The sequence below is a fragment of the Ceratotherium simum genome, chromosome 25 (genome assembly GCF_057802395.1).
Source record: "Ceratotherium simum simum isolate JZ-2026a chromosome 25, ASM5780239v1, whole genome shotgun sequence".
NCBI lineage: Eukaryota > Metazoa > Chordata > Mammalia > Perissodactyla > Rhinocerotidae > Ceratotherium > Ceratotherium simum.
The window spans coordinates 32,723,306-32,867,484 of record NC_141924.1 but is presented as its reverse complement, the minus strand read 5'-3'; the positions used below and the strand labels follow the sequence as shown (position 1 = coordinate 32,867,484).

At 38.5% G+C, this 144,179-nt stretch overlaps 1 protein-coding gene and 1 pseudogene across 2 annotated transcripts; one reads left to right on the top strand and one right to left on the bottom strand.

Annotated features, from left to right (window-relative positions):
- Positions 1-33,302: 33,302 nt before the first annotated feature.
- KITLG (KIT ligand) lies at positions 33,303-116,994 on the bottom strand. Of its 2 annotated transcripts, XM_004417929.3 has the most exons (10): positions 116,780-116,993; positions 83,154-83,267; positions 72,502-72,564; positions 57,894-58,064; positions 55,296-55,455; positions 54,484-54,567; positions 46,596-46,705; positions 45,504-45,571; positions 44,340-44,416; positions 33,303-37,682 (listed from the first exon to the last, which is right to left on the bottom strand). In XM_004417929.3, exons 1-9 carry the CDS (start codon positions 116,792-116,794, stop codon positions 44,377-44,379), a joined length of 825 nt encoding a protein of 274 aa, XP_004417986.1. In that variant the 5' UTR covers positions 116,795-116,993; the 3' UTR covers positions 33,303-37,682; positions 44,340-44,376. The 2 variants fall into 2 exon arrangements, with proteins under 2 accessions (XP_004417986.1, XP_004417988.1); XM_004417931.3 differs by lacking the exon at positions 54,484-54,567 and having other exon boundaries at positions 116,780-116,994.
- A 19,590-nt stretch (positions 116,995-136,584) lies between these two features.
- Positions 136,585-137,444, top strand: LOC101402386 (small ribosomal subunit protein uS2 pseudogene; annotated as a pseudogene).
- The last annotated feature ends 6,735 nt before the right edge of the window (positions 137,445-144,179 follow it).

Below are 144,179 nucleotides of genomic sequence, written 5' to 3'. Positions count from 1 at the left end.
TACATGATACTGCCTCATTTAATAATAATAATAATAACAATAATAGTGAGTACAGATAGTGCTCAGGAAGTGCCAGGTACCATTCAGATGACTTTAATATTATTCATTTATTTATCCTCACAAGAACTCTATGAGGTAGGCACCTTATTACCCTAACAGAGATGTAGAGAGAAATAGCTTCTGCATTCACAAAGAGAGTAAGGAACAGAGTGAGGACTTGAACTTAGATATTCTGACTCCACAGTCTGTACTCTTAGCCCCTCATCCCATACTGTTGATCATCAAATGTTTCACAGGTAGAGTTGATGCCCCGTAAAAAATACACTCTATATTCTACATAAAGCACTGTTCCCGAAACATCTTCTTTATTGGCTTGTTTGATAAGCGACAGAAATTTTTATTATTTAGTCATAATCTTTACAGAAGGTACTTGAAGAACCGAAAAGAAAAAACCAACAAACATGTCATCTGCGGTAAATGATGGAAAGCTCTAACCAGCCATTAACATTTTAGCATGAAATAGTTTATCAGATAAACATAATTGATCCTTGACAGGTTCTTGAGGAAATAGAACAAGAGACAGCAAGTTGAGTTTTAAGATGTTGGAGAGAATAGAAAGTCTTTAAATGTTGAAAGAGCAGGAAAGAAAGACCAAATACGACGGTTACACTACAAGAAATTTAAAAACAAGGGGGGAAGAGCACATAATTTGAAATTTGGACAAAATAAAAGTGATTTGAATTTGCTACCACCAAGGTATTCTGGGGCTTGGCCACTTCCGTCTTACCTGATAGTGCCTAATTTTGAGTATTTTTATTTTATTTTGGGTTCTATATCTCACTTTGAGTCATATCATTGGGGCCAGGAATTTCTTTCTCTAGCTCTGGCTGCACATTTTAAAAGGTATTATCAATAAGCATAATTTACACAGATTGCTCTTACCTGGAAGAATAATCTCCAGTTTTATAGTGTGAGTCTAATGGGAAAGCTGAGTTCAACATAAAGAATTTTGCTTCATGGGCCCGCCCCGTGGCTTAGCGGTTAAGTGCGCGCACTCCACTACTGGCGGTCCGGGTTCGGATCCCGGGCGCGCAACGACGCACCGCTTCTCCGGCCATGCTGAGGCCACGTCCCACATACAGCAACTAGAAGGATGTGCAACTATGACATACAACTATCTACTGGGGCTTTGGGGAGAAAAAAGGAGGAAGATTGGCGATAGATGGTAGCTCAGAGCCGGTCTTCCTTAGCAAAAAGAGGAGGATTAGCATGGATGTTTGCTCAGGGCTGATCTTCCTCACAAAAAAAAAAATAAGAAGAATTTTGCTTCAGCGATTTTTTTTATTAACATCAAATTTTCTCGACGTACTGAGGTGCTCCTGTAAAGATCAAAATTTTGTTTCAAGATACAGCCTTTCAGCTAGGTATTCCTGGTGATAGCTGATCTCTCATTTCATGCCTGCCAATTCTACACCTTTTAAGCTTTTAATAAAGAATAATTGGTTTAAGCAATTTTTTTTTTAGTAATACCCCAGGGAGGGAACCTCATGTTACACGTTTTGTAAATAAATGTAGCATCATTTGTTATCAGTTTTGATCTTAAGAGCCTTTCAATCAACAAATCCCTTGTGTTTTCTCAATCTAATGAGGTTCTATGTGTGTATTAGGCATGAATTACTTGTTTTTGTTAGCAACTCACCGGTTCAATAAATCATGAATCTGGTTGAAGAACTACTGAAAATTTAAGCCTCCTTAATCTGGATGACATATCTACTGGAAAAGGAAAATTCTTAAGTAAACAGTAGCAAATTTCATGTATTTGGAAGAGTGATTATATCAAGCATTTCTGTAATCCACTGGATTTTAAAACAATTCAGAGTTATACAAGAATTTACTTAGTCAACTTTGGGCAGCAGAACTTTCTCTGGAAGGCTCACTTAAAAAACAGTCTTGTATTTCCTTTCCCCTTAACCAAACTAAATTCAAGATTAGGCACTGGGTGGATACTTTCTAAATGTGCACTCGTAGGGTGCTAGCAGTTGCATCGATCTCAGATGAACTTTAACTTTCATTTTTCAAGGCATTAACATAAAAACAGAGCATTTGGAGAAGTGTAACAGGATATCAAAATATGGCTCTTCCTGTCTGGGAGTTCAGGCCAAGGCCTCAAAGCTGAGGATAACAAGTGCAAAGTACTCCCAAGGTTAAAGCAAGACGGACTATTTATAAAGGAAGTGGCAAAAACTGGTTCTGCCAATATGTATCAAAGAAGAGTTCAGTAGGCTGTAAGCGATGGGAGAGTGAGGGTTATTTAAAGAGAGAGTTATCCATTCCTGGGCATGAAGAAGTCTCCTTAAGAGAGACAGACCTTTAAGAGAGCCACAAAAAGTGCTTGGGCCTGTGAGCTCTGAAATTCAGGAAAACATAGAGACTGGAACCTGGCTCAGACCTGGAAAAGTCAAGTGACTAGCAAGTTTTGCCAAAAGCCAAGAGCATAGAAAGAGTTTCAGCAGAAGCAAGGTGAACCTCCGCGTGCAATGAAACAAAGGCATGTCTTTCCCATGGACCAGAAGTGGCCCAGGGTATGCAGGCTGCCTTGAGCCCTTTTGACAGGTTTTCCCCCAAAAAGACCACCTGGAGGGCTAATCACCAGCACGAGAGGATGGATTGCCAGAGGCCGGGGGCTTGAGAGCAATCGTATCTGGCTGGCTCGAGGAAATACCATTAGTGCCAGGGAGCACTGGCCCTTTTTCTTCATCTTCGAAGTCAGAAATAGCAGGGCAAGTCCTTCTCATGCTTCAAATCTCTCCTGCATCTTCTCTTGTCACTTCTTTCTGACTGCAATCAGGAAAGATTCTCTGCTTTTAAGGCCTCAAGTGATTAGATTGGGCCCATGCAGATAATCCAGGATAATCTCTCCATCTCAAGCTCCATACTCTTAATTGCATCTGCAACGTCACTTTTCCTGCATAAGGTAATATACTCACAGTTTGCAGGGATAAGGATGTGGACGTCTTTGGAGAGCCGTTATTCTGCTCACCACAGTGTTAATGCCTGACAGCCTCTGTTTTCATGATGAAGTAGGAGACTGGGTCATTAGATGAGAGCAAAGTAGGCAGTGGTATAATCGAAGGAATAAGATTCAGAATAGCTATAGTGAGGAGAGAGAATAGGAGTAAATTAGGAATTATTTTTTTTAAAAAACCCTGTGATGGGGATAAGGGATTAAGGGAGAGCTAGGTACCATTTGGCAGCAAGCCAGCAAGTCATGTAATTATCACACTTGCTGATCTGAGAAAGCATCATTAATTTAAAATTATATATGCTTGCTCTTCATTGGGAATTCTCTTGTGTTTGAATAATTTGCATCACAAATTCTTAACCTTCTTTCTTAAATGGTCATACTCATTAATTTTCATTTAATACATAGCTATGGCTGCTGAAGAATGGAAATAATACTCTTTTCCATTTGATAATCAGAACACTGATTTTCAGTAGATGGAGAAACAGTGCTAGGGGTTGGGGAGAGCATAAGATGGGATAGAAGTCTCTGAATCTCCAGGAGGCTTATGAGATTAGAAAAATCATATTCAGTATATAGTTTAACTTTATATTTTGGAAAAGAACAAATACTTATAAATTTTGAGATTTGAAATATAAACTGGGGAGCAATTGAGAGCGTTAAATTAAAAAAAAAAAAGACTAAAACATTGATTAAGAGAAGATCCTCTAGCCTTCTTGAAATTTTGTTTATTTGGTTGGGAATATACAGGTCTCTGTGTTGAGTCTGGATCATGAGCCCAGGATCCCTCTTTCCCGAAGAGTAGTGTGTGCATGTGTGTTTATTTTTACTTATTGGCAGTTGCTTTTATTTTTTTAATTTTCTGGAGCCATAGTCTTTGCTCTGCCATACGTCATAGTTGGGCCCAACTTACAGTTGCCTTTGTCCACCCCAACAGATATCCCTAAATTCAAACTGGCACAGTATACAGCTAATACTGGAAATTTCTTTGATCTCAGCCACTCTGGACCAGTGGTTATGGTTTGGTCAACAATGGCTGACTATGGAAAAGTGAACTAACAAGGGCTATCAAGTCAAAGCTCAATATGGTACCCCATTGAGAACTGGGCAGGGACCCTGACCACCAGGTGTGCATCTATGGCAACAGAAAAGTGAAGACGGCAGAGCTGTCTAAAACAGCAACCCCATGTGGTAGCCAGAGGTAATAGCTTCATCAGACAGTTCTGTTTTATTATTCTGTCTTGAAATAGAAACCAAAGGTGCTGTAAACGTATTGAGAACTCAAAGAAAAATAAAAGACATTGCAGTCATGGTAAGGAAGATGGAGTATAGACTCTCAAGTGGTCCCCCAAATGCCACTCATTTCCCAGATCAGTTGTGGAACAGAGGATTAAAATGACCACCTCTCAGTTTAATAGGCTTGTCTCAATGGTATAAATTGAATTTCTAGTAAGGTTTTATCTTTAATGGAGAAATAAACTCTCCTTCCTCTTCATCTTCTCCTTCCCTTTCCTTCTCTTCCTGAAAGGTTCAGTCCTAAAGCCAGTAAGTGGAGTTGATTAAGGTAGATGACTGCGCCAGAGTGAGGGGAGCTGCGATGGCCCAGGATTGCAGAGTGCAAGCAGGTGAGGAGGATTTCCCCTTGGAGGGGCAGCCTGAGGCAAGGTGCCAGAGCTCAAACAGGATGAGGAGGCATCGCACAGGAGGGAAGTCCAGAATAGGGTATCAGAGCCTGAACAATTTGAGGAGGTGTCCACACGGGGAGTGCTCAAGCATGGAATGCCAGAGCCTAAACGGGAGTGTCAGACATGGCACAAGTGGTCAGAGCCCAGCTGGGATAAGGAAGGCATCCTAGTGATGGGACAATTCAATATAGGTGTCTCAGAGCTTGGGTGGGGTAAAAAGGGTGTTCACATAAGGAGGCAACCTGGCATGGGGCATTGGAGCCAGTTGAGAGTATGGAGGGTGGCTATGCAGGGTGTCAGGTGCAGATTGACTTGGGGTTTCATGACCCAAGTGGGGTGAGGGGGTGTCCTTGCAGGAGAGCGTTCCAGCTCAAGCAAGGTGAGGAGGGCAGGGTGGGGAAGCTCACCTCATGTGGAGTGTCAGGACCCAGGCAGGTGAGCAGGGGATCCATACAGGGAGGGGATCTGGTACAGTGAATCAGAGCCCAAAAGGAGTGAAGAGTGTAACCATGTGAGGAAGAGGGGGGGGGGCAGAAGCAACGGGAGATTAGTTATTTACTAAGAGATTGAGCAAATGAGTAAATGTATGAAGATAATCGGAGCCACAATTCTCACCTTTGGAGAAGGGAATTCCAAGTACAGAAAAGAAAAAAACTAGAAGCAGCTCTGTCTTGTTGGATTGGAATTAGAGCTATCAGTGTGAACTCATGGTTTTCGATCTGTGTGGATAAAGAAATGTATAGATATTAATGTGAGCGTGTGTGCACGTCTGAGTGTTGGGAGGGCGGAGTAGCAGCCGTACTTCTGTAGGCTCAAAGACATCTAGCAGCCAGATCTTCTTTTCCAAATACCATCTTCCAGTATTTGATTGATTCCAAGGCTGAGGCAGGGAGAAGAGCAAAATGATTCTGGGACATCTTTTTGTGTGAGAAGAAAGTGCTGACAGAATGATGTGGATGCATTAAAAGGAGAGAAAAGTCGATTTTAAGGGTCTCACATTGCCAAATGGGGGGACAATTTGAACATAAAATAACAGTAACAGATTATGAATCTTGAATAAAATGAGAAACCATGAGTTTGTACATTTTTTTTTTTTTTTGCTGAGGAAGATTCACTCTGAACTAACATCCGTTGCCAATCTTCCTCTTTTTTTTCTTTTATGTGAGCTGCCACCGCAGCATGGCGGTTAACAGAAGAGTGGTGTAGGTCCACACCTGAAAAACGAACCTGGGCCACTGAAACGGAACAGGCTGAACTTAGCCAAGAGGCCACTGGGGCTGGCCCAAGTCCATACTTTTTGATGAAGGATATCAACAGTCTCAAAGTAACTCTCCATAGAAAACTTATTAGTGACAAAGGAAAAATTAGTAATTCTACAGTGGAGAATTCTGGCAGGCACCACCTTAACCAGGTGATCAGAGAACATGATCAGTAATGGGGCAAATTGAACTGCGTATCACCCAATAGGATGATACAACGAGAAGAGCACAGTGTCTCTTCTTTAATGTTCTTGCCAAAGATGCATAACCTGAATCTAATCAAGGAAACATTGGAAAAACTCAAATATAGAGTCATCCTACAAAACACCTGGCCTATAAATTTCAAAAGTGTCAAGATTATGAAAGTCAAGGAAAGGCTGAGGAACTGTCCAGATTTAGGAGTCTAAGGAGACATGACACTTAAATGCAAAGTGTGATTCTGAACTGGATCCTCTGCTCTTAAGGATAGTGTTGGGACAGCTGATGAAATTAAATAGATTACATAGTAATGGTGCATCAATATTAATTCCCTGATTTTAATGGTTACATTGTGGTTTTTTGTAGGAGAATGTCCTTGTTTGTAGGAATTATACACTGTATTAGTTTCCTAGGGTTGCTGAATTAAATTACCACAAACTGGGTGGTTTAAAACCCAGTGTTAAGAAATAATAAATTTATTCTTTCACAATTTTGGAGGCCACAAGTCCAAAACCAAGGCGTTAGTAGGGTTGGTTCCTTCTGCAGCTTCTGAGGGAGAATCCGCTCCATGCACCTCCGGTAGCTTCTGGTGGCTCCCACAATCCTTGGCGTTTCTTGACTTCTAGATGCATCACTCCAATCTCTACCTCCATCTTCACTTGGCTTTCCCCTATGTCTCTCCTTTGTATCTGTGTATCTCAAATCTCCCTCTCCTTTCTCTTATAATGACACTAGTAATTGGATTTGGCTACACCCTAAATCCAGAATGATCTCATCTCAAGATCCTTCATTTAATTACATCTGCAAAGACCCTATTTCCAAATAAGGTCACATTCACAGGTACCAGGGGTTAGGACTTGGACAAATCTTTTGGGGGGGGAGTCACTGTTCAAATCACTACACACACTAAAGTATTCAGGGGTGATCAAGGCATCATGTTGGCAACTTACTCTCAAATGGTTTAGGTAAAAAAGTTCTTTGTTATTGTACATGCAATTTTTTAATAAGTTGAGGCTGTTTCAAAATTAGAAAAATTAGAAACAAAGTAGAGGAATAAGTTCTGTAAATTAGTTTAGTGGTAAATAGGACAGACTAGAGTGAGATTGTCCAGGTTTGAGCTCTACCGCTTATCTCACTGTATGAATTTGGGCTGGTCGCTGAGCTCATTTCAACCTCAGTTTCTTTATATACAAAATGGGGATAGTGGTACTTACTTCATAGACTCTTGAGGATTAAGACAGCAGTCATAAAGAGCTTAGCAAAGTGTTTACCACCTAGTAAACGTTAATAAAAGTTAGTTAATATTATTATCATTACTAATGTTATCAACATCATTAAAATGATCTAATGTTTACTTTTAACAATAACTGAAGATCAAAGATGTGCTTTCAGTCTGATTAAAAATTCCTGAACTTAGCAGGCCAATAAGACTTGTCCTTCCTACACTGGTTTACCAAAACCATACATTCTTGCTTTCTTCTTGTAGTTGCAATTATGTCATGCTTTCAAGCATTGAATTTGTGGGGTTTTGACCTTGAAATGTCTTAATCTAGGCATTCAAAGATCTGGAGATTTTCAGAAGTCCAGCTTTATTATCCTGGTTAGGTAAGTATCTCTGTCTATGTGGGTTGTTGCATCGTTCAGGAGTGCATTCAGCTACAAGTAACATAAAGCAAAGCTAGAGTGGCTAAAACCAACAGAGATTCGTTTGTCTCACATAACAAGTGAAGAAATAATCAGCCCAAGGCTAGAGAGGGAGTTCACTGATGTCAGCAAGGACCATCCTGGGCATGTTAGCTTTTGTTCTTTGTTGCTTATAGTCACAGGATGGTTACAGTATATTGAGGTTTTATACCTACTCTACAGGAATGAAGAGAAGAGCACAAACAGATTAAAGAGCCACACCAATTGAGTCTGTCTTTTAATTTTTTTAATCAAGAGAACAAATTTTCCCAGAAGCTTCTATCCACCAGACCTTGCTTATATCACCTTGGTCAGAACTAGGTCACCTGATGCCCTAGAGATAAATCACTGTGGGGTGAGTGAGGGGGAAAAGGAATGGCATTACTGTAATTAATTCAGATCATTTAGGATTCATTATCCAGAACTGGGACAAGGATCAACTTTCCCAGTAGGACCATCTTTGGCTTGTTAGCTGAACATACCAGGGTTCTATTCACAGGGAAGAAGAGGAGGGGGAACGTAAGTGTGTAGGCAATGGATGGTTGCTGTCATAATTAGCCATGGCTCTTTGCCAGTTTTCAGAGATGAAATCGCACCCTTTCAAAATGTAATACATCAATATATCACAGGATCCTTCTAAAAAAATCAATCTAAGATACACTAGTAAAATATGGCTCTAATTTGTTTAACATTTAAGTGATTATGAGATATACAAAGAATGTTTTTGTATATTGTTAGCGTATCTTTTAGATATGAATATAAAATAGGAACACATAGAATCCTTTTTAAAAAACTATTAAATTAATCCCAGTTGGAGATTAAAAACTCTCAGTGTTGAAAAGAAGGGAAAGTGTCAGATGAAATTCAATCTAAAGTCCTTACGGAGTGGAGTAGATCATATTTCTGTCTTCGTGATCTGGGAAAGACCTAAAATAAGTAGAATACAAATCCAAAAACTATGCATCAACATGACCTTATAGAGATCATCTAGTCGTGCTCTCTCTTTGCAGATATGAAAGGACTATGGCCCAGAGAGAAAAGATTAGGCATGTTGCCAGATGTTGCACAGTTGTTAGGGGAGGTGAAACTAGATCTCAGACCTCGTGACTCCTATCTAGTGTTCTTTTATCTGTATCCCTCTGAGGCTAAGGAGGTTCAACAGTCTGGAAAAAGCAATGTGTAGTGAGTTGTCTTGATTCCTGTTGTAAAGAGAAGAGAAAGGATGCTAGAGAAATTCCCTGGAAAGTCTAACATCCTGGTTAGGAAGAGAGGACCAGAGCTGAAGGATTCTGATATCGTGAACAGAGAGAGAAATAATATAAATATGAATGTTTGGTTTTATGTAACCAGCAAGTTATTAAAACTCTAAACTTGTTCTCTCTCTGTCTCAACACGTATTTATTAAGCACCTCTTTTCTGTCTGGCATGATGGGATATAAAATGAAGTCCTACTTTCCGTATAAACTAGGTTTTAATATCTGCTTCTAGATTGCACATACAATCACAAAGAATCAAAATTATGGTTCATAGTCTACTAGGAATCAGCTCTCTCACCATAAGTCCAATGCGGCTAGTTTTTCCTCCAAAGTTAGAATAAATTTCTGATCTCTCAGATTAGCACTAGGTGAAAAGTTGGCTTTGGTTTAGGGGCCATGATTGTTGGCAAATGTCCATCTTTACACATTCCAATCGCACTCATTGTTATGAGACACTCACACGGTGAAACAGATAGAAATCAAGACAGATTTCGAGGATTAAACAGCATTGTCCAATCTTCTATCTCAAATTCAATCTGAGGCCTGGCTCACACTGTGAAAATCTGTATTTTTCAGCCTTTTTTTCTTTTAAATTATTTTTAATAAAATATACATAAGTTAAATGTGTATACATCCCACACTGCTAAATAAAAAGTAGTGTATATATGACTATATGAATATAGAGTTACAACTCAGTAGCTTACGAGTTGCTAAAAATGAACATGAATTTAGATCTGGAGCAGGAAGGAGCAATAAGCAATTTGCAAATGAAGGATTGCTTAGAGGTCTATGGTGAAAGGTAATCATTTATTAGGAGAAGAGAACTAACGAGGAGCATCTCTTCCCTGCCAGATGTCTTATATATCTTCTTTTAAGGCTCATAAGTATCTCATGAGGAAACTTTTATTACCCCCAGTTAACAAAAATGGAACCAATTCAAGAACTTCTCCAAGATCATGCCGTTGGTAGGTGGTGGAGCCAAGAATTGAACGCAGTTTTGTATTGTGACTCTGAAATCTGTGTTCTTGAGATGACGAAATCCTGTTCCCCAACAAGACAGCACAGCTTAAGATCCAATGCGTGACATTCCCTTCTTCATATAGAGGCACGAGAGAAACCTCCTTCCTGGTCTTCAGCCAGGAATAACTTACTAAGGATCTCCAGAGCAACTGGTGTGTTTTAACTTGAGGACACTCTGAGCACATCTTGTTATTCTAGCATTCCTGTTACAATACTTGGTGACAAATTTGTGGCCCATCTCTAACAAGGTCAAGAATTTATTCTATACATTTTTTGTTCAAATCTCACTCTTGCCTTCATGTTAACTGTTCTTTCATTCTGTGCCTTGTCTCATTTCCAAATGCAATTATTTTGTTAGTTTATTTTTTTGCATTGTTACAAAGTAATTGCTTTAAGTCCTGCCTATAACAAGGCATGATATAAAGAACAAAATAAAAATCCAAATATAAGACTATTCACAATCAGAGCGTGACTTTAAGAATGAGGGATTAACTTTAAATAATAAACTCATAAACTATAGAAATGTATGTAACAACATAATTATACTTATTATTTTCTTCTTTGTTGTTGATTTTAACCAAGCATTTATGTGTAAGGAATGGGAGAACTAGGAAGGAAAGAAAGATTCATCTGTTATAGGAATCGATATTCATTTATTTTTTTTACGAGCAGTTATATGTGCTGTATGTCAGGCATTATACTATGCCTGGGGGTAAAAAGATGAATAAGACATATTGTCTACCTGTAGCTACAGATAATTGCTATAAAGAGTGATTAGTGCTATAATAGGCACTTGTATAAGACCTTCTGAGATTAATGCAGTAAAATGACGGCAAGCTCAGCCTTTAAAGTCAGACAGACCCAGTCTTAAGATAGTTCTTCATTGTATTATTTTCCTGGGCTGCTGTAACAAATTACCACAAACTGGATGACTTAAGACCCAGAAATGTATTCTCTCAAAGTTCTGGAGGCCAGAAATCTGAAATCAAAGTGTCAGCAGAGTTGGTTCCTTCTGGAGGTTCTGAGGGAGAGTCTGTTCCATGCCTCTCTCCTAGTTTATGGTGGCTCTGGCAAGCCTTGATATTCCTTGACTCATAGATCCATCACTCCAATCTCTGCTTCCATTGTCATGTCATGTGGCTTTCTTCCCTGTGTGTCTCTGTGTCTTCACATGGCCTTCTTATAGGATACCAGTCAGTTTAGGGATTTATGGTTCCCCCTAAAATCACATCCGCAAAGACCTTATTTCCAAATAAGGTCATATTCTGAGAATCTGAGTTGAATTGAATTATGTGGAAACACTATTCAACGTAGTACGTTCACTTACTAGCTATGTGGGTTTAAACAAGAACTTAACTTCTCTATTCCTTATCTGTGAAATGGAGATGATGATCTAAGTTGTTAGGGTATTTAAATAAAACATATATAAAATAGTCAGCATATTGCTTGGCACAAGATAATTGCTGAATAAATGCTAGCTAGTAGAAGTTTTGAGAACTATTGAGTCTAGTTCTTCCTTTTAATGCTTTGTTAACTAGTATTTGAGAAGTGTACCAGTTTTACTTTCCAAAGACTATGATATTCATCCAGCTGAATAGTTTAGATTACTCCTAAAACTTTGCAATGGAAAACTGTTCTATGTTAGCAAGAACTCTCTGGGGAGTATTAGTGTGCCAAGTATTTTATAATCATTAAGATTGGAAGTGTGCAAGTCATGTATCAAAAATGTGTGCATTTGGAAATAGGTCACGTAAATTGATCTTTATAAAGTGTGCAACTGTTTTCAACATCTCCAGTGAGTTTTAATTTACTTAAGCAATGACTCTCTTAGTCAATGTGGTAAGGTTATGAATAAGAGAGTCATTCTGATTTCCAAGATACAATTTCTTATTAAATCAAGAAAATTATTTCCTGAATATTTTAGTCTGATTTTTTGGTTTGTTTGTTTTTAATAGACCTTATTTCTTAGAGCAGTTTTAGGTTCACAGGAATATTGAGAAGAAGATACAGAGATTTCCCATATACTCCCTGCCCCACACATGCCTTATTCCTGACTGTCAACATCCTCCACCAGAGTGGTACATTTATTACAATTGATGAACCTGTACTGACACATCACTATCATCCAAAGTCCATAGTTTACGTTAGGGTTCACTCTTGCTCTTGTGCATTCTATGGGTTTGGGCAAATTTGCAGTAATGTGTATCCACCATTATAATATAATACAGAGTATTTTCACTGCCCTAAAAACACTCTGTGCTCTGCCTATTCATCCCTCCTCCTCCAACCCCTGGAAGCCATTAATCTTTTTACTGTTTCCATGGTTTTGCCTTTTCCAGAATGTCATAGTAGTTAAAATCATAAAATATGTAGCCTTTTCAGATTCATTTCTTTCACTTAGTAATATGCATTTAAGGTTCCTCCATGTGTTTTCATGGCTTCATAGCTCATTTCTTTTTAGTGCTAAATAATATTCCATTGTCTGGATATACCACGGTTTATTTATCCATTCACCTACTGAAGGACATCATGGTTGCTTCCAAGATTTGGCAATTATGAATAAGCTGCTATAAAAATCAGTGTGCAGGTTTTTATTGTGGGTATAAGTTTTCAGCTCCTTTGGGTAGATGCCAAGGAAAGCAATTGCTTGATTGTATGATAAAAGTATGTTTAGTACTGTAGGAAACTGCCAAACTGTCTTCCAAAATGGCTGTATTATTTTGCATTCCCACTAGCAATGAATGAGAGTTCTCATTGCTCTATATCTTCACCAACACTTAGTATTGTCAGTGTTCTGGATTTTGGCCATTCTAATAGGTATCTAGTCATATCTCATTGTTGTCTTAATCTGCATTTCCCTAATGACATATGACTGGAGCATCTTTTCATATGCTGATTTGCCATCTGTATATCTTCTTCTTATTCACGTCTTGGGCCCATTTTTTAATCGAGTTGTTCATTTTCTTATTATTGAGTTTCAAGACTTCTTTGCATATCTTGGATAACAGTCCTTCATCAGATGTGTCTTTTGCAAATATTTTCTCCCAGTCTATGGCTTGTCTTCTCATTCTCTTGGCATTGTCTTTCACAGAGCAGAAGTTTTTAATTTTAATCAAGTCTAGCTTATCAATTATTTCTTTCACTGATTGTGCATTTGGTGTTGTATTTAAAAAATCATCTCCATACCCAAGATCATCTAGATTTTCTCCTATGTTATCTTCTAGGACTTTTATAATTTTACATTTTACATCTAGGTCTATGATCCATTTTGAGTTAATTTTGTGAAAGGTGTGAGATCTGTGTCTAGATTCATTATTTTGTGTGTGGATATCCAGTTGTTCCAGCACTATTTTTTGATGACAGTGTCTTTGATCCTCAGTGTTGACTTCACTCCTTTGTCAAAGCTCACTTGACTGTATCTTATGTAGGTCTATTTCTGGGCTGTCTGCTCTGTTCCATTGATCTATTTGTCTATTCTTTCACCAATATCACATTGTCTTTATTACTGTAGCTTTATAGCAAGTCTTCAAGTTGGATAGTGTCAGTCTTCCCACTCTGTTCTTCTCCTTCAATATTGAATTGGCTATTCTGTGTCTTTCGCCTCTCCATATAAACCTAAGAATTAATTTGTTGATATCCACAAAATAATTTGCTGAGATTTTGATTGGGATTGCATTGAATCTATAGATCAAGTTGGGAAGAACTGATATCTTGACAATGTTGAGTCTTCCTGTCTGTGAACATGGACTATCTCTCTATTTATTTAGTTCTTTTATTTCTTTCAACAGTTTGGTAGTTTTTCTCATATAGATTTTATACATATTGGTAGATGTATACCTAAGTATTTCATTTTTTTGGGTGCTAATGTAAATGTTATTCAGTTTTTATTGTCAAATTCCACTTGTTGATTGCTGATATACAGAAAAGTGATTGACTTTTGTGAAGGAATTAGGAGGTGGGGCCTTGGAGAGGTAATGAGGTCATGAGGGCAGAGCACCCATGAATGAGATTAGTGCCCTTGTAAAAGAGACCCTCACAAAGCTCCCCTGCCCCTTTTGAGGACACAAGGAGAAGATAGCCATGTATAAATCAGGAAGCAGTCCTCACCAGACACCAAATCTGCTGGTGCTTGATCTTGGCCTTCCCAGCCTCAAGAACTGTGAGAAATAAATTTCTGTTGTATATAAGCTACCCACTCTATGGTATTTTGTTATAGCAGCCCAAATGGACTAAGACACTTGTATCCTATAACTTTTCTATAATTGCTTATTAGTTACAGGAAGTGAGTTTGCTTTGGAAATTGATCTGATCCACCTAGGCCGATTAGGAAAAGAATAATAAATTAGCACTAATGTTTATTGAGTGTCTGCTATGTGCATGGTGTTGTTCTAGGCACTAGGGAATGGATTAATAAAAATAGACACATTCCCTACCCTCATGGTCCTTACTTTCTAGTGGAGAATATAAATGGGTAAATAAACTTGTAAGGTCTGGTAGCGATAAGAGTCATGAGAGGAAAAAGCAGAGAAGTGATTGAATGAGGAGGCAGATATGCCCCTTTAGATGGGCTGATTAGAGAGGGTTTTATGGGGAGAATATGACATTTCAGGAGAGTCACCAATGAAGTGAGGGAGCTGGCCATCCAAATATCTAGGAAAGAGCATTCCAGGAGAAAGGAAGAGCAAGATCAAAGAGTCTGAGAGGAAAATGTATTTGGAATGTTCTAGAAACAGCAAGTGGCTGAAACAGAGTGAGCCAGGGTAGGGATGGAGGTGAGGTGGGGTGGAATGGGCTAGAGGAAATTACAGTGGAGATAGTCAGGGTCAGATGAAGGGAGTCTTGCAGTACATGGTAGGTACTTCCATTGTCGTGCTTAGTTTGATGGGAAGTTGTTGGAGGGTTGAGAGTAAGGGAGTGATTTTATATGCTTTACTTTTTGAATTTTCGCTCAGTTTATAATATCCATTGAATTTACATTGTCAAGGAAAAAACTATAATATGGTATGCTGTTTATACTATGATACAGATACTACAATAAGACATAAAATGACTGAAAATATGGCCATAGGTTGAATGGGTCAGGTTAAAAATAAAAAAAGAAAGAAGACAAAGTAAATTAGAAGACATTTTGAAAAATATGAGGTTAAGATAGAAAAAAATAGAAATTGGAAACCCAAAGCTACTTAGATCTACTTGGTTAGATTTTTGTTTTAAGCTACCGTTTTATGAGCACTCACTATGCATGTGCTCAATGGCCTGCTCACATCCTGGACCTACCTAGTGAGGGAAGAATTATTGGTCTTATTTTATAAACAAAGATTCATTTATTTAATGGCAGGGTATTATTAGCCATTTTAAAGACGGTGAAACAGGCTCAGAGAGGTAAGGAATTTAATTGAGTTCACATAATTATTAAGTGGCAGAGCCAATATTTTAATCAAGATTTGTCTGTTTCCCAAGTCCGTGCTCTTTATTACTATGATTCATCTTAAAAATTTATTTTTACAAAGCATCTTTCCTCCGTGAAGCTTTGGAGTTATGCCCTCTAGGTGCTATTTATCATTATCCCAGGCATCACAGAAAAGGCTCCTGGCCCCCTCACACAGCTGCTGTGCCCAGCACCTTTGCTCTACCTATGATAGGGGCTTTACCACCTTCCTTATGGCCATCTCTCAGGCCAGGGGGTTCAATGTCCTCCCCACTGTCTCCTAAGCCCTTGGGGATAACTTTTGATGATGAAACTAACCCCACAGAAGGAACCTGTCTGCGTAAAGGAGACGTTTCTCACAATGATGATGTTGGTCTCATATGAAGAGAGACATCATTTCATTTCAAGGAGGCTGTCCTAAAGATCCAGTAAAAGAAAGGAAAGACAGAGTGAGAACAGACACAATTACTAAAAAACCAGGATTCTTCTTAGGGCAATCCTTTTGTACTAGTTTATGCTCTATCTGGTTTCAATCACTTCCCTTTTGGCTGTCATCTCCCAATCTGTCCCTTCCTCATTGACTGATCTGCCAGAAACTTTTTTCATCAAGATGTTAACATGTTTTTTTCACCCTTCCTTCTAATAATTTTTCAACAACCATAATTAATTTTTAAGTGTATGACTCATTTAATACTCTAGGTCCATTACCTTGATCTACTTAACATTAATAACCTTCACATCTAGCCATTCACATAGCTATCTATACTTCTAATTTCTTTCTTTCTTTCTTCCTTCCTTCCTTCCTTCCTTTCTTTCTTTCTTTTTTGCTGAGGAAGATTGGCCCTGAGCTCACATCTGTGCCAATATTCCTCTATTTTATGTGGGTCACCACCAGAGCATGGCTGCTGATGTGTGGTGTAGGTCCACACCCAGGAACTGAACCCAGGCTGCCAAAGCGGAGCATGCCGAACTTACCCACTAGGCCATGGAGCCAGCCCCTATACCTCTAATATCTTGAATCCTGAGATTTCTCTCTCTAAACGAGCCCTCCACTTCTTCTACTTCCTCAATTTTAGTACGTTTGTTCTGCTTTCATTGTTATCTTCCCTTTTCTCAACTTATTTATTATTAGCCTCCAGTTTATTGGAGTTTAAGCTTCATTTTCTTTTTTTTTTTTTTTTTTTTAAAGATTTTATTTATTCAGTTTTTTCCCCCCAAAGCCCCAGTAGATAGTTGTACGTCATAGGTTCACATCCTTCTAGTTGCTGTACGTGGGACTCGGCCTCGCGTTGGACGGAGAAGTGGTGCCTCGGGGCGCTCCCGGGATCCGAACCCGGGCCGCCAGCATCAGAGCGCGCGCACTTAACCGCTAAGCCACAGGGCCGGCCCTAAGCTTCATTTTCTGCTTATCAGACCCACTTTCAACAAGCAGGTGTACCCCTGTGCCTTGATGCTAACATCCTCCAAGTTTGTTGGATCACACCATACCTCAATCTGCTGCAGCTTGCCTAGATTTCTGAATTTATCACTAATTTTCACATTTATGGCATTTTATTACTCTCTGGGCTTGCAGCTCAGCACTGCCTTTAGGATCATAGCCTTATTTTTCCTCTTGGGTCATAGACTAGGTTTTCCCTTTGTCTGTTCTGCCTATAGGCATCTGGATAAATATTCTTCCTGACATTGTTCAATCCTGAACCCTATCTTTGTCATAGCCTTATAGATGAAGCTGTTACTAATTCCACCCGCCCCCATAAACATGATCTAGATAGCTTCCTCCTCAGGCAGAATCCCAGGGTTCATCATGTCAAGTATATACTCATCAATCCACTTCATTCTCTTACTCTCTTGACTGTTTAATGGAGTGTATACTCCATTAATCCCTAAATCTGGATCACCCTACTGATTTGCATTCTTTAATTCCATCCCAGGATTTCTAAATACTATTAAAGAAAATTACATAATTATGTTGGTTGGGATCCATTAAAATTTTACGTTTTTCAGCCTCAATGAAATAAGCAATTCTTTTATTCATTCTTAGTCAGTCAGTTACACATTCCTTTCAGTAACAGTTAAAAAAATAATGCAGACCAGAAAATAACCCTTTATGGTTCTTCTTAAGCCCCTGATATACAAAAAATGACAACCTAGTTTATATGTAACCTAGAATTTGTATATCTTACAAGAACATCCTCAATTTCGCTATTTACTCTTTCTAACGTATTATTCTTTCATCGTCTTTCTATCTCCTTTCTTTATCAGCTGAAGTTCTTTAGTTAGGGTGACGCAAATGGACTCTCCTGAAAAAAAAGTGGAATTTGTCAGAAAGATATTGTGAGATCGTAATATCAAAAAGAAGCCTGGAAACATGGACTTGGAAATTTGCAGGAACCAAGGAAGCCCCAGAGGGAATTATGAAAGTCTCTTTGACGGCAAAAACCGCTTGGTGTTCCAGCCCTGAGCTCTGAGATGAACACAGCTGTTTCTAGTCTCTTGTCACTCTGCCCGCTATTAGGCCTTCAGGAAGAGAGCATCCAAGTGACTTAGCTTGGGTTACAGAAGTTGCTTCTTGGCTGAGTGGAAGCAGGGCTTCCAATTACACGCTCATCAGACTGTAACCAATGAAGAAGCAATACTTCCCCAGAAGGGAATCAGGGTGCTTTGAAGAAGGGAAAATGGATGCTAAGCAATCAAAGCACAACAAAAATCCACTACACTTCCTATCTCTGACAAAGACTTGGTTCTACTCTTTCCCAAGTCTCCCACAGCGTTCTTCATTCAATCTCTTGTAGAATTTCTTCATAACCTTCCTCTCCAATATGCTCCTTCTAAGCCTGGGTCCTCTTTTTTTCTGTTGAAAACCCATTGTCTATTCCAGTCTTCCAAATTGTAGACCTTAGAGTCATCTTTGTCTCTTTCCTCTTATTTATCAACCATTACCTAGTTAATTGCTTTCAGAATTATTTTTCTAAAGTAGTCAAAATATCAAAGAAATAAACAGTAATATTATCAAGACATGTTCTTGCTTTAAAAACGTCAATGGCTTTTTAGCAGCCCCCTGATAAAGTCTAATCTTTTTATCCAGTTATGCAGGGCCCCAGCTCATCTGCCCTCAGCTTACCCTTTCCAGAATCAGCTCCTTCCATTCTTCTTTAAGTGTCTTTCTAAGAACACACAATGCCCATTCCAATATTTTATGTTTGCACCTACTATTTATTATGGATATTATGATGGTTTCCCTAACAACCCTCTCACCCATTGGACAGTAATCATGGACTTGGAGGGAATATGGCTGCACCCCCAGATCCAAAGGTGGCCTTGATTAATTTAATCTAAACACGGCAATCCATTCCCGCTTGCCATTGTGATTGATTCATATAAATCATGTGTAAACCAATTGGTCTATGGCATATCCATGGCCAAAGTGACTGATTTAAGAATATGCTTGGGGGGCTGGCCTGTGGTGCAGCAGTTAAGTGCGCCTGTTCTGCTTTGGCGGCCCAGGGTTTGCAGGTTCAGATCCTGGGTGCACACCGAAGCACTGCTTGTCAAGCCATGCTGTGGCGGCGACCCACATAAAGTAGAGGAAAATGGGCACAGATGTTAGCCCAAGGCCAATCTTCCTCAGCAAAAAAGAGGAGGATTGGCATCGGATGTTAGCTCAGGGCTGATGTTCCTCGCCAAAAAAAAAAAAAAGAAAAACAAATAGGCTTGGGATCTGAGAAGAAAGGGTACCTACTATTCTGAGAACTGTCTCCTTTCTCCTGGGTATTGTAATATGAGGGTTTGAATCTTGGAACCATTACTGCTGCTTTGCTCTGATAAGGGGAGCCAGCCTGAGGACAAAGCCACTCCTGAGATGAAGTATCTTAGAGAAAGAGAGCCAGAGCTACTGGATGAAGCCAATCATGAAGCCTGCCTGACTTCAGGACCTCCAGTTACATGAGTCAATGCATTTTGTCATTGACGAAACCATTCTGAGTCAGGTTTTCTATACTAGCTGTTCAAAGCATCCTGATACACTGTTCTCCATGATTAGGATGACTTTGTCCCTTCAATTCTATAATTGAAAAATGTCTACTCTTCTTTTTAGAGCCAAGCTAACTGGTCACAACCTCTATGAAGCCCATGAGCAACAATCATTGAGCTTTTATTCTCCCGTTGCACTTTGTTCTTACTTCTAGTCGTCATTCATTCATTCAACATATATGTTTATTGAGCATTTTGGATGTACCAGATTCTTTTATAGGCACTAGAAACACAGAAATAAGCCAGTTGACTAAAGTCTCAGTCCTCATAGAGCTTATATTCTATGGGGCAAGACAGAGATTAATGACCAACAAAATGGTAAAATGTAGAGGGATATAAAGTATTATAGAGACAAATTTTTGAAAGCTGCTGGGAGAGACTGCAATGTAAAATAAGGTGGTTAAGGAAGGTCTCACAAAAAGGTGGAATTTGAGCAGAGATTTAAAAGAGATAAGAAAGTAGGCGGCTATCTGGGGGAAACGAGTGTATGTATCATGTTCAGTGTCAGTGTGTCATTGAAGAGAAAGTTCATCAGTGTGGTAGAGGATGAGAGGAGGACAGAGGTAGGAAAGGGGGCCAAATTAAAAACCAAGGCCAGACCATACAGGAGCTTGTCAGCCATTGGCTCTAAATAGAGAGTTTGGGCAAAGAACTGATAGGATCTGACTTCTCTTTTAGGCTCATTCTGGTTGCTGGATTGAGAACAGACTTTGGGGAACATTTATCACACTGTATAATTGTTAGTTGTTTATTTATCTCTGGTATCTCTTCTCCCATTGAGTGCAAAAGTTGCATCTTGTTTTTCTTAATATGCTCGTGACTTTCAAGTGTTTGAGAGACTTAATGAGCAATCATATATTTGTTGAATTAGTTCCATTTCCTTCATCAGGCATAAAAGAAATGTATTAAATGCAATCTGAAAAAGGTACATTGAGGTTAATTTCATAGCAGAGCAACACTAAATTGATAAAGGCAGTAGAGTGTGGAAAGGGAAAAAGAGAAGAAAGTCAAGTAAACTTGCACAGAGATAAATAAATATAGAGTACAGTTTAAAAATAAAGAAGAGTTTGTCCCTAGATTTTTAAATGAATTAAGAGATAAAGGAATGCAAAATTCTGGCTTAATCAAGGGTATCAATTAAACATCTAAAATGACACCAGCTACTGTAATGCACTATGTCTCTGTTAAAATTAAAGTGTTGCTGAAACCTTGGAAAGTGAGTCATTTCCCAAATGGTTGTGTCTAATAATAGCAGAGACAAATCATCAGATAAGTATCCCATAGTTAAATAAACTTGTCCCTGAATCTAAATCAAATTATATGTTTGAGGCATGTGTGTTACTCCCTAATACAAATTTGCAACTTCATTGAATTTTCAGACAATTCATAGGTTTCACCTGACTCATTCTTTTGCACGATCATTTGTCCGCTGTTTGAAGAGCTGTATTCACAAGTTCAGCTAGAAAATATTTATAAACCCTATGGTGCCAGGCATTGGCAAATGTCCTCTCTGGACATGTGCTGAAGGGGACAAGCCACACAACTGCGTCCCTCCCACATAATCCCTCTGGCTCATTGAAACTGGATGACCTTCCTGGGAACTCTTTACTGTGGCCTCTGTGGGTGCCAAAAGCCCAAGAAAGCTTGCTGGGTTGTTCTCATTCAAATAGTGAGCTTGCTGGGTTCTCATTCAGGCATCTTTAGACACACTTCCTTCTTGCTCAGCGAAACTGCTAATTGGCACAGGAAACGTCCCAGCTTTGTCCATTTTCTATAGAAGATGGAAATCCTTCTACCTGACTGTGCTGACAGAATTATATTTTCAATGGTACGAATGCCCCAGACATTTCAATGATAACTTTGGGAATAAAATAATATGCATAATGCAGTTGGTTAGTCTTAAACAGCCTCATGGCACAGAATAAGTAGTTACAAGCAAGAATTCTCCAAAACTGGGGGCTAAAAAAATAGGGGCTTGGGATATAGTTATTTAAATTTGATAAAAGCTGTACATAGTGCCTCTCTTTTCCTATGCTCTTTACCTTAATTGATCCATTTGCACTATTATACGTTTAATTTTTTTGCTGCTAGTTATAAATAAGAGGGACTCTTGTGGTCGGTTTCCAAGGAATATTTTTCATCAACTCAAGAAATCATGTTACATTGCCAAAAGTGAAGAAAATTGTCCCGTATTTGTCATTGGCCAAGAGCCCATGTCTCTCGTATGGATGAAGGGAAAAAAAAAACCTCTCTAATTCATATTTTTAGGTCTTGTCTCCTTCTAATGGACTTGTGTAGAGCCACAGACAAAAAGGAGATATGATTACTCACGAGAGCACTAGGGCTTGGTGTTGAAATTACTGAAATCTTGTTAAGCCAGTCTTAACATTTTGAGTGTTTATTTATGTCAAATTGCCAAAAGCTACTGTAAATTCTTTGCATATGTATATGAATATGTGTCTTCCTTGAATTCAAGTAGATGTATAAAGGTTTTATTGAGTCTTTAGAGGGTAATGATGCTCTTTAGCTGTGATATTTCATGTCAAATAAATTAGTATGAGCAAAGTCCATTAAAAATGAGATTATTAATATTTTGCTTTGTGTTTCTAATTGCATATTGTGAGGTTTTGGAGTAGTCACTGAGAACAAGATAGAATTCATGACATCACTCTCCTTGTATTTAAAAGATCATGACAGGTTGACTGACAAAGTTGCTGGTTGTGTACAGAAAAATCCAGTCATTACTAGTCTTTGCTGTACTTCATGTAAAGAAGTTGATTCATGCTGCCCTGTTTCCAGTGTTAGAAGGTATTTGATTCATTGAAATTCTATGTGCCCACAATATGTCCGGAACTGTGATAAATAGTTAAATGGATAAAAAGGAAGTCTCCTGGAGAACTTTTGTTTAGGTCTTCTTTGAATTGTGATTTCTAATTCTTGCCAAGTTCTTTTGTTGGAATTAACTTTTAAAGGATAGTTTCAAAGGATAATATTTTATGCCTCCCCAAATTAAAGATCCATTAGTTTGTGAAACAAAACTAAGAAAAATTTTCAAGATCACAGTAAGTCAAAGAGGTTGGTGCTTGAGAAGAAAGAAAATGACAGATAAAACAGAATTGAAAGTTCTAGAAATAGAGCCAAAATACATGGGAATTTAGTGTGTGGCAAAGCTGTTATTTCAAAGCTGTGGGGATAGATCAATTATTTAATAGGCAGTGTTGAAATAGCCGGCTAGCCCTTTGGATGAAGATCAAGCTGGATCACTATCTTAGAGCCCTAATAAATTCTTGGTAAAATAATGATTTAAAATAAGAAGAAGAAGAAGAAAAAGAAGTACTCTAAAAAAAATTAGAAAAAAAATTTTGGATATTCTCTTCATTTAGGATCATTAAATGGGCAAAGTCTGTTTACACAGAAAATATTACTTATAGGCTATAAAAGAAAAGGAAATGGCAGAATTTACTATATAAAAATTGAAAGTATCTATATAGCAAAAAGTACTATAAAAAATGTCAAAAGAAAAAAGACAAACTGGCAAAAATATTTGCTGAATATATGATAAGCAAAAGGCTAATTTCCTAGATATGCAAAAAGTATTCACAAAACAATAAAAAGATAACACCTGAAAGAAAAATGGCAAAAATATAAACAGAAAGTTCACAGAAAAAGAAACATAAGGGACCGATCATTTATGGAATCATTTGTGGAATCATTTATTCCACAAATATGCGCTGAAAACCTACATTTGCCAGAATTATTCAAGGTGCTTGGGATATATCGATATATATATACGAACTGTATTTGAAATACAGCGTACAGTTGGGCTTCACTGAGAAGGTGACATTTGAGCAAAGTCTTCAGAAGATGAGGGACCAAGCCATGTAGATGGAGACCTGAAGGGAGAATGTTCCAATTAGAGGGCACAGCCAATGCAAAAGCCCCAAGATGGGAGTGAGCTTAGAACATGCAAAGAGCTCAGTGTAGCTAGAGTGGAGTGAGCCAAAAGGAAAGTGGTAGGAGGTAAGGTCAAGGAGGAGTCAAGGAGGTAAGTCACAGGGGCCATTAAAAAACTTTGGCTTTTGGGGGTCTGGCCTGGTGGCATAGCGGTTAAGTTCACACACTCAGCTTCTAGTGGCCCTGGGTTCAGTTTGCAGGTTCGGATCCTGGGTGTGGACCTACGTTAGCCCCGCTTATCAAGCCATGCTGTGGCAGGCATCCCACATAAAGTAGAGGAAAATGGGCATGGATGTTAGCCCAGGGCCAGTCTTCCTTGGCAAAAAAGAGGATTGGCAACAGGTGTTAGCTCAGGGCTAATCTTCCTCACACACACAAAAAAACTTTGGCTTTTGTTCTGAGAGAAATACAGAATCACTGCATTTTAAAATAAGCTTTTTAATATACTTACATTCCAAAATGAATGAATAAATAGTTTAGTTAAAAATAAACACTTGTATATGACTCTTCTGATATTTCTATAAACTCTACACCAGAGTTGAGCTATATGTAGTTTGACCTACTATTGTACATATTTCAAACTTCATGTGTTTTTAAATAAATAAATGTATCTATTTGTCTTAGAAAACTTAGCTTTCTACCTTTGAAGTAAATCATTTAGTGACATCATTGCTTAGAATGTAGCGTTGTCCTTCAGGACACAACAGGCTACAAACAAATGCATCATTCCCCACCATTTTTCTCTCATAAAAGAAACCTTTCCAGCAGTGGCCCAATCTTAAATTAAAAAATAATTGTGCATGAAGTGTAGAGGAAGATAATTTATTTTACAATTGTTTTCACCATCAAACATCTGAAGAGTTGCAAATAGTGAGTGAGTTATTTTTAAACAGTAGTCTGTAAGGTTACATTATTTTCTGAAAGCTTTTAGAAGGAATGTTATGCTCACACATTTTAAAATATTTTAATGAGAAATATTTTACATTAAAGGAATATTACCTGAATATGTTAGTTACATACATGATTTCCTTTTGCCTGAGATTAAAATCGAAGAGAGTCTTTTTGACCCAGCATAATTACCATACTTGAGTGAGTTCATCTCAGAATGAAAAATAGGGAATTTACAGACAAATAGGTACTAAAATCACTGCTTATATCTGAAAAAGAGCAATATACCTTCAGATGTATTTAAGTCACAGCCAAAATACAATTTGTGTAAGATTTCTCCTGTTGAATAAACAATTTTTAACTGTAGCAAACCATACCAGTATAGAACATTTTTCAATTAATAGAAGTATAAACATAGAGTATAATTTTTAATATTATCAAGATTTCATTTGGATAATAGCAACAAAGGACTTCTGAAAAATCAAGTGAAGCAAGGGTTTTATGTTTTTTTGGGTTTTTTGTAGTAGGATCAGAAGTTCAGTTTTGGATGTTAACTTGGAGGTTACACTCAGATATCCAAGAGGAGATGGATGTAGGCTGGATAAATTAGTTGGGTATATTTGCCATATCTGTGTTATTTAAAGAAAGTAGACCGAATGAGATCACCAAGAAGTGAACATACTCTAACAGAAGAGGGCACAGACTGAGCCACGGAGCACCCCAACATTGACAGGACAGGAAGAAGATGAGGAAGGAAGAGAATGAGAAGGAGCAACTAGTGAAGAAGACAAAACAAGACTGAAAAAGTGTCCCAGGGAACATACAGCAAATGAGGATTCTGAACTGACTACTGGAATTCATTATATAGAAATCACGATAAGAGCAGTTCCAGTGGAGGAATGGAAGTGTAAGTCTGATTGGGTTTAACAAAGAATGTGAGATGGAGAGGATTTCTGCTCAAGCAATCCCGTAGGTAAACTGGATCAACCCTCCAGATAAGGAAAACAAACTACACAAAATGGTAAAAAAAAAAAAAAAAAATCTTTTCCAAGGTACTGGAGAACTAACAAAGAAAACTCAGACAGATTTGCAAAGCACACAGGAATGCCTTTTTCTTAGGGATATCTACCGATAACGGAACTGCCAGCTAAAGGTTAAGTAAGAAGCTGAGTGAACTTTGAACAAACTCTCAGGGCTGGCAGGCAAACACGGGACTTGGGGCTTGCCCAGAAGTATGAGCCCTCATAAAACAAAACAAAACAAACACCCAAGCATTGAGTTGGGACCCTGAAGTTGTTACAGTCAATAGGAATAGATGGACCCACACAGGGACCCAAATTTAGTTTCAAAAGATCTCAATTCCTGGTTAGATTAAGACAATCAATGGGCAGGGGGCTGATTTTGTCCCTCAGAAGATATTAGGCCATATCTGAGATGTTTTTTATTGTTATACTATGGGATGCTACTGGCATCCACTGGGTAGAGACCAGGCATGCTGCTAAACATCCCAAAATGCACAAGACAGTTCCCACTACAAAATATTCAGTTAACAATGTCAATAGTGCAGAGGTCCAGAAACCCTGGATTAAGGTGATCTGGAATTGCTAGTGCCCCTAGCTGCCTTTGGAAACTAATAACATGTTAGGATGAAAATAATGCTATTCCGGGACTCAAGCTATATCTACAATTGCTTATATATACAATGTCTGATAAGAGGTCAAAAATAATCAAGTACATGAGAAGGTAAGACAATGAGATCAAAATTAAAAGAAACATATGCAGATACATAATGAAATTATCTCAAGAATTTTATATTTTTAACTTTTTCATTATGGAAAATTTCAAACATACAGAAAAATAGAAAAAATAGACGTGATAGAAAGAAAAATGAACACCCAACTATCTATCACCCAGGAATAATAATAAACATTAACTCATAAACACTCGTTTCATCCATCCTGCTCCACCACCACTGAATTATTCCAAGAAATTTTCATAACATTTCACTGTAAGTATTTCAGCGCCTATCTCTGAAAGATAAAGAATCTTTTTATTATTTTTTTTGTGAGGAAGATTAGCCCTGGGCTAACATCTCTCGCCAATTCTCTTTTTGCTGAAGAAGACTGGCCCTGGGCTAACATCCATGCCCATCTTCCTCTACTTTACATGGGACGCCACCACAGCATGGTTTGACAAGTGGTGCGTTGGTGCGCACCCAGGATCCAAACCCCGGGCCGCCGTAGCAGAGCACGTGCACTTAACTGCTACGCCACCAGGCAGGCCCCAAGAATCTTTTTTTAATAAATGTTATAAGCTGAATGTTTGTGTGGCCCCCCCCGCCCCCCCCAGTTCGTAAGTTGAAGCCCTAACCTCCAGTGTGATGGTATTTGGAGATGGGGCCTTGGGAAGTATTTAGGGTTAGACGAGGTCTTGAGGGTGGGGCCTTTATCATGGGATTAGTGCCCTTATGGGAAGAAACACCAGAGATCTTGTTCTCTCTCTCCCCCCATACACACACAAAAAAGAGGTTATGTGAGCAGAGAGCAAGATGGAGCTGTCTGCAAGCCAGGAACAGAGACTTTTCCAGAATCTGACCATGCTGGCAACCTGATCTCAGAATTCCAGCCTCTGGAAATGTATGTGAGAAAATAAATTTCTGTTGTTAAAGCCGTCCAGTCCATAATATTTTGTTATGGCAACCCAAGCTGAAGAATCTAATATATAACAATAATACTATTATCACTCCTTGAGAACAACAACAAATACTTTTAATAGAATTTATTATCCAGCCATAGTTTAATTTCCTGAATTGCTTCATAAACTTTTTCTAGTTGGATTGTGCGAGTTAGGGCCCAAACATTGTTCCCAATACAAATCTACAAAGCACACATATTCAGAGAAGTTTAGCTTCTTACTTTTTCCTTTCGTGGGAGGTAATTATCTCCTTCCCCAGTAGGTAATTATTTAATTTGTTTTATGGTTTAGCATTCCATATTTTAAAAAAAGCAAAGACACTCATAATTATATTCATAATAATTTCTAAGATTAATAATAGCATGTTTACATTTTCTTTTACTGCTTTTGATATGATACATTTTTTGTTACAGTTTGCTTCTTAATGTCAGAGTAATTTAAATTTATTTCCTCAGTCATCTTTATTAACTTTGTTTCATATCTATTTATTTTTATTTAAATAGTTTCTCAGTTCTTTAATAAATAAATACAAAGATGACAGAAAGTGATCCTTTATATTCATTTTATGTGTTTGAATCAGGAGTTTGTAACTTCTCAATTGTTTTTCATGAACCATTCCAAAACATCTTTCCAAATTGGACTTAAATAATGTGTCTGAATTTTATCAACTTTTTTTCTTATATGTTTTAACTTTTTGTTTTGAGTCTTTAAAAATATGTTAGAAGTCTTTAAAGTGTCATTATGTTCCAACAGCCTTCTGCTGGGGAGACCATCTTGTTACACAAAAACTCTTTTGAAAGTCCAAGTTTGCATGTGTTTAAAAGATCAACAAGAGGAACCTCAAAAGAAAAAACATAAAATTGTTATAAAATACCAAAGTAATCAACAATTTATAGAGATTGCTTTTACTCTGATGAGATTACAGGAATGAATTGAGCAAGATACTCCTCTGTTCTTACATGTGTTTTAAAAAAATACTTGCAGCTGCTCTTTGAAAAACACCATCAAGAGAATGAAAAGACAAGCCACAGGCTGGTAGAAAACATGTGTAAAACACATATCTGACAGAGGACTTGTATCTAACATATACAAAGAACTCTTAAAATTCAACAATAAGAAAACAACCCAATTTAAAACTGGACAAAAGATTTGAACAGACACCTCGCCAAAGAAGATACACAGATGGCAAATAAGCATATGAAAAAATGCCCAACATCATTTGTCATTAGGGAACTGCAAATTAAAACAATAATAATATATTATTACCTACCTATTAGAATGGCTAAAATCCAAAAAACTGCCAATAACAATTGCCGACAAGATGTGGAACAGCGGGACCTCTCACTCATAGCTGCTGGGAATGCAAATGGTATAGCCACTTTAGAAGACAGTTTTGCATTTTCCCACAAACCTAAACATAGTCTTACCATACAGTCTAGCAATCGCAATCCTAGGTATTTACTCAACTGATTTGAAAACTTATGTCCACAAAAAAACGAATTTTTATAGCAGCTTTATTCAGAATCACCAAAAACTGGAAACAGCTAAGATGTCCTTAAAAGGTGAATGGAGGGCCGGCCCCGTGGCTTAGCGGTTAAGTGCGCGCGCTCCACTGCTGGCGGCCCGGGTTGTGATCCCAGGCGCGCACCGACGCACCGCTTCTCCGGCCATGCTGAGGCCGCGTCCCACATACAGCAACTAGAAGGATGTGCAACTATGACATACAACTATCTACTGGGGCTTTGGGGAGAGAAAAAAAAGGAGGAGGATTGGCAATAGATGTTAGCTCAGAGCCAGTCTTCCTCAGCAAAAAGAGGCGGATTAGCACAGATGTTAGCTCAGGGCTGATCTTCCTCATGAAAAAAAAAAAAAAGAAGGTGAATGGAGGGAGGAGGGCGAAAGGGATAATTTGGCACATGTGTGTGGTGATGGGTTGTAACTAGTATTTGGGTGGAGAACACGATATAATCTATGCAGAAATAGAAGTACAAGGATGTACACCTGAAATTTACAGACTGTTGTAAACCAATGTTACTGCAATAAACAAACAAACAAAAAAGGTGAATGGATAAGCGAACTGTGATACATCCATACAATGGAATATTATTCAGTGACAAAAACAAAAGAGCTATCAAGCCATGAAAGACACAGATAAATCTTAAATGCATATTGCTAGATGAAGAAGTCAGTCTGAAAAGGCTGCATGTTGTAGGATTACAGTTATATGACATTCTGGAAACAGTCAAAACTAGAAAGACAGTAAAAAATCAGTGGTTCCCAGAGGTTCAGGGGGAGGGCAGGAATGTTGAATACACAAGGGATTTTTTAAGACTGAAACAATTCTGTATGATACTATAATGGTAGATATACAACACTATACATTTTTCAAGACCAGTACATTGGGAAGCCTAAAACATGTGTCCTCACATACAGATTTTTCTGGTTCTATAAACATAGCAATTTTGTTAAATTCTGTTTCCTCACCATTAAGAGAAAAAATGTATGGTTTGTTTATGATTGTAGACTCTGCATAAGTATTTTCTGGTTGGGGAAAGCTACTGTTTTGGCCGGGCATTAATGAAACTTGAGTCCTCTATTTACAATTTGCACATCAAGTGACTGTGATGACTGTGAGATTTTTCCACACACTGGCTTCTGGCTCCATTCATTTTAAATCTTGTTTCTCCTCCAGCACCCACATACTTCTGGTGCCAGGTTCGTAGGACACATTCACATCATGATACAGCCTCTGGCCACGCACTTTTGGGTCATGATGCCCTAGTGTGTTGGCACAGTGGTCAGTGGGATTGTTGCTGGAAGCCATTCCCAGAACAACTACTAACACCTTAAAGATAAGTGGAAGTAGCTGCAAATTTTACAAATATGTGACCATGTGAACACATTGCTAGGCCTCTTCCCAGGACTTACAAGGAACCTCTGTAAGTGAGGGGTCCGGAAGTTTGAGCTTCTTTAGCCTCACAGGAAATCAGCCTCAAGTGCTAGGAGTCTTTACAAATTCTCTTTTATATTTTCAGTTTTCAAGGTGAAATAGCAATCAAAATTATCAGCTAAGAGTGAGAATGGGGAATGAAGTGGGTGGTTTGAAAGAGAAAATGTATAAAATTGTCAGCTATGAGAACGGAAAAGCAGGACTAGGGAAATATAGTATAATTGCTGAGCAGCATTAAGTCCCACTTGATGTTCCTGGGAAGGAATTTATAGGGAGACTAGTAGGCATGACTGTGTATTTCCTCCAGCTATGTTTAGCCTGACAAGTGTAGACAAAGAATAAGTGGAGAATTGGATTTGAGCAGGGTGTCATTCACCAAGCCAATATTAGAAATTGAGAAGGATCAAGTGAGAAGAAGGTGTGTGCAAGAAGTGATTGTAATGCTGCACCATGAATTTTACCCTGCATAAGGAGAAAATAGAGGACATCAACGATTGACACGGGAAAATCGTAGAATCAGATTGGGTGGCGCAGGCGGTTAAGTGCGCGCGCTCAGCTGCGGTGGCCGGGAGTTCGCCGGTTCGGATCCTGGGCGCGCACCAACGCACCACTTGTCGAGCCATGCTGTGGTGGTGTCCCATATAAAGTGGAGGAAGATGGGCATGGATGTTAGCCCAGGGCCAGTCTTCCTCAGCAAAAAGAGGAGGATTGGCAGATGTGAGCTCAGGGCCGATCTTCCTCACAAAAAAAAAAAAAAGAAGAAGAATCAATAGATTGACAGGCCCAGTGGGTCAAAGGATTCTTGGGACTGAGGTCCATGAGAGAGTAAACTGGAAATACACAAAGTGGTACTCAGAGATAGAATGCATGGAATTGAGATATGGATGGGTTGTAGTTAACGGCAATGACAAAGTCTAAGGGATGACCATCAGACTGATGACTAGGATGGTGTTGATGACTGGTGCATTAGCAGAGAAGTTCAAGGACCTGAAAGGACAGGCTGTTGAAAGGATAATTTATGTGTATGTCAAAATCCCAAGAATTAAGACAGGAGTACAAATGAATTGAGTGACAGTAATGAGGGGGAAGAACCTGGGCGTTAGTACATGAAAGCAACAATGAGTGGCAGTGGGTATGTAATCTGATAACATGAGATTCAAATCTGGGAGGGTTTAGGGAGGAGAGAAGAATGGCCTAGACCCAGTGACAGCTGTGGCGGAAACACAGCCACCAACTGAGAGGGCTGAAGAAGCAGATATGTCCTCAGAAGAGAGCCGCATTTTAATTTTCAGTAACATGATGAAGAAAAAGTTCTGCAAATATGTTGGATCCTACTAAGTATAGCCTGGAATTCCAGAGGGCACACATTAGATTACAACCTCAATGTCCATCTATAATTTCCTGGTTATTATGGCATAGTGGATAAAGGTTTATCTGGGCTGATGCAAAGTGTTCCACATTCTCTAATAAATGAAATAGGTTAGGTAGAAGAATAGTATTGCATACACACACACACACACACACACACACACACACACACGTAGATATATAGCCTACACATGCAAAAAAAATTTCAGAAGTTGATAAGAAATAATTAGTAGTGTGGACCTCTAGAGGAACTAAGTTTAATGTTGAAGAGAGATTTTTTACCTTTATTTTATACCGTGCCGTAGTGCAGTATTGCGATGTACAATGACATGTGAGACAATTAAAATGTGAATACTTATTGGCTCTTTGATATTAAGGAATTGTTGATTTTTCTTAGGTCTGACAAGGGTATTGTGGTTATGTTTTAAAAGGTTATAATTTAGAGATACACATAAATATTTACAGATCAAATCTTTCTAGGCATTGACCTACAAATAATATGAAAGGGAGTGTAGTATAAACAGGGGACTTAGATAAAATAAGATCATTCAGGAGTTGAGTAAGGTTAAATCCCCATGGGGATTCATTAGCTACTCTTCTACTTTTAGATATATTTCAAATTGTCTATAATAAAGTTTTAGAAAATAACTTTTAACTTATAGGACATTATAATAGGTAATAGCTAGTCACATCAAATTTTGTGTCAATTCCATAAATTATTATTTGTATTAAATTTGAGGAAAAGTAGTGGTATAAGTGTTCATGGTCCCAGCCCTCATGCTTATGACTTAACGGGGAAAACAATTAGCAATCAAAAAAACAAACTATGAGATAGATGGAGGAGGACCTTGTAAGTCATGCTGAGGAGTTTAGGTTTCATCCTGAAAATAAGCAGCAGCCATTTAAGTGTTTTAGCCAGAGAAACATATCATCAGGTTTCTCCATATTATTCACTCTAACTTGATGATCTGATTAAAAAAGGGCCAAATAGTGGTGGAGGGTGGTCAGTTACAGTTGTCTAGGCTTACACTGGCGGAAGTTAGCAACATGAAGGGTGAGCAGAGGAGGGAGAATCAGCAAAGAAATTGAAAAGAAATGGTGGGTAAAGATGAGTGGTGTCATAAAGATGGGAGACATGGTCTCAAGGGTCAAACACCAACCAGGGGTTAAGCAGGGTGACAATTTATTACCTAAACCACATAAGCCATAAAGGTGTTTATCTGGCCATTCCTTTTCTCAGAAAGACACAATAGCTTTCCATGATCCCTAAGAATAATGTCTGCCCTCCTTGTTGTGGCATTCAAGGCTCCAGTCTTCTCTCTCTGGATATCTCTTTATGCATTATATGCTCAGGATACACTGGTTTGATTTGATGGAATAAGCTGAGAAATTTTATGACTTCTTACTTTGGAAAATGCTGTTCAGACTGAGCATAATTATTTTTCTCTATCAAAACTTGTCTCATCTTTGTCTAAATACCAACTTCGCGATGATCCTCCCTAGTCCGTATCCATTTCTCCTCCCTGCACGCCCTAAGCACATTAGCTGGACCTTGGTTTTGCACTTAGTCACTTCTGTGTGGCTTTATGCATATTATAGTGGTTTTCATATCTTCTCCCCGACTAAGTTAGAAACATTTTGAGAGCAAACAATGTGTTAATTCAACTTTATCTTCCTTGATTAGCTTCCCTCTTTTAGTGGCCAATAAATATTGAATGAAAATGATTTCTTATCCCCTTGTGTACAACAAAATCTAGATTAATGACAAAGTTTCCATAGGAAAATTTGATTTTAGCTTAATGCATGGTCAACCATGTTGTAAACATGTGTGAAAACCTTAAGATATCAAATGACAGGGCAAATTTAAGAGAGTGCATAAAATTCTTTATTTAGAACAATAAAGTATATGTATATATAATGTAATTTCAAATTCAAACCTGTATAAAAAAGGGTCAGGACATAAACCTATTTTAAAAAGTACACATACAGTATATACACATAACACATCACATTTTACAACTTTTATTTAATTAAACCTCAGCCATAATAAAACTATTTAGAATAGTGTTGACATCCATTTACATTACAATATGCAAACTCCAATCTATGACTGACGAGCAATATATCTGTGCATCCATCTAAATGTCTGAATACTTTTCAAGTCCACTGATTTAAAAAACAGTGGCAAGTGGGACACTATAATCACACATTAATCCTTAGAATACAGGAGAATAGGATATTTTGATTGGAAAATTTTATTTAGTGAGTCTTATAGCTCAGAAATCAAGCAACTGAAAATACTATGGTTTTTAAGCAATTATTATCTTATTTTTAAAAACATCATAAGGATGTAGTTGGAGATGGCAGTTACAAATTTACAGTGCTTAGCAAACATTTTAGGATCATAAATATCCATTTTAATATGGATTATTTCTAAAACAATATCGTTAGGAAATGAAAGTACCATTATTTTATCTTTACAAAGGCGTTTCCAGACTTAGTGAAAAGTTGCAACACCATAAATTGTGTGATCAAATACTACAAATGAACTAGTCAGAATTTCCATCTGAATGTTCATATTTTAATGCCAATTTCAAAATAATAGTTTCAAAGATAGGCTGGTTTACTTTAAAACTCTTATCCCACTTTTCAATTGTAAAATGTAATTTATGGATTACCCCTTTCCAAATGGATTCTAAATTATGTTTTGGCATTCAAAAACTTCATGACCATCTGACATTTTCTGCTCTTAGCTTTTAATAAAATAAGGGCATTTGAATGCTTAATGTGGTGTATTTCCAAATGTTACACACATCATATGGTATCTCTTCCTGACTAAAATGTACTAGTGGTTTTCACTCTTCAGAGGTGATCCAAAAATGTTTATTTAAGCAAAGGAGAAAGCCATCTCTTGTATAAATGGTTATCCAATTCACCTCACAGGAGACTGAATTTCACTTTTACTAATGGACCCTATTTACATTACAAACAAGAACAGCAATGACTTTTTATGTTCAAACTGCTTATTCACAACGATCAGAGTTGGACATTTTATATGGAACAATTTTAACTATCTTTGTCAGTCATATATCAATAGGTTTCACACCTAAGATGTGACCTCCGACTTCACCATATAGATAAATAAAAAATTGAGATCCAAGGAGGGGAGGTGATTTACCAACATCAGTTAACGGCAGTGGAGCCTCCTGACCATGTTTCCCAACATCCATCCCACTACGTCAAACTGCCTTTTTAAAAAATACATTTTTTTGTTCAAGAAGCATAAATATGGAATGGCTAAAAGCTCTACACTGGGATTACATTTTGAAACAAAATCTTGCTGCAGCAAAACATTAAGAAGAAATATCCATGAATTCTGAATAGACTTTTTTGTTAATTTAACTTCAATTGAATTAGAGTACCAAAAAATGCCACCACATTTCTCCAAAGTACTTTAATGGTCAATGAAATGTGTTTCTTACTAAAAGCAAACACTTCATTATGGACACATACTTTTTCATTTTTCACATAATCCTTTGTTAAGAGGATGGGTTACTTATTCTATTATTGTATTAAAAAAACAATTTTTCTCTGACTCATTAACAATTGGCAGTGTGATAAGCACATTAGATTATAATATGGAATCCAAGAACACTTCCATATCATTGGGCAGACACCGTTTATCACAGAGCCAGTTTCTTGATGGACTTGGGTTCTACCAAAGACGTACAAAGCTTTTGGTATAATTTAGAATCTGCAGACTTCTGAGGTCATTTTAAAAGGCAATTTTGAAACATTACAAAAGAGAACTATCAGATACATGACACCAATTTAAAAGGTGATTTCATGGTTTACAATGTCAGTTGTGCGTTTTCCATGATTTATGAAGAAAGATATTCAGAGCAAATATTGGATAAAATAAAGCCAAGATATATATGTGTATTTTTTTTATCTCAAAGCAGATACGACACAGTTAATGCCCAAGCAGCTAGCATCCAAAATAACGTTCAGCATTTTTCTACTGTTCATGCACTTTATAGAACTTTAGTGTTTTAAAAATTGGTAATCCATGTAACTCAAGGAACCAATACGTTTATTTATGCAGAATACATCTCCCCTCGCCTACTATGCCAAATTTCATAACTTGCTGAATTTGTCTATTTAATTCTATTGATTAGGACCATGACCTCAAGTGTTAAAACCCAGCTACTAGCTTTGAGAACAAAAGTACATTTACTGTACTCTCAAGCTCATTAAATAGCACTTTCATGTGCCTAAGAAAATCAAAACCATTGGCAAAATAGACCAAACTATTAGATTGAGAAGTATCAATCTTCTCAATCTACACATGACCTACACACACAATGCATATTAATCTATGTCAATTTTCCTCAAAACATCAATATCACACACCGAGACAGGTCCCTTCAGCAATTAAACTGATTTCTGATTTTATTATTAATCAATTGTACCATGGGATATCTGAGGGCCTGAATAAATTAATGCAGCTTCCCAAAACACCTAGGTTGGATGTAGCAAAATGACTAGTGTTTGAAGAACCACAGCACTTTAGAGAAGGAAGGGATCATAGAAATTATCTGGGCTCTTTGGTACAAAAAAGAGCCAAGGCCACTTAACTGGAGTTGTATTGGGATCAGCTTTGAACGTAAGCTAAAATCCAATGATATTAGAAATTCTTGGACTTTTGAAATCAAAGGAAAGTTAGCTTTTTATGCTCTTTCGTATCACTACATTGAAAATGGTCATCTGATGATGGTAGAACACGGCAATAATGTTATTACAAGGATTAAGTTAGAATGGAAAGCTTTGGAGTCCTTTATGTGTATGTTTGTAACATATTAAAAGAATCTTCATCAGAATAAACCATAAGAAATCATTCTTTGACTTTAGTCAGATGTTCCTTTCACTATTAAAAAAATTGGCAAGGGAATTCACATAATCTCTTGTAAATTCTAGTTTAAAAGCGCAATGTCCATCTTGGAAATTCTTGCCAAATTCACTCTTAATATGACAAACGCCATCACAAATTTTAAATAGCAAACTGACATGCATAACTACATAAAGCTCTCTTATTTTTAATTCCTAAACCTTAATGACTATAGAGCGCCTGATTTTAAATAAATGGATCCTTTAAACAGATAATGGTGATTATACTATAAATAACTAAAGTTTCCCGATTCCTTGCATTCTTGTAAAAGCCAAGTAACCTAGTTTTCAACACCCATATCAGCATGTGGGTGTGGTTTCCTAACCTTAGATACTAAATATCATAATTTATTTTTACTCTCCCATGGCAGAAATTGAAAATGGGACTTTTCATACATTCAGCAATTTCTCCTAAGTCCCTTTACATAACTCTGTAATAGTTTTAGAATATAAACACTTCATAATAGATTTTGCAAGCACGATTTATACACTCTATAGTGGTCAAGGTAAAAGGCCGTCTTCACCAGGGGTGCCAAATGTCCTCCACGGCGACTGCCCCACTGTTCAATGTTCATAGCTTCTTTGTGTGATGACTCTTTCGGAGTCTTCCCCTCTACAAAGGCATCACTGTTCTAATGCAGTACTGGCTCCCCTACACAGATAGATCCAGCCAGCCATGTCCATTTGTCTAGTGGGATGTAGGTGGGCGTGGCTCATGTCAGGAAGAGACCAAGATCAGACCCATATCATTAATCAGCAGATACAAGGCTGACACATTGCCTACTCCAATCAGTTTGTTCCCACTGCTTTCTATATGTACAGTGGTTGACACTATTAGGTTTTTGTTTTTAAAATTTTTTCTAGATCCCTTTGAGAAAGATTATTACCCCAACTATCCAGGCTGAAATCTACTTGCAGAGACCAAAATAACTAGGAACTGCAGGTTGTAACTGAAAGCAAAGCTGTGTGGCTTTTCAGCAATTAGACATCTCTGGAGGCATGCAAAATGATGCATGCAGTCTGGAACACGTGCTTTCTCCTCTGACATCAGCTATAAGTTCTAAATGAGACCACAAGTCCACCAGGTCCTTAAAATAGAGTCCTGCTCCATGCAAGTTCTTCTTTATATATGATTAATTCAGTGCCAGTTTCACAGTAAAACACTTTGTTCCAATTTCTGAATCATCCATACAGAGTTGTGGGTAGCAAGAACAGATAAAGATGCAGTCTGTCACTCCAGACAGAATATGAATTTGTTTAAAGCTGCTTCATTTATGAAGCAAACATGAACTGTTACCCGCCTAGAGAGGAAAGAAACAAGAGAGATTATGGCATATCTGCTTTCTGCCTTCTTTTCATTCTCAATGGCTGAATTCATATAACTACCGAATGAGTAACAGACTTAGAACGCATGCTTCACTTACACGGCCTACGAGAACTTAATAAACGTTTTCCTAGATACACTGATCAGTCACTCTCTATGATCTCCCTGGTAACAATTAACATTATCTGAAATGATCTCGCTTAGTGTTCATCGATTGTCTCCCCCATTAGAATGTAAGTTCCAAGAGGACACAGAGCTTTGCCTGTCAATACTGCTCTACTCCAACCCCTAGCACAGTGCCTGGTACAAAACTGATACTCAATAAATATTTCTTGAACATAAGAATGGATGAATGAATGCCCTGTGGCTTTCGTACCCCCAGGCATACCACAGATTATCTCCACTTGTGATAAGAGGGTTATCAATCTCCGTAGCCTTGGATTTCTCTAAGAAGGCTCTGAAAAGTTAGTAGATAGGTAGCGAGGGGAGAGGGTGTGAAGGACAACAGCAGTGTCTAGACAGAGAAGACATGGAGATAGATGGAGTTGCATGAAAGAGATATGGGACAGATGGAGAAGCCAGTCAGAGGCCACCAACAAACAGCAGCCTCTCGGCCAGTGAGCAGTGCCAGTATCCTGACTGCCTAGCCACGTGCTAGCAATCACTTCTCCCAACTGAGGAACAGCAGCAGCAAGATCTCATTCAATACTCGCCGCCAAAAAAAGAGAAATCCTGGCACCACATCCTGCCAAGGCCTCTGGGGAAGTTCACTTGGCCTCAGCACAGCTTCGGGACTTGTTGAAGCATGAAAGCCAGACTTTTCGTTCCTCAGTGCGGGTGTTAAACCACCGAGCTTTGGACTCAGCTTTCAGACTTTTCGACTTTTAAGTAAAGTATTTGTACTTCCTTAACTATTTTTTATTATAGACAGCATCTTCACGCTATCTGCAATCACAGCCGTTAAATCAATGTGTATTTGGCATTTCTTTTCTCTCCGATTCACTCCTCTCTCGCTATCTTTGCCCCTATTTATCAATCCCAGAGTCACAGATCACCGGTTTCAAAATATTGGAGATCACTACACAGGTTAGGTATAAAATAAGTAGGACAGTATTTTTTCCAGTCTTTCTAAATGTAATCGATTAAAAACTATATCACACAACAATTTACCAAACAGAATTCTAGAAAATAGACAACCTGTATTTAAGAAAGCAGAATTAAATCTTCAAGGAAAAATTACGAAACATGAAGAGAAAACTTCAGAAGTCCAAAATACATGACAGCTATTTTAAAAATAAAGCTTGGTTATTAAAGCAAAAGGGAATCACAAAAAAAGCAAAAGGATTTTTTTTTAAAAAAAGCTACAAATCATTTGAAATTCTAAACTTAATCAAACGTAGAGAAACAAGATTGGAAATCTATTTCTGACTTTGTCCCCGAGTCATTTAGCAAATAAAATAAACTTGAAAGCTGACAACTCTTTTCTCATAGAACAAAACTACAATTTTTGTAATGATACCTTGGATTCTTGCAGCAACCCCATGAAATAAGCAGGGTAGTATTATTATCCCTTCATTATACATGAAAAAGTAGAGGCTAAAAGACAACTACTCATCCAGGAACCTACAGCTGGTTAAGCTGCAGAGCCAAGGTTTGAACCCAAGTTTTGAAGCCAAGGTTTGAATCCCTTCTAATCCTCTGCATCACAATGTGTCTACAGAAAGAGAGCTCGAAAACAAAACCCACAAAGCTCCAGAAATTCTTAGAAAATAGTTGGTAAAGAGCCACAGATCTTGCCATTTGGTAACCAAGCATCCCCAAGTACTGGGCGCTGAACAACTCAACTTGACTCAAGCTCATCTGTATTCCAATTCTAGGATCTATTTTCTTCTGTCTTAGTTTAGATCTATCAGAAACTTCCAGGTTGTGTTTCTTTTATGAGTCGCTCCACCAGCCTAATTATATAAGAATTACTTTCTACACTTACCATGCTGGGGTAAGTCCATAAACACTGCTAACTGAGTGTTTACAAACTCATGCTGTTTATTGTCAACCAAACTGGGCCTTCTCTGTGACTATGCAGTCCTTCTCCCAAGGTCTCAATTAAAATTCTTTGTAGATGACTCCCAAATCCCAAACCTATTATGTCCAGCCCTGACTGTTCTCTCAAGTTCCCAGGCTAACATATTTCGCCACTCGTCAATATATACTAACAGCTCCTTCTCCCATTTTCTTTTAATGGCACCCCCATATCTGGTTAGTCCCATAGGCTCCAAATCATCCTTGAGTTCTGCCTGTGAGGTCAAGCCTCACATCCCATGGGTAACTAGGATTTGTTGATTCTCTTAATGCAGTGTCTCCAAAATGGTCCATGCTTTCCTGTTTCTATGGCCCTGACCCTAGTTCAGGTCATCATTCTCTCATATCTATTTAGAAGATTGGCCTCCTAAGTGGATTCCCTGACTCCAGCTCACCACTCCCATCCATCTGGCCACATCAATATCTGATTACTTTCCTAAACCTTCCAACAACCCCTTATATTACTCAATAGAGTGTAAGCCCTGTACTTGGAATTCAGATCCTTTTTCAAACTGATGCCCACCCTTTCTTCTCAGCATTTTAACCCTTTATGTGTGACCTCCACTGGAGTCCAGCTGTACAAACTCTCCTGAACACAGTCTGTACTGTGGCCTCCCTGACTTAGTTATGCCATTTACACTATCTGGATTATCCCTTCCCTGTTGCTAACAAAATTTCACCAATCATCCAAGATCTAGCTCTGTATACATGCCACCTCCATCATCTACACAATGAAGCTTTTCTCCTGTTGGTAGTGATTTCTCTCTCCCTTCAAATAAGGCAATTGTATATGTGTGTATGGTAAAATTCTAAGGGATGCCATCCATACCAACGTCTAGAGGTATGTTGAGGGCACGTCCTGCACAACCATATGTAGTGGCCTTGCCTTTAGTCTCTCATTGCATTTTCTTGGTAAGCCCCTTCTGTTGCTTTTTAACTTTGTAAACTTCTAGTTTCCTTTGTAAAATACATTATCATGCATACGTCTTATTTCTTTTTGCAGGCTATAAGCAATTTGAGGATGCAACTACGTTACATTAAGCTTTGTATCCAACAATGCACCTACTGGAGTTTGTTAGAATCACATTTGTGGGAAGAATGAAGCATAAAATTTTCCTATGATATACTCTATTTTCTTCGTTTTCTTAAACTGAGCTACCCAAAACCCAATAAATGAAAACTTCTTGTGGGATGCCACATGTGGATGCTTGGCATCAGCTAGTTGACTAAGTGGATTTTTAACTTTTCTTATATTTTCATGTTTGATGTCAAATAAACACAGTTTTAACATATTTTCTCTTAGAGGCAATGCCTTTTGTTTTTAGTTCATTTTTCCTTCCTTGTATTTAAAATATCAAACCCTTCTTCTCTTCATTTTCCAATTATAAGTTGGAGAACTAACTACTCCGTATGTTTCCTAGTCTAGTATTCCAATATTTGTCCTGATTTAATTTGTTTTAGTTGGTGAAACTTCCATTTCAGGGAGAAATCCTTGCCATAAACCTGAGTCATTCCCTGCATTTTTCCCTTTCTTGTTAACCAACGAAATGACTATAATCTAAATTATATCTAATTTTTAAAACGTAATTACAACTCCACATGTCATTTCTATCTTGGTACTTTTTACTACTGCTATTCTTGTTTCTTGGCAGATTTCCCCTCCTAACACATCATAGTCTGCTCTCCCAAACCTTTCCCTCCACCACATCCCTTTCCCTAAATTATACTCCGATTTCCTTGGCAGGTTTTAAACCTCTGTTGGTATAGGGCCAAGCATAAGGCTTTACTCTATACAATGGGTACTTAATAAATGATTACAAATGATACATATACATTTTGACTCTGGGGTTTGCAGATTCATGATAATGAGCTGGTTCTTTTTTCTTCCTTTTTCCTATCTCTCCCTCAGCATTTGAATTCTTATTTACTTCTACCTACCTAAGTCTATTTTTGCTTCCGTAAATTTTATTCTCACATTACTGCAATTCTGAGATAGTTTATTCATCTCTCCATTCATTTATTCAACAAATATTTCTTCATCACTTACATGTGCAAAGCATAAGCTCTATAGGGATTCCAAAATGAAATTTAGAAATCAATCCTGCCCTCTAAGAGCTTATGGTTTAGAAGAAGACACAAAATGTCTATGTAAGTAACTACGATGTCCTACTAATATACTAGTATTATATGAAATATAATTAGAGGGCCATAAGGAGAGATTACTTTCATTTGGGAAGCTAGCTTTTTGGAGGTGGTGGTATCTGAGCCAAGACTTTAGAGGGCTTTGCAGAGATGATGAGTAATGTACTCGATGAAGAAGAATGCCACTTCTTCATTCATTCTGTCATTCATTTCACACCAACTACTCAATGATATGTGATGAGTTTATTTCTAAACAATGTGGGGCTTCTTTAACTGACTATCTAATTTGATTCATTTACACATGAGTAATATTTCATATTTTAAGAAAAATAAGTCCTTTCGCAGATGACTGCATTTCCCCTCGCCGTCCTATTGACCCAAATCGGCAAATTAAACGCATTTAATTTTATTGCAGTAAGAATATTTAACATGAGATTCACCCTCTTAACACACTGTTAAATACACAACAGAGCACTGTTAACTATAGGGATAATGTTGTACAGCAGATCTCTAGAACGTATCATCTCGCAAAAAAAACAAAACAAAACAAAACCCTACTTCAGAATAACTATCTTCCTTACCACTTGGTTACACTTGCATTTAGGGTTTATTCATTCACTCAGTTGCTCATTCAACAAACTTCTACTGAGAGCCTACAACGCATAGACAACAAGTGAGGTGCTACAGCAAGAACCAGTCAGGCTCAGTTCCAGTCCTCCAATGTTCCCTGACTAGTAGAAATGTGTGTAAGTTGCTTGACTATGGTAGCTTTAAAATGCCATCTTTTTTTCTCCTAAACAAGTGCCCTGGGTTTTCCCATCATAATCCACTCTCCAAATGTCACAGGACAAATGCCACAATTAAAAACCACACGACTAAAGACCTATGTGCCAAAACAGGATCCCAGCGATGCAATTCGAAACCAAACAACAGAGGACTTGACTTGAGCCTTTAAGACTCAATTAACCATTTAATGTGTGCTTTGTGGATGTCTGGCTTAAGGGAACTGAAATGGCAGATAGAGAAGATACAGTGAAGCTTGTGTTGGGGTTCAAGGGTAGAGAAATTGGTTTCTAGGAAAAACAATGATTTCAGCTTGGGGAATACTGCTCCAGCAAAAACAAAGGGTCTATTTGCTTACATTATCTGACAGGAAACATGAGCCTAGAGAGAAGCTAGGATGCGGAGCAGAAAAAAGGGAGGGTGCTATTCATGCTTTGGAAATGGGGATCAAGGACATGATGAAAGGCAAAACTGAAGAAGTCTGTGTCACAGCAGGGTTAAAGTGTTAGAGAAATACGTGACATAATTATTATTATATCATGTTATTTTGGGTTGTTGAAAAATGATGTTCTATAACTATAAAAGTGAGCTCCTGCGGGAGGAAAGCAGCTCTCTATGACCCACTTTTCCTAGGAAGGTTCAATCTAGAGATAAATCTCTGAATCTGGGACAGAAGTGCAAGCTAGAAGGACAGTGACCTGTAAGGAAAAGGCAAAGCTCACCACAGACAGTCTTTGTAATAATCAAGGAGAGTAAATGATCCTCTGACAATGAGGGAGTGCAGGGGAGAAGTGAGGAACTAGGAAGGTGAGAGAACGCTCATATGCCACTGTAACAAATGCACTCGGGATTCCACGGGCATGACAAAATGAACAGCCAGGTAGCAGAACTGAAGGTGAGAAGAGCATGAATCGATATCGGATCAAGATAGTGCCACTTGGGATGCTTCCCAACAGTACCTGGATCTGAGAGAGTGGACAGGAGAGGAGAGGAGCATATCAGGGCCTCCTGGCCATGCTTTCTTTCTCTCACAAGCCCTGCACAAACCCACACACTCACAATAGGGCTCTGTCAGTGGTTAATATGCAGTGCATCCTGGGCTCTGGACTGTGACTAGGCACAATTATTACCAGTCACGTGGCTGGTGGCACTTAAATACCTTGACAATTTCCCTTTCCTGACTGTTAGATATTTTAACCTTTTCTCCTTTTCCTAAAAAGGCAGGGAAATATTTTGGTTTTCGCTCATTTCAGTATCTAACATATGAGATACTTTTTCTATCATGTTATAGTAGTCACACTTAATTGAAATTGGTTTTATTTATTCTTCCTCTATTAATGATAGTTTATTTTAGTCCTAATTTGCCCTATTCCCCTTGACTAATTTATTTTCTGGCCTCAAAAATAATAAATACTCAGCTGTTAATTTTTTGTATATCTCCCACTAATCAGGACTAACACTACTGGCCTTTCAAAACTTGAGAACACACCACGAATTAGATACGCACAATTCAATTATGTAACAGCTTCAGTGAATATACTGACATCAGCTTGATAGAAGACAATAAATTTTGGCATTGAAGATACTGTATAGCTCGGTAAATCTTTCAGTTTAAATTCTAAAAACTTACCAATGTACGAAAGTAACAGTGTTGATACAAGCCACAATTACACTTCTTGAAACTCTCTCTCTTTTTCTTGCAACATACTGAAAAACAACAAGAAAAATGCTTATTTGCTTTTGGACAGAGATTCTGAAGTACACCATGATCTGGGCAATGTAAAAGGCAGTTTTTTCTGTAAATACAGTAGCAAAAGGTTGCAAAATTGAGTGGGAAGCTTACCTTCATAAGTATTACTACAGGGAAGAGGGAAGACTTTATCTGCCTCAATATAGTCTTCCCAAGTAGTTTAAAAAATTCTCTATGCATATGCATACACACATACTAAAAAGCTTACATGCACTTAATATGTAAATATGTATACACAGGCATGATATGAGAAAGTAACATGCCAAATGAAAATTATAACTGAATGTAAAATCAAACTATTAGTAACTGGAGCAATTTGGAGTAAGGTGAAAAAGTGATCAGGGTCAGCTACAGTAAATGGAAAAGTATCTTAAAACAATTTTTGTATGTGGCTTTGGAGAAAATACTGAACAGGTCGAGAAACGTTAAGGGCTCTGAAGGCCAGCATGAAGTCAAATATCTTAAGTATGCAAGAGAAAATCACTGAAAGTATCTTGACTAGGAAGTGATATTATGAACCAGGATTTAAGGAAGAATGATACAAAAGTGGAGGTTAGAAGGGCCGAGGAAAAGAAAGATTCTGTGGCAGCAACTCAGCCAAGACATCATAATGATATGGATGAAGATAATGACTATTGCCAAAGAAAGAGCTAAGCTTGGCAAGAGACTCAGAGAGAAGAATCAGTATATCCTGTAATTGGGTGGAAAAGGAGGAGAATCAGCAAACGTGCCTCCAGAGCTCTATGACCAGGAATCTAAGCAAGATTCTACTGCTTATAGAAATAAAGAAAGGAGAGATGACCAGTTTTGATACCCTAAGAAGGGTTATGAAGGCAGTTATGTGAAGGTATTCCACAGGTAAATGGAGACGTAGGATTGAAGAGAGAGTGAGAGATCAGAAATGTGGATGAACACTTGGAAGACACTGGTTGGGAGCTGCCATTATGAGACTGAACAACTTCTTAAAGACATTACGAGCATGTGCTGGTACATGACAAGGCAACGTCAAGCTTACTTATGCACACATTTAGTAAAACAGAATACCTTATCTCATTATCCTCTTCGTTAATCTGTATATTTTCAACTGCCCTTGTAAGATTTGGTTGTTTCTTCTGGGAAAAGAACAATGACATGTATTGTAAAAATAGCAATGAATGGTATAATAGTTAAGAGGTAAATGTTCTCCACTTTTATGTCAATAACTCCACTAACAGTTTTCTTCCGCAAGCAGCATGTAAAATATTTTTGCAATAAGAAATTGTGAAAAATGCACAGTATTATCAACTCAACATTTTTAGGATGTTGGAGGTGAAAGAGTAATAAAGAAACTGAAAGGTTTAAATAGTAATCAAATTCAAAAGACGTTTCAAAAAGCTGAGTCACAATGATTCAGCACATTTTAAAATTTAGACAGGCTTCAATTAGAAGAGAACAAAAGACTGGAAATCCAAAATAGCAGATAACACAAATGGCATTTCTATTTGGCTTGAAGTCCATCATATGATTTTCAGCATATTTTCTTCCTTGTTATATTTAGTTCAGGCCATTAAAATCAGTTCCCATTTCTTAAGTGTGCATTCTTAGCTAGAGGGGTTGCCCCCAAAGGATAATGAGGAATGGGGGGAAATCCTTCTAAGATATACATTCTGTTGAGACTATAAGTTAAGGTAGGTAGGACTTATCTTATTGTTTTCTTTTGTCTTTTTTTTTTTTTTTTTGAGTAAGATCAGCCCTGAGCTAACACCCATGCTAATCCTCCTCTTTTTGCTGAGGAAGACCAGCTCTGAGCTAACATCTATTGCCAATCCTCCTCCTTTTTTTCCCCAAAGCCCCAGTAGATAGTTGTATGTCACAGTTGCACATCTTTCTAGTTGCTGTATGTGGGACATGGCCTCAGCATGGCCGGAGAAGCAGTGCGTCGGTGCACGCTCGGGATCCGAACCCGGGCCCCCAGTAGTGGAGCGTGCGCACTTAACCGCTAAGCCACGGGGCCGGGCCCTTATTGTTTTCTTGATAGGATCTTTTCTTGAAAAAGGTCAGTTTGTCAGTTATCAGTTATGTAAATATAGTAAGAATAAATAAATATGCAAAGCTCAGAAAGTTTCTGATCAGGAAAAATAAAACAGCAGCACTTACCTTCCAGTACAAGGCTCCAAAAGCAAACCCAATTACAAGAGAAAAGAATGCCGGCAGCGCCATGGCTGCCCATTGTAGACTGGAGTCTCCAGTGGAATTTGAGGCCTTCCCTGTAATTTAAAGAGGACGGTGGTGAACATAGCACATCCACGCTAGAGGTTTTGCTCTTATGCTGTGGTTGTTCCCAACTCTTTCCGTACTGTACTCTTGACCTATCTCTGTTTAAAATATTTGAAATGCTGATTTTTCTGCTGAGTATTGTTTTAGGGCGGCAATACACGTCCATGTAGTCTCCAAAAGATAAATATGTTGAAGAAGGAAAGGAGCTCCACAGACAGAAGGAGATCTGACTAGGTTAATGTTGACACATATGGAACACAGACTTCACATATTCCTGGCGGGAAAATGATGTATACTATCAAGCAAATCAAGCAGCAGCAAGTATTAGGAGTCGTGCCCTGGAGCTGCAAGCCAGTCTTCTCTGACGACATCATTTTTCTCTCCCCGCAAGAGTCATAAGATGGGATTTGGTATAACTGAAGTGGTACTATTATTACAATAACATAGCTACTTTGAGGGTTATATAAGATTATATGCGCTAGTCTGGGATTTAACCACTATTCGTAAAACTGTTTTCCATGAGAAAATGGATTCAGTTATAAGCAATTTCTACCTTTTTAGGAATTTTAATATCACTATTTGGAAATAATTTGGCTTTTTGTGTTTGTATACCAGTAACACGTTTGAATTCTCCTTGATGGCCAACCTGCTACGGCCCACACTGTCTATCGGGATTGCTGGCATATAATTTGGATAGATTTGACCAGGTAACCTCCTTGAGGGGCCCTAACCAATGTCTACAGAGAGAACAAAGGATGCTATTGGTCTTTAGTCCTCAGACCCCAATGGAAAACTAATGAGCTAAGATGGTGCTGTGGAGAACTCCATTACTACCTATGTTTGGGCAGCCAGATGCCCTGGAATCAAGGTAGCCTAACACTCTGTTCTTCCTGTTCTATCCAAAGGCCAAATCTTGAAATGCACCATTCAGACCAGAAGAAAGACTACACTCTTCTGCAAGGGTCAGGAGGAGCTTACTAGAGTGTGAGGTATTCTGAGATTCCCCATTTAAAATCCTTCCCAGGTAGGAGGACAGCTCCTAAGGGGGGTGTTGCAAAAAGAGCCATGCTGGCAGAAAGACCTAACTAAGGAAAGCTCACCTCACTCTTCACAGTACTGTGATTTTCTTTGTTTTTTTGAGGAAGACTGGCCCTGCACTAACATCTGTTGCCAATCTTTCTTTTTTTTCTTTTTTCTCCCCAAAGCCCCAGTACATAGTTATGTATCTATAGATGTAGAGCTGTAGCTCTTCTATATGGGACGCCACCTCAGCATGGCTTGATGAGCGGTGAGTAGGTCTGCACCCAGGATCCGAACCAGCGAACCCCCGGGCTGCCGAAGCGGAACGCATGAACTTACCCGCTACACCACCAGGCTGGCCCCAGTACTGTGACTTTTTAACCACTTTGAAAGTTCCACCCCCAGGACTATGGCCCCAAACAAAGTCCTAGAATCTGACTAGCACACAGCAGCAGTCCTCCTGCAGGAGAGAGGGAAGGAGAGGCAAGGTAAAGACTGAGAGGGGAAGGGGACCACAGGAAGTGAGCTTCACCTCCTAGAGAGGTCAATGTTACCTTGCTTTTGTTGTTATTTCTCTTGTTAATACAAACGGCTTAATAGCCAGGCCTTTGGTTCTCTCTAGTAATACTGCCATCCCTCTTGCAGGGAGAGAAAAATAATGTAACCAGAGAAGGCTGGCTTGCACCTCCAGGGCACGACTCCTAATACTTGCTAATACTCCTAATACTCCAAGGATCAATGAGATTTGAATTGTATGCCACTAAGCCCATACGAAGGGCATTTGGGACCAAAGTCCAAGTGGGTAACAAAGCTTTGCTTTTATGTAAAAATTGCCTGAAGAAACCTTGTGGGGCGGGGAAGCTCATCTAGACAGGATTTAAGTAATCCCAGATTCCTGGGTTGCTTATCATATTAATTGTATCTCATTATTATGAAAACTGTCCCCTGTCCAAAATTCCTGGGAACTGACTTGTTTGGTTTGACTAATAATACCTGACATCTGTACAAATATAGAACACAAAAAACTGTGCTACAATTTTGCTGAACTTCTTTTTAGAGTGAGTCTGCTTATGGGTTCCATGCCTGTGAACATGGATCTCTTGGTGCTTAGAGAACACGTTAACTTGGTACTCCTCCTTGATTCAGATTCAAAGCTCACCACAATTACTGACCCACAGCCTCAGTGCATCTAATTGTGCTAATAATTGGTGAGGAACACATACTAGACATCAAACATGGCTCCAAGTACACGTGTGCGAACTCATTTAAAACTCACAGAAACGCCGTGAAGCAGATATTATCATCCTCTATTCGACTGGAGAGTCCAGAGACCCAGAGTCCAGCCCACAGTCACACAGCTAGCCAAGCGCTAGAGCTGGGATATAAACCCAGACAGTCTGACTAAAGACTGTATTCCTAGGAGATGTGTAAGGTAACAATCAGAGTAAGGATTTCCTTCTATATCATTTAAATACTGCAAGGGTGTCAACCTTAAACATTTTTTAAACATCCCTTTAGCTTGGTACAAAGGATATTATTACAATTATTTTGAAAATACAACTCCCTTTGTATAACTTGTATGCTTTTATATTAGCCCATGATTCTTCCCTACAAGCTACAGAGAGGACACCCACATCTCCGGACTACTCCTTCATATGCCCTGGTCCTCTGGCTAGTATGGCCACTTTTTGGGTCTTATCCCTGAAAACTAATATGCTTTCTTCAAATTTCCCTGATCCTACTCCCAAAAAAGTCTTACCTCCTTTATGCTACAATTAAAATGATTTACATACTTCTATTATTATACACATTATAACATGTCTATGTTATAAAATACCACAAGCGCTTTATTTATGTCTGTTTCTCTCATGAGAATGCAAGCTCCATAAGAGTTAGTCTTGTACATGGGTACCTAAGTGCCATAGTCATGAGTGACATCACCTGGCCGAAAGCTGCTGATTACGCAAGACCCATATATTTTACAAAAAGGAAGAAAAAAGAAAGCAAAACATAAAAAGAAGGCTGGCCATTCATTTTGCAATTTAATAAGTACCTTCAGACTCAGAGGTACAGGACCAAACAGGACTTGTACATTGTTTGTCTTTTAAAGTAAGTAGAAAAAACTTTTGCTTCTGACTATGACGGGAGATTAGCCTTCCCAACCTCAATTATTATTATACTAGACAAATTATATGAGGCAACTATTTTCAGACATTAGCCAACAGGCAGCACAAGAGTGTAATCCCTGAGAAAGGCCCATGATTGTCCTGGTTTTCTAGCTGGGAGGCACCTTCAGACTGAGGTATGGAAGATAGAACCCAAGTACGGCTCAGTAGTCTCACTGAGAGAAGGAACCAGATACTGAAGTTCAGGGTTGCTGATGTGGCTCAAGTTTGTGGGGCAGGGTTATTTGCAGGAAAGGAGCTGTGCAGAGAAGAGTCACCAGAAATTTCCAGAGGAGCCTCCTTAAGTCATTGGTCGAACACTAAGCTGTACGTGCACAGGGAGAGACTTCACAAAACCTAGTGATCAATAACGCCTGGGAAGCTATGACTCTTAACAGAGACCTTAGCAGTCATACAGAGACAAAGGAGTTTTGACAAGGAAGATTAGAGAGATTTTGTAGGCACTCAAGAAATACCTCAGAAATTCCATGCTGTAGAAATAAGGCTACTCTCCTTCCTCCCTCTAAGAAAGCTTAAAAACAAGCCTGGGAAAGAAGATAAAGCCAATCTACCAGTAATTGAACTGCCTAGTGAAACAAAATTCAATAGTCTCTAAAGGAATCCTATGAAATCCAGATACTCAACAACACAGTATCCATAATATCCAGCATATATTCAAAAATTACTAGCCATCTAAAGGGAAATGTGACCCATAATCAGGGAGAAAAGAATCAATCAACAGAAACCAACCCTGAGATGAGCTACATGTTGAAACTAGGAGAAAAGAACTTTAGAGCAGCTATCATAACCATATCCAAAGGCCAAAGAAAATACTGTCATCATGAATATGCAGATGAAAAATCTCAGCAGAAAAATATAAAATATAAAAAGAATCAAACGGAAATTCTAGAACACAAAGTACAAACTTAGAAATGAAAAAATGCACTGGATCCAAACCCAAAGAATGTACAACACCAAAAGTAAACCCTATGTAAACTACAGACCTTGGGTGATTATGATGTGTCCATGTAGGTTCATCAGTTGTAACAACATACCATTCTGGTGGGGGATGTTGATAATGGGAGAGGCTATGCACATATTGGGGCAGGGGATATGTGGGAAATCTCTGTACCTTCCCCTCAATTTTGCTGTGAACCTTAAACTGCTCTAAAAAAATAAAGTCTTAAAAAAAATGTACTGGATGAAAAATTCAGCAGATTAGAGATGGCAGAAGAAAGAGTCAGGGAACTTGAAAACAAGTAAGTAGAAATTCTTCTTTTTGAAGAATAGAAAGAAGTTGGGGAAAAAAAACTGAACAAAACCTCCATGATCTGTGAGACCATATCAAACTGCCTAATATATGTGTGATTGGTATATGTGTGATTATCTATAATATATGTGTGACTCCTCTCAGAAGAAGAGAGAGAATGAAGAAAAAATATTTGCAAGTATTATGGCCAAATTTTCCCCAAATTTAGGGGAAAATAAATTTACATAACCAAGAAGCTTGACAAACAACAAGAAAGATAAATAAGAAGAAAACTACTCCCAGGCACATCTTAAACTGCTGAATAGAAGAAGATTTTAAAAGGCAGAGAGAAAAATGACCCAGTACATATGAGGAAAAACCTAATATAAATGCTGGCTGCCTTTTTGTCAGGAACAAGAGAAGCAGGAAGAAAATGGATATCTTTAAAGGACTAAAAGAAAAAAATTCTGTTAACCCAGAATTCTAGATCTAGTAAAAAGTACCTGTACTACTGAAGACAAAATACAGACATATTTCAATTAAAAGAAAAAAAAATTTGTTGCCAGCAGATCTGCACTACAAGAAATACTAAAAGATGTTCTGCAGCCTGAACTTGGATTTACAAGAGGGAATGAAGAGTACAATAAATAATAAATATGTGGGTAAATATAAAAGACAATATTTAAAAGACAGACAATAGTTTAAAACAATAATTTTAAGAGTGTATCGTGGGCTTTATAACCTATGTAGATTTACATGTAAACAAAGCACAAAAGATGGTTGTAGGTAAGTGGAACTATCCTGTTTCAAGGCTCTTATACTTTTTTCTGAAGTGCTACAATAGTAACCCTTACTAATGTTACAAGTTAAGATGTATATTGTAATTCCTAAAACAATCACAAAATAATGCCAAGAGGTACTGTTGAAAAGCCAACAGAGTAATTAAAATAGAACACTAAAAAAAAAAAATTAATTAATCCAAAAGAGAGCTGGAAAAAAGGAAGAGAGGATCAACAAAAAAAATGGGGGCGATGGGCCCGCCCCATGGCCTAGTGGTTAAGTTCGGCATGTTCTGCTTCGGCAGCCTGGGTACAGTTCCCGGGCGCAGACCTACACCACTTGTTGGAGGCCATGCTGTGGTGGTGACCCACATACAAAATAGGGGAAGATTGGCACAGATGTTAGCTCAGGGCAAATCTTCCTCAGGAAAAAAAAAAAAATGGGGCAAATAAATGGTAGACCCAAATCGAACCAAACCAATAATTGTATTAAATATAAATGGATAAAACACTGTAATTAAAAGTCAAAGACAGACTAGGTAAAATAGCAAGGCTCAATTATATCATGTCTACTGAAGATGTACTTTAAAAATAAAGATAATTGGTTGAGAATAAAAGGAGGAAAAAAGATATACCATGAAAACAGTAAGCCTAAAAAAGACTGACTCAATTAATGTCAGACAAAATACACTTCAAGACAAAGAGCATTACTAGAGGCAATGAGGGATATTTCAGTAAGATATAAAGGTCAATTAATCAGGGAAGACATAACAATAATAAATAGATAAGCACCTAATACAGATCTTCAAAATATATGAAGCAAAAAACTCAGAACCCAAAAAACAAATGGCCAAATCTACAATCAAAAGGAACAATTTTTAATGCCCTTCTCTAAGTAATTGATAAAAAAACTTAGACAAAAAATTTAATAAGGATATAGAAGATCTGAACAGTACCAACCACTTTGATCAAATTTGAGAATGCTGTACCTGCTATTTGAATAACATACATAAAATAAGTCTCAATAAACTTCAAAAGATTATAGCGTATGTTCTTTGATAATAGAATTTAAAAACTGATAAAAATAAGATATCTAGAAAAACCAAATATTTTTAGACAAACAACGCACTTTTATATTACCTATGAATCGAGGAAGAAATCTCAAAGAAAATTAAAAAATATTTTTAAAGAAATGATAATGGAAACACAACATATCAAAATGTGTGGGATGCAGCTAAAGCTGCTTACAAGGAAATTTATACTGTTAAGTGCTTATATTAGAAAAGAAGAATGGTTTAAAATCAATGATCTAATTTTTCTACCTTAAGAAGTTAGAACAAGTTGATCAAATTAAACTCAAAGTAGAAGGAAGGAAATAACAAAGATAAGATTAGAAATCAATGAAATACAAACAGAGAATTTGATAAGCCAAAAGTTGCTTCTTTGAAAAGATTAATAAAATCTGTGGTTAGTAGGAAAGACCTTAACTGACTAACACATATACAATCCCTTTCAAAACTTTTCAGATCTGATGTGTTATATAATTCAGAATTTTAGAAGGTTCTGTCCTGCAAATATTGTACACTATACAGCATCCTCAGTGAGGCCTGGGTAGCACCCTGTAATCAAACACATGAATATTTCTGAAGTGAAATGTATATATAGTCCTTTCAGAAGGATAAAGACTATAAATAGCCTCATGTCAGCTCAGGTCAGGTTTTGGTGGCAAAAATTTCTAAAAAAAATTGGATTTTAGAGTTTTTTTTTTTTAATTTCTGAATTATAGAATTGCAATTGTGGATTTGTGCTCAATTGATTACTCCTTTTTATAGTTAGGTCTTGTACGTCCCTGAAAATATGACAGTGCCCCACTACTAAGTCTTAAGGGATGACTTTCCTACCTAAGATCACAGGATGAATTTTTTCCTCCTACAGCTTCCCTGAGAGTAGAGGGTCAGAATATTTAGTAAATTCAATGACCTTTATAATGACCTTTACTTGGATTTGAAAAGAGGACATTAGACTTCCAGGAACCTGGGTTCTTGGCCAAAGAGTGCAGAAATTTCAGGGAAAGAAGCATATTCTCCTCCAACATACAATTTTATAGTAAAATAATAAAATCATCAAATTTCCAAACACACAATAGCAACTACTGATATATGCAAAACTGAAAATATCCTTGTAATTCTGTATAACCAGCATTTGAACTTTCCATTTTAAAATTCCATTTTTGTCAGACAAATTCCACACAAATTATATTTTAAGTTGACAATGAAAAAAGCTCAAATCATATTTCTACAAGGAATTTCATGCCTTATTTAAAATAATTTTAGCAGCAAATTTATTGGCCAATTCTCTAAACATTATCTCAAGCTGTAGGGAAATCCAATTCTACAAACCTAATGTTTAATTCTCAGGAAGACCATAAGAGGAAGAACAGTAACAGAAACAGTATTAACAGTGATAATTGTAGAAATTTCCTTTAAAGCCCATGCAATACTCCTATAGGTGCTAATTGGAGCCATGCATGCATTAAATCAGATATGTGTACTTACTATTACTGCTACTGCTGTCATTCCTAAGGGAGCTGGCTGCAACAGGGGGTAACATAAATGGTTTTGTGACACTGACTCTGGAATCTAAATAGAAAGCAATAACGTGTCAGTGTTGCATGGCGATTTACATAAATTATAGAGTCCCCAAAAGGCCAAGGGCAATACCAGAGTACTTTCCAGGTCTGCTTCCCAAATCCAGATTATTCAGATCCTATTTATTTCATACTGGGTCCTGCTATTCTATTTTTATTAAGAAGTTCACCACAGTCACCTTATAGAACAAAGATTCATTGCTTTTGTATGCTAATAAAAGTAAATAATGCAAATTGTTGTTAATTGGATGTTTTTTTTTATAAAAGCAATTAAATTAAGATTTTGTATTACAGAGACCCAGTGGGGGAAAAAGAGAGTCTCAATACAGGGTAACTGGTGATGATCAGAATTCATGACTCAAGAATTCATTAGACCCTTAGGGAAAAGATTTGAGAAAATATTAAGAAGACTGGAGATGAAGAATAATATAATTGTACATTACTAGCAAATATCAGATTAAAAAAATGAGTGGCTATCTCATATATTGTTTACTCACACATAATTCTTTAATTTGAAAATGATGAGTATTGTTTTGGCTTAAAAACCAACACTATAATGTTCATTTCTTTCATGCCATTGATATTTACTTTTATTAGACATACACACATACATCTTCCTTTAGCTACACATATATTTGAGTCAGAGGTAGATTCTGACTTACACGTATAAGATTCAAGCTTGCTTTTTACATTTAAATTAGAAATGCTTACATGTCTTACCTTTTTCAGGACTTAATGTTGAAGACACCACACATTCACTAGTTTTAGATGCCACCATCTCCAAGTCCTTGAAGGCATCAATGGATCTATTAAAAATTCTAAAGAATTCTTCAGGAGTAAACAGCCTGAGTTCTGGGCTCTTATATGATTTTTTTACATTCTAGAAGAAGAAAAAATAGGATTATATTTTTCAAATAATCCACAGATTTAACTGGTGCCAAGGTAACAGACTATAAATATGTCCTTCAAAGAGTCAAGTAAAACTAACACTTTTAGACAACTGTTTTAACACACATAATTCAAACTGGCACTGCAGGATAGTGATCCCATACAGTTCAGTCTGGGCTCAACTCCAGATAAAAGGAAGGGGGTGGTGAGGGTGGGGGTGAGTAAGGTGAATACAACATCATAACAACAAATTAGATTCATTGTTCTTTAGAGATGCTCATTAAAATCATTATTCCTCATTAAAAAAAGAAATCCCTCCATAACATGTGCTCCAAATAGCCAAAAATTAAAAAGTCTGATGATACAAAATATTGGCAAGGATGCGGAGCAAAGGGGACGCACACACTGGTGGAATCATGTAAATTGGCACATTTGACATTATTTAGTCAAGTTGGATGTGTGCCCATCATGTGACCCAGAAATTCCACTCCTAGGTAAAGACCCTAGTGAAGTTCTCGCACATATGCGTCAGGAGACATATAAGAACATTCTTAGCAGGAGTGTTTATAAACCCTTACACATCAATCAACAGGAGAGCAGTTTAATAAATAGTGGTATATTGAATCAATGGAATACTCTATAAAAATTAATTACAGCTATATGCATCAAAGTGGATAAATCTTATAAACATAATGCTGAGTGAAAGAAGTCACAAAAGAATAAAAACAGTATGATTAATTTTTATAAAGTCCCCAAAAAAGCAAATCAAAGCTATATTTTAGGAATTCATAAATGCATGATTATCTATAAAGAAAAGCAGGTAATAATAAGAGTTAATACCTATGTAGCACTTACTATGTACCTCCCTAAGTGCTTTATATATATTAACTCAATCTCCAGAACAATTGAGAAGTACTACCTGGTACGAATCTCCTGGGTTCCAGCCAAAGTGCCATGATTAGTAAATGTACATTCTTCAGCACTTGGAATGTTCTTCCTCACATCACCATTTACTGAACACCTAACTCATCTTTCAAGCCACAAAGCGTATATTTCCTTCATGACACCTTGTTTGATACACCCTACTTTTTGTGACCTCTTTGCGTCATTGTTGCGCGCCCTCAAGTCGTCTCTGACTTTGGTGATCCTATGAATGAGTGATGTCCATAACGTCCTGTCCTCAACAGCCCTACTCAACTTCTGTAGACTCATGTCTATGGCTTCCTTTATGGAGTCAATCCATCTCATAGTTGGTCTTCCTCTTTTCCTGCTACCTTCTCTTTTTCCCAGCATTACTGTCTTTTCCAAAGAATCCTGCCTTCTCATGATGTGTCCCAAGTAGGACCTCTACTTCTTATCAACGCTATCAGCACACTATTTGAACCAATATGATACAAAAGAGATGTTAACTCTAAGACGTCATTGATTGTAATATTCATCCTGATTCAGAAATTACAAAGTAAAACAAGAGAAGTGATGAAATACACTGATTAGGTTATTAGTATGGTGATAATTCTGAGACTGGAGAACACAAATGGGACTGATGTTGGGTCTTAAAGAATAACTGGAATTTGGATGGGGAGGGAGTTTTGAGTATTACAGTACAAAATCATGTTTAAAACCTTGGGTTTAAACTTCTAGAAGGCCTGTAGGCTAAACCTCAGCTTGTGAACTCTATGTCAAAGCAGGTCTCCTAAGACCTATTCTATTATAGAAAAGGTGTTATAAAAATAATCAAAACTATTTATTAACATTTATTTTGCCAGATGTGGTGCTAAAGCACTCGTCACAAATTGCCTAATATTAACTCTAGGAGATGGATCCTCTATTGTCCCTATTTTAGGCATACAGAAAGTGAGCACAGAGGGGTTAAGTTCACAAAGCTACTTAGTGAGAGTCAGGATTTGAACTCCAACACCTCATTCTTAATCTCTAGGGGTACACTGCCTGCTTCTTCAATGTACTTAGAACCCAAGGTGCTGCCACGCCCGTATTCTGAAGTTGGTGACAAGTACCAAGTTGGAGTTGTTAAATTGTACTTTGTTGTGACTATGGATAAGAGACCAAGTATAAGTGTTCATTATAGACAATTTTCCATTTAAAGGTAACTAAACATTTGTAACCTAATAGGAAGGTTATAAGAACTTAACTCACTTATGAAGTAAAGATAAAGTCAGGGCTGTTTTTACACTGCAGTGTGAATACATTTTATTTTTATATTAAGTGACAACATATAAGTCTTAATGTACATTTCAACATTGCAGTATAACTACAAACACCTATTTTCTGTGGCCACCTTAAAAAATATTTTTAAATTAAAAGTTTATGAATTAAAAGTCACACAAATGAAGACACCCTCACCACCAGCACGAACCAGCACAGGTTTTAGAGAAGAGTAATAAAAAGCAATCCCAATGAATACAAGGTTACCTCATATGAGTGTCCTTCCATGCACTCCACAAGGTCATCCACTATTTTCACAAGTTTGTCTATGATAGAATAATTACTCAAGCCTTCAGAAATATTTGAAAACTTGTCCAGAAGATCAGTCAAGCTGACTGACAATTGTTCCACCATCTCGCTTATCCAACAATGACTAGGCTGCAAGAAATTGAAAGAAAGCAAGATAAAGCAGGTATTTTAAGTTCAGTCAACTCAGAGCACCCTCCAAAGCCATCGATGTTTCATTCATTGACTGATGGATGAAGGATTTCCATATATCAGAACAAGTCAGGGCCGGCCCGTGGCTTAGCGGTTAGGTGCGCGCGCTCCGCTGCTGGCGGCCCGGGTTCGGATCCCGGGCGCGCACCAACCAATGCACCACTTCTCCGGCCACGCTGAGGCCGCGTCCCATATACAGCAACTAGAAGGATGTGCAGCTATGACATACAACTATCTACTGGGGCTTTGGGGGAAAATAAATAAATAAAATCTTAAAAAAAAAAAAGAACAAGTCAGTTCTTGTGTTTTAACTCGGATTTACAAATGCATAAAGATCAGAGGAAAGTGTTGATGGTAAAGATTTTGCTCTTCCGTGGAAGTAAATTAAGACAAGACAGAACCAACTCTTACCCTTGACAAGGTTCAGATATTAATGGAATTCCACTGAAGAATATTTATTGTTTACTAGCTGTGTTCTTAAAAGAGCTTTAGGCACAGAGGGAATTACAAAAAATTATTGTGGGAGAGAGTCCCAGCCCTTGAGGAACTTCCAGCCTTTTGGTGAACTGGAATATGAAACAATGAATTAATACCTTATTTTTCTAAAGTGCTTGATGGATTTCAAGGCTTCTTCACAGATGAATTCATGTGGGCGTTTAAAAAAAAAGAAAAGCCCCTGCAGGAGTGTAGTCAGAGAGAAGCACTTTTGCCTTAGTGGCAGGACCAGCTACATAATTTGTGGGGTCAAGGGCAAAATGAAAATGTATTTATTGTTCAAAATACTATTGAGAATTTCAAGATGGTGACAGCAGAGTATTAAACCAAGCATGGGGCCCCGTCCAGGAAGCCAGCCCTGCCCGTTGGTTAGAAGCTCAAGGCTTGGAGTCCTTGGCATAACTGAATTTAATTCAGCTGAGAGACTCCAGGCAAGCTACATAAATTCTCTGAACTTCACTTTGCCTGTCTATAGAACGGGAATAATGGAACAAGGTAGTTGTGAGGAGATAATGTACATAATTCGAATATAAGTTTCATGAGGACAGTATTTTTATAAAATATTGTCCCCTCCAGTGGCCCTAGGGCCTAGAACAGGTCTGGCATATGCGAGTTGCTCAGAAACTATTTGCTGACCTGATGTATAAGCAAATAAAAAATAAATGAATGAGAAAAAATACTCTCTATTAGGGGATCCACACTTTATGTAAAGGGCTAGACAGTAAATATTCCAGGCTATGCACTCCAAGAGGCAGAAACCAAGGATATTACACAGGTATGCTTATACAAGAGAAAACAAATTTCCACAAAATTTTTATTACAAAATTAAAAATGTAATAATAATTGAATATATTTTCTTTTGCAAAATAACTGAATTGAATTTCTTTTGCAACACAGGTCTACCAATAAGAAGAATGGAATTCTTTATTTGGGCCAACATTTTGCTTACTTGGGGTTCAAAGTCAGCATTCTCTATCATCAAGTAGATTCAAATGCTCATCTATAAACACCAATCCCAGCTGGCTGGCCATAAAAAAAATCAGTCAGCAAACTGGATCTAGCCTATGGAGTGCAGTTTGCCGAGCCCTGCTATAAATAGCTGTAGATCAATATAGGCTTAAATTATTAGGCAAAACTTCTTAGTATATTAGAAAGGATTTTAATATTTTTAAAATATATGTGACATTACTTAAAATACAATAGTTGGTCATAAGTTCACATACTTCACATATTTTAACATTATCTTTTACAAAGATCTTTAAAGTGGAGGCTCTGATTTATTTTTTTAACTCTGCTAAAATGTTACAGTGAGAAAAATAAGACAAGCATAGCTCAAATTGACTTGGCTTATTAAAATCCTATTTAATATAACTCCTACTGTAATAAATATATTGCAATCATAAAGAGTACTGATGCCATGTAAAACAAATCAAACCACGAACCTTTTTCTACTTAACAGCAGAATATCTCTGTGGGGGAAGGTCAAGTAATTTATTTATTCTGAATTATATAAGTGGGCCATTTTATATTCATTTAACAGAACAGTCTTAATTAATATAATACAGCCAAAAAGGAAACTGGTTTATCTACAAATAGGTAAGCCCTAATTGCTGGAAGCATTCAGTGTCATTCAAAACTTTTAGGATTCTTGGCTCTGGCTTCAGATAAGTAGACTAAACAAACCTCCAAATGGGAATTAGTTCAATTAGGCCATTTCATTCAACTCATCAACCAAGTTCTCAAAGACTATGTGTTTCCAAAGTATATTCAGAATGGATTCTTTGCTTTGTTAAATCAACGCTTATCTCATGCATGTGCAAGTTCATATTTGCATCATTAACAAGTCTCTCTTCAAGCCGTCAGTCTTTCCTTTGGGGCTGAAATGCTCTCCAAGTTTCACTCCATTTAGGGAGGGACAATTCTCTTTAGACATTCAGCCCTATCAGCAAGGGGCAGATTTCCTAGAATATGGGATACAGCACATACTGTAAATATAGTTTGAATGGTATTTATATGGTAGAACAGCCTTCCACCAATTAGTTCATTCTGTTGTAATGGCGCAAAGTTTTCTGTGGCGAGCCAACTCTCCGTATTAATCTCTACAAACTCTCCTTGCTTCACTTTGTGAATATGCTGGCCTATCCTTCTCTTGGATTTCTGACATGTAGGAACCAAAATCAAATGCCTTTGTTTTGAACTAAGATACTCCTTTTGTTTCTGTGGTCTTTGCCTTAAATGAACAGGTTCCTTTTTTTTCTTTCTTTCTTTTTTATGGTTAAAATAGAAAAGCTTTTATTTACAGGTTTCTTATTTTTTTTAAACTGGGGAACTCTAGGGTGCTTAAGTACCACTTCTGTTTATCTCTATTTTCAACTGAAGTCTATGTTTACATTCTGTATTCAGGTTCTTATTTAGCCATAACTACACCCTCACCGCCACCCACCCTCTGTTTTCACGTATCTAATCAACTGTCCAAGCAATCAACCTTTTCCAAGAAATTTTCAACCCTAAACCTGTAATTTCTTACACGATCTAATTCTAGCCCAATATCTGCCCTTTTAAAGTTACGAACAATTTGTTGATATGAACTTCTGGACTACAGTGCTGAATAATATATTTCTAAAAGTCTTATAATTCTATTTCATTCATTATTCACCCTTGCTACAATTTCCTCAGAAAAGACTACTTCAATTCAAAGTTCTATCCTTTCATTAATTCGTTTAAACAGTTATATTTTAGCTTTTTAAGATTCTTGGATTTATTAAAGATAAAACTGAGGTATACAAATAATATTAAATATAACCCAGTTTTGACCTGTCTGAGAGGGAACCAGTTTTGACTAGAACAGCAAGCAGTTTGGTAGTTTCTTTTTAATTAAACATAGTCAATGATTTGCAAAGAGAACAAAATGTGAACTAAATATTTCATTTGTGAGATGACAGGAGGTCTTTGTTTTTCAACTCTTCCAAGATTATGATTAGGAAATAGATGATTAAAGGTTATGAAATTCAAAAATGTAATTTTTTCCTTTGCCTTAATAACAGGCATTATCGTCACTATTTCTTATCTTTCAGAGACCATTTTAAACCTAAATAGTTCTATAGAAATATTAATTCACAACATTCATTAGAAGAATATAAAATATATTAATGTTCTCTATTTCACTAGCAGAAGAAGGTGAGGATTAGGAAAGTTGACAAAGCCACACAGGATATCAAAGAGGTGATGTAAAGAATACCTTTCATATTCCTGAAGTACATATAATTCAATGTTTTATTCACTCGTATACACACAAAAAGATAGAGTCGGGCCCTCAGTATCTGTGTGTCCTGCAACCCTGGATTCTGTGGGGTTGCAGAACCCACAGATTCTAACTGCGGACTGAAAGGCCTACGATGGGTGTGTCTGTACTGAACATGTGCAGACTTTTTTTGTCATTATTCCCTAAATAATACAGTACGACAACTATGTACATAGTATCTACATTGTTTTAGGTATTATAATTAATCTAGAGATGATTTAAAGTATATGGGAGGATATGCACAGGTTATATGCAAATACTACGCCATTTTATATAAGGGACTTGAGCGTCCAGGGATTTTGGTATCCACAGGGGTCCTGGAATCAATTCCCCGCAGATATGGAGGGACGACTGTACAGTTCTTGCTTTGAAAGGGAAAACTTATCCGGATTTTCCTTCACTCCACACTCTCAATTTCTTACTTTCTTTCCTTGTAGCTTCTGTCATATTTTCCAGGTTAATTACAACAGCTTTAGCTAAGACTAGAACAACACACACTTTCTCTTCCTATGTGTTTATAACATGTTATCATTCGAGAATGCTGACTGAATCGATACTGAATCAATATCCTTGACCTACTAGCATGCCAGGACCACTAGCTGAAGATTTGGTTAAAAACTGTGAACTTCCCCAGAGATTTTAAAGTGCTCTGAGCACCAAATTCATAATTTAACTAAATGATTAAATAAAAGAGACAAAAACTAATATAATTGAAAGCATTCTAAACATAACTAGGAATATGACCACTTCTGAAAACCAACAATGAAAATATCCATGCACATTCTAAGACAATATATAAATTTAAAATAGATGATATATGAATTTCACAAGATGTGTGATATAACACTTCTGCAGTCCTGGAACTGGTAAATTTGAAACCCTAGCTGAAATAAATTGTGTGCTTTAAAAACATCCTGGGGACTTGCTAAGTCTGGCCTCCTTTCTCCTCTCCACTCCCAGCTTCATTCAAGAAACTGTTCTGGTTTATTAGTTGAAAGAATTTGACACGTTATTCTGCATCGGTCTTAGATGCAGAGACAGTCTGTAACAGCCATCACCACAAGCTACATGGAATTAGAAGGTGCAAGTCAACAAAATATAACTTTTCTTCACGAATGCACTTGGCATTACTTTCCATTGGTAAAGAGATACCCGTGTGCTTCCTTTGGCGGCCTAAGGTAGGGATCTATACTGTGAGTGAGTTCTCTACAAAAGAGTTTGGGTGAAATACCCATTAGAGATTCTGGAGGAGAAAAGCCCTGGCTCATAAACTAGGAGGCCTCTAAGGAATATTCATAAGGGGTATTCACCAGTCTTCTAAGCCAACTAATCTAATTACCAGCATTACCGCCCAGTTTGATTGTTTTTGTTTTGTTTTATTTAACATGTGTCAAACCTCAGTCTTGCCAGAATTAGAGGTATGAATGCCCAGGGCACAAAGCACTCCTTTCTTGTGCTTCCAGCATCTACCTCCTGGCTGAGCAATCAAAAAAATCTAGATCCGTGCCATTACAATCACAACAGTTTAGATCTGGAAAGAATACCAAAGACCATCTGGTCCAGTCCCACCAATTTCATAAATGGGAAAGAGCAATGAAGTGGTTTGCCCAAGGTTACACAACAAATTTGAAACAGAAACATGAGAAACCAAGATTCACAAGCACTGGCCTAGATCTTTTACCAGTAAGCACAGACAAAGCACATACAGCTGAAGTATTCTTTCTGCCAGGTTCACCATGACTCTTGCGGTCTCACATCTGGACCAGGCACACTGATTCTCAAGCTCAATTAAGAGATTTCTTGGGAATGGAAATGGCTCTTTCCGCCTCATTTCAATGAATCCAGAGTCACACTGATGAAAGCAAATTTTTCTGAGCAATCGTCACGACCAAAGAGCAAAGGCCAATTGTCATCAGTGGACTCTCTTTATTCTCCTTCTGGTTTTTACTTTTAAGGCTCAAATCGAATACCCCTGCCATGCTCAAACATTCTATGTGCAGGCAAATTTAAAACATTCTTATAAAAGCACATTGCAAAATGGTCTGTGCTCACATTACTAGTATAGTCTCCAAATCTTAACTCCCTTTTGGATGAGCTGGGTTTTCTCATGATTTATTTTAGCCCTTTCCCTAAACAATTAATTTGGGTCTTCAGTGTCCACTTCAGGCATCTAACTTTGCATTTTCTTGTTTGAATTAAAGTGATGTAGAAACCTCAACTGATTAAGATGGTAATCAGCCCAAACACTATAAATATGTGTTGTTTCCCAGGGCAGGCCTATAAATGGCCCCTGAGCCAGACACAAAATAGCAGAGTCAGAAAGGAACAGCGTGGGGAGGTGAGGGCAGCAATGATGAACTAGAGGCTCAGTTTCTAGTCCCAACTCTGTTAACACACTTCGTGATTTTAGGCAAGTCACTTAATCTATTCAGAGCCTCAGTTTCTCTATCCTTAACATAAAGGGGTCTGTCTACTCTGTGCTAGCCAATAGGAGGGCCATTAGCCACCTGTGGCTACTTATCACTCAAACTGTGGCTAGTGTGGCTGAGGCACTAAACATTTAATTTTACTTAACTTTGACTTGTTTAAATTTAAAAATCAATACTTAATTTGGTGACTGGAAAACATTTAAGTATATTTGGAAAAGTTTAGGTACGTGAATCTGCACTTTCAATTGTCAATTTTATGAAAATCTAAATATGGAGTAAATATTTCTGATGAAAATTTAGCATCCAAACTGGAATGTGCTGTAGGCATGAAATACACATAAGATTTTGAATATTATGAAAAATAAGATAAAATACTCCATTAATAATTTTATCTTGATTATAAAGTGAAATAATATTTTAGATTTATTGAACTAAATAAAATTTATTTTATTTAACTTCACCTGTTCCTTTCTAGTTTTTTTTTTAATGTGGCTACTGGACAATTTTTAAGATTACACATGTTTATATTTCTATCAGACAGTAATTGTCTAGACGTTCTGAACAGTGTCTTAATATATTCACTTATTTAGTAAGATAGGCCCTGTAGTTTGAGTATACAAAAGAGCCACTTAAAAACAGTATTTAAGGGCCAGCCCAGTGGCGTAGTGGTTAAGTTCACACGCTCTGCTTTGGCAGCCTGAGATTCGCAGGTTTGGATCCCAAGCATGGACCTACACACTGCTTATTAAGCCATGCTATGGCAGGCATCCCACATATAAAATAGAGGAAGATGGGCATGGATATTAGCCCAGGACCAATCTTCCTCAGCAAAAAGAGAATTGGCAACAGATGTTAGCTCAGGGCTAATCTTCCTCACCAAAAAAAAAAAAAAAAAGTATGTAATCACTTAACTAACATTTTATATTTACTCCTTTTAAATAAATACTTTCTTATTATATGGGAGATAGAAGTAAGATAAGTACAGTGTCTATTTGTCTGACTTCCTCTATTTCTATAGGAAGTACTCCAGATCATAGGGGTGGACCCTCAGTATCCATACTTACAACTGGGGAACTTGCCCTGGGGCCACAGCTGATTGGACAATGGTGGACCCCTGAGCACCAATCAGAAAGTCCCTCCCCCAAATTAGTAGTGGTGATAGGAACTGATAATCAGTCTCTGAGCAGAGCCCAAACTGTAATATGTAAATTTGGAAGCTCTGGGGCAGTTCCATTCCACCAGGTGACTGGAACAGAGGAGAAAAATTCTGCACAGACAGAACAGAATAAGGCAGAGATTCAGAGATGAGGAAAAGAAAACCCGGTGGCTTTCCAGGCCTGGCTGGAGTGTCTTCATGAGGCCTGGCCGCATCCTTGCTCTTGACCGGAACGCTGTTCTTCATCATCCTTATAATCATGGGACTTTTATTTGTTTGTTTGTTAAGCTTGAGTTCATTACTGTTAGTGAGAACCAAAGGAGTCTAAACAAACAAGATGGGCTCCTTCAAGATTTGGAAATCAGACCTTTTTTTTTTTTTTTTTACCAATAGTTAAATGTCTACTGGTAGGTAGTTTTTGAATAGCTACTACCTGCTTGAATGGTGAGGAAATACAAAAGAGTGAAAGATTTGATCCCTAATCTTTAGATAAATAAAACACAGTAAAAAGAGAAAACAACAATAATAATGATGACATCTGACAATTACTGTAGGTATACTGTAACTTGGACTTTTCATATCTTAATTTTTCTCACAACAATACTTTGAGGCACAATTTTAGATAATAATACACAATTATTTAGATAAAAATAACATAATTTTAGATAGCTATGTAAGCGATATATGATCAGGCACCCAAAATGAATAGTTTCTGGACAAATTCTATAGAAATTCAGAGATAATGAACTAAAAGGTAAGGTCCACAGGGCAGACACCAGGTCAGTGCTGACGACCACTGTGTCCCCAGCACCAAGCAAAAGCACAGAGCAGGGATGATGTCAATTTTTATGGGCCAAATGACAGGGGAGAAAGAGAGCACGGTCTGGAACAGTAGGAAATGGCCTTGTGAGAAAGAGGGATCTTAAGCTGCCCTTGGAGGAGATGACCACTAAGATGCTTTTAGCCCCCAGATAATTGCATGATTCTGGGGGTAGAATTTGGGTGAGTGGACAGGAGAGGAAAGGGCACGCCTGGCAAAGAGAAGCAGCACTAAGCCAAGTCCTGGAGGTGAGAAAAAGCAGCATGATGTGAGGAGGCAGGGATGCATCTGGCTAGGGTGGCGAGTTTGTGTTGGGGAATAATGGGTATTAAGATGAGGTGGTTAGGGTGGGGTGAGATTCTTGAGAGTCAGGAACATCAGATTCAGGAAGTGGCTTTTAGCCTTCAGTCATTAGGAACAATGAGAAAGTTGTGAATACGGAAATGACTCAAAAGGAGTGTAACAGAAGGCTCAAGGAAACCATGATTCCTCAAAATTGCATAACACTCTTACACTTTTTCGCTCCTGTCCCCTCATCCAATCTCTACCCACAGAATCATGCAATATCTCGTGGCTGAAAGCACCTTAGTGGTCATCTCCTCCAAGGTCAGCTTAAGATCCCTCTTTCTCCCAAGGCCATTTTCTACTGGTCTATTTTTTATAAAATGCACACGTACCTAAAAGAAGATAACAGTATCATAGAGGTGCAGATACTGTGTGAGGAGCTACAGGCATCCACCTCATCATCACAATCTTGTGGCTTCTCTTTAGGTCAAATTTGTGCCTCAAGGAAGTTACAAGTGATGAATATGTTGAAAAACTTTTCTCCTTTACTTTCACTCCTTTTCCTTCTTCACTTTCTCTCAGCAGATAATTCCTTAAGTGCCTATCCTCGATTAGGCACTGAAGATATAAGACAGAGCAAAAATTCCTGCACTCATCAAGTTTACAGGTAAATGGAAGATTATCAGTTAAATAACTCCACAAATAAGTGAAAAACTGCTCCTCTGAGGAGTGCTACGAAGAGTTTCTAACAGGAGAATTTGGCTTCACCAAAGAGGAGAGGGAAGGCTTCCTTAAAGAAATGAAATTGAAACCCAAAGAGTTAGGAGTTACCTAAACAAAAGCACCCACCAGCATTCCAGGTAAGAGAAAGCCATGCACGGAGGAACAGCGACAGAAGGGAACAGGAGAGGGTGACGGACTGAAAAAGGATTTGAAAAGGTGCCAGATCATGAGAGCCTTGAAGGCCTTAAGGAGCTCTTGTTCCTGTTTCCTAGGATCAACAGGGTAGCCATTCAAAGTATATGCAGGAGGGGTGAAAGATCAGGTGTATTTGTTTAAAAAAAAAAAAAAATCACCTTGTCTACTCAAGAAGAGTCAAAACCTCAAATGATAAACCCTGGGATAGCAAGGGAGATAGGAAAAGCCCAGAAGCAGCAGGGCCAGGCAAAAAAAGATGGGAATAGCTGAATAATGAAACTGAGTAGTGAAACATACCCAAAGAAGGGTCCTTCAGAGAGAAGATGGCTGGGGGGCTTATTGTTACAGTAACACCATGCATTGCCCAAGACTTCCTTGTTTAAACCAACCTGCCTTTAAAAAATAACTTAATTAAAAAGTGACATGACAGTAAAGATTGGTTCAGGTAAGAATCATGAATAGATGCTAAATCTATGGGAGAAAATTTGATGAGGAGCTAGATGTTTACATGGTCCTAAAGACTGCTTATTAATCGCTTATTAGTTGCTAATCAGTAAATACACAGAAAGAGTGGAACTTCTTAAGTAGGTGATCAAAACAAACAGCACCATGAGGGGAAGACAGACAATGCGTGCCTCTGAACGGGAAAATGTGAGGACACATCATCACTTATGTAACACTTGGCTTGGAATGGATAATCTGAATACAATTAAGAAACATCAAAGAGAAACATTTTTGTTCAAAAATTTCCATGTCAAAAAGACAAAAGAAGGCTGAGGAACTCTTCAAGTAGACTAAAGAGACATGATGTATTAGTTTCCATGAATTTAGTGGCTTGAAACAATACAAATTTATTATTTTACAGTTCCTGAGGTCAGAAGTCCAAAACAGGTCTTACTAGGTTCAAATCAAGGTGTTCAATGGGGCTGTTTCTGCTATAGGAGAAACAGCCTTTCTGTTCTCCTATAACAGAAAGGAGAACCCCTTCTCCAGCTTTTAGAGGCTGCTTGCATTCCTTGGCTTGTGGCCCCTTCCTCACATCTTCAAATCACTCTCTCTAGCTCTCACCCTCCTGCCTCCCTCGTATAAGGATTCATGTGATTAGATTGGACCCACCTGGATAATCCAGGATAATCTATCCATCTCAAAATTCCTAATTTAATTACTTCTGCAAAGTCCCTTTTCCCATGTAAGGTAAAATATTCACAGCATGAGACATTTTTGGGGAGCCATTATTCTGCCTGTTGCACGTGATATCAAAATGCAAATCATGATCCTACATTGGATCTTGTACTGAAGGGAAAAAAATGCAAAGAAAAAAAAAGATAAAATTAAAATACAGCCAATAGATTGAAGTATTTTAGTTACTGCTAAATTTATTGAAGCTGACAACCATACTGTGGTTACATAAGAGAAAATCCTTTACTTAGAAAATACACACTGAAGTATTTAGGAGTAAACAGCCATTATGTATACAACTTAACGGGTTTAGAAAAACAATAAAACACATATGTGCACACAGAAAGTAAGCATTTACTAAAGCAAATGAGGCAAAATGTTAAAAGTAGATGCCTCTGGATTAAAGGGTATATGGGTGTTCTTTGAATATTCTTACAACCTTTCTGTAAATTTGAAATTATTTCCAAATAAAAAGTTAAAAGAAAACTGATAAATATATCATTTATTTTAACTAAAAATTGATGAAGAATTTTTTACTCAAAACCACGAGCAACTCATACTTTTTTTTATAGACATGAGAATGACTGCAGAAGTGTGGCACAAATTCAGCAACTCAATTTTTGTTCTTTCTACAATACTAGCAAATCGAAAGGATCAGAAATGTTGAGGATTTTTAAGGTTAGGAACTTAAAAGAAATCCTAACAGTCTGGCAATATTATAGTTTCAAAGAGTTTAAAATAGAATTGGTTATTATCGTTGGATTTAAATACCAACTGTTTGATCACATCCTGCTATTTGTGAGAGAGAATCTGCTAGGTCATTTTCTAAGAAAGCCCTTAGAAAAGTAGCCTCCTCTTTTCAGTAGTTAGCTGATTTTTAAAACAAAGCAAAAAATAAAGTGTATTCTATTCTAGAGCTTTCTTCTGCCCAGTCCCTCAGGCAGAATTTTATTGCTTTGGCCCCAGAGAATCCTTCTGGTGCCTGTCCTGACTCCCACTCCACCCTTTATTGTTTCAAGACAAAAGATAAGGCAGCTGGGACTCTGACCACTAACAAATAATCAGGGGCCTCTCCACTGGGAAACTGCTCTGGTCTTGGCAGAAACTAACATTTTAAAATGAAGGTAAAACAAAGCAGAAGACCCCCCTGTTTCTGCCCAACGCCCTCTGCACGGGCTTGTTCTTCTTGCCAACTGTGGGAGCCGAGAACAGAGTTTCTCCAGTTGTGCCAAGACGGTGCGCCAAGATCAAATAATAGTGGACTTTTCTCAATTACAGAAACAAGAAAAAAATATGTGGCACTGAATCGGGTTTATTTTTACAAGTTTGGCTCTTGTTATTACCAGCCCACACTGAAATCTATGACTATACCAGCACAAAATAATCTATTTCGTTTTTTTCAGTTTAACACTTGTTGTTTTTCAAAGAGCAGCATGATTTCTTTGAGTGAGCTTGGCAATCACAGGCCTAAATGCTTCTACAGTCGGCAGCAGGGTGTGCCTTTATTACTCACATGCTTCATTTACAACACTTTCCCTCGCTATTGTAATTATTTAGCGACTCACCTTCTGTAACCCAGGGTTAAGAGTCAGATGACCTGGGGTTTCTCTTTAGGACTCTGTCACTTTCTAGTTGTATAACCTTGGGCAAAATACTTCTCCGCTGTAAACCTCACGTGTTATTTGTAAAATAGGAACCATAGTAGCTATCCTGCCTTCCTCACAGGGCTTTTCTAATTATCCAGGGAGATACATATGTTAAATCATTTTGAAAATAGAAAAGCCAGATAATTTCTATAAGCCAGAAAATATTACAAGGCCAGATACTTTTCCCCTCAGTTATTACTAAAGTTTTTGAACATCAGTCTAATTGATGTGTATTTGTTTCTTAAAGTATCTGGTAAAGGGTTGTCTCCATAGTTTTTCCTAAATAAATACTTGCTGACTGAGTGATCAGATGATTAGATTAACTTTCAGACTGCTATAATTTTACATTCCTATTTCCAGAGAACGCCCCCTAATTCAACAGGACAGACATTGACCTAGACTTAAGGATAATTGGTTCAACATGAATATACATGTTCTAAGAAGTTCTAAGGAACTTTAGATCATGCTAAAATGCTTTCTTTACTAAATAAAAAGAAATATGCCTTTGACATTCTCTGGAAATAATATACTTGTAGTTTTTGAAAGACTTTTCAAGCACAACCACTTAGTGATGTGCTTAATACACTTAAACTGGCAATAATTTTGACGGACTAATCCACAGAAATTACTCAAAGCCTAAGACAACTTGCACAAGATGGATGTGTAATAAGTATTTGGTAAATTACAGAAAGATGTCAACTTGCAGAGCAGAGAGTAACCCAGATGGTTTTAAATTAACCATACATTAAGAATACAATACAGTAGTTAAAATGAATCAACATGGAGCAACATGTTACATGTCAAAGGCATGTTGTAAAATATAAGCAAGTTACAAAGTGGTATATGCAGTATAACAGCATTAACATAAACTATGAAAACATGCAAATATCTTATGTATAGATGCATAGTTTGCAGTAAAAGTATAAGAGCATGCAGGGCTACCGTGCACTGTAGGGCTTGACCCAACTCCAGGGGATGCTATTCTCATGTCAAGCCCTGAAAACATGCATTGGAATGAAAAATTCCAGCTCAGAATACTTGTTCTTAGGAGACAAATTGTCTCTAACAGACAAAGTGAGGACTAATGGAGATAGGAAAGGGGCATACAGGGGGCTTTAGTTATATTTATAATGTTTCATTATTAAAAAATTTATTTGAAGCAAACATTGCACAATGGTAAGGTTTGACAAGCTATGTGATGGTTACTCAGGCAATTACAGGATTCCCTACACTTAAAATATTTCTTCATGTATGAATTCTGATACTGTGTAATGAAAACAATAATTTAAATTTCCTGGTTGCAGTAATAAGTATTTATAAACATACCCACATACTTTTATTGTAAGGTTCTAAGAATCTATTGCAGTAATAAATTCTGAGATAAAATATTTTGTGTTCTCAAATTAAATAAGAAAGAGATTTATAATCCAGGCATTTGTGACAACATGGATGGACATTGAGGGCATTATGCAAAGTGAAATAAGTCAGAGGGAGAAGGTCAAATACCGTATCATCGCACTCATTAAGTAGTAGACAATAACGACAACAAACAAACACATAGAGACAGAGATTGGATTGGTGGTTACCAGAGGGGAAGGGGAGAGGCAGGAGGTCAAAAGGGATAACTGGACACATTTGTGAGGTGATGGATTGTGATTAGTATTTGGGTGATGAACATGAGAACATGATGTAATCCATGCAGAAATAGAAGTATAATGATGTAAACTGAAATTTATACAATGTTATAAACCAATGTTACTGCGATAAACAAAAAATTAAAAAAAAAAAAAAGAAAGAGACTTATATAGGACCTTTTCAGATATGAAAAGAATTTACCTAATTTTGCACTCAAGCCTTTTTAGGGGGAGGCTAAAGGACAAAGAGAAATTTGTGTCTAGCCCTGAGGAAGATGATCTTATTTACTTTGGGAGTACAGATCTAAGATATGTGTATTGAAATGTTCACCCATAACTAAAGTTTACCAGTTGCTTGAGGGAAAAAAACTATGCAAGTCAAATTCCAAAGATATCTTCTGCAAATCCTGACAATTAGCAAACTCCTAATATAACTTCCCCTCTCAATACGAATGATCCCATCTCTTTTGTCAGCTACTAAAATGAAAGTCTTAGAAATGTACAGTTTACATACCAAAATGTCCATCCCGGGGACATATTTGAGGGCTATCTTATAGTCTTTTGGAAGATTTGCCACCTACAGAAACCAAAGACAGAAAGAAAGAAAAAAATCCGTGAGAAAAATCCATACATATCAATTAATCATATTGTTTTTAGTGGTTGGTAGAAAAACACATACAAACCTGTTATGTTTTTAAGTTACCAATGAATTTCAATATTTACATATATAGTGATTTTTCATTCTTGATTTCCCTTTGTAATCAAAGGTACTCTCAAAAAATAAAGTAAGTGATAATACAAATCTATTGGACTCCACATTCAGTAATGGGCGGCCAAGTATTACCTACTGAGTTTTGGAAACATGATCTGATTTTCAATTTTCATCTGTGGTCTTGGAATTCCCTTCCAGGACTATTTTCCTACTTCTTCCTCCATTGAATCAGTAATGCAATATATTTTTCTTGTCAGTGGTTCTCAAAGTGATGTGTCAACATCACCAGGGAACCTGTTAGAAATGCAAATTCTCAGGCTGCACCAGATCTACTGATTCTACTTAACAAGGATTCCCGACGATTTCAATGCCTGCTCAAGTTCGAGAACTACTGTTCTATGTTGATCCTAGAAAAAATGTCAGTGAAACTTCAAAAGAACGCTACTTATGAAATGCAAATGCTTTATAACTTAAATAATTTAGGAAGATTCACTTCTGTGATATAACCTAATCCACTTACCTAAGACTGAGCATTTGAGATGCCTCAAATGTTTACCTAGCTTCTATTAAAGGCTTTAAAAAAATACCTAACACATTTCCATGAGTCATCGTGGCATAAGTTGGACACGTACCCAATGTGGAACCAGGGAATTGGGAACAAATCTAAACTCTGTACTTTGGTTTCTCTCATCTGTAAAATGGAGATAAATGTACCAATGTCAGATAGTCAGTGAATGTGTCAAACACATCAATCCATATTCACTCAATCCATAAACACTCAATCCATATTCTTTATTGAGAGCAATATTGGCAACTGACTTCCAAGGCATATATCCTGGTAAGTTACACAGTTCTAGGTTCTCTTGTCTCTTTTTCTAGATATAGCACCAACTCTGTCATCTCACCCTTCTAGCACTGTTAAAATTTCCAGCTGAATAATACAGCCAACAACTGATTTAGCCCACTGGGTCTTAAAACAATATACAATATAAAAATGTCGTTTTGCACTATTACATCTTCAGTGGGTCTACCTTGCTTTTGCAGACTTATTTTCCCCTTCGTCCAGTCTCTAAAGGCTCAACTGTTCCCCATAGGAAGCTGGGATCTTGTGCCTGTGTGCTGGACTAGGTCATCTCTGACAAGTCTCCTGTAAACAATCTATATGTTTCTTCTTGGCCTTGCCAATGACTTCTAGAATCTGAGAACAATTTGGTGAGAAAAGAATCCAGGCAAAGGCATAAGTAGTCAGAGGGGAGCCAAGGCAGTAACTGATCCCATTGTGCTCACTACCATTTGACCTCCAGTGGTACCACCTCACACTCATCTCAGCCTTGAGCCTAACACTTAGCAAATATTTACCATGTGCAGGCATGGGGCTCAGTAAGGGCTTATGTTGCATGATCACATCCAATCCTCAGATGCCTGTGACATATTATCTCTATCTAACAGATGAAAAACTTGAGGCTCAAAGAGGTCAAGTAACTCGACTAAGGCCACACCGCTACTATGTGTTAACTCTGGACTAGAACTCAGGTCTCTGACAGCAAAAGCCTCCCTCGCCTCTTAGCTCCACTACACATTTTCATCTACTCTCTGGACACTTGTCCTGGGTATTTTCCACTCGTGAGGCTCAGCATCATCCCTCCTCATGCCATCCCCAATAAAATAGTAGAATCCTTGCTGCTTACTGAAAACACATCTGGGCTGCCACAGAAGGTGGCATTTTTTGTTTTTAATTTAGGGGCTACTCTCTTGGTCTTTACATTTAACTTTCTTCCTCTTGGTCAAACTTCACACCATACTTCCATAATTTCTTTTGTCTTCTGGATCTTCACCTTCAAGTTTGAAAAGCAAAATGATCTAGTCATTTTGTGTAAACCCTGGTGGCAAAGACACAGCTGACACCTTTGCAGCTGTAAAAGCTGGAATCAGACTGAGTAGCAACATTCTATTTTGCTATGAACCAACCATGTAAATTAACGCCATTCCAGACAGAAAAACATGGCAAGAAGTGGCAGGTGTTCTGAACACAAACTGCTTGACAATCTAGCCCCTCCTTAAGCATAATTTACATAATCAAAAAATAAATATAGAATCAATCGAATTAGTATTCAGAAAACTTAGGATCTGAGTATATATCCAAGGAGCAGAGAAAATGTAAGGGATATTCTGACCAATTCCATTTTATTAGTAATTTATATATAAAAATTGTTCAAAGAGGTCAAAAAAAATCTTACAGTAAGTTCTCTGACCAACACACTGAAATCTCCACACCTTACCACTTGGGAGGTATATAATAAAGTAATTTCTGCATTAAATTGGTTTACTGATATTTTCTGATGGGACTGAAAAGTAATACTATTTTTGAAAAATGCTTTACAATTTATAATAAGTTTGGATATACAGTCTCTACTACAGTCCCATGAGATATATATACTATTAAGCCTATTTTACAGAAGAAAACATGGAGGTTCAGAGGTTAACTGGCATCTCAAGGTCAGAGGCATCAGGAGTACCTGGTGGGGGCAGGATGCAAACCCTGTCTCTGTGTGTTGTCTCAGCACAGTTATCTACAGAGCGGTCTCCCCTGTATGACCTTCTTGGCTTGCATTGGTTCCTTTCCAATTACATTTGGAAGAGAATTTAGGAAATCAAGTTGTAGATTTTTATGGTTGCTTCATGAATTATTATATTACTTTATAAGCATTTATAGTATATTGAATAGCATTCTGAAAACACAGATAACCTTGTGATAAATTTGGCTTCTCTGATGTATATTGATCACTGTAGAAACTGATTGAGTAGACAGAGCCTTTGGTCTGGAACTTGGAAGATGTTCCTTTGAGACAATTAGTTTGCTGTAGAAGTCACAGTACAGGTTCTGGGGACACACTGCTCAGGTCGGATTCAGGCCCTGCCATATGCTAACTCAGAGATCTTGGGCAAGTTACTTAATCTATTTAACCTCAACTTCCATAGGTGTAAAATGAGAATCATGATAGAATCTAGCTAGTGGATTTATAAAGACTAAACAAGGACTAAATAATTTGTTTAAAATACTTCATGCTTGAGCATGGTATGTGAACAAGTATGAATTTTTATTATTATTAAATGCAATGGAGTGGGACATTCTGGATAGAGGAAGGGTCATATGCAAAGACAAAGAAATGGGAAAGCACAAGGTGTGCTTGGGACACCAGGGACAGATAACTCAGGCTCCAGCAGATAAGAGGTAAGAAATATACCAGGAAAGCCACATTTGAGAAGAATCTGAATGTTGGGCTAAGGAGGCCAAATGGGAGGCAGTGAAGTTCAGTGGCACCAGTTCTACCACCAGAACCCTAGAGCAAGTCACTTCTGCCTCAGGCACCTCACTTCCTCTCTGTGTAACTTCTACTCCTCATCTGTAAAATGAAGACGGTAAACTAGATAATTACTGAAGATTCAGTCTGGTTTAAGCAGTGGTACTACGCTGACTGTGTTTAAGCATGGAGAGAACATGATAGTAAATTTAGGAAGATTAGTCTGAAAGGATAGATTGGAGCAAGAAGAGAATAGAGACAGGGAGCAGTTTAAAAGACCTCTAGGAACGTGCTGAACACACGTTCAATATTTATACAGAGATTGGAAGCTGAAAAAGCAGGAACGTGGTTTAGAGTCCAGAGAAGTATCCTGTTGGTAGGGTTAAATGGATAAGTAACCAAGGCTACAGATTTTGAAAACAAATCTATTCTAATAAAATAAGTTCAGAGCAAAAAAAATAAAATAGAGCCCAATTGATGGAAAATTTTACCAAAGGCCAAATTATTCCAATAAGCTTTGTGGTTTGGAGCGCAAGGATGTCAATACTATGCCAGAGTGTAAAATGTATAAAACTGCAAAAACAAGTCACTTGATGATGGGCTCACTTTATTAGGTGGGCCCCATTTGCTATCTTCTTTGGATGTCTTAAGGATTGACTATACTCAGTGACATTGGGGCAGAAAAAAAACAAAACAAAAACGCATACGGGAATAGCATGCGGAAACGCTGGAAACCTGGCCAAGGAAAAGTCTCTGCAAGCCTAACAGGCACTGGCTTCATCCCATTCCCAGCAGGTCTTTGGACTCAGGAGAAGAAGAACTCAGAGTCAGAACATTTAACTCCCTCTCTAGACCACTGACCTCATGATTCAAATGTCACTGAGGTCTCTAAAACTCCTGAAATCAGTGGCTGCTTGGACATCTTTGGTGCAACACTTACTGGTTTCCTTGCTTCTCCCAAGTTCTACGTAAGAATCAAAATGCAGTAGTAACTCATGATTCCCTTGACACTATACATAAAATGTTGTGCATGCGAACCTTTCTGAGGGAAGAGCCCACAGTGTTCAGAATCTCATCAGACCCAGAGAAGTTTAAGAATCAGCACTGTAGAGGAAAAAAATTGTACACTTGAATTTAAATATCCCAGTTCACTCATGTACAGCAGCTTAGTGCAATGTTGGTTGTTCAGCCTTCAGAAATAACACAGGAGAAAGCTTTTTGCTTTTTTAGTTCTCCTAATAAGTCATCTCCTGTTAATACTAACTAAACAGCTAACCAATGAGGTCAATTACCTTTAGTTTTCAAAGGTATGTTGTTTTTTTTTAAAAATAACTCAATTAGTGATTTAAAAAAAATTAAGATGACAACTTCACAAGACTTTTCTATGTCATCTTTTCTCAGTGAATAATACCTAAATAAAGTTAGATGACTCGTCTCCTTTCAAATAGAAGAAATTAAACCATTTTTTGCCTATTTCACAGACACACCTTATGATGATGATTCCAATTAAGTAGTACTAAATGAACTTCTATAATATGATCACTTCCTAATCATAAGATAAGATGACTACTACCTAGGAAACAAAATTCAAGAGGTTACAATGATAATTCTTAAATTGCAGTTGACATTCACATCCTAAATTAAGACATCATAAATGATAAACTGAGTTCTTGTGCTCCAGAGATAGGTCTTATGGGTTCAAACTTCTACTCCTCTTCCTATTTCCACATGAGGATGGTCAGGTAACTTACCATCACCAGGCCTAACCAATAAACTGGGGGTAAAAATAACTACCCCCTAGTGTCATGAGGATTAAAGGAGAGAATCCCTACAAAGTGTTTTGCTTGGTGCCTGGATACTCACACAATCACCACTGCTTTAAAAAGTCAAGGACCAGGAGACATAGTATCTAAGTGGTTTATGCTATGAAGGAAGAATAATTTTTTTCTTCACGATAATATTGACATGCTTGGTAAAACAGCTAGCCATCTATAGTTGTCAGTTTTTACAAATATTATTTCTAATACACATCTGTCCTGTCTTCGAATACTAAATGAGTCCTAAATTTAGCTTTAAACAGAGAAAGAAATTTCTACTGAGCACAGGAGCAGAAATTAAAATGCCAGGTATTGCAAACTAATAAAAAAAAACTTTAATAACACTCCAACGATCAAATCATTCTTCTTCAAGGGTCAAACAAAACTATGTGAGACCTCTACTTTTAAAGAGAAGATATGCTTAGAAAAGCATAGAATTCTCCTAGAAATGGGAAGACTCAGAGACTCCAATTCTCCATTTTAATGCAGTGGTAATTCTATTTAAAGAATATTGTATTTGAAGAAGAAGAAAAATCAGAATTATTCAAAACTGTCCATTCGAAGTGTGAAAATTTGTTATCTGAGGATATTTTTATAATCTCCTATTATGTTAAACTTCAAGAATCATGTATTAATATAACCTACTTAAAATTAGTGCCTATCACAAGATGAGAAAAACTATGAATTCCTGAGTTTTAATTCTATTCTGACGTGTAGACTGACCTTGAAAAGACAGAGTAATTTCACCTTTACAAGATGGAGCTGGGACAGAAACCTGCCTTAAGCCTTTTGAGAAAGACAAATAATTACTCAATAGATATTTAAAGATAAAAAGGTTTTTAAAAAGCAACAAGGTCACATTTAATTAAATTCTTCCAAATGAAGGAAAAATATCATCACAAATGAAGGGAACAGTAGGAAGAACACAAGTGGAAACTAATTTAACTATTTCAATATTTGGATTCCTCCTCCTAACTGTCCTCTAGATACAAGTTTTTAAAGTTGGATCCATTCTCTTCCCAGACACTTGACCGTTTCTTAAGGTAGGTCTGAGTTCGCCATTTAAAAACAAGTCTTGCAACATTTTTTAGAAACAAACAAAACGTTCTGTAAATAGATGAACTCTTATGCTGAGTAAACATGCCAAAAGGATTTCAAATGAAAACCATGGGGACTGTAGGGGCAGTACAGTGTCCAAGGAGAAATTAAAAAAAGATGACAGTCAAGTCATAAATCATGTGCTTCTGTGACATGAGAATCACCCCAAGCCAACAAACTTAAGGTTTGTGGGCACAGTGCAAGTTGCCACCTAATGCAAAGGTAGAACTGGTAGAGACTGCAAACGAATGATTTCAGTTGAAGAAATCATTGTGAGCACAAGGCACATATGTACTGTCAACACACTTTCTTTCCCTCAAATAAAATGTACCAAGTTTATGCCTGCAAAGCAAATTCCTCTTGTTCTATATAACCTCCTTTAGTCAAGGCCTTACTGAATTATTCCAAAAGGTACAACCTGAAGAAGTATCATTACGGAATAAATGAATTTCAGAGTTAAAAAGGGCCTCCAAAGTCACCTCGTTTAGTAGTAGTTATACTTTGGGGTCACAGACTTCTCTGGGAAGCAGATGAAAGCTATACACCCTCTTCCCAGAAATGCACGCAAGGCACACACAGGCACAATTTGGAGTTCCACTTGCAAGGGTTTGAAGTTTATAAATCCTAGATTAAGAACTACTGATCATGTCTTTGTTCCTCATTTTAAAAACCAGAAATTGAATCCCAGAAAAGTTCAGGGATTTATTGGTCCAAGTTCACACAGGTAACAGGAGAACTGGCATTCAAACAACCCAGTACTCCTGCCTGACTTCAGGACGCTCTGCCCACTGTTCTTTAGAAAGAGGATGTGATTATCTGTATCCATAAAACTCAAAGTTTAGTCATGCTGCTGTTTGAATGCGTGAAATTAATGAGTTTTAGGCTAAGGATGGAAACAGAGGTTCTTTTCAAACATGAAAAAAACCCAACATTCTAAGTATTATGGCCTAAGCAGCTCTGGCACCTCTATGCAAGTAAATAACCCCTGGAACGCCAGTGGTGGCACCCTGACAGCTGTACTTTTAATAAGTACCCTAAAAGACTGTGATTGGATGGTTCTCAAATGATATCCCACAAGGCTGGTTTAAAGCAGTGGCTTTCACATATTTTTTCATAAGCCGGATTCTTTTTTCAAGCCCAGTCTTATCTGGAAACCCAGATACATAAACAAAAGCAGAGTGGCTGGGTGGGGTCTCGGAGCCAGTTTGAAAACCACTGTTCTAGAAGACACAGCAGTGGCAATGTGACCAGGAGCTGGGCTTCACTCTCCTGGGTCTCAGTTTCCTTATTTATAAAATAGTTTGTCTCGATTGTCTCTAAATTCCCCTCCAGCTCCAGTATCCTATATTACACAAACACCACCACTACCATTCCCAATAGCTAATATTCAGCAGGACTTGTGCGTGCCTAGCATTGTTCTATTAACTTACTGAATCCTTACAATCACTCTATGAGGTTAACTACCATTAATCTATTATACTGATGAGGAAACTGAGGCACAAAGAGGTTATGTGACAATAACTGTGGTAAAAAATGTATATATACATTCTCTTATTTAATCTATACCACAAAATTGGGAGGTAAGAACTGAGATTAAGAAAGGCACTTATTGATCCAACGTCAAAGAGCTGGGATTTAAACTCAGGTCAGCCAGATTCCCAAATCCAGTCTCTTAACCAATATACTAGGACAGGTTGGGTCCTATATTATACCATGAAGTCTTTTAAAAATGGCATCCATTTATGTGTTGTTATTACGGTGTTAGTGATACGCATTCATATATTCATAGAGATGGCTTATCTCCCAAATTAGATTATAAACACTTTGAGATCAGGGATTGTTTTTATATTTTTCTATTTCTTACTCTATGAAATACAGGCTGTGCATTATGTAGGTTTTTATTCAATTGGAAGTGATTTTCTGATTTTCTGAGTCCTATTTTTCATTAACTTCATTTTTTTCAATAATTCAAAGTAAACACACTAATTTCACTAGATCAACTCTTGAAATCAAAAATTTTCCGCGAGTCAGTTGCTGGAAGGGAGAAAAAACCCTTTTTTCAGTTTAATGATTTCACATTTGCCCTTGAGGCAAGAAATTATATTTTTGTTTCAATATTAATAAGTATCCCTTTCTAAGAATTCTTTCTCATTAATGCCTCTTGCCATTTTTCATTGTATCAACCAATATGTAACAGACTGAAAATAAGCAGATGGTTAAAGACAAGAATGGAAAATCTTGGAAGGTCCTTATAGTACCTACGTATGCCACTTGAAAATACCGGTTTGACATTTCACTGGAAGTGGTGCTCGTTAAGTAGTATTCCTCAAACACTCAGCAAATAATAATGCCTACAAGTAATTTTTCTTAAATACCTTGTTAATCTTGGATATGCTCAGCCTGTGGTCAGATATACCACCATCTTGCAACTATGCTTTATCGCCCGCATCCTTAAAATTTGCTCGCTAGGACCAGAGGAGATCTTCCATGCTCTTTCTCAGCTCCACAGTTACACCAGCAGCCCCATGAGAGCTGTCATTTCCCAGCTGTGACTTACTTTAAGCCTGTTTTGGAGACTCATATTAATCTGACATCCATATAAATCTGTACAACATAGATGAAACTAGTCATAAGAAGAATTGAGATTAAATTTGGTCTCTCAACTTTGACAGAACAGATCATTCAGAGCTGTAGTTCTTAAACCTGCTTTCAGAAATGTCTTAAAAACGTAGACGCCTAGAGCTCTTCCTCAGACCTATGGAATCAGTGGGGCCCAGACACCTGTAATTTTAATAAGCACCACAGGTGTCATGATGCTCACCATAGTTGTGCACATCATTACTTCCTTCATTGGACAAACATTTAACGAGCGTCTTCTATCAATATTAAATTTAGAATATAAACATATATTTTCTTTTTAGTATAGTTTCTTGGGTCACAAACGAGCAAGCAACTTGAGGAAAAGGACCACGATCTACGTTTTTTAAAAAAAAAAAAAAACAACTCCCCCCTCACCCCCATCCCTATACGCAATACCTAGCTGGGCATATAGCAGGCAAATGTTGCATTGCTTTGGACACCAGCCCCTCAAATAAAACATGTTGATACATCTTCATTCAAACCTGGACCCTCTGGGTGTCCTTCTAAGGAATCTGCGTAAGGGTGTGTGTGTGTGTGCGTGCGTGCGTGCGTGTGTGTGTGTGTGGCGGGGGGTTGTTCCTAATTCTGCTCTGAGGCAAAGCTAGCAACATCCTGACCATAGCGTTCAACTTCTGTTTTGAAGTCTGCCTATGAAGCCAAAATAAAACATATAAACCAGGAAATGTATATCAGGAGTAAGGAAGATAAATCTCTCAACAAATATACTTTGTTTTCTTTTCTCCTTATGACAACCCTCAATTCTTTCCTATTCTCACATCACCTCTGTTCTCTAGGCAATATTCAAATAACTGAGTGCCCCTCAGCTATTTTGAACCAGGAACTTAAGAAAAAGGCTTCCCAAACTTTGTTCATCCTGAAATCACACCCTGTAGCTCAAATGAGCATGTACAATCTCCCCAAGATCACGAGAGCTGGGAAGAGTGCATTCCAGATGTTGTCTTATGCCCTCTCTCTCCGTGGCCTGCATCTTAAGAGAAGCACAGCATGAAGCTGGCAGCGACCAAGGGGCCCCCGTGTAAAATGGCTTTTGCTGAGGGAAGAGTTCCAATGTGCGACTGTGGCAGGTGAGTCTGGTCAACATTTGGGAAACAAATGACCCCTCCAACTATGTCCACTGAGGGAGCAAACACCCACCCACACGTGACAGAGTCTTCATGCTGTTGGAAGGGAGAGAATGGCCATCGCAGATCTCCTTTTGTTAGGCTTGTTCAAGAAGAGTAGGAAGGCATGTGGAGGGGAAATAAGACATGCTGAGGCACCCACTAAAGAGATAATAGGGAACAAGCTAGTGCGGGCACATGAGCACACAGAGAACTCTCCAGCGTCCTTCACCGCCCGTGAATGAGATGAAAAGACCGGCAAAGACACAAAGTCACTGCAGTGGTGTGCAGTGGGCCAGTTTGACCAACAGGTTCTCCATGACCTTAAATATCTCCGACCTGCTCTCTATCAACTTTTCAGAATAACTCAACGATTTCTTTCTTTGTCTTAGAAAAATATAATTTAGGGCAAGAAAAAACAAAATCTCTTTCAAAGAGTACAAGAAAAGGAGTCAGGGAAAGCATTCCTTACTCACCAATTTTGTCACGTCTTTCACATCATCAGTCACACGGTTTTCGCAGATCCCTTTGGTTTTGACGAGAGGATTAAATAGGAGCAGTTGAAGATAAATGCAAGTGATAATCCAAGTCTAAACAAAAATAGAAAAGTTTCTGGTGTTAAAATCTGTAATCACTCAAACTATTAACAACTTATGCCTTAATGTGGAAAAGACAATCTACCGTATTAAAAAATGCTACTGGCTTAAATACAATTAAATGCTGAGCATTCAAACTAGGCTGACCAAATTTTTAAAAAATTCTTAGTTAAAATGTGGGTTAGATTTTTCATTTCAATGACATTATTGTTAACTTTTGTCAAAAGCTTTCTACAGCCAATTTCCTAGTGGCAATTAGGAATGAACTTGTAGCAACGTGTAAAGGATTTATCACTGAAGATGTTTTCTGAAAACTAGGGAATGCATAAAATTCATACCTTAAGGCACCAAAAGAAACTTTCTCTACTTTAAATGTAGACTGTTTGGCAGTTAACAGCTTAACCCTGAACAGTGCTTTAATCCAACAGTCTACAATAGTACACCAAGTCAAAGTGAGGGAGAGAGGGGTATTTTTAGAATTAGGGACAGAATGAGGCATCAAAAGAAGCATTGTTTTGAACCACAGCTTTTTAGCCATTTAATAAGGAAAACTATTTCCTTAGTCAACAGGAAGCCATTCTTGAGTCCTAGCATGTCCTAGCATTAATCACAAACACACATATGCACTCATGTGCACCTCTTTGAAAATAACACTTTTAACCATGTATGATAGTTACTTTTGTGCATGACTTATTTTTTCTTATTACACTATATTTTACGTTTTTAAGAAATTGGGCACATGATTTTTTTTCAGTATCTTTACAACACATAACACAGCACCTTGCAAATAAAAAGCTCTTAATAAATATTTGCTGGATAAATCAGTGACCAAAGTAAAAACAGTCTAAAGCTTCAAATTCAATACCTATTTATTGAGCACGTATTATGAGACAGGGACTGTGCCCATCACCAGAGAAACAAAGGTGATAAAGATGCCCTTGAAACTCACAGGCAGGTAAATAAATAACACCCACGTCTTGTGATAAATGCTTTGGGAACATAAAGGAGGAAGTAATTAATCAATTAACCTTAAGGGGCAGAACTCATGGCAGGAAGAGTGCCAAGAAAAGACAGAAACAAAATGTGATTCTGGCTGGACTTTGGAGGACAAGGAGTCTGTAGGAGTTGACAAGGAAGGGATGAGCATTCCAGGAAAAATAAACAGCGTGAGCAAAGGCATGGAGATGTGAAGATATTTTAAAATGTGCGAGCTCCTTTATGAGTTAACATTCATCTATAGCATCTTAAAATTACACAAACGCCCATCTGCACATGGCTAGAAGTCTTTCCTATTTATGTAGGTAGCCATATATTAAAAGGAACTAGATTATTATTTTAAATTAATATCTGCAAGCTAACTAGATATTACAGTGAACCAAGTAACAATTATCATTTACTAAAATTTCTAAAACTACAATGCTGCCTAGATAGACAATAGTGGCTTGTAAATAAAATTAAAATCCTTTTATTATCTTACCATTGTGATCTATTTTAGCAGTAATCCTGCTTAATTTTGTTTAAGGTTATTTGAGCACTGTGCGGTCATACTCTTCATAGCACCATCTCCTTTGGACTGAAATGAAGACTAAATTGTGTAAACCATTTCTGTTTGGGAGATTCTTCTTTTGGACAATCCCAACATATAAAATCTCTTCTAATAACTTAGTTCTCTCTCATGTATGTAAATATAATGGATTAAACTCAGGTTTTCATTTTATGTTGTCATTGCTAAGACCTAACCCCCTCTTGAAATATATTTCTCCAAGACCCTCTTCCATGATATGACTTGGGAATCCTCCCTAAGGATCTCTGTAAATAGCCAATCTCACTTATAACCATATTCATATTCTAGGCTCAAAGAAATATAAAGGCAGAAATTTTCTGTTACTTCTCTTCACCATGCCTTACACCTGGTATTGAAGACACACTAAACCAACATTTGTTCACTCATTCATTCAGCAAATATTTACTGAGCACCTAGAGTGTGCCAGGCATTATTCTACATGCTTGGGATATATTAGTAAAAAAGGCAAAAATTGGGCCAGCCCTGGTGGCCTAGTCGTTAAGTTCAGCACGCTCCACTTCAGCGGCCCAGGTTCAGTTCCCAGGTGTGGACCTATACCACGCGTCTGTCAGTGGCCATGCGGTGGCGGCGACTCACATACAAAAAGAGGAAGATTGGCAACAGAAGTTAGCTCAGGGCAAATCTTCCTCAGCAAAAAAAAAAGGCAAAAGCCCCTGCCTTCACAAGGCTTACCTTCTAGTGAGGGAAGGTGGACCATAACCAATAAACATAATAAGTAATCATATAGATTACATAGTATGCCAAAGGTTAAGTGTCATGGAAAATGAAAAATTAGATCAAGGTAAAGGGGATTGGGATTATAATACCTACTCTGCTCTACTAGTTGCTGTGTTCTTAGGTTTAAGTTGACAACCACACTCATGAGGCACTGGAGGCTTCACCCAGCACCAAGTGCACTGCTGAACTTTAAGGAAGGATACAGGACAGGCAACAAGAGAGCAGGCAGAGCACGGGCAGAGCACAGGTCTCCAGACTCCCGGGCAGTCTCTAACGGCCACATATCACTGCACACTTGGGATGGGTGTGGCAATGACAGATGATGTTGGGTGGGCAGGGCCACTTCTTGGGCTTATACCTTGCTAGTTGACTAGCCCATTCAGGGGCATATGATGAGCTTCCATTCATTCTCCATCACAGCTACCTCCCACCAGCACCAGTCTCAACAATCAAGTACATAGAGGTGCTTGTTCTGCTATCTAGCAACCTCAGCAGGATTCTCTCGGATGAAGCATAGAACACTCCCATAAATTGCTTGAGTTCTTGTTGCAAGGAGGATTATAGAGAGGATCAAATCCCTAAGCATCCCTGAGTCTAGAGAAAAGGCCACAGAACCAGCTGTTACTTTTTTTTTTTTTTTGTGAGGAAGATCAGCCCTGAGCTAACATCCATGCTACTCCTCCTCTTTTTGCTGAGGAGGACCAGCTCTGAGCTAACATCTATTGCCAATCCTCCTTCCCCCGCCCCCCGCAAAGCCCCAGTGGATAGTTGTATGTCATAGCTGCACATCCTTCTAGTTGCTGTATGTGGGACACGGCCTCAGCATGGCCGGAGAAGCGGTGCATCGGTGCGCACCCAGGATCCGAACCCCAGGCCGCCAGTAGCGGAGCTCACGCACTTAACCGATAAGCCACGGGGCCGGCCCACTGTTACCTCTTTCTTTCCAGAGACTGCAGTATGCGGGGAAACAGCTTGAAATTTTAAACAGGGTGATATTTGGTGGTGCCTCATTGAGATGGCACTATCTTATCAAAGATTGGATGGAGCTAAGGGAGTGATCCATGCAGGCATCTGTGGGAAGAGTACTGCAGACAGAGAGACAAGCTGGTACAAAGGCCCTAAGGTCTGTTTAAGGAATGTGCTTTATTGAAGGAAGAGTAAACCAGGGGGCAGGAGAAGACGATGATGTCCGAGAGAGAATGGAGAAGCCAAATCATCTTAGGGTCCTGTACCTCGCTATCTGGACTTTTGACTTTTACGGTGAATGAAACAGGATTCATTCCAGGATTCTGAACATAGGAGAGATAGGAACATATTTTGAAATTTAAAAAAAAGATTGTTTGGAAGTTTCTTACAAAACTAAACATACTGTTACCATATAATCCATCAATCACACTCCTTAGTATCTACCCCAAGGAACTGAAAGACTGTGTCCACATAAAAACTGGCATACTGATTTTTATAGCAGCTTATTCATAATCACCCAAACTTGGAAGAACCCAGGATGTCCTTCAGTAGGTGAAAGGATTAATAAACTGTGCTACATCTGGACAATGGAATATTATTCAGCACTAAAAAGAAATGAACCATCAACCCATAAAAAGACATGGAAGAACCCTAAATGCATATTACTGAATGAAAGAAGCCAATCTGAAAAGGCTAAATGCTGTGATTCCAACAATATGACATTCTAGAAAAGGCAAAACTATGGAACAATAAAAAGATCAGTGGTTGCCAGGGGCTGGAGGGGAAGGGATGACTAGGCAGAGCACAGAGGATTTTTAGGGCAGTGAAAATACTTTGTATGATACTATAATGGTGGATATATATCATTACACACTTGTTCAAACTCAGAATGTACAACACTAAGAGTGAACACTAATGTAAACTATGGACTTTGGGTGATAATGATGTGTCAACGTAGGTTCATTGCTTGTAACAAATGTACCACTCTAGTGGGAGAGGTTGATAATAGGAGAGGCTATGCATGTGTTGGGGCAGGGGACATATGGGAAATCACTGTACCTTCCTCTCAATTTTGCCGTGAACCTAAAACTGCTCTAAAGAAATAAAGTCCCTTTAAAAAAAAAAAAAGATCGCTTTGATTGCTGTTGTGAGAACAGACTTTAGGGTAACAATAGGTAGAAACAGAGAGACCAGTTAGGGGCTATTGCTATAATTCAAGCAAGAAAGGGTTGCAGCAATGCGTTGAGCAGAAGTGCTTAGATTCTCTATGTCTCCTGAAGGCTGAGCCAGTAGGGTTTCCTGGCAGTTGGAGTGTGATTTGAGAGAAAGAGTCTAAGACGACTCTAAGCATTCCAGCCTGAGCAACGGGAAGGATGGCATTGCCACCAACTGCTATGGGGAAGGCTGAGGGTAGAGAAGGTTTGGAGGGCAGATCAGGAGTTAGGTTTTGGGTGTGTGAAGTTTGAAATGTCTCTGAGATATCCTAGTGATGACACTAGGTCAGGAGATTTGAATCTGGATTTAGGAGAGAAGTTTGCATTGGCTACATAAATACAATAGCCTTTGATATATAAATAGAATTTTAAGTAAGAGAGTGGAAGAGACCATCAAGGGAGTGAGTACAAATAGAAAAAGGAACAAAGGACTGAGTCCTCCGATGCTCCAACCTTAAGAGCTCTGGCAAAAGACTTAGAACTCACAAAGGAGCCTGAGACTGAGAAGCCAAAGGAGGAGGAGGAAGCCAAGTTTTTAAAAAACCGGTATCTTAAGGAGAAGGAGATCAAACTATGTCAAATACTCGTAACAGGTTAGGTAAGATGAGGACTGAGACCTGACTGCGGGATTTAGCAGAATAGAGGTCATTGGTGACATTAACAAGAACACTTTTATTGAAGCAGTTATGGGAAAAAGCCAGTCTGGAGTGGGTTTAAGAGAGCACGAGAGGAGAGTAGTTAGAAACAGTGAACATAAACAGCTCTTTTATTTTATTTTTATGAGGAGGGGAGAGGAGGGACACCTAGACGGCTCTTTTAAAGAGTTGTCCTTCAAAGGAGAGCAAATAAACAAATAAATAAATAAAAACAAAGTGGGGTGGTGGTTGGCAAGGAATTGAGTAGAGGGGGAGAGTTTTATTTGTAAGATGGTAGAAATACCAGGATGTCCTTATGCCCATGGGGATGATCCAATAGGAAGCTGTGACTGGCAATGTGGATCAGAAGAGAGGGAAGTGCTTGAGCAATGTCCTTGAGAAGGCAAGAAGGGATGAGATCTAACTCTCAAGTGGAGGGCTGGCTTTAAGTAAGAGTATGCACAGTTCATCGGTGCTATCAGGCAGGATGTTTGAATACCTGAGTGCAAATGCTGGTGTTTTCTGAACAATACAGTGAATAATAGCTACCATTTATTGAACATTTACTATATACCAAACATTGTGTGCATCTTACCACAAACAAAATTTAAATTTCATATATCACCATGTTAAAGATAAAGAAATTGAGGTACAAAGAGATTCAGTGACTTCTAGGTGGTGAAATCAGGATAAAAACCCAGATCTTCCAATTCTAAATCCTGTCCTTGTCACCACCCCCTACTGTCACAGAACTACCAGAAGCTGTTAGATCATTGGTGAGGACTCCAATAGCGTATCTCCAAAACTTTAAGTACTAATTTTTCAAATATCAAGCATATGGAGACAAGTCTGTTCACATTCCATGCCACAGCTGAATATTCTACATTTTTCAGACTACCATAATTTCTAATGTGTTCTTTGATAGTTTTTAAAAATATACGAACATAGACTTCTATAGTAACTGCAAAATAATTTCACCAGGGCAGCATCAATTTTTTTTTTGCAACAGTTATATACAAACATCTGCAAAAATATGATTTTGCTCATTTTATAGGAATCTATTTGGTCAGGGCTAAAATTAAATGTTAAGACATTCAAATATACTCAAACCTATATTTCTTGAAGCACTTTATTTTAAAGCCAAGTACATATTACATAAACTCACATTGTGATTTAATTTTGTATATTCTTTGCTACTGGTAAGGAATATTCGTTTTTCGTAAAATTCAGCTATTCTCTCTGGCATAACCAAACATTAGGATGGAGAAGCAGTCAAGGTCGAAATGTACCGAGAACTCTGCACGGCAGTAGCAACATCACCTCCATCAGTATTCTCGGGAGAGGACTGAAAGGCAGAGCTTACTTCTTTATATGGAAAAGTAATTTTTCAGTATTATCCTATACAGAAATCTTTCTAATATATAGTACACACACTTCCCTGATTTCTTAAACAGTGGATAGAAATATCAAACTTTGCTTTTCTTTGATGACTCAGGTTCATCAAATAAAGGGAAGACTAAGTGAAATAAACCAGATACAGAAAGGCAAATGTTGTATGATCTCACCTATACGTGGAAGCTTTAAAAAAAAAATGTTGAATACATAGTAACAGAGAGGAGAGTAGAATGGTGGTTACCAAAGGCTGGGGAGTGGGAGAAAAGGGGAGATGTTGATCTGAGGGCAGAAACTTTCAGTTATAAGACGGATAAGTACTGGAGACCGAATGTCCAGGCTGATGACTACAGTTAATAATACTATACCAGATACTTAAAATTTGCTGAGAGTAGATCTCAAGTGTTCTCACCACACACACACAAAAGGCTAATTGTGAAGTGATAGTTTGACTGTGGTCATCATTGCACAATGTATACATATATCACAACATCACACTGTATACCTTAAATATGTACAATTTTTATTTGTCAGTCATACCTCAATAACGCTGGGAGAAAAAAGCATTTTGGTTATGTAGTTGTGACTCCCTCCTCCAAGGAGCGCCAAATGACTGTACTTGTTTGAATGACTGTTTTTAAAATTTTATTTTAGTTTTTGTCAGTTTATTTCTCCGTTTACCTGTTTCTCTCAGACTGCCAGGTCATTACTTGCAATATATATTTACTGCCAACAGGCCTATTTCTAGCCTTCTTTAGTCTTAATGGTAAACACAACACGTGGCCCACGGTGGGTACTTATGGCAGGCAGAAAAATGGAAAAAGATGGCTACATCCTAATTCTTGGAACTTGTGAATATATTACCTTATATGGCAAATGGACTCTGCAGATGTGATTAAGCTAAGGACCTTGAGATGGCGAGATTGTGCTGGATTCTCTGGGCCTGATCTAATCACACAGGTCCTTACAAACGGAGGACCTTTTCTAGCTCTGGTCAGAGAGATGCAAGGATGAAAGATGGGTCAGAAAGATGTGACATGACAAGGACTAGACTTGTCATTGCTGGCACTGAAGATGCAGGCAAGGGGCCAGGAGTCAAGGAATGCCAGTGGCTTCTAGAAGCTGAAAAAGGGCAAGAAAACAGAGTCTCCCTTAGAACCATCAGGAAGGAACGCAGTCCCACCGACACCTGGATTTTAGCTCAGTAAGCCCCATTTTGGACTTCTGAATCTTCAAAACCGTAGTATAATAAACTTGTATTAAGCCACTAAATTTGTGGTAATTTGTTACAGCAGCAATAAGAAAAATAAATCAGAGCTCAATAAACTCGCTTTCTGAATGAATTAATCAATGAATAGTGTAGTGTTGTGATGTTCAGGCTGGTAAGGAAAAGAAACTGCCCCTGTCAGTATTCTGGGCCCCTACCCCAGCTTTAAGCAAAGCACCTCAGCTTTCTTTCTGCTTTATTTGCTCATGCCTCTGGGTAAGATCTTGTTTGAACAAAGGTTTCCAAGGGCAAGAAAGAAAGAAAAAAAACACGCTTTTGAAAACCTGTGGTGTGGTGGCAGAGTACAGTACATGGATCCAGAAAACCTCTGAGCCCCTTACTGTGTGACCTCAAACAAGCCAGTTAATCCCTCTGAGGATCTGTTTACCAGTCTCTCAAACGAGAATAAGAATCATTTTTGCCTCACCCACCTCATGGAGTGGTTGGGAGAATCAAATGAAAACTTTTCAAACTACGGGTGCTGGGCAAGTATTCGGTGTGTGGTTTATGGGTTTGGGATCCTCTAGCAAACCAGAGAAACGAGTGCTTGGAAACCGTTTGAATAAAACAGTCCGAGAAAGGACTTGATAGAGTCGATCTTCCATGAACAAAGAGTCTGACCTCTAGTACATGGGTATTTTGACACTGACTTTGGGGTCAGATGCCTTTTTCAATTTATTTCTTAGTTCTCAACTGTTTAGAGTGACTTCAGTTAATAGACAATTGACTTCCAATTAAGTGAGGTGTTCCAATATATCAACAAAATATTTATCTTTGTTTTCACTCTCTTCCTGTTTCTCTAACTTCTGGAAACTCCAACAAGGGTATACGGGTGTCTAAATGTGTGGGCGTGTGTGCACGCACACACCCTGCTGGAGATAGAAACCTGAACCAAAGCGTCCCTGTGTTTGTGACTTCTGCTCTAAAATGTATCTTTTCAGTTGGGGTAATCATCTCACTGTTTTTCTGTAACATTCTCTGCTTCTGCCTATGACAGTTTTCTTTGGCTACTTTGTTTTAGCGTCCTACAACTTTTCTCTCTAGGTCACGCTCATTGTGTGATAACCTCTCATCTCATGATAACCTTTCATTGCACAGACACATAAAACTAATCTTGTCGTCGGCAGTTCTAGATTTTATTATTTAGAGGCATGCGTCAAAAGTGTCCCCCACACACTCCCCACAACACATACAATTCCAATAACCCTTTCATTGCTAAAAGTTACCTTCAAATTATTTACATGATGAAATAACTAATGAGAAATCTGTATGCACTGTTAGAACTAAGCCGTGCAATAGAGACAGTCCCAGTAGCAGGAAGTAATAGTGACAAAAATTCATACTCAGTTATGAATGACAGATATAGCAGGTTTTAACAGTGGCAGGTAGTACTGGAAAGGTACTTTAAAAGAAGGGGGGGAAAGTTACCAGAAGATGAGAGTGGAGACCCTGAAGGCAAAGGTCTTACCTAAATCTCGTTTTTGTTGAGAACAAATGTCGGCAGACCCCAGTGGAATATTTAGCCAATCATCAATCCTTCCTGAACGTAAGAGCCTTCCTTACAATAAAAAGCCACGTGCCAGGAAAGGGAGCTGCAGAGTCCCCCTTAAGGCAAACTATTTACTTGATCTGAACATGTGTGGTAACAGAGAAGTCACTTTGCAGACTTCTTTCCTTTACTAGAAATTAACACGTGCACAGCCCGAGAACATCAGGGGAACGTATGCTGTTCAAGAAACCAGAGGATTCCAATCCTCTAAACTTGGGAAAAAAACCAAACTTTTCTCTCCACGAACGTGAGAAGTGATTTTAAAATATGCATTGTCAGGGTCCACATTACAGACTTCTCGAAGTGGAAAAGGTGCGGGGTGTCTGTGAGGCTCATTTCTTTATGCACAGACTTACAGGATGGTATTAGGACTGCCCTGAACAAAACAGCAGCTGCTACCAAAAACATCATTCATCTTCTCCTTAATCTGGAATGCCAGCTAGCGAAGCAGGCAGTTCCCTTGTAGCCCAAATGTGCTTTGGAAGAGAGCCAACTGGCTCAGCTACCTAGACCCAAGAAAGCAAGTTACCAAGATACAGGTACAGTAATTAGTCCAGAGTTCAGGTCTTCTGGGGTCATATGAACAATATGCTTCCAAAATAATCTTAAGTAAACCAACAAGAGATTCTTGTTCAGTGAAGAACCATTTAATTCTATACGACTTCTTCAGATTTTTTTTTTTTTTTAATTTACCCTTAAACATTACAGAGAAAATCCCTAATCAACCTACACAGACTCAAATTCTTCTCTAGTGATTGTCCAGTAATCTCAAAAGGGCAAAGGAAACATGTAGCAGGTGTGTGTGTTTTTTTCAACTTGACTGCTGTTGTTAATAGGATAGCTAACTGAAATTTAAACCAGCTTGAAGTCCAAATTGGGCACTATAGTCTTGTGAACACACTCTTCCACCTCTCTCCATGTAGATCCTTTTGTGAAGAAGTGAAATAAAAATATTTTAAAATATGGATGATCACTAAAATTCGTGGCAAATATGCCCTTGTAATAAAAACTGAATGCCTTAGAAAGAAATTGCTTAATATAAAAAGGCAGACAATGGCTTTAATGTAAAAGGAGAATTGAAGGATTTCAAGGTATTCAATCTACAGGAAAAAACGGGAAAAATCGCCTATGATAGTCAGTCCTTACTCTAAATGTAAATGCTATTTAAAGGGGAAAAGACTCACAGGGTATTGACTCCTACTGCAGGCCACACAGAGGATGAGCAGTTTGCAGATATTTCATATAATCTTCCCATCAACCAGGTAGATATTATTACCCTGTTTTGCAGGTGAGTAAAACACGATTCAATGAGATTAAGTAACTTGCTTATGGCCACTCTGCTAGTAAATCTCTGGGTTGGATTTAAACCAAGACCTATACTCGATTGGAAAGAAAAATGCTGGGCCAGTCAGATAATAAAACTGATTTTATTTATATTTAATGAACTAGTCAATTTTATTTAAAATGCCTATGCTGCAGACAGCATATACGTCTCTTTAACTGAATCAGTTTCTAACTGAACCCACAAGGTCACGTTATTCCTAGGCTGGGTAAGCAAGCAGTGCAGGTAAATCAAGTTACACTTCATGTAGCTTAAAAAATTACATAGCTAGAGGGAGGAGAGAAACCCCCAAAATAAAGTACTAAGTTGTTCCTTCTGATAAAAAGAGAATTGAGTGCTTTCAGACTTCTAAAAAGAGCTATACTTATTCATTCAACAAACATGTATGGAGTATCTGATAAGGACATAAGATAAAGACACAAAAGATATGGTCATTGGCCTTGGGAAACTCAAGCTACTGATGAACACAGTAGGGAGACAGGCTGTCTGAGAAGGCAAGGGCCCAGGAGGGACAGCTAAACCTGACTCTGGGGACAGAGAAGGGGGATGGAGGGAGGGGCTTAGGGATAGCTCCTGGGAGGAGATGACACCTTCTTCAGAGATGAGTAGGAAGCCAGATCAAAGGCAGCTGGGGCGAAGACCCCTGCAGAGGAAGTAGCAGGTGCCCACAGAAGTGAGAGAACAAGGCATTTTCATAGAACTTCATGTTTCTGATACGACTGGAAATGAGTTTCAAGGAATAAGCAACAATAGATGAGGCTAGAGAGATATACAGAGGCCCTCCCAATTTTGCTAACAGATTTGGATTTTATCTTCAAGGCACTGGGGAGCTCCTGAAGGGCTTTAAAGCAGGAGAGCATCAAGATCTGATTTATTTTTGAAAAGCTTATCAGGCATCAGAACGAAGGATAGATTGGGGGAGGGTGGCAACAGGCCTGGGGGCAGGAGGCCAATTAGGAGGTCACTGAAGTCATCCAGAGTCAACCTGATGAGGGCCTCAACTAGGGCAGCAGAAATGGAGAGAAACAGACAAGTTCAAGGGGATCTGGAAATGGAAATGGAAGGACTTGGGTGACTCACAGAAAGTGAGTGGGATAAAAGGAGGAGGAGTCACAAATGAGTCCAGTTCCAGTTTGGGTAACTGGGTAAAAAGTGGTGCTCTTCACTGAGCCAGGGTATGTAGGAGGAGAAGTGGCAGCTGGAGATTGGAAGTTATCACCGAGAACCCTGGAGAAGACCAGGGAGGAGGAGAAAGAACTATCTGCATAGGAGGCAATGAGAAGCCAAATACATGAAAGGCAAGTCAACTGATGGTGGGGTACTGTGGCCAATGGAAAAAGAAAGAATAAAAGAAAAATATGATCAATAAATGAGCACTAAAAAATGTCAACCTGATGGTTGCTGAAGAGTACCTAACGAAGTTGACCCTGATGAGGACAGCGTCCATGGAGTGGTAGAACTAGGAGTGAGACCCTAGTGCACGGATGACAGGGGTAAATGAGTGGGGGGAATCTCAAAGGTCTACTAGAACAGCTTGCCTAGAAAAGGAAGAAGAGAGTGGGTAACATCTGGAAGGGCTAGAAAGTTAACTTCAGTCCTGACAGAAGAGAAGGCAGCTCTAAAAGAGTGAGACTAAAATGAAACTAAGCCTCTTTCTTAAATGGCCTGTGCGTGGGCAACAACTCACCTGTAGTTCAAGAGAGCCAGGTGGGCTCAGAGGTGAAAAGCCCTGCAAAGGACTTTGACCTCAGCTAGAATCTAGGGCCTAGGTGTTCAAGTTTTGCTCTTATTATTTTTACTAGAGACATACATGATAGAATAAACATTTGTGCCAGCAGTACAGATTATTTCATTGGAAACAATGGTAAAATATAGGTCATTAGTTATTCATAATACAGCTCTTTAGCAGGTATACAAAAGCAGAGGGAAAGAATCCCCTCAAACAGTACAATCTACTGTGTTTTAGGGAGAAGCTACTTGATGACTAATTCTACCCAATTTTATGAGGATGATGATATGTAACAAACCGAACTAGTCTAGAAAAATGGTGGGTGCTAGTTCAACGTCGAGCCTAGATTTACATATCTGTTGCCAATTCTTTTTGCCATAAGTATGTATTTTCAAAGAAGTAAGAGAGACAGGGCCCCAACTTGGCCAAGCTACAGGAACACAGCAAAAAATTCATGCCAGTTCTGAAATCCACATATCCAAATTCAGCACTCCATGGACAGTGGTTCTTCTTGGATGGCATTGTTCACAATGAGGTCAACTATTTGCTCTTAAAAATGAGCCACCATGATATGCAATCTGAGAGTTACAGCTTTCCAAAAACAGCTATAAAAACCTAAATCGTAATTTATATTGTTCCAATGATGTGACTCACCTCTGCAAGTGTGATCTCATGTAAATCAAAAGCTCTGAAATTCTTCAAAATCTATAAAACCTTTTGAACACCAAACAACTGAGAAACGAAAAATGAGTGTAGGCTTCAGTTGCTGTCTGATCCCACGTGCTGAATTTGGACTGAAGGCTGGAACCTCCTAGAATTTCTTGTGTTTTTTTTTTTTCCCCAATGGTTGTAATTAAATGTGCTCAGATGTCTTGTCAGATCAGCTCCTGGGAGCCTGACAAGTTCCGTCTCACAGGGCCTTTTAGTTTTTAAGAAAACTTAATCTGAGGAAGCAGCTCAGGAAATCTCCAACAAAGTTTCTTTCCCACCTGAGTTTTTGACTACATTAAAATAAACTAAATCCGTATACTCTGCTTTAACTGCTTCCAAATAAGATCAAAACCAGTGGAGTTCAAGGCACGAGCCGCAAGAACACTCACAATCTTGGTCATTTTCTCCATCACATCAGAGGACAAGCCCCATTTGCAAAGGTCAGGGCATGAGCTTTCCCAGTTATGCAATGTGTGCTTCCCCACACCAGCTGCCTTTGGTTGAGCTGAATGAAATGTTGAAATGTGCCCCGCCCCCTCACAGAAGCTGTCCTGACTGAAACAAGGGGAGTCGACTGTCTTACGTTTGGATGAAAGTTGATCATCTGGAGTCTTTACTAAGAAAGCAGACTCCTGGGCTTCATGCAGAATCCAAATTTCTGAGGGTGCATCTCAGGAAGGTGCACTTTTAACAAGCCCTCCATGGGATTCTTAGGTCGTCTCTAAAGTCTGACACAGACTATTTTAGGCTGTACTAGCTCATGGGGGCTATATCATTATGGAAAAGAAACAAAAATGTCTAAAAATATATACGAGGTTGCATTTGGTTCAAGGGCTAAACACTAGATGCTCCTGATTTAGAGCAACTTGAAAAAAGAAAAGTTAAATGTAGTGAGTGTGGAGGACACTAAGGATTGACTCGCTCAATGCCCCTTCCCGCTCTCTCCTAGCATATTCTGTACTGTCATGGCTGGAAAACTAACATCTCCATTTCTCAAACTCCTTCGCAGTTAGCTACAGTTACAGATGTGACTTAAGTTCCTCCATTAGGCATGACTCTGCTAGATTTGATATGGGAAGGAAATCCTTGAGAAGAGAAGCTGGATGGCGGGCACACATTTGCTGGGCAGTAACAGGGGCAGTAAGACCCTCCAGTGAGCAGCAGTAAGCTTCCTGCACTGGCTGGGCTACAGCAGCTTACAGACTGCCATGAACTTAATTGGCTTCTGGGTGATGAGAGTGTTCTGGAAGCTCAGCCTGCTCTTCTAGTCCTTCTAGTGGTTTTATCAGCCATCAAATACACTTTGATACATCTTTTTCTCTTTAAACTAGATACAGTGGATTATATTATCTGCAACTAAACCCTAACCAACACTAGGAGAAACAAACACAAGTTACTAAGCATTTATTTCTCATAAACGTTAGTCTAAACTTTCCTTAGGAATTTTCCCTCAATATTTCAAAATTCAAATTGTAAAATAAGGACCATTTTAAAATTTAAAAAAAAAAAACAATTTTTGATTGGCGATCCATAAGAATGTTAATGTAATTCTACCATTTGAAGCACAGCAAAGTGTTTACCTTTGACATGCCCAGGACATGTTTCTCCGGGTAACAGTATACTTCAGTTGCCAAGTTCATTGCTTATGAGAGAGATGATGTTTAGAACAGAGGTCATCAGCAAAGACATGGATTTACATCCTGGTTCTGTCACTTACATGGTGTAACCTTGACCAAATTATATAACCTCTGAGTCTCAGTTTTCTCCTGGTGATAACATTTCTTGGGATTTTTGAAAAGATTATATAAGACAATGTTACATAAAGCACCCACAAGTGGACTGGCACATCATTGATCATGACTGTTAATGCCATAGTGATTATTTTATCATTATGACTAATCCTCTAAGTGTTAAATTCATCATTAAAATCTCAACTAACAGTGAATGTCGCAATCCCCTTTATGTTCTGCCTTCCCCCATAGATTAAAGATCAGCAGAGGAAGGTGATAAAAAGAGGTTGTGAAACTGCCCCCTGGGCTTAGATTCGGATCAGCTTTTCCAAAGCAGGCAGGCTCATCACTACCTAGTGCAAAAGTGAGGCCGGATTGTTTAGGCAATAGGTGAATGTTAACCTAAACAGCAGAGTTTCAAAAGTCAACTTTAGCTGCAGTAATAAATCCAAGACAGCTTTAGAAAACAGAGTGTTTACTTGTGCACAGAGAAGTGGTATAGAGTGGGGGCTGGGAGGCATTGATTCTAGAACAGGGCTGCCCAAGTTTTCAACTCGACTCTGCCATGAACTAGTCTTGCAGCCTTTGCAAAATAATTTCATTTTTCTGTGCTTTAGTTTCCTTACCTGTAACATGGGCATAATAATAGAATCTACTTTATAGGCTTGTTGAGAACTAAATGCAGTAATGTACATAAGGCACCTAGAATCATACCTGACAAATAGCACACCCTCACAAATGTGTGCTGTGGTTATCACCATTGCCGTCTTTTCAACCAGACTAGAGCAAGCATCCCCAGTAATATTATTTCCAAACTTGAAGAATGGTGGTTCAAGCTAAAACTCTGGGCACCATCCTTGATTCTTCTCGTTGCCCTATTTCCACAACGAGTCTGTCAAGTCCTATCAGTTCTTCCAGCAAAATAAATCTGGAAACATTCACTTCTCCCCACCTCATGTTGTACCACTACAGCTTGTGCCAAGCTCCATCACTCCTGCCTGGAAGACTGCAAGGACCCTCTAAATAACCTTCTTTGTTTTCATGCTTGCTACTCACAATAGTGTGGCCTTCTGGGAATATAAAACATCACTGCCTGCTTAAAACCTCTGAATGCCTTTCCATTACATTTACAATAAAATGCAAACTCTTGACCAAGACCTACAAGGCCCTATTTAACACAGACTTGCCCACCTCCAAGCTCACATCTTACCACGTTCTCTCTCTCTCCCCACTGTATTCCAGCCACACTCGCCTCCTTTCCATTCCTGAGACACCCAAAAGGTACTTGGCGTAAGCCCTTTGTACTTGCTGCTGTAGGCTTTCTCCCTTTAGGGCTCTGCAAAAGGTAAGTTCTTCTCATCATTCAGGACGCAGTTCAAGTATCACCTTCTCAGATAAACCTTCCCAGGTAAGCTGCCTTAGCTCCAACACTCTCATATCACAGTTTGGTTTCCACTGAAGCATTTTTCATCAGAAATTATCTTGATAACCCAATTAGTTTAGTCTTTTATCACCTTTCCCTTCCAACAAGAATGTAAATGGTGTAAGGTCAAAGATTATTATTCTTGATCATCATTCTTATCTAGCACCTTGAACTGCTCCCCACTCATAGTACATGCTCCTTCACATTTGTGGATTGCATGCATTGCCAACTGCTACTCAAGTACCCACAAAAATACTGCTACTGTCAAATTCTCTTTTATATAGTACAGACCATGGTGGTAGCAATATCTAAATCATCTGAGTACAGAATAAACTCAGGTATATGAAACGGGGCACGGACGAAATCTGGAAAATACACAGTTCAATCCTCAGCACATGGTATCCATATGCACACAGTGGAACTGCAACATCATCCACCAGTCTTGCCCATTATCCGTCTCCTGTACTTGAGTTCGAGCACCATAAGGCAGGTACTTTCAGTAGCTCACTGTTTCATCCAGAGTGGGTAGAGTGGTGCCCAGTATAGAGAAGCCTCTCATGAATATTTTTTCAATGAATGAATGAAGGATAAACAGAAGAGCTTTGCTCATCTGTTAGGCATAAATCATTGTCATACTTCTCACTCTTGGGTCCAATAACTGCTAAGTCCTAATGATGACAAGTGTGAGTAATGTTGTAACATTCTCTTAATTATCCAAAATGTGACATTAGCTAAATGCTTCTCAGTCTGAACTTTTAACCATTTTCTTTGTACCTTTAAATACTTCTCTAGCTCCAGGAAAATGGAAAATGAGGATATAAAAGCAGGGAAAGACTGCAAGCTCCACGAAGAGAAGGAACAAGGTAACTGTTTGGCTCACCATTGTATTTCTAGCCTCTAGCACAGTGCCTTGCTTATAGTAAATGCTAAATAAACAATTTTTTTTCTTGTTTTTTTGGGGGGGTTTTGTGAAGAACATTGGCCCTGAGCTAACATCTGTGCCAACCTTCCTCTATTTTGTATGTGGGACGCCGCCACAGCATGGCTTGACAAGCAGTGTAGGTCCGCGCCTGGGATCCGAACCCACGAACCCCGGGCCACTGATGTGGAGCACATTGAACTTAACTGGTATGCCACAGGGCCAGCTCCAACAATTTTTAATAAATAAACAACCAATAGAAAATGCCTTTCCTGGCAGATGTGGCCCAGTGTGATAATAAGCCAAAGTGCTGACCTGCCTGTAAAATCCCCAGAGCTCCCTTTCTAAAGGAACGAGGTAAGTATAATATGGAGTTACTTTCCTTCATTCACCCAATAGGGGCATATTAAAAACAAAAACAAAAACAAAAAACAACTACAGACCTGGAATGTAGACACTTTCCCACAGCAAGTTCCGTGGAAGTCTCTAAGAAGTCTACAATTTCGTACTTTATTTAGAATTCAGTAGAGAAAGGAAGATGTACAACAGAAATAAAATAGGAGATTTTACAGTGTATCAGGATGTGAGTACTGGCATCACACTTTTTATTATTATTATTTTTAAAAAGTTTCTGAGTTAACAATCTTCAAAGTAAATGTAAACTATTTTGTGTTCTGAAATTCTTCCTCAAAGATGACTTGGGAGGATTATCAATTAAGCTTCCTAGTTTAAAAAACAAAAGAGGAATATGGAAAATGTACTTTAAACCCTCAAGTCCTTACTCTAAATAATGCTAGGAAAAAAAAGAGAAGAATTTTCTCCCTGAGTCAAGAAAGTGGGTGAGTGGGTAACCATCGCAAGATAATCCTTTGGGCTTCTTTTCAAAGCAGCTTCTCTGTTGAATCAAAAGAGGATGGAGGAAAAAATGTAAACAGGCAGACTGCTGGGATGGCAAAGAGAATCTTCGCCATATGGGAGAGAATGGGGATCTACTTCCTCTGGAAATGAAGAGAGGGCTGTGAGCAGTGTGTTCAGCTAAATGAAATTTAAAAGATATGCCTCAGCTGCTGTATGAGTAAGTGCCAAATCTGGACAAATCATTTTGCACATCTACTTCAGTGTTGAATTTTTGTATCTTATCTCTTCTCATTTATGGTACTTTCTGGAGCCTCTGTTTACAAATTGAGACAGGAGGTAGACTTTGCTCTTTGTGATATAATTTTAAAACTTGACCATTTTATGGGTTCCAGAAATGTTAACCTTTCAGTTCTACACCCAAAACCAAGAAGCTTACCTGATTTAAAAAAGTAAAATAGACCTGTGCTACAAGGTTGCATAACTTTAAAAACTTGAAAAATTGGCATCAAAAGAGTTTTATGAATTTTTTAAAGTACACAAAATCTATATATTGTTACTTTAGAGCACTGTATTGTAAACCAGTAGTATTATTGCCTTAGGTCACTAAAATGGTGGTTTCTAATCACAAATGAAATTTGAAAACATCTCTTTGTTAACCCTTCTCCAGCCTTCTTCCTCCACACTTAAATATATCTTTGATCTTAAGTACTGAAACATCATTTTTGCTAAATTCCTTACCCACATTTATCTTATATCTTTAAATATCATTCATTTTATACCATCTAAAACTTCTCATATTGTTACATTTCTGTCTTTCATCACTTTCTAGATAGAGATTACACACATTAGTATCCAAAACTACACAACACCCTGTCCTTGTCTACTGCACTGGGTAACTATTAACCAGCACAAACTGTGGAAAGAAAATATGAAAGGAAGCATCTTGAACATGGGTGAGCTGGGGAGGAAGAATTCATTTTCTCTATTTGTAAGAGTCTTTTCATTATTAGATATGAAAAAAAAAAATCTTATCTAGGCAAAAAATGATGACAGCAATACTAGTACCAAGCAAGGGATTAGGAGCCAACAGACCAGGTTTGAAAGACTGACTAGTTCCAAGATGCTGAGCAACTTGCTCAACCTCCCTAAGCCCACATTCCCCTTCTGTAAAACGGAATATTCACACCACCTGCCTCACAGATGGAGAGAATGAGGCGAGATCCAAGTACATAACACACTTAGCTCGGGACCTGGCACATGAAACGAGCATCAGAAGCAGCATTTTCTTCATCATCATCAACAGAATTATGTCATAAAACCTCTTCTGGCTCTTAAACCCTCTATACATCTTGAATTAGCAAGCCCCAACTGGCACTTGCCATTCAACCTATTGTGCTATATCCTTCAAGATGGCAAGCAACTTGCCCCACCCTCCTCTCTTTTTTTAATCCACAGTCTCCACTCTCTTCTACAACCCCAAGCCGCCCATTTATCATTTCTCTCTCCAAACAAAATTATGTTTGAACAATGCTGTATGTTTGTGTGGGTGGTGATATATGCACAGTTACATGTGTTTCCTATTGGCAGCAATGCATAATAGTAATGTTCTCAAGTCCCTCTTATCTTCCAAATCACCCGCCTTGGGGCCAACCCATGTGTCAACAGAGGTCAGCAAGCATAAAACTGATAAATACCCAGATCCATGCTTAGAATGTTGATAAGCATTCAGAATGTTGATAGTCAAAGATTCAGTCAAAGATACCTCTGGTATGATTCATTAACTCATAGTTTGGTTTAGAAAATCTTTACCAAGATTTTGGTGCTATGCCACTAGCGGGGGATACCAGCGTGAGGCAATTCAGCCAGGTAGACAGGTAAGTAAAAAGATGATTTCAGTATAATATTTTCAGTATATGATTTTTTTTAATGCTATAGAAGCACAGGGTAAAATCACTGAACACAGGGGAAGTGGGGGGTGGGGAAGAATGGCAAACAGACATCAGGGACAGCTTCTGGGAGAAGGAACCATCTCAGCTAGACAAGTAGAGGATGAACAGGGCCTTCGGGACCAAGTGCAGTGTGGTGGGTATGTCACTGTACCACTGCATGTCGTTAGGTGACACTGGAATGAAATTTACCACTCAGGGAGGGGAGGAGAAAAGCAACAGCCAAATCACAGAGAACCTTGTGTAGTATGTTGAAGGTTTGGACTTTATCCTGCAGGTAATGCAAAGTCAGAGGACGATTTTAACCAGGGTAGTTACACGGTCAGACTTCCGTTAATAACTCTAGATTGTGTGCATTAGAGAGAATCTTTAAAATTACAGAATTCACCATTCATTTTGTTGGATAATGAAATGGAGGTCCTCAGAAGGACTAAACCACATGCCAACAGGACACAGCTGAATTCAGGACCTGGATGTTGTCAGCAAGTTCTTGTTCTTACTTTCCTGCATTTCCCCTCAAATGCCAGGACATAAATTTTCAGGAAAAGATGCAAAACTAAGCCCCTTTGTAATCCGACTTCCTCCTAAGCAACTTATAAAAATAATAAATGCCAATGATTCTGTCCCATTCTCCTTTGGGCCTTAAAAGAATGGGCTTACGCATTTTTTTCTCATTCAATATTTAAGAGAGATTTCACTTCTTGGTTTCACAGTCTTGGTTCAAGTTTCTACGTTAGATCCTACTCTCAAAGAACCCAAAATTACTTCATACATTTCTGGAGTGGTACCTTAATCATTGAGGTTGCGCGAGTCAAAGATTCAGTCAAGAAACCACTAGAAACAGCCTTACGATTATACAATGTTAGAAAACAAGAGCTGTTTTCCATCCTTCACAAGTGCTTTGAACAAGTCAGCACTCCATCAGAAGGAATATAACAGTTTAATGTTCTGTCAAAGAATGGAATGCTTGTTTACCTGAAGTAATGGACTGATAAAAGTAGCTTGCGTCTGTTGTGACTGATACAAAACTTACTTGAAGATTAACCTGGACAATCAAGCCCTTAAACTCTATAAACACAACCACTCACAAGAAAATAAAACCTGAATTCACAAGGAACATATCTCCCAACTGTTGATCCTACACTTACTGAATTCAACACATGCCAAAAAAAGCTTTGAATGCAAAAATCCATTTTGCTTGAAAGCAGCTAGCATTTACCTAGGTTTTCTGGGTATCTGGCACTGTACTAGCCCTTGTCACATATTGGCTCATCTAATCCTCACAACCACCTGAGGAGTTAGATACTCTTATAAGCCTCATTTTACAAATGACAAAATCAGAATGCTAGAAGAATCAAGTGACTCAAGGTCATCCAATTTGAAGAGGTGACTCCAGATCTATGAGTCTCCAAAGCCCTTAAAACATATTACACATAAAGTAGTTTGAGGCTTATTTTGGAAGATATTAATAAACACAAAGCTTCATGTATTTAGAAAGTTTGAGTTTTTCATCCCTAAGGCGTAGGAATGATAATATGACCCTAGGCCTGTGAATGGGACAGCACAGTCTACAGAGCACTACTCTATTCATTACCTCTCTTGACTCTCACAACAACTTGTGAGGTAGCCAAGACATGTGTCAGCTTCCTTCATTACAAAGGGGAATGCTGACCCCAATCCAGACCCTTTACTCATCTCAGTTCAGGGTTACACAATCCCCATTCCCATAATCGCCCATAATCTCGCTCTGCTTTTCAATGACAACAGGTTTTACAATGTTATAGCCATCACACAAATGGAGCAAACTGCTGAAGAGAAGACAGTCTGAGGCATACTGATCTGTTTGCTGGCATAATCCAGTCCCTAAAGATGAGAGATTTAATCCAGTCCCTAAAGATAAGAGACTTAATGTGTTAAGTCTGAAAAATATTTTTTATCATAGCACAATTCTGTGAGTGACAATCACAAAGCAGGTAGACCCCATGCTATTTCTAAGCTTAAAATGTAGGAAAAGGAGGGAAGAAGAAAAGGGAGGGAGGAGAGAGGGAAAAAGGAGGAGGGAGGGTGAGAAGATAGCTACGAAGTATTATTATTCTATTTTACAGAAGAGGAAATTCAGGTCAAGAAAAGATGAAGCTAAGTTAAAAATTTTGCCTGCGATCCCTTGGCAAGCTCGAGTCAAGAGCCAGAGGTAAAACCCAGGTGCTTCTGATGTAAAAGCCATGCTCTTTCCATTCTCCAGTGACAAATGGCTATATTTCCGTTGATGCTGAAAATGACTTCTCTCAGAGAGGGAAGAGTAGGAAATCACTCACCAATTCATAGGAAGGACTCGTTATGTTCCCCCAGTTCCAGGTATAGCACAGAGTTTAGGAACGCAGGCTCTGGTTCCAGACCGCCTGGTTCATAAGCCAGCTCCACCACGTGTGAGCTCTGTGACCTCGGGCACACGAGAGAAAGAAGGAACTTTGCTCTAGGTGAACTATCTTGCGATGATAATTACACATATTTAGCTCTCTTTCAGTTCTTGTTAAAGTAGGGGAGGAAAATAAATTATCCAGGACTAAAGTGAATTGGAAGCCTGAGTTACTTGGATAAATTGCCTCAACTTTCGTCTCATTCTGACAGTGGAGACTTTGCAATGAAAGTCACTTTCTTTAAGAAAGGAGTCATCACTACTAAGTTTACCATTTGTTCAACGCTAATGACAATAGTAAATGTTTATTTAGTACTTCCTATGTGCAGGCACTGGACCAAGGACTTTTTGTGGATTATTTCATGCAATCTTCATAACTACCTTTAGAAATGCACTATTGCTCTACCTTTTTGGCAGATGGGGAAACTGAGGCTCAGAGGATTACATGCTTTAGCCAACCAAAGCAGGACAACCAACTGCAGTCCATTTGGTTCATCACACCTCTGTTCTGTTGTCTCCTCACCTGCATTCAGATGACGCCAGGACCTTCCAGCTAAACTTTCATTTCCACTAAACTGCTGATGAGTAAGTTACACAGCGATGCTGCTGCTAAGGGTGCTGCAGCAGTCACTCGTTTAAAAAATCATAACATCCATGCAGAAAGTGAATTTTTACTATTAATGCAGTTGGACTGACAAGGAATAACAAAGCAAAGGTCACAACTTCAATGGCTGGTAGTTTTAATACCCAGACATACGCATAGAGACATTATTCTTAAATAGTTTTCTAATATGATCACAGGCATTCAAAATCATCTTCAAAAACAGCATGAAAACAGGGTCAGAGCAAATTGATTAAAGTAATCTCTGAAGCAACTTTTTTTCCCAAGAAGTTATTCTGAAATACAGTTTTAAAATATTTTAAAATCTGCCCTCTGCCGACAAAAGTACTATTTTGTATGCAAGACACCAAGGTTTTGGCAGTAATTCTTAATTCCTTAAAGTAAAACGGCAATTTACAGTCTATAAGGGGCCTCCCTCACAGCAGTCAGATGGGGCAGGCATTTGACGGCTAAGGAGACTGAGGCGGCAGAGGCTGGTGACCAAGCCCAGGCTCCCTGGCGGGTGGGAGCGCTGCTGCTCAGCCAACCATTAACACTCCTGGGCAGTACTGACGAACTAAGTCAGAAGCAACCTGTCCCTCACCCAGCAACTCAGCTTCGCCTACTGTCTTCTCCATGTAAGATTAAAAGCCATGATCTCCACACACAATTAAAACAAAGAAAAGCTCAAGCCTTACAGCTTGTATGTGTATGTACGTACACCTAAATAAGGGTGCACTCGATTGCAGTGGTTAAGTGGAATTTTTCTTTAGAATTAAACAGGCTTGGCTTCAAATCTGAGCTCTTCTACTTCCTTGCATTTTTTTTTTTTTCTTTTAATCCTGGGCAAGTTTTCTTAATCTCTCTGAACTTTAGTTTCCTTATTTGTCAAGCAAATGATATCAATAATAATATCTACTTCATAACACCTCTGTGCTAGAATCAAATGAGACATACCTGTGCAGTCTTGGTATTGGGCCTCATCCATGGGGAGTAATCCACAGATATTAACTAATCTTATTACTTCCCTATTCAATAAACTGCTCTTTCTCTTCGTGAGCAGCTTGTCTTTTGGCCTATTTTGTATCACTGTTTCCTTTCACAGAAAGGGAAGAAAGGTAAAGAAGATGAAATTGGGGGAAAAATTTGTTTAATTTGCTAAGAGGGCTGATGAGGGTTAAAGAAGGTAGATAATGTATAAATAAGGCAGTTAAGGTATTAATCTCTAAGGATTATTTTAATTCATTTATTCATGTAAGCCCTATAGCCAAAGCCAGGAATTGCTAACAATGAATTTATTTCTTGCGGCATGTGGATTTCCTGTAATGTTTCAAGATTCACTATTCCAGCAGAGAAGGAAATAATTATTTACTAAGTGCAAGTCACTGCGCCATTACAATTAATCATCACATCAATACCACTAATAAGTAATTATTTCTGCACCCACTTTAAAGACTGGGGAAGTTAAGTTCAGAGAGAAACACTTACTGAAGGTCATACAGTTAGTAAGTAGCAGAACCAGTCCTTCATTTGATCTATCACTTAATCCAATGGTTTCTATTTTCTCACATGGCCTCCAGTTTTGCTTAGTAAATGATTTTGCATATCCACTGAAAACTATTGCTGTAAATGCTGAACAAAGTAGCCTTTCCAATCATCACCAATCCCATTTATGTGTATAATAGATCCAATACAGTAGTTAAAATTTGCCTTCCATTAAAAAAAGAGAAGGCTGGGTCGGCCCTGTGGCTTAGCGGTTAAGTGCTCGTGCGCCGCTGCTGGCGGCCGGGGTTCGGATCCCCGGGGGCGCACCGACGCACCGCTTCTCCGGCCATGCTGAGGCCGCATCCCACATACAGCAACTAGAAGAATGTGCGAATATGACATACAACTGTCTGCTGGGGCTTTGGGGGAAAAAAATAAATAAATAAAAATTAAAAAAAAAAAAAAGAAAGAACTCTTTAAAAAAAATAAATAAATAAATAAAAAAAAAAATAAAAAAAGAGAAGGCTTCTAAAAAATGTATCCACACCTAACAACCTCATCAGGCATTGATTCATTCCACCAAATTTAATATGTATTTATTGAGCATCTAGTATGAGCCAATTGAATCACGAAATTGATTGCCCAAATTCTATTACTGGCAGCTGTTTTTAATATCTGAATTGCATTTGTTATGATTCAATGTTCCTGTAAACAGAATGTGTATCTTTGAGGTACTGAATAAGCCAAACCAATGCACTGTGGTTGCATCAGCTACATCTCTTTGGGTGTTAACCCTGGCAATAAACACTCGGAGCTGGCAGGGGAAAGACCTTATCTTAGTTTCTTTATCTGTGAAATAGGATTAAAACAATAGTACCTACCTCCCAGGAGAAAAGTTCTATGAATTAATCTTGGAACTGTTCTCTATTAAGTGCCATTTTGGCATGATCTTATTATCAGGGTGATTTGATTTTATAAAACAATGATGGAAGCTATTTAAAATGGCTACACATTTAAATGTCAAACACTTGACACACTCACTAGGCGCCCCTTATCTTCGGTTTCGCTTTTTGCAGTTTCAGTTACCAGCAGTCAATGAGGTCCAAAAGTATTAAATGGAAAATTCTAGAAATAAACAATTCATAAGTTTTAAATTGCATGCTGTTCTGAGTAGTGTAAGGAAATCTCGAGCCATCCAGCTCCATCTTGCCTGGGATGTGAATCCACGCTGTACATGGTACCTGCCCATCAGTCACTCAGTAGCCAACTCGGTTATCAGATCAACTGTCACAGTATCACAGTGCTTGTGTTCAACTAACCTTCATTTTACTTAATAATGGCCCCAAAGCACAAGAGTAGTGATGCTGGCAATTGGGATATGCCAAAGAGAGCCGTAAAGTGCTTCCTTTAAGTGAAAAGGTGCAAGTTCTCGACTTAAGGAAAAAAATTGTATGCTGAGGTTGCTAAGATATATGGTAACTTTTATTACAGTAAACTGTTATAAGTGTTCCATTTTCTTATTAGTTATTGTTGTTAATCTCTTACTGTGCCTAATTCATAGATTAGACTTTATCATACATATGTATGTAGAAGAAAAAACATAGTATATCTAGGGTTTGGTACTATCATGGTTTCAGGTATCTACGGGGTCTTGGAACGTATCCCCCATGGATAAGGGGGGACTACTGTACTGTGATAATTTATCTTTCTAACAAGCAGAAGAATGACGTGTTAGAGTCAGTCCTCCACCTAACAGAACACATCAGAGACCTCTGGGTAGAGCCGGCTGAATACAGCTTTCTAAAATCGCCAGAGATCCAAACTAAAGCAATCACAGGGGTTTTAATTGGTCATCAAAAATGGAAATCCCTAACGTACTATTTCAGAAGCATTCAATTGCAGGTTTACACAGAACCACAAATAATGATGGTTGACTGCCGAGGTTTCTTTTGCAATCCTTGGGGTTTCTGGATCACATTAGAACCATTTTTATACGAAACAACTCTACCCTTCCTCCCTCTCTGCATCTAAAGTTCTGCAGTGAATATAAATTTTAACAGCCATCCATATGGACAATGCATCCCAGGAAGGGGGCAAGGCGTTTATAACACAACCCACTTTTTCTGCAACACCCTTCTCGGAAATCATAATCTGTGTGTTGTCACAAGGCACTTGTCTAGGAGGGCGTTGGGAACAGGACTCCAAGAAAACAGTGGAAAACTCAGCACAAGGGGGTCCCTCACAACAGACAGCAACTACTACTAAATTGTAATTTTTAGAGGCAACCTGGTTTACTAACACTCCAACACTCCAATTTAGACGAAACAAGCCAATTACAAGATGCGATTCAGTCCTGGAGTTTAGTCAAGGCACTTACATGGAAAGGTTGGTTGTTGGCTTCAGAGATTTTGTGTTGAGGTGAAAGAGAGGCAACAGTTCTAAGCACCCACAGGGCTTTTGTTCAGAAGATGAACTTCTGCTCCTGAAAGGGCAACCGAGTATGTGTATACAAGACAAACACAACACCCCCCCTCCAGGCTGTGCTCTTTCCTCCCAGGTCTGCAGCGGAGCCACATGATACAGTGGAGATGCCCTTTCTACAAAGGTGAAGGAGGCTGAGGCTTGCTTTCTCAAGCCAGCACTGCTGATGGGTTTGCTCTTGCTCTCGTCTTTTACGCCCTTTTGCATGGTCACCCGAGAGTGCAAAGGCATTCTTTGCAAGGCAACTGCTGGATTTTTGAGCTGCAGTCTGTGCAGCCGGAACACAGAAAAGGCACCCTAACTGCCCACATTAAGACCACATTCTAATCAGCAGCACTCAAAGCCCCAGGACAACAGCTACACCTGCCGAGTCAAGTGCCGAATCCTTGCATCCAGATAACCAAAAGATTGCTGCTGCTGCTGCTGCTGACTTAATTGTCTGGATCATCGCCTCAATTCTGAACTTTGTTTTAGCGGGTAGCTCACTAGACTGCCAGTGCTTAGAGGAAAGGAACATTATCATCATTGTCCAGGCTCTATTTTCTGAGGAATCCGTGGTCTCTTGGCTGGAGGATAGGTCCAGCTGATCTTTGAATATTCTTATGTCAACAATGAGAAAAGGACTGTTGTTGCTTCTGACTGCTAAGGAAAACCTGCTTGCTGGCTACTGGGCTTGCCCCAACTCTCAGCTGATGTCAGTCCAAGAAAGAAGCTAAGGAAAGGAGGTAGGCGAGAGGGGGTCCAGAGACGGTACTGGACCAGCAAAAAGCCAGAGCAAGGAGAGGCTCGGCCAAGTGTCACCCACAGGCACTGTCTTTCCCTGAGGCAGAAGGGCTACTCCCTCTTATTTCATCTTCTGTCTCCAGCTGCAGACCCTCTTCTTTACTATCTTCTCAGGATTAACTCCAGGGCAAGATTCAGAGATACTACTTAGACTCAGTGACTCGCCCAAGACTTGCCCAAGACCTCCAAGAATCAGTGACTGTCTATGGAGCCAGAGCCAAGCCCATGACCCATTCCTCTGACTCTCCCCACTAATGCTCTTTCTACTACACGATCAGACTCTCTCCATTTCCCCTCATTGCACACAGATACTGGAGACTGCAGGGGCAGAAAAGACAAGCAGGGAGGCATTCATTACCTTTTGTAAGCTTATCTCCTCTGACTGTCTCACTTTGCCTTATAAGTCTTCCTCACTTAACAATTAGAAGAAAGTAAAGATACTCTTCAACTATGGATATTGCTAAAATAGGAAAGTGTTAATACCATTCTCATTATAGGGAAATATCAAGTAGTAGGTAAAATGGCTAAAAGTAGAACAGTCTAAACTTAAATCTCCTTCATTTCTCCCCATTGGCTGGTTCATAATCATAAAACAATGGTTATAATTTGTATTCACACCAAAGCAATGGCTACATAAATCTCAGAACCAAAGGAAGCTTAAATGCCATCTGGTTCAAATCTCTATTTTACTAGTATCTTAGGAATAGAGAATTTTAGAACTGGAAGGCATTTAGAAACCACCTAGTCCTACTTTCTCATTTTACAGTTAAGAAAACTGAGGTTCAGAGAGGCTCAGGAAGATACCCTCCCAAATTCATACAACTCAGTATCCATGCTAATAAAAGAACTCCATCCCCTAATATCCAGGTCAACGTGGCAGCCTAGAAAAATAGTAAAATGTAACCAAAAGGACAAAGAGAGCTACATCAAGAACGGTCTTCCTTTAGATGATACACATTGTGATTTTAAAAAAAGAACCACAAGCCTAATTATAAGAAAATCACCCCCCACCACCTCCTTTTCCTGGACAGAAGGAAACAGGTAGAGATGGGATAATGACAGTTCTCTCAAACTTCCAGCCCTGTAACAGTTTTTAGTATGCCCATAATTAAGTGAAAAGGCAAAAACATCTTGCTGCATCTATAAATCAGTAAGGCTACAGTCAATGGTTTCTATGAGACAAAGTCTATACAACCCTGAAAAGAGCACATATTATAAAAGCATCCTGGCATTCCCTCAATTTGTTTCATAAATTGTTCTGACTACACAGGTGACTAACACCAAAAACAGAGTCTCCTGCAGCTGCTCGTGATTCATGTCCCAGAACACAAAGATTAAAAAGATCACTCCTCAGAGATTTATATCCAAATGCATTACCCTGATTTACAAAAGGGAATGTTAGGTAATCAAGAAAAGAAAAAAAAAAAAATCTCCCAAACTTGCATAACGAAGGAAAAAAAAAAAGTCACCACATGTTGCCTGGTAAAGACAATAAAGACACTCTGTAGAAATGAATGCCTGGCCTCAAGAACAAGTACAGGAAACCCAGGGGATAGGAAGCTGACCAAGTCTCTTTCGTCTAAAATCAAATCAAATAAACCCTCAGAATCATACAAGGGGAATTTCAAAAGCACGAGTGTGGAAATATGGAAGTGAATCAGAGATGGTGATATTTCCATTTTTTCTATTTCTATTTTCAATTCTAATTCTCTCATTTTCACTTTTAAAGAAAAACTGTAAACAATTTAATATCTCTCATGCCACATATAGCCTTTGTGTTCACACATTCCTGGTTTGAGGTGTGTTAAATATAGTCCATAAACAGATATCAGCCTCTAATGGGAAGCCCTGAATCCACAGGTCCAGATTTAAGGAAACTTGGTCTCTGTGCTTTGCTGGGAAAACATCATTTACCTGCAATGGCCAGTTTTTCTCTGGTTTCTAAATTAGCCGGCTGGCAATTCTCTTCTCAGGGACATAAATTCAGACTGTAACTATAGTAAGCCACTGTGCTGGGATAAAGACATATATAAAATCTCATTTACTCCCTACCACGACCATGTAAAAAAAATATTTATAACTACTTTATGATCATTGCACAGCTTACAAAATGGAAATCCCAAGAAGTTTAATAACCACTTGCTCAAGGTCATCTGTCTCATCAGTGGTAGAACAGGAATTAGAATCTAAGTCTTCAAAAGCTACAGCCTAGGATCTCTCCACCGCTACCTTAGGTGCTCCTCACACACGGATGGGGAGGGCACGTGCAGTGGGGAGTTCAATGGACCAGGCAAGAAACCTCCAATATTCAGACTAGCTACTTGGGCACAGATTTTTTTTTTTTTTCTGTTATTTATGGTGATGGAAAGATTTCAATCACCTTTCATTAAAGAACAGATGTGACTCACAATTTGCTGTCTTCAAATCAGCAGTTACATAAATACAATTTAGCAATTTTAATTGGTTTGGCTCAGGCCTTCAGATTTCCATACGGTTATTTTCCTTGTTTTACGTTAAATAATTGACTTAGCACTCGAGTTTTAAAGTCTTGGCAGAATGTATCAATTAAAAGCTACATAAATTAGAGTTAGTCAAAGCACACATTCCAAATGGAGTGATTTTTAAGGACAAGATTAAAAAATGCTCTTTTCATAAATGTTAATGTTTTTTCCAATAAACTCACATCATACCCAGGTGACAAATTTCATATAGACAAAAGAGGGATATTTTCTTTGGAATAACAAAAACTAACAAGCATTCTATCTGCTTCTCCTCTGAGAACTAATGTGTGCCTCAAATGGCCTTTTCTACAGTTTGCAAGATGAATTTTTCCTTAGTATTTCTAAAACTGACAGCAGTCATGAAAACTCTCAAAAATCATCTCAAAACTAAAATGTAACTATATCAATAAAAACGGCGCCAGGCCCATTAAACTGATAGCATTTTTCTAACCGGTCTTACAAAATGTGCTGCCCAATTGTTATTTAATATACCAATATATCAGAGGATTATGTTGGAAAAAATGATTATACATTGAAATAGTTGTTCTTTCTAAGCCAGAGCCACATTTCCCCTGAGAAACTGTAAAACCACAAAATATGAATAAAACACAATCAGAAATCTGAAAAATGCAAAACGTATTCACTTCTACAGACTTGTGATTAAGTTTATTGTTACAATTGCTCCTCCTGACTACTGCCCGTGTAATTATTTTCCAAATACTGAAGTCCATCACACGTGCTAAATGAATGAAAGAATCATTTATCAAACCTCAAGTGGTTGTTGCTGGAATTTCCAAACTGACTGAAAGGCCAGAATGTCTAATGTCCCCTTGATTCTTAGAGAGCTGCATAATTCAAGTGAAAGTTTATTATCATCATTAAATTCTCATTTTATATTTTGGGTAATTCAAGAGTACAGAACCACTTGCCTTATAATAGAAGGCTGGTATTGATGTCATCTTTATAAATGACTATTTAAACTACTGAATATCAATAGATATTCCACCCTGGCAAAGATAACAATAGATTCGGTAGAACAGTTGATCTTACTTAGTGTCTGATTTTCTTATGCTACACTCCATCCATACAGAGGTGGACAGATAATTTCTTTGTAACTTTTGGATTAGGAAATTTAACAACATGAAGGAGGATCTAATCCCCCTCCCCAAATCCACGGATTATTTTACTGATTTCATGCTATTTCCAGTGTCCCCTTTTTCAGTGGCAAGAATGTGGAATTGCTAGAAGTATCCTTAAAGGAAACCTTGAAGGTCATTAGATCCCAGGCAATGAATGCCTTCATTCAACAACGGCACTGCCCTCCTTTGCCTGCAAGCCCTTTAACATCAGCAAGGTCTCCCAAAGGGCTTGCACTTTAACTTGGTCCCAACAGGTCACATTTCTAAAATACTTAGCTGTTTCAAATGTCCCTGGTGGGCAGCACCGAGTCACTAATGCCACAGCGTTTCAGGCTAGATCGACCTCTGTCTAGTCTAGCTGTCAATGAAATTATTCCATGTAATCCGATTTACACAGCCATTTAATCAAAGTGAGAAAGGAGATTACAGAGCTCACATTTGTTTTGCAAAGCAAGGGTGCAAGGATCATCCCTCCTACTGACTCTGAAAGTGACTTGAGAGTACATCTCCCCACTTTGGAGTGTTGGTCATTAACCTGATCTGTCTCCTGTGTTGGCTTGTTTAAATAGGAAGGTTTACGCTCTTTTCCTGAACTAGGAGGCAGCGGTTTCTCCACCAAGATCTCTACCATTCACCTGAGCTGATGCTACTAGAACAAGGAATTTGTTCCCTGCCCTTGCTTACTATTCCACAAAGCAGAAAGCTTGTATAACTCAAGCAATTACATCAAGATTTTTCTTTTGTTGCCAGAGTCTTTAACATTTGCATTTCAACAGCACACTGTGGTGATCCCAGGTGTGGCGTTCAATGCTTTGCCAATAAACTAACCTGCCTGCACGAGAGGAATCCGAGCTCCGCTCCTCTACGTCTTAGGCTGCTGCCCGAGAGACTACACAAACCTCCTTTCTCCCAGGCAATGTCCCTTCCCCCTGCCCTTTTCCACACCAGTGCAACACGCTCGATTCTTTCTACTTCCTTCTGAATGTGTACATTTCCCAGGCCTAGACATCTACTTAAAATATGATACGAAGCAGATCATTTAATAGGGACTTTTCAGCACATGATGCCTTCATTCTAAACCCATGATTTGTACAAACTCCCAATTTCCCCACCACTTCCACCCCTTCCACACGTTTCAGGAATTGCAATCTCCGATAGAACCTCTGGGGGGTGAAAGGGCAGCCTTACCCAACCCACGGCAGATACACAGAAAAATTCCTGAGGGGAGAAGCGAGAAGAGGTAAGAACTGCCGTGGTGAAAAGAACTACGGATGGAAGTACCGTGGCGGCTCTTTCTGAAGGATACGCCAGATATTTGCTTCAAGGAAAAAAATTTAATTGTACCCCGGGGCGGTGCTTTACCCACAGTGTTTATGTAGAATGCGCAATTTAGCAGCATTGGGAATTATCGCAATAACTATCATTAGATGTGCCCATTAAAAAAAAACAAAAAAAACTTTTTCTCTTCTGTAAAGGAAGTGGGCGCAACGTGAAGGTGTTACCCTGTCCAGAGCTCTCTGGGGACCTCACCCAGAGCCGCAAACCTGGCAAACGCCGCGGGAGCCAAGTTTCCCGGGCTGGCCAGGGAGGTTCTCCGCCCCGCGGAACGCTGCCGCTAAGGAACTCGGGGTTGGCTTCGCTCCCAGGGCTGCACCCGCGTCCCTACGAGCCCGGCGCCCGCCTGGGGGCTGCACAAAAATCTGAGGGCGAGGGTGGCGCGCAGGGGGCTGTCTTGTAATCTCCTGGAATCCACGGGAAAATGTCTCCCGTGCAAAGACATGCCTTCCTGTGATAACTTCAACTCCACGGTCAAAGAGCAGATCCTTCCATCTTACAGGAACTGCGGTGCCCGACTGACAGCTCCAAACTTAACGGACGCGGCTCCAAACTTGACACCCGCTCCCACTCATCACTCCCACTCCTTCTCTCTCGGGCTCACCGGGGCCGGGCGGCTCGGGCTCGCTTGCCACGCCCGCCTCCCCCGCACCCTCTTGGCTCGCCAGGCAGGCACAGCCCTGCATGCCCCGGCAGCGGGCGGCGGGACGCGCCAGCTTCTCCCGGGCCCCGGGCGCGATTTTCTTGGAGAACCGGCGAGCTCCCAGGCGCGCCCTACTCACTTGTGTCTTCTTCATAAGGAAAGGCAGCGCTGTGATCCAGCCCAGGCAGCGGTGTGGCGACGGCGTTTAGCTGTTCTGGAGCTCCAGCATATTGCACGAGCAGCGGCTGCAGATAGTCCACGCATTGGGTAGACAGAGCGCAGCGCCCTCTCCACGGCCCGTGACTCCCGCGGCGCTCCCAGTCCCTGCGCGAGGCGGCGAGTGAAGCCCGGGCCGGCGCGCCGCCAGCACCTTTATATAGCTCCCTCCCGCCTGCTCCGGACACGCCTCCTTCCCTTCCGGAGCCCTGGGGAAGCGAGATGGGGCCGGGGCGCGGGGAGGAGACCCGGGAGGGCGGCCAGAGCACCGTGCACGCCCCAGAAGTTGGACAGATCAAGCCCAGCGCGTCCTCTGGCCTGGGGGCCCCGGGCGCGCACCGCCGGGAGACCACGAGGGCGCGGGGCGACGAGGGCGAAGCTTAACAACCTACAGCCGCTCCTCGCGCTGCGCTCCGAGCACGGCGAGTCCCAGCTCGGCGTCTCCGCTCCGCCGCGGCTCACCTGGCACCGCGCCCTGGCGAAGTCCCGGAGCTCCCTCTTTTACGCTGAGGCAGTGCGGGCAAGGAGTTCACCGTGTGCCTAGCGAAGAATTCACCCCGCCCCGCCTTAGGGAAATGAAAAAAAGCTTAATTAGGATCTATAGCTAGGCCATCATCTTAACCCCCCCCCTTTTTTTTTAACAATTACTTTAGTGAATGAATATTTCATAAAAGAATTGTTGACTCTCGATTAAGTATTGCCAAGGGAGATGCTATTTTCGGAATGGTTTACTGCTGCTTCTTTAGAAGTTAAAATTGAAAGAGAAGCGATAGATTATTAAATGTGCAGGTCGCCAACACAGCAGGCTGTTTTTTTAAAACAGTCTATTTTATTTATTTACTTATTTATTTTTTGGTGAGGAAGATTAGCCCTGAGCCAACATCCGTTGCCAACCCTTTTTGCTGAGGACAGTCGGCCCTGGGCTAACATCCGTGCCCATCTTCCTCTTTTTTATATGTAGGACACCTGCCACAGCATGGCTTGATGAGCAGTGCGTATGTCCACGCCTGGGATCCGAACCTGCGAACTACCGACCAGGGAAGCGGAGCACGGGAACTTAACCACTATATCACCTGGCGTTCCCTCACAGCAGGGGTTTTGGAAGCTGTACTTTTTTGTTAGAGAAGTTTTTAAAATCGGAAAGATAATTCAGTAACAAAAATAATAGCTCACACTGTGATGCACTTAATTACATACCAGAGGCTAAGGACTTGTCATAGATTATCTTATTAAATCTTTCCACAAATCTATTGTATAGATCCAATCATTTTTATTTCCATTTTATAAATGATGAAATGGAGGCTTAGACAGGTTAATTTTCCCAAACCACAGCCAGTAAATTACAGAGATTACTTTGAATCCAGAGCCCTGGCTATACAGCCTTTAAAAAAAATACTTAAAACAAATATTTTATTGACTCTCCAAAACCCTTCTATATTTGTTCTTATAACTGGAGATTATTAAAAAGCATTTTATTAAATTTTTAAAAGAAAATGTTAACTAGACATTAGCATCAATAATCTTTTGCAACAACAATAATGTATAAATTTAGGAATTATGTTTTTTAATGAGTAGGATTCCAAATTGGCCTTAATTAGTTCAGTCAGTGTGCTTTTGTTAAAAGTGAATATGTCAAACCTATAACCACGAGAGAACAAGAAACTAGGTAAAATTTGAAGCTGTGTTAGTTTTCTATTTCTGCTGTAACAAATAATCACAAACTTGATGGCTTAAAACAACACAAATTTATTATCTTACAGTTTGGAGGTCAGAAGTCCAAGATGGATCTCATTAGGCTAAATGTCAGCAAAGCTGTGTTCCTTAGGGAAGTTCTAGAGAAGAACTGCCTTCCTCGCCTTTTCCAGCTTCTAGAAGCTGTCCACATTCTTTGGCTCATAGCTTCCTTCATCTTCAAAGTCAGTAATGGTGACTTGAGTCCTTCTCACATCAAGCCACTCTGACCCTAATTTATGCCTCCCTCTTCTCCTTCTAAGGACCTTGTGATTACATTGGGCCCACCTGGATAATCCAGGCTACTCTCCCTAAAGTCAGCTGATTAGCAACATCAATTCCATCTGCACTCTTAATTCCACTTTGCCATATAACATAACATATTCACAGGTTCCAGGGATTAGGATTGTAAAATAAATAAGAGAAACCTCAACTAAATTAGAGTCAGGGAGGCCTGTAGGGGGAGCGCTCACACCCTATCATACATCTTCAACTACTCCAAACAGGAAGAGAGGTAGGGCTTGCATCTCTGACTGGAAGTACAACTACTTTACTACTGAAGGAAGATTCTCTCCCCACCTGGCAACAGCCCAGCCAATGAGAAATGCCACAGCCCAGCCAATGAGAAATGCCACAGCTCAGGTGATGAGAAGACATTGCCGCCCCAAACTACTTTCCTGCAATGGACCTTGGGTTAGGATATCCCCTCCCCAGTCCCCCTTTTTCTTTATAAAAGCTTCCCTCTTTTGTTCTTTGGATTTGCCTATGGTTTGCCGTAGCATGCACATCCCAAATTGCAATTCTTTCTTTGCAGTGTGGAATTGCAATGAGTGTTATGGGGAACTTTTGATCTCCCCAAAGTCACTTTTCTTGAAACCAAGTTGGAAGACTGTGGCTCTAAAATTAAGCAAAACAAATGCTATGTCTATTTTCATTGGTACCTGGAGGCTTCTGGGTGCACATAAAGCTCTAAAATCAGCTCACTACAAGATACTTTGTCTAAATTAGCCAAACCACTAAAACAGGAGGTTTCTGAAGCCTCATGTTCCCCTCCGCCTTCTTCTTTGTCTCAAGTGCCATCTTGTTTGCCTTCCTTGTCTCCTTTGTCTCAGACACCACCCCAGCAGCCATCTTGTACCCAGGCTCTACCCCAACACCATCTTCCTCTCTTCCCTTCTGCAAAAACCTGTCCTTTTAAAATCAGACCTTCTGAGAATCCAAATGCTAACCCCCTAATTACTATTTCTAGGTTAACTGGAGCAAATAAACAACTAGAAGGAAAAATTTAAATAGCTATTACCCTAGACTTTTAATAATAGGCAAAATGACTCCAAAAACAGCTCTAAAAGAATCTTTACTGCATGCAAATAAAAATCTTTAGTAAAAGACTTTGGCCATCTGAATAAGTAACCTTAACTTAGTCCATCTGCCAGAAATACAATTTGGATCCAACTATTCTTTTGAGTTTTGCACCTGAGACATGGCTAAAATTTTTTAAATGAAGACTATGAGATCTCTGTCTGTGCCTGTCTCTATGTATATCTGCATCTGCATGTTATAGAGATGTGATATTTTTCTACCTCTGAATGGTGTTACCAAAACTAATTTGTACAGAGCTCTATTTAATTGCCTCAAAATTAAGGACTTAAAAATTAAGTATTCCTAAACCTCAGAAATATAATGGAAACTAACTCAAATGCTTTTCAAGTTTATGTGATCTAGGATTAATCTTTAGTAAACAAAAGCTAGCTTAAGGTTGTTGGTTTAATTGAAACAGGTGTATCTTTATAGTCAGCAATGCTAAATATAGTGCAGATATAAAATTTTCATTCTACCTGGGTTTGTTAAACTTATATTATCTCTGTTTCAGAATTTGTCAGCAAGAAAGTAACTTAAGATGATGGTTGGCTATTTAATGTCTAATCCAAGCATAATTGTTGAAAGCAAGTAATAAGTGTAAATAAGATCAAAGTTTATACTAAGTTAAACTAAATAATGGATAGTCATTGGCCAGCCCTGGTGGCCCAATGGTTAAGTTCGGTATGCTCCGCTTTGGCGGCCTGGGTTTGGTTCCCAGGCACGGACCTACACCACTCATCTGTCAGTGGCCATGCTGTGGCAGTGGCTCATGTACAAAAAAAAGAGGAAGATTGGCAGTGGATGTTAGGTTGGGGCAAGTCTTCCTCAGCAAAAAAGAATAATAATAATAATGGATAGTCATTGAATACTTACATCATTTCCAAATAAGATAAACATTATTACTGAACATGGGTTCATCTACTTTTGGCTTTCTATTGTAGAGAGGCTAAGGATATTTGAGACTATTAGCAAACATGTTTTATGCCACACTGAGAAATTTTCTATGAAAAAAGGCACACATTTCTAGAAACTTATAAAACACATTTATAAGTTCGCCAACCCAAAAAATGCTAATATAGTTCACAACTGCTTACTTCTTAGTTTTCACTAGGAATTAAGGATTCTCAGTGTTAAGAATTCTAATATGTGTAACTAAAGCTATTAGAAACAAAAGGGGAAGTATCTCTGTACACAAGGAAAGTAGGATGTGTGTTTCCGTAAAGGAAGGTATGAGGAATGGAAATGCATTTTGTTGAGGGAAAAGAAAATAATTTTGTCCTAAAGAGAAGCTGGTTATTTTAGAATGGGAAAGAGAAAAACATAGGACAAAATCTGAATGTAAAAAGAAAGTTGTAGAAAGTTTATGGCAAGGAATCTTGGAAAAGAAATTTTATGCATGGTCAGGACTGGCTAAGATTAGAATGAATGAGTTTTAATGTCAAAATAAGCTGATGCAAACTTAAAATTTGGCTTTGTTTTCTGTTAAAAGGACAAGGTTTTCTTGAGCTATTATTGGTCTGCTGGTGAAACATTGTGAAAGCTTTACTTTTAAGTAATATGTCTAGAAAACAGATTTTATATTTTATTAAAACAATTTTCTGTTTTTTTAAAAATCAAGTCTTTAATTACTTAGGAAAACTGAGTCCTTTTAATATAAAGGATTAAGTTTTGCTTACAACTATGTGACCTTTTGTATTTGCCTTTGAAACCTGTTATTGTTACTTTGGTCAAATAGATCCTTAAGAGGGCTGGCCTGTTGGTGTAGTGGTTAAGTTCACGTGCTCCATTTCAGCGGCCTGGGGTTCACTGGTTCGGATCCTGGGCATGGACCTACACACTGCTCATCAAGCCATGCTGAGGCGGTGTCCCACATAGAAGAACCAGAAGGATGTATAACTAGGATATACAACTAGGTACTGGGGCTTTGGGGAGAAAAAAGGGAAAAAAAGAGGAAGATTGGCAACAGATGTTAGCTCAGGGCCAATCTTCCTCAAAACAAAACAAAACAAACAAATAAACAAACAGATCCTTAAGTATTATTTCATAATGATCTGTGATCCTATTTGATCAAATGTCCTAACCTTTTGATATTTTCGACAAGCTTCTCAAAATATTTAAATTATAAGTGATGTCTTTTTGACCTGGATGTAACTTTGGGATTTTCCAGAAGACACTTGGGACATCTCAAAAGATTTATTCCCTTTCTTTATAGAAAGAGAAATGTTATGCTAATTAGGCTTATTTGGTATGTCAAATTACATGAGAAGCATGGTTGAATAAGTGATAATAAACCTTACTAGGTTATATTGTACAGGTGAATGTTACTGAAAAGTGTTCTAGAAATTGTATAAAATTCCCCCAAATATGATATGTCTTAATATAATTTTTATTACCTGTAATAAAATTCTAGTTACTATCCAAAATGTAAGTCACAAAAATACACAAATTTCCTTGTCAATTACATTTACCCGTTGACTTTTTTTTTTAGTGAGGAAGATTAGCCCTGAGCTAACATCTGTTGCCAATCCTCCTCTTTTTGCTGAGGAAGGTGGACCTTGGGCTCACATCCGTGCCCATCTTCCTTTACTTTATATGTGGGATGCCTGCCACAGCATGGCTTGATAAGCAGTGTGTAGGTCCACGCCCGGGATCTGAACCTGCGAACCCTGGGCCACCAAAACGGATCACGCAAACTTAACCACAACACCACTGGTCCGGCCCCTACCTATTGACTTTTTAAAAAGTCTTTTGTCAGTTACAGACAGTTATTATCTTACTCTGATGCTTTTACAAATATGTTTCATTTTCAAAAAGATTCATGGAAAAGACTTTGACAAGTATTCTGGAATACAGGTTCTGGTAACCTTAAGATCATAACACTGACCTGGGTGGGAGTTTCAGGAACTTGAGTGAAAAACTGATTGCTTTGGTGTTTTGATTTCCAGATGTAAAGGACCCCTTTTCCTCCTCTCCTTTAAGCTATCTATAACTTACAGCAATTTGGTCAAGTATATCTTTGCAACAAGGGTTGAAATATTTATTTTTTTCTCTCTACCTGATCCCTCTAGAATTCGGAAACTCTTAAGTATTCTTTTTATTACAATATATGTATTTGCATGGGTTCGGTGAAGGTCTGTTCTCCTTGTAACAGGACACAATTGGAAATATTGGCTACATTACCAAGGCTTTGATTAGAATGTCATATTCAGGAAAGATGTAATTTTAAGTTAACCCCTTGGGAGGGGAAAACAAGATCTTTTGAATATTTGTATGAAAAATTTTGTAGGACCATTAATGTAAGTTGAATTTTTTGTATATTTCTTAACATGTCCACATATTTAGGCAACCTCTTGATATGTAACAACAGTATCTGATTATATAATGGTTATATAATGTAATGCCTTTATGCCAATGAACAAGTCTATAGATGATATCACTTATGTAGGAGCCTTATATACACCCCCTGGTTACGTCTTCATCTGTGGAGGTTTTGGTAATGGCCTTTATGCTTGGGCAACTTATTGCCTTAACAGCTGGAGAATACAAGGATAGTGTGCCTTTGCTGTGTTCACTGTTCTACTCTCTCTACATAACCAAACAGAGGCCTTTTACTGGTCAGTTCCATTATCCCTCTATAACTGCTTTAAATGAGAAATTCCAGGAGGCATGTGTGATTCTGGGTTTGTCTTTCTGGGGAGAGCTTTCTTCCTGCGGATTGGAGTGAGCGCCAATGAACAAATGACCAAGAATCTCTCTGACATGAGAGGAATTGCCTGACTCCACAGCCAAGACAGTGTCAGCTCAGCAACACTGTCTCATTGGCTTAACTCATTGGCCAAGGTAGTTTTGGATAATCCTATAACCTTTGATTATATAGCCTTGAGCAAGGAGGTGTCTGTGCAGTGGCAAACACCGCCTGTTGCACATGGATAAATGCCTCTGGTGAAGTAAAAACCCAATAACGTAAGATTAGAGAGCAAGTGCATTGGCTACAACAAATTTCGCTTAACAATCCATTGTCTTTTGATTTGTTCAGCTAGATACCTTCAGGTCTGGGCTCCTTGTTTAGAATCATCCTGCAAATTGGGCTTATAGTATTGCTTTTAATCTTACTCTGTATACTTATTGTAAAGTTCTGTACCTATTGCCTGTTGAACCTCGGTAAAAAATGACATGTTCAGTAAGGTGATGCTGGCTCAGCACTTCAAAATAATCTCCAAAGCTTAAGACTTTAGTGAAATATAGATTTTAGATAAGAAATGCCTGCGAGTTCTCCTTCCTAACCTTCCCTGTTAGTCAAATGTGGCCTAAATGATTTCCAAGTATTATGCACCTTCCCTCTAATGTGAGACACAACAACCAGGAAAGGTTCTTCCTGGCACTGAGGGACAAGATCACTATGTGCAGAGAACCTGACTGTGGATCAGCAATGTTTTTGGAGAAAAAATTTTGATCAAAAGGGGAAAATGTGAAATGCATAAGAGAAACCTCAACTAAGTTGGAGTCAGGAAGGCCTGTAGGGGGAGTTTTCATGTCCTATCACACATTGTCAATTATTCCAAACAAAAAAGATGTAGGCTTGCATCTCTGACGGGAAGTACAACTACTTTACTGCTGAAGGAAGATTTCTCTCGCCGCCCAGTAACAGCCGAGCTAATGAGAAACACCACAGCTCAGCCAATGAGGACCCATCACCTCTCTGAACTGTTACTTCCCTGCAATGGACTTTTGTTTAGAACTGCCCCTCCCTATTCCTCCTTCTTCTCTATAAAAGCAAGCTCCCCTCCTTTGTTCTCTGGATTTACCTATGGTTCACCATAGCATGCAAATCCTGAATTGCAATTCTTTTGGCTATCCCTGAATAAATTTGTTTTGAGGGTAAAATAACAGGCAAACTTGCTTTTTAAGTTGACAGGATGTTAACATCTTTGGGGGACCATTATTCTGTCTACCACATTCACTCAATAGCAAACAAATTTGGGGAGAACTGGAATGGAATTGTGGACTTGGTATGTCACTGTGTATCCTTCATCAAGTGCTCCACTCAAAGTGGCTCTGGAGCTCCCAGCTAGAAGACTACCTCCCCCTCTATAGTTACAAAAGAAAATCTTTTCAAAAAATGACCGCAAGAAAAGTTCCGAGTATTAAATAATTGCTTTCACTCTCAATCAAAAGAGTGCTGCAAATCATTTTAAGCAGAAGTGGAAAGAAGTCTGAAAACAGAAGCAATTATGACAGTATTGGAAAATTGTTTAACTAATAACTCCTCCCTGGTAATCCCAATCTTAACACAACCGGCCTGTAAGAGTAATTTTGCTCTGCCAGAGTCTTTCAAACAGTTGCATATATATTATGCACAAAAGAGCAACACTCGTGATGTGTATCATTATGGTCTAATGGAAAGGAAAATGAGTTTGAGGAAAGTTGGTTCTATTTCAGATTCTATGACCTTGCCTCAAATCAAAGGTTTAGCAGTGCATGCATAATTGTAAAGGTTCCCAAGATGATTTCAGGTGGTAGAGAGATGAACATTTTTGTTTATTTTATCAAATGAGTCTAAATGTATATTTTTAAAATGTATACTATATGCACACATATATAATGCATATATATTACATCAAACAGATGATTCCAAGTTGATTGTCTCTTAGAAAAAAACTTTGAAGAGTCAATTTAAAGTCAGTTTAATGTATAAATTAAATAAATAATAACTAGTACTAAAGGAAGGTGTATGTGACAAAAATAATGACGCTGGTAGAATTACTGAAGCTTGGGAAACATTAATCTAAGCATACTAATTTTGAAACCAATAGGAAGGAATGGCTTAATAAGTTAGACCAGGTTTAAAGAAGCGAGGGAGTGGACCTATCAGAAATTCAATTCAATTTCTTTTCATTGAACTCCATAATTCATCTCAATACTTAATATATTCATCTCCTACAGTGCGTTCTCACTCTCTTCGCTCCCTCCCTCCTTCCCTTCTTTTCTTTTTAAGTTTTTTCTGTCTCCTCCTCCCACCTCCACCACTCAGTAGCTCTAGCTACATTAATGTCATCACTCACTGAATTATCCATAACTCTGTATCTTTTGTTTCCTTCATACTGCTGCACTACAGTTGTGCTTATAATCACGTTACTTGAAATCAAGTCAAGAAAATATAAAAGCCGATAGCAAAGGGATTAGAAAGAGCTAGTATGCAAATCAAAGACTGTAGTCAAGTTTATCGGGAGAGCAGCAATGGGTCAGAAACACTGAGATCTCTCTTTCAGGTAGGACTCTGAGAGGAAACACAGGCCAGCATCCAGTCCCTTAGCAGAAGAAAACCAGGAGCTACTTAAAAGTGAACAAGAGGACGGGGCTATGCCCCAAGTGGACAGGACGCATGGGGAATTTTTCCATTATAGGGTGCAGGGAGTTCAGCATTTGATACATTGGGAAGAAAGTCTTTCCGTAATTATCTAGTCTTTACTTGTATACTTTCAATGCTGGTTGATCCATCATAATGTTTTTTATTAATCTAATTGTTGGAAAGCATTTTTTTTTTGAGCTTTAACATTTGTTGTTGTTAAGAGACAGGTTTAATTTAGTAAATAAATCTTGTAAGTCTTGTATTATGCACGTGAAACATCTCCTTCATTTACCACTTTGTAGCTGCCCTCTGTTAGACACACATGTTGTTTTCAGTACCCTTCTTTAAAAAAATGATAGCCCAAACTGAAATTGATATTGTCTGACCCAAGGCCAGACCAGAGGGATGCCATCCATTCTCATCTGTAGGGGAGGCGGAAAAGAAGGATAAGAATCTCTTACGTAACTTTGATCATGTAACTTCCTCTGCTGAACACTCTTTGGAGGCTTGCCATTGCTCTTAGGATAAAGAAGCAAATACCTTAGCAAAGGCTTCAAGGCTTCCAAGGTCTGGCCCCTCCCTGGCTCTCCAAGGTCAATTTATCCTGTGCTCCCCTGATCCAGAGGCAAGTGCCTTCTCTTTGTTTCTCAGAATTCCCTCCCATTTCAGAGCCTTTGCATAAACCCTTCCTTCTGCCTCTGCTTGGTCCACATTGCTCAACCCTCCCCCCTTGCCAGGTAATATCTTCTTATTCTTTAGATCTCAATTCAACATTCCCTATATTCTCTTCCTTGGGCAGGCTTTCCCTAACCTCTGATTTGGTTAACTCCCCTCACATTGTAAACTCAAGTATGAATTCCCTTTCTTTTGTAGCACTTGCAAAACAGCAGCAGTTTAACATTTGTTTGTGTGATTATTTGATTAAAGTCTCTATGACTGTCCTCACTCATTATTTTATCTTCAATGTCTAGTACAGTGAGCAGAACACAGTGAATCTCTTAAATACCATTCTAATTAGGTTACTGATGCCAGACATGAGGCAGGAGTTGGGCTAGGTCCTTAGCCATACTATGTCACTTACTTCTCACAATAATCCTGTAAGGGAGATAATTTTTCTATTTGATAAATAGGGAAACTGAGGACCAAGAAGGTAAAGTAATTTATTCAAGATCCCTCAATTAGTAAGTGGAAAAAGCATGATCTAATCCAGGCATATGGACTATGGTTAGGACTTTTTGGCTGCCCAGCACACTTTCCTATTCCTCTTCCTCTGCTACCAGCACCTCACTTTCTGTTGTAGAATTCACACTCAATGCCTTGTCTTTCAGGAGGGAATGTCATTCACAAGGCTGTTTTCCCTCCTCTCCCCATCTCTACTATAGGGGGTGGATTTAGGATCTAGGTCTGTCTAATTCCCTGATTGATGAGGTATGGGTTGAGGTGGGCCGACCAGAATCCACTTGAGACTTATCTGTTAAAGTTAATTGGAAAGATGATCTCTTTTCTACGGAGTTGCCAAGATACAAAATGGGAAGCTTCCTTTATCCTATAGGTGTGTGGTTTTACCAGCTTTAAAAATGATGAAAGGGGCCCGCCTGGTGGCACAAGTGGTTAAGTGCGCGTGCTCGGCTGTGGCGGCCTGGGGTTCGCTGGTTCGGATCCCCGGCGGGCACCAACGCACACCTTCGCAAGTCGTGCTGTGGCAGCGTCCCATATAAAAAGTGGAGGAAGATGGGCATGGAGGTTAGCCCAGGGCCAGTGTTCCTCAGCAAAAAAAGAGGAGGATTGGCAGATGTTAGCACAGGGCTGATCTTCCTCACACACACACAAAAAATGATGAAAGACATCAGTTCAGGGAGTATTCATTGAATAACTCAAATTTTCTAGTTTTCAGGGAATACCGTCAAACCCATTTGTTTAGTTTTTTCTTGACTTTGGAACAAAGATTAGCAAATATTGCCAAGAACAGTAAATACTTAAATTATTGGTAGTCGGCCTTCTTTTCCCTTTATACTGTGCCTAAAAATTCATCGCAGGTCCAGTTTAAAAACAACAGTAAATAATTACATTCCTGAAAAAAGTGAGCCTGTATAATACCAAATCAGAGATTTTATTTTTTTAACTTTTTTGTGAAATTCTAGAAATGTTCATAATATTAACTCAGAATGTTCTATTTAGTGTTATCAATAAATATTGATCACATGTCAAATGGAATGTGACAAAAAAAAAAGAATTAGTGTTCCATGGAGATAATTAGAATAGAGATAGATCATTTTACTCTATGTCTCTAGTAAAATAATCAAGAAAGTATTAGCCATCACGACCCAATGAAAAAGTGTGATTATCAAGATAGTCTAAAGGAATAAACTTATTACAACAGTCTAGCAGGAGCCTGAACGAAAAGAAATACAATGGATCTTAGAGGGGAATTTCCTGGTACATTTAAAACTCTTAATTCAACTTTGCAGAACTAACTCATTGTTTATTTATTGATCAATTCATTTGACAAATATTTTTGAATAGCTCCAGATGACATTAACAATTTCCTCTAAAACATGTTCATTTCTATTATCACTGACCTTCTTCAGTCTCATGAATCTCACCTAAACTACTTCAGCAGATTCACCAATGGTCCTCCTGTCTCTGGTCTTTTCTTTCTCCAGTCCATTTCCAGTCCACTCTACATCAGTGCCAACATTACAGTGGCAGCTAGAGAAATCTAGTCACACCACCTCACTACCTATAAATGTATTTTGATTCTTGGCACCTAGAGAATAAAATTCAAAGCTCCTTACGATTTGGCCACAATATTTATAGCTCCCTAGACTCATTTATTGTACTAGCCGCTTCCTTCCAGCTAGGCATATTGGACTTCTCAACATTTTCTGTTTGACACCTTTGTTCCTGCGTTCACATTGTTCCTTAACATGGAGTAGCTTTTCCTCTATATTCTGCCTGAAATCTCCTTTTCATCGTTCAATTCTTCGTTCAAATAACACTTCCTCTTTGAGGCAGAGTGGTTGCTCATTCCTTACAACCTTAATTAGGTTTACAATTAATGGGAAAGTTAGTTTGTAATACACAAGCCTTCACACAGTCAAGGAGAGAAGGATGTTGCTCAAAGTGTGCTGAGTGAAAGAATAAAATGAGCTGTGGGAATTTGATGGGAACATTCTAGAGAGAGCATATGCACATAGGGCTTGGTAAAAGTTAACTATGTTTTCATGGTTTTTGTTTGCTACTAAGTTTAACAAGTATTTTTTGACTCAAAATTTATATTTTAAAAAGAAGTATAATTGTTTCATTTAACTTTTATAAACATTTTGTTTACATCTGTTTTTAATCCCTAGAGATTTCAGAAACTGAGTTATTTCACAAACATAGGTTTTAAAACTAGAAGAGAATGTTGATAAAATGTAGTTTACACAATTAATCTATAGATGGAGAAATTGTGGCCACAGAGGGGCTAACTTGAATGAGGGATAGAACCCATGTCTCCAGAATTGATTTATGAAACATTTTCTAGCTAGTCTGGAAGCACTACTTCCAAGGAATCAAGATCAAAGAGTAAATATTCCACCTTTGTTTATAGTAATGAGTGATTTATTGTTAATAAGACAATGATTTTTAGATATTCAGAGAAAAATTTCTAGAAAAGAAGAAAAGGTAGAATTGATTTTCTAAATGATATGTATATTCTGGGAATATGCTTTTCTAAATTCTATATTCCCAGAATATAGGAGACTGTTGAATATATATATTTTAGATGCTCAAATATCATGAAATATTACAACATTTATATATTTTACCACAGGTCCCTCTTCTCCATGACATTTAATAAATATATCATCTAATAGTATATTTTTGCATAATTTTCCTGGTTATGGCTTTCATATATGTCTCATACCTTTTATGTGTATTAGATAAATTAATTTTGGTTGCTGTTTTGGGCAGAGATGTTATCCTCTTCAGATCTGATTCTAAAAGAGATATGTGGCTCCAACTGTGGCAATGTTCTTTCTTATATTCTACTTTTGAAATGTGTGTTCTTTAAGGAATCATAAATGAGAAGTTTCTGGAGCATGGCTTATTTCCTAATTAAGTTTGTTCTGTACCACTCTAGAATGGCACAGTTAATAAAGAGCATAGAGACACAGACAACTATACTACTTTGTAAAGCTCTAACACAAGATGTAATGGGACTCCCCTTGTTATCTCTTCCTGTAAAAATTATAAACAGGGAATGGCGGAGAAGCTGTCACATATTTGGGATTTTATTTCTTCTTTCTTTCTTTGGGTGGGGGTTGGTGTGGTGGGTGATAGAGAATGGATTTGACCTTAAGGCTGCTAAGGAACAGATAATTTTACTATTGTGGGTTCAACGGTGTGAAATAAGCATTGTAGATACTTTTTTTTTAGTGGATGTACAACTTGCTTAGACAAGTAGCAGATTTTTCATGTCTCCCTTCAGCGTCATCAAACCACTTATCGAGTTTGGATAAAAGACATTTGTTAACAATGTACCTCATTGTCTGTGTTTTCCCTCAGCTAGAAACTGACTATTTGCAATGACCCCATCTTTAGAGGTTGTGGGGTCAGTTTTCAACCCATTCTCCAGAGGCCTTGAGGGAAGAGCTGGCTTTCAGAATTTAGAGCTCCAAACTTAGAATGGCTGGTAAGCCCTGGACATTGTCATCATTAGCTACATACACCAGCCACCTTCACCCACCTTCCTTTCCTTTATTCTATTTCCATTCAAAGCTGTCATTCCATGCTTGGAGGCACCCATGGCAAATCCCAGATACCGGCTTTCTTTTTCTGAAGACTACACCCAAAGTGAGACAGTAGATAAAAATAAAGTGATCATTGTCATAACCATTGATTTTTGAATATATGTTTTCTTTTTTCATTTATGAAGAATGCATGCTTAAGTTAGATTGATTATTGCTATGATATCTTTCATTTACCTTAAAATATGCAGCGTGGTGTTGTGTGTGTTATTTGATTGAGGGTACGTCCCAGGTGCTTTGAGCATTCTAGTCAAGAATTTCAGCCCAGGACTGGCCAGCTAAGCTTTCTAACTAGAACTTCTATGCTCTAGAGGGTACTAATGCAAGCACTTCCATTATCCATGTCTATGCTATCCAAATCTAACTTATTCACAGATGTTGGAAATATGTTAGAAATAAGAATGTTAGATATTATTCATGAATAGCATACTATATGGCAAAATAATTTTTTAGAGGTAAAAATGGAGGCTTATTGACCAACATCACTAATGTAAGACAAGAGCTGCCATTGGTAAAATTAAAGCTCTTCAGCACATGTAGATTGGCTAAAATTGTTTTAGAGGCATAGACGTGAACAGGGTATAGGACTTCAACGAGGCCTGAGCCTTTAGCAGTAGAAATGATGCTCAAAACTTGAATCCTAAGCAGACTGGTTCCAGCCATTGGTGTAGGAGGATTTCTAATGATCTTTGTCTCGAGTAAATATTTCATGCAAGATATTAATGGAAACACTTAACTGTACCAAGAGCTGGGACTTTATCAAGCTTTAAAGAATATTTTGAATGACTTAAGTTGTGTCTATTTGTCAGTATATTGGTCTATACGTGTTGCAGAATTTAGTCTATGATTTGCTTTTACTATGATCTGGTGGCCACATAATCTACCGTAAAGAACCTAAGATTTGTTCTTGTTAAATTGGCTTGAGGTCAGTTTATAACCGTTTATGGAGCACTTCCCTACTGCTAAGTACTTTGCATATATTATTTAATCTTTATGGTAATCTATACAATAATCCTCACAATATTCCCAACATAACTGTTATTTTTTGTTTTTGGTAAACCATTTTGCATAGGGTGGTGCTAATCACTGTCATTATTTAGAGAAAGAGAAACAACATGATCAAATCCACCTATGAGATGGGTACAATTAGCCTGTTTTACACATGAGGAAACTAAGCCGCAGGGTACTTAAGTGACTACTCAAGGTCACAGAGCTAGAAAGTGGCCAGTCGTGGATTTAACCTCTGCCTGAGTGACTCTAAAAGCCCATCCTTCTAACCATGATGTTTTACTGCATCCCATAATGATTCTTTCTTGTTAAATAGAAGAATTCATGTGCTAAGATGTGAGTTAAATATTTCTGATAGTACAGTATTTACATTGCAGAGGTTTTTTATGTGGTCGAAAGGTAGAAAATAACTTGTCAAGTCCCAGGGCATGCCGGGTAGCTATCAGGACTATAGGATAATTAGACACCTTTCAAGCAGTCCTCTCAGCATGGAAAATGTCCTTAAGGACTTTGATTCAAATGACTGATTTCATGACAATGAAGGGCTCCAAAAGCGGAACAAGGTTCTTTTATGCAGAGCAAAGGAAATAGTTAGGCCAGCACCGAGTCTTTTCAGGGTAAACATTGGAAGCTGAAGATTATCTGTGCTGATTTTTCCCCTAATCCCTGTTATTGGGTTTCTGGTTACCTGGCCTCAGTATAGCTGGTACAATATCATCTCTGTAACCTTTGTGTTTGTCAGTGTATCTTGATCAACTATCAGTGCAAAGTGAGAAGCTGTCTTTCATCTGGTTTCCAATGGTGCTAACTAGAAAAAGAGAAACTAAAAAGTTTGCGTTGAGCAGAAATAAAGTAGTCAAGGTATTAAAGCACCCACAGTGAACCTAAAGACAGTATTTGAAGAAGGAAGGCTTCCTACAGAGAAGGCTCACTGAAGAATATTGACAGCATAGGACACTGCGAACAGAAAGCCTTGGCTCCAATCTTGATTATTTGCAGTGGCACCAAGTTTTCCTATTTGAACTTCAATAAAGAGTTTTCGTCAATTCATCCTTACGCTGAAGCTGTTCTCCTAAATCTAATGCATCAAAAATTTGGCATTGTTAAGGAAGATAATCCTTGAACTCTTAGGATTATAAGCAGAGCTGGCAAAAAAATCAAAAGTGTAATGCTACATAAACCTTCCTCTCTAGAAAGAAATAGAACAAGTCTGACTTTTGGAGGCCAGCTAAATCAGGTAGAAGAGCGGAGAGGCTTTGTAGCCAAACAAGGAGGAGAAAGTGAAGAAGGAAGTTGTAAAACACAAAATGATTTATTTTACAACTGTTTATTAAATGAAAGGAGGTACATTTCACTTATCTAACGTGCTTCCTTCTACAATGTGTCGTAGTGGAAAGAACATTAGCTTTGCAGCCAACAGACCTGGGTTTAAATCCTGGCTATACCACTTTCTGCCTGGGAAATTTAGGGCAGTTTCTTTAGCGTCTCTAAGCCTCAGTTTCTCCATAGGTTAAATGGAGCTCCCAGTACCTGTCTCTCAGCAGTGTTGGAGCCTGTATCTGGCACTAACCTTCTATTTGACTTTGGGCAACTCAACCTCTCTGAGCATCAGAAGCTTCATCTGTAATATGGGAGTAATAATGCTTCCTGGCTCCAATCTAGAACTTTTTCCTGCACATATGGACGAAACATACAGAACCATGCTCTTGGTGGTTATTGTTCTGTCGAATCAGAATAACAATAACTACCTAGTAGTGGTATTCTAAAGATTAGGCAGTAATATATTTCAAGTTTCTAGTTCCTAGGAGCCAGGCAATAAATGGTATACATAGTAGCCAGATGACAGGCGTATTAGAACCACATTATTAAATTCACACAAGACCTTTTGGTGGCATTGGCTTGCTCAATACTTGCTTTCATAGGAAAAAATATATGCAATCGCAGACAACATTTCTGCTAATAGAGACTAAAATTTCTCATATTTAAACTGTCTTCTCCATTTTTCAAAACATAATCATCTCCTCATTGGAAAAAGATACACATACATCATACTCCCTATTTTCCAGAAAGGCTGAGATCCAGAGAAATTTAGTGATATTTACCAGAGATGATGTAAATTTAAGTAGGGGAGTCAGGGCTGGAATCTGGATTCCTGACTTCTGACCTAGTGATCTCCCCATTACACCACATTCTTACTGTCCTGTGGGTCTGGCATACCTGTCTAGAAATCCTCGGTTAGGGTAAACTGTAAGAGCAAGAAATAAGCAATTAAAATAGGCTTTCCTCTTATGAGTTCATGATGTGTTGGTATCTTTGGCTTATTGTTTCAGTTTTTTAAATGTAAAAAAAGATAATGAATTCTCTGTAACATTTAGATAGGAACAGAGAGAATACACATTTGCTAAACTGAGTCGACTCGTGCCACTATCAGTGTTGAGCCTTAAACTGATTTCAGACCCTTGAAAGGTGAAAATTAACAAAATGTTTTGCCATTTTTCAGAAAAAAAGATTGAAGTTTTTAAGATCATGAATCAAATTCATCAACTCTAAATAGCTAAGGACAAAACTATTTTGATCAACAAAGAAAACTGAAATATTAACAAAATTATTAATTTCCTTTGAAACATATCTACTTATGGTACATGGTTACTGACTACAATGTAATGTTTAAAAGCATTGGGCCTGTAAGAATCAAGCCCAAACTGACTTAGATTCCTTACTATGGTTTATTTTACCCAGCTAAATATTTTAATGTTGGATAAAAACTTTTCTTTGCAATATTAAAATACTTTTAGAGAGTAACAGAAATAAAAAGCATTGTGTAAATGTAATACACTATTTATTTTAGTTCAGTCCAACCCACAATAATTTAATTCGACCTACAATACTTATAGAGAGCTTACTCTCTAGGGCATGAGGTTAGCCCTGAGATAACTAAGGACTCTGCCTTTAAGGAATTCAGTGTGTGAGCTTTATAGTAATATAAGCTTATCATTGCTAACGTTTAATGATCTCTTGCTATGTGTCAACCACTCTGTAAGAATTTTGCCAATGTTTTCTTATTTAATACCCCCACCTAAATCCTTTGGAGATAACATTTTATTAGCCCCATTTTAAGGATGAGGGAACAGTGGCTTAGGTTAAGGAATTTATCCAGGACACACACACAGCTCATAAATGGTTTAATCTATTCGCTTAATTGATATACTCACACAAATACACAGACACAAACCAACATACTTACACAAGTAAACACAAATACTTGCAACTTTTATTTTTTACAAAACTGAATATATTTTTCCTTCTTTAATTGAAACGAAGGTATTTGTTGTTATTGTTGTTTCTCCTGCCATCTTACACATAAGTAATGATTATGTGACAGTAGTATCGTTGTTGTGCAGAAAGGGCAACGCATTCACAATCCTAGGAGTGCAAAAGTCTTTCATGGCTATTAACTCAAGTTTCAAGTGCTCTGACCCTAATACTGTGTTTTGTTCATTTTTTAAAAGATAAATTATAACCAAGATGGTATTTAAACTTGAGGTTGACTTTATAATAAAACTTCTAATCTTAGACCATATTTGTGTTTTTCCTAGGAAACTGTGGTAATAACATGCTTTGAATATACCCAGAACTGTCTTTTATAAAAGGATCCCAAACACACAAGGCCAGAGGATCTTAGACATGGGTGTGTGAAGTGCACAGGTATAGAAGGGAAATTCAGGGAAACATGAGGTTTTAAAAAGAACAGAGTTGCCCCCATTTTATTTAAAGTTTTCAGATAGAAAACTCTTGATAAAATATTTAGGAAAATATTAGAGATATCTAATTCCATTCATGCATTTAAATAGTAGATTGAGTAACTATATTAGTTTACTAGGCTGCCATAACAAACTACCACTTACTGGGTAGTTTATACAACAGAAATTTATTTTCTCACAGTTCTGGAGGTTGGAAGTCCAAGATCAAAGTGTCAGCAGGGTTGGTTTCTTCTCCTTGGGCTCTCTCCTTGGCTCGCAGTTGGCTGTCCTCTTGCTATGTCCTCGTATGGTTGTCCCTCTCTGCATACATGCCCTGGGTCTCTCTTCTCATGGCAAAATTTCTTCTTATTGTAAGGATAGGATTGGATTGGGGCCCACGCTGTTGGCTTCATTTTAACTTAATTACCTCTTTAAAGGCCCTCTCTCCAAATATGGTCACGTTCTAGGTACTGGGGTTTAGGACTTCAACATTTGAATTTTGAGGGGACACAATAGAGCCCATGTAAGTGATCTTTAGCTACAAAGAGCTGAGAGTTCTTCCAGATCTGGAATTTCATGCATCTTCTTCAAAATTCTCACTGTGTATAAATGCACCACAATCGAATTTGCTAATAGAGTGCTTTTTCTTTATTTATTAAAAATGGCATTCCCGCTTTTCCATGCTACCCAGAGAGGGGTCCATGCTGCAGTGTTCTGAGTTATTGTCGTAACTTAAAGGGAAACTTTCACAATGTGCAGAGCCCTTGATGTCCTGCAAATGGGGGAGGATGTCCTCAAATTCCTTGCAGCTGGAACCCATTTAGGTGGCACCAACCTTGACTTCCAAACAAAACAGTACACCTACAAAAGGAACAGTGATGGCATTACCTGATAAATCTGAAGAGAACCTGGGAGGAACTTCTGCTGGCAGCTCGTGCCATTGTTGCCACTTAAAAGCCAGCTGACTTCAGTGTCATATCCCCCAGGAATACTGGCCAGCTAGCTGTGCTGAAGTTTGCTGCTGCCACTGGAGCCACTCCTATTGCTGGGTGCTTCACTCCTGGAACCTTCACTATCCAGATCCAGGCAGCCTTCCGGGGGTAGCTGAGACTTCCGGTGGTTACTGATCCCAGGGTTGACCACCAGGATCTCACACAGGCGTCTTGTGTTAACCTGCCTACCATCACTCTGTGTAACACGGACTCTTTGTGCTATGTCGACATTGCCAGCCATGCAACAACAGCTCTGACATCGTGGATGAGGGGGCCTGGGAACTTCTGCGCATGCGTGGCACCGTCTCTCGTGACCATCCATGGGAGGTCATGCCTGATGTCTACTTCTACAGAGATCCTGGGAAGATTGAAAAGGAAGGGTAGGCTGCTGCTGAAAAGGCTGTGATGGAGGAGGAATTTCAGGGTGAATGGACTGCTCCAGCTCTAGAATTGACTGCTACTCAAGCTGAGGTGGCAGATTGGTCTGCAGGTGCCCTCTGTCCCTCTCCAGAAACTCCCTACTGAAGACTGGAGCACTCAGCCTGCCACTGAGGACTGGACTGCAGCTCCCACTGCTTGGGCCACTGGATGGGTAGGAATAACCACTGAGTGGTCTTAAGCTGTTCTTCCACAGACTCTAAATAGAAAATAGAAATAAACTTGATGGAAAATAAGCAGTTTCTAAAACAAAATTCAATTCTTGAATTATCTTTAGTAGTACATTATATATATATATATATATATCTGTGTGTATGCACACACATACATATATATATGGATATATATATCCATAAATATATACATATCTATGCATGTATTTGGGTAATAGAGAGATAGACAGCTGTGGTTATAGCTATCTTTTATTCACTCACACTTTTACAACCAAAGGTATGCATCCATTTATTGATGAATTAGATGTGACCAAATGAATAACAAAAGTCACACATTTTCACCATGCTAAAAGTGTTCTTTTTAAAATGCATTTGACTAAGTTTCTCTTTTAGATTAACCTATAATTTCATGCTACATTCAACCTTGTTTTGGATATATTTATACAGACTAAAATAAATGATCTGCAGTTGTACTATAAGTTAAAAGTCATCCCAAGTACATTTAATAAGAGCCCCACTGTTACGGATTGTATTTTCCAAAAATGGCTGCAACAATATTTCCCATCCCACAGTCCCCTGCAACTTCTGAGTCAAGAGGTAGAGAAATGTCTCTCTCCCTCTCCCCGCACCACCTCTTTAAAACTTGGTAGGTCTTTCTGACTGTCTCAATAAATAGAACACAGCAGAAGGGATACCACGGGACTCCTGAGAACAGGTCGTAAAAGGTCACATGGCAGTTATTTTCATTTGCTTAACTGACTATTTTTAGGCATATTCTTAAAATATATGTTTGGTTTTTTATGTTGCATGTAGTTCAAAATTTTACTTAATTTCTTGAAAATGATTCATATAATAAATATCAATGTTCTCATGTAATACATTTGTTTGCCATTCTGTAACGAATAGTCATCTGTTTTTATTGTGGAGATAATATCTTATAAATCTTGAATTATTCTATTATCTTAAACTATGATATAAACCAACATAGCATACTGAAAAATTCATTAATAGTCTCAGGTTGGCTGTTATTAACCATCAATATTTTACTTCTCTAGACCAAATCCCTCATTTATTAAAAAATGAGAGGTTATACCAAATTAGTATTTTCCAGACGGTATGACCACGAAATTACCTAAGACATTTGTTATAATGTTCTAGGTCCCTCCTTGTGGAGATTCAGTAGGTCTGGAGAAGTGCTCTGGAGCCTTTTTAAATATTTTTAACAAGACCCTGATATAACTCTTATGGTTAAGCAAGTTTTGGAGTAATTTCTAGTTGTGCAAGTCTTTAATATAGGAAGATTTCAAACTAAATAGAATTGCATTTAATTCTCAATCATCATCAATAGTGGGAGCAGGATGTTAAGAATTCAAAGGAGTGAATAATCCCCAGATTTTGTACTTTTAGATTCCAAATGAGTTTTGCATTATTTTGTCTATTGTTGTATAGTCCTAATTATTCTTTCTCATCGAGATATAAAAATTAGTATTAATAGTAAGATCTTTATCAACCATATAGAGTTCTATCAAAAAATTTTAAAAAGATATACTTTTCATATGATTCAATTATTCGACTCCTCAGAGAAATTAATGTATATATTCATTCAAAGACTTCTACACAAATGTTTACAGCTTCTTTATTTGTACTAGCCAAATAATGAAAACAACCCAAATTTCCAGCAGGTAAATGGGGAAACAAACTGTTATATATCCATACAATGGACTATTACTCAACAATCAATAGAAACCAACTAATGATACACATAAAATAATGGATGAATCTCAAAATAATTATATCGAGTGAAAGAAGTCAGACAAAAAAGAGGACACACTGTATGAGCCCCTTTATTCAAAATTCTAGCAAATGCAAAGTAATATATAGTGACAAAAACCAGATCAGTTTTTACCTGGGGACACAGGTGGGGAGTGGGTGAGAGGGATACAAAAGTATATGGGAACGTTTTGGTGTCATGAATATGTTCATTACCATGATTAGTTTGGTGGATTCATGAGTATATACTTATATTAATGCCTATCAAATTGTACATGTTAAATATTTCCCTTTTTTATGCTAATTATACCTCAAATAGCTTTAAAAATAATGTAAAAAATTATTACTTTTTAAAATATGTATTTAAAAAATATTTAATATGTATTTTTAAAATATTTTTTAAAAATATTTAAAAATCAACAAAGGGTATACAAGGGCCATGTAAAGAAAATTTTAAAACCAAAAAATGTATAGCATCTGTGGGACATTTTATTACATTCTTTGCAGAATTTTTATGCCTGTATTGGATAGCATGATGGATATTTCAGTTTCTAATTTATCTAAGTATATATTGTTTGAGAATTTTTTTACAATAACTTTATGTTAATTTAAGAATAAATAGTTGAACAGTAATATAAATATATGCTCATAATGTATAATAATACATAAATAATAATATATAATTTAAAAATCCAAGTATAACCAACGTTAATTTATTGCTACAGAAATATTCAGTTTGCTCTCTTGCTAAAAATTGTTTTCTAACCTGATTTAATGCCAGTTACTCACCATAAATGTTTAAGCAACATTATGATATGGGTTATGAGTGGTGAGATAATGTGTAAGATTTGAAATCAGGTAAAGTACTGAAGACTCTTACAGCTATAACAGAAAGTGAGAAATACCTAAAAGAATCACAGAAAAAGAATTACAAAAAGAATTATTTAAAAAAAAAAGGAATTACCAAAAAACACCAAATGAATTGCCTGGGACAATTCATCACTTTCATTGGATGTGACTTGCACTCCTATAGATTGCTTGTATCTGAGAAGTCCAGGGATATCTAATGGTGAAAAGGCTATTTGAGATAGCACTCGAAGGCAGAATAGAATTTGAACATTAGGATTTGGTTTGGTGAAAGAACATTCCAGATAAAGGGAAGTACGTGTGCAAAAACAGAGATGGCAAAAAATGCCGGATACCTGTAGAAAATTTTGACTAGTTCAGATTGGCTTGAATACCAGTGTGTGAGGGCCAATACTTGGAGTATAGTTGGAAAGGTAAACTGGGATCAGATCAGATCTCAAACACTGTTTGATGTAGTTAGACTTGAGTTGGTAAGCTATAGGGAACCTTCAAAGGTGTCGAGCATATTCACATCATGATAAGATCTGTATTTTAGGAAAATGACTGAGGCAGCAGACTATAGGAGAAATTGAAGGAAAAAGAAAAAAAAAAAAAATTCTGCTCCAAATGGTTTTTCCTCCTTCTAATGGTCACCTATGTTGCCACAAGATGCTGTCTTAAGCAGATAGTATATTGTCTTTACCAGGGATGGGTAGGAAGAGCAGTTAGTTATGAGAAATGAGAGGGTGTGGTTGAAGATCTAGTGACTGTCCAATGCACCTGTAGACTCAGGTTTGCTCATACTCTGAAACCGGATCATACTGTGGACGAGAGGGATATTTATCTCCCCCGCTGAGGCAGCTTTTGCCAGAGATATGGCCAGCAGCAGAAAGGGCAAGTTAAAATGGGCAAGACTAAGAACCTGGCAGACAGAAAGGATCAGGTGGATATGATGATACATCAGTGGAAATTAGATAAAGCAGGGATCAGCATTCAAGTTCCCCAAGTTAAACCAGGCAGTGGGTTAGAAGCAGTGGTGGGCAGTGGAGGGGGGTGGGTTGGGGGAGGAGAGGAGAAAACCCTAATTTGTAGCATGTGTCCATTTCCCGGGTGTAAATACTCCTACCATGACCAATTTCACGCTACCAAAGTTAGATCAATGGGCTCGCAAAATTTTTGGAATTTTAACATCCATTCTTGTGAGCCAGTATGGGTCAGCTTTAGCACACTACCAGTACTGCCACAGAGATTTATAACTGAGGCAGGGATGATGGACCAGGCATCAGGGAGTTAGGCAAAGAGACCGGGTGAGAAGTTGTCTGAATCCAGGCGAAGCATCTGGATGGTGTATGCCAGTATCATCAGCAAGAAAAAGCTAGCCATGTTATTGAAAATCATCTGAACCACGACCTCTCTCTGTTCTTTCCTTTGATCTCCGTGGGGGTAGGTCAGATGCAGGTGGCAGAAAGTTAGAGCATCTGCCAGAGTGCAGCAAGGGGCCCAAGAAGCGTCATATGGCAGTCCCTGTCATCTTTCTTCTGGGTAGATATGCTGGGTTTCTAGTTCCTTAGTAGGGCCTTGGCTCCTCCTTTTGATTAGATGCTTCATTTCTAAGCCTACAGCTTGGCAGGTATGGGACAGGTAAAGGTAGTTGCTGAAGGAAAACATTTCTCTGTCTGTTAGTGAGTTGCCTGCTTCTAACCAGCTTCAGGAATGAGATAAATGAGACAATTTGTGCAAAAATCTTCCAGCCTCTCTCTCTCCTTTATGAATGTTCTGCTTTGCTTGAAGCAATCTATCGTTCCAAGTGACGCCATTCACAAATACGGTATTACAAGAATATTCTTTATCTCACACTCTAGGAAGAGAGGTTTCAGTGTCTAAATCTGTGAATTTATATCATTTTATTTCCTGAAGAAATTTACAATCTAAATAATAGTAAAAACAATTCCAAACTGATGTAATGATTGTAATTTTCATCACTTACTAAATCCTTTAAAAATAGCTATCCTTAACATGCCAATGCCTGTGAGTCTGGCCTTTTGGTACAGTTTTAGTAATGGTATTCCTGTGGATAATTTATGGAAGTTATAAGGCAAGAGAAGCCCAGGGAAGGCTTCCAGAATGTCAATAAAGCAATTAAATACGGTCTTTAAAGGATCCAAATTTTGCTAGGGAACTAAACTAAAAATTTCTTTATTAGAATATTCCCTTTCCTTTCAAATGATTTTTGTTAGTTTTAACTAAATATCATTATGCACACAATTCTGGAAATAGTGTTTTCTCAAGACACACATCAGCCTTACACCTTCATAATTTTTGACACAATTATTGTGTCAAAAATTGTTGGCACAACTTTAAAAATGGCATATATAAAATTAATTTTGTAAAATCATCAGAAGGTATGGAATTGGAAATAGTTTCTAATTGGATTGTATGTTTTCTGTGAAGGAGAAAAAGGGACAAATAAACAAAAATTTAAAATATTAATTTAAAATGCTTCCTGCCCAAGCCTACTACCTATTTCATTTCTCATTCCATAACTCTTAACCGTGGGCTACCTCTGCTTTTCTGTGCTGCCAAGCCTTCCTCCACCTGACTGGAGAGTTCAGGTCCAAGCCTGCCTCTGACAACATATCTGAGCGTCTTCTCCAAAGTTCCCCACAAGGCCCTGGGGCTTCAAGCTTTCTCTTTCTTATAAAGTCCAGAGGCTCTCCCAAGAGAAGGATGAACTCACAACTGTATGTCCCAGTTGACAACATTTCTGTCCCGCTCCTTATGAATCCTCATGGTGGCGTGTTGTAGGCCTCTTTGTGAGTTGTGGGCTTCTTTGTTTACCACACTATTATATGCTATTTATCAGCCCCTCCCGCCTTTTTTTTTTCTGAGAAGGGCTTGGGGAGGTAGCTTTGGTGTCTCATTTCCCCTGGGTTTTGTGAGTAGCCCCTGGAGTACAAACTAGAATTATGCCACCCTAAGCCATTTCTTGACCTCTCTATTTAGAATTGCCCTTCCTCAAAGCTTTAACTATGCTTCCCACACTCTCTGTCTCCTTTTCAGCTTTATTTCCCTTCCTAATATTCATCACTGCCTGGAATGCCATATATTCTACTTACATATTTGACCATAGTTTGTTTTTTCCACTAGAATGTAAACTGCGGGAGATCAGGGTTTTTGTCTGTCTTGTACACTGCTGTATCCCTGGCACCTGGAGCCATGCCTGTTACACAGTAGGTACTAAATACTTGTTGAATACATGAATAAATAAAAGAATGAATGAACAAGTTCTGGAGGATAGGGTTCAGAGCTGGTACTATGGCTTTCTACTGGCCAACTTAACAAGAAATAAGATGGAGATAATTTCCATGCAAGGCTATTCATTATTTATTGGAAATATATGTTTCATTCTTTCATCTGTTCATTTAATAACAAATATTTGTTGAGAACCGTTTGTATACAAGGCACTGTTCTACATGCTGAAGTTGGTGCAGAGTTCCAGGTTAGCAGCCTTACTAGGGTTTAGAAATTTTGAGTATTATGATGATATGCTATTTTAGATGCTTACTTACATGTTGGCTGAGGGAATATGTGAACGAATATGAGAATGAGTGTCCTGATAGAGGTAGATGCAAAGTGGGAGCACACAGAAAGATGTGAGTGTCTTTAAGGAAGTTGTAGAGAGGAGTTGCTGGGCATGGATTTATACAGGAGAAAGTGTACTGAAGTGTACTATATACTGAAGGAGTTGTTGGCAGAGTTCCCTCTGGTCTGAGGGAACTGAATGGTCAAAAACATAGATGAGGAAGCTCATGGCTTTTTGGGGGGAATTGCTGAGTTCTTTGTGACCAGAGATAAGGATGGAAATGTAGGTTGGGGCAGAATTAGAAAGTATCTTAAGGATTTTAAATTTATATCCTGTAGGCTATGGGAAACCACTTAAGGTTGTTAAGTGGGGAGTGACATATATGTTATATGTCTCAGAAACATGAACATTTTTGGTACAAAATGTTTGGGATTGGAGGAGGAAAGATATTTCACATAGGGATGCCTGCTAGGGAGCCATGACTTTGGTCCAAGTAGAGATGACGAGGACTAGGGTAATAGCAATGGGAGTAGAGAGGAGATAA

Coding starts and splice junctions, on each gene's coding strand:
- KITLG (XM_004417929.3), bottom strand. Junction 72,565..83,153: donor TGAAAGACGTGACAAAATTG/GTGAGTAAGGAA, acceptor TGGTTTCTGTAG/GTGGCAAATCTTCCAAAAGA. Junction 45,572..46,595: donor TTGGAGCCTTGTACTGGAAG/GTAAGTGCTGCT, acceptor TTCTTTTCCCAG/AAGAAACAACCAAATCTTAC.